This window comes from Mytilus edulis, chromosome 1, assembly GCF_963676685.1.
Source record: "Mytilus edulis chromosome 1, xbMytEdul2.2, whole genome shotgun sequence".
In the NCBI taxonomy this organism is placed as follows: Eukaryota; Metazoa; Mollusca; class Bivalvia; order Mytilida; family Mytilidae; genus Mytilus; species Mytilus edulis.
Window position 1 is genome coordinate 123,801,598 of NC_092344.1, and position 144,179 is coordinate 123,945,776.

The 144,179-nt window shown below is 33.2% G+C and overlaps 5 protein-coding genes across 8 annotated transcripts; 2 read left to right on the forward strand and 3 right to left on the reverse strand.

Moving 5' to 3' along the window:
- Nucleotides 1-6,287: 6,287 nt before the first annotated feature.
- Nucleotides 6,288-10,064, forward strand: LOC139505357 (uncharacterized). The gene is made up of 2 exons (XM_071294999.1): nt 6,288-6,419; nt 8,976-10,064. Exon 2 carries the CDS (start codon nt 8,979-8,981, stop codon nt 9,783-9,785), a length of 807 nt encoding a protein of 268 aa, XP_071151100.1. The 5' UTR covers nt 6,288-6,419; nt 8,976-8,978; the 3' UTR covers nt 9,786-10,064.
- Nucleotides 10,065-14,103: 4,039 nt separating this feature from the next.
- LOC139518601 (ethylmalonyl-CoA decarboxylase-like) lies at nt 14,104-17,162 on the reverse strand. Its single transcript, XM_071310079.1, has 4 exons — nt 17,064-17,162; nt 16,340-16,400; nt 15,567-15,716; nt 14,104-14,877 (listed from the first exon to the last, which is right to left on the reverse strand). Exons 1-4 carry the CDS (start codon nt 17,082-17,084, stop codon nt 14,204-14,206), a joined length of 906 nt encoding a protein of 301 aa, XP_071166180.1. The 5' UTR covers nt 17,085-17,162; the 3' UTR covers nt 14,104-14,203.
- Nucleotides 17,163-24,586: 7,424 nt separating this feature from the next.
- Nucleotides 24,587-94,074, reverse strand: LOC139518611 (E3 ubiquitin-protein ligase HECTD3-like). 4 transcript variants are annotated; one of them, XM_071310096.1, is made up of 19 exons: nt 93,648-94,074; nt 91,699-91,838; nt 91,017-91,248; nt 87,969-88,087; nt 86,758-86,871; nt 71,066-71,154; nt 70,061-70,226; nt 64,810-64,891; nt 61,568-61,644; nt 39,116-39,274; nt 35,906-36,074; nt 33,615-33,737; nt 32,017-32,106; nt 31,422-31,625; nt 30,634-30,763; nt 29,631-29,784; nt 29,184-29,252; nt 27,774-27,876; nt 24,587-26,316 (listed from the first exon to the last, which is right to left on the reverse strand). In XM_071310096.1, the coding sequence occupies exons 1-18, from the start codon at nt 93,972-93,974 to the stop codon at nt 27,774-27,776; spliced, it is 2,547 nt and encodes an 848-aa protein (XP_071166197.1). In that variant the 5' UTR covers nt 93,975-94,074; the 3' UTR covers nt 24,587-26,316. The 4 variants fall into 4 exon arrangements, with proteins under 4 accessions (XP_071166197.1, XP_071166188.1, XP_071166203.1 ...); XM_071310087.1 differs by having other exon boundaries at nt 71,054-71,154; XM_071310102.1 differs by lacking the exon at nt 27,774-27,876.
- On the forward strand, nt 44,690-47,894 carry LOC139505373 (E3 ubiquitin-protein ligase TRIM71-like). Its single transcript, XM_071295000.1, has 2 exons — nt 44,690-44,754; nt 45,507-47,894. Exon 2 carries the CDS (start codon nt 45,510-45,512, stop codon nt 47,190-47,192), a length of 1,683 nt encoding a protein of 560 aa, XP_071151101.1. The 5' UTR covers nt 44,690-44,754; nt 45,507-45,509; the 3' UTR covers nt 47,193-47,894.
- A 9,947-nt stretch (nt 94,075-104,021) lies between the features above and the next one.
- On the reverse strand, nt 104,022-125,823 carry LOC139518663 (dual specificity protein phosphatase 23-like). The gene is made up of 4 exons (XM_071310140.1): nt 125,666-125,823; nt 109,154-109,328; nt 104,875-104,978; nt 104,022-104,353 (listed from the first exon to the last, which is right to left on the reverse strand). Exons 2-4 carry the CDS (start codon nt 109,320-109,322, stop codon nt 104,153-104,155), a joined length of 474 nt encoding a protein of 157 aa, XP_071166241.1. The 5' UTR covers nt 109,323-109,328; nt 125,666-125,823; the 3' UTR covers nt 104,022-104,152.
- Nucleotides 125,824-144,179: the final 18,356 nt, after the last annotated feature.

The following is a 144,179-nucleotide window of genomic DNA, read 5'->3' on the forward strand; positions in this document are numbered from 1 at the left end:
ATGAAATGTTGGAAAGTTTCAAGAGACGTTATGTCTTTCGTTTTTAACCCATTCCAAAGCTCACATCCGTACAGTACCGTAGGTATTACGATTTTATTGTAGAGGCTACACACAGTTAAGGGATTTAGCAAACAAGTTCCAGTACCGGCTATAGCAAAATACGCATTTCGGCCCTTCCTACATGAAAGCTGAATATCTGAGCTTGGCGATAAGTCAACCGTTCTTAATATTCCAAGGTGCCTTGTCTCGGTTAAAATGTTAACATCATTATCTCCAAGATTAAATACGTGTTTTAATTCATTTTTGTAGCATAAAATGACAGATTTTAGCGGATTAAACTCAAATCTCCATCTAAGTGAGTAATCGTAAGCACAATTTAACAAAATTTGTAGTCTTTGTGGTGAGGTACCGATGCACACTACGTCGTCAGCAAATGATGGATTACTTGTATGAATATTTGAAATATTTGCAGTTCCAACTAATTCTAATTCATTTAATAGATCATTAATGTACACCAAGTAAAGGAAGGTCGATAGTACACCACCTTGTCTGACGTCTTGTTGGACTTTGAAGGGAACTGATACGTGTTCATTGACGTAAACGGCACTGGTTATATCGCTATAACAATCGGAAATAACTTGTAGTGCTTTACTATTTATACCAAGACGGAATAGTTTGTATATTAGGCCACTATGCCACACTGTATCAAATGCACGGGAACTGTCCAAAAACGCAACGAACAATTTGCAGCCTAATTCTAAGAGGTAATAAATAGTTTCTTGGAAGTTGAAGGAGGCAGTTATACAGCTTAGTCCATTTAGAAAACCTTGTTGTTGTAAATTTGGGAATAAATTTTTCTCCAAAGAGGTTACTAGTCGCTTCTTTAATACAGTTTCGAACAGCTTGTAAAGTATTGGCAATAGCGATATAGGACGATAGTTTTCGGGCGCTAGTTTGCACTTTCCATTACCTTTATACAATGGGATTAATAAACCATGCTTCCAACACAAGGGAATACGACCCAAACGAATCACTGCATTAAAAATACGGAGGATAACTGTTTGTAGTTTACTTCCACTGTATCTAACATGTTCGTTTTGTAGCTTGTCATAGCCTGGTGCCTTTTGTAGCTTGAGGTTTCTAATCGCTGTTTCGATTTCAACTATGTTTATTTCCCCTCCTGGGAGGAGGCCATTATATTTTGCACATGACTCGAGTGTGCGATCTACAAATTCAGTCACGTAGGCCTTGAAATCACTATCAAATTTAGCGTTTTCGCTTGGAGTATACACGCCTGCATAAAAGTCAGCAAATGCATTGGAAATATCTTCAGGAGATTTACACTGTCGGTTATCATGCAGTATTTCTGAAATTTGGTTGGTTTTACGGCATTTCCGACGGGATATTAAGCGCCAAAAGAGTCTAACATCACACTCGGCTGCTTCGTCGATTTCACGGTAAGTATTATCCATATAGGCGTTATATGCAAAACGTTGACGATTACGAAATTCGTTTTTCGCAGATTTGTATTCAACATAGGAAGGAAAGGACTTCCCTCGGGGTCTACCATGATTAATCCATGTCCTGCGAGCTAAGCGTTCAGCTTTGTGTGCTTGTTTTACTTGATCTGACCAGTACGGTTTAGTGTTGGGATTAAAGCTACCTGACGGTATTGCTATGTTTGCACATTCTTTCAGTTTGTCTGTAAGTTTGCTAGCTAGTGTATCTAAATCTAGAAATGTGCTTAATGGCATATCCAAAAGATCAACTGGGCCGTTAGTTTTCTCGTTTGGATTGATATTACATTGTCATCTCGGGGCTTTTAATAGTGGACTATGCGGTATGAACTTTGCTCACTGTTGAAGGCCGTACGGTGACTTATGGTTGTTAATTTCTGTTTCATATTGGTCTCTTGTTGAGAGCTGTCTCATTGGCAATCATTAGATATAGGAAGGTGTGGTGTGAGTGCCAATGAGACAACTCTCCATCCAAATAACAATTTATAAAAGTAAACCATTATAGGTCAATGTCTTCTTTTTATAATTAATACAAAAACACTTAGGTATAACAAATAGAAAAAAAATCAAATAAACAACGGACATATGAAAAAATTTCAAACATTAATATTCATCATGTTTATGTACTACACGGTGGGTATGGTTGTCCTGCGAGAGAACGTACTGTGCTGGTGATTTGGCCCTGTCAGGTGCTGGTGGGTCCTGATTCTGTGCTGGTGGGTTTGTTTACATTGTATCAGAACGGCAATAAAACGACAGTTTTGTTGCTTAATTTTTCTCTGATGCGTCATAAGTACCATGCAAAGTATATTACAACAATATTATATTGCAAAAGTCGTGCAAGTTCGTTAAACGGAATTGTCCTGGCGCTGTGGTGGTGATAAGAAAAACGGTCCTGGTTCTGTGCTCCTATGTCCTGGTTCTGTGCCTTTATATTTTACTTAAAAGTGACATATTTTCAAGATCATTGATGCTGTACCGTTATTGACTAGTTAACTGTTGTCTGCTTTCTTGAAATTGACATTGTTGTGAATCTGTTTACTGTTATTATGAGAGAAAAAATACCCCTATTTTTTTATTTTTTTTTTAAATTAACTGTAATCTTATTTATTGTCCTGTTAATGGAACCCTTCTTGCCCCCTTTTAAGATAAGAAAATATGTTTACGATTTTCGGGATTACGATCATTTTGCAAGATCACCAAAATACGTTGTAATTTATACAATACTTATATAAAGTAGATGATGTGGTATGTTTGTTGTCAATGGACAAATTTCCATAAGAAACCAAATGAAGTATGTGTTAACAACCATACGTCATCGTACGACCTTCAACAATAACCCATAAAATAAAAATGTAAAAGGTTTTGCATAAAAATGGAGAGCAAATATATAGAACAAAAGACTTTCTGAGCGTTTGAATCATATGTCTTTAGCAGCTTAAAACACATTTGTTTGTGAACAATTTAGTGCTGACTATAAGAATGACAATAGTATTGCGGGTTTGTTTGTATGGGTTTTTTTTTTGGGGGGGGGGGATAAGTTAGAGCGAGGTTACAGTGAAAGTTTTAAGCTTGGAATAGTTTCCCGTAAGATTTAAAAGTTGTATTTTAAAAGAAAAATGTATCTAATAGCTATTAAGAACCACTTGCTGTATCTGTAAGATTTTTTCATCATAATTTTTTTTGTCTGAACGGTTATCAGGTTTTTTTTTCGAAAGTTCGATAGAACACTAAAAAATATCACTATTCAATGAAAGGGCAGACTAGAATATGTCAATTTCAAAAATTAAAATACCTCGTAGCTTCATACTACCAATTGAGTATAAAACAAGTATATAACTTTAAAGTTTAAAAAAGAAATTCTTAGATTAAACACCTACATTTAACTTTAAAAGGTCATAACAGTTTAAAACAATACAAATCTACACACACACAAAACTGGCTTAATTTCAACTGGTTATCAACCCGAATCGCTATAAGATCATATATAAGCTCACCTGTGTCGAGGGGTCGTGTGAGATTCATGTATTGTCTTGGCGTCCGCAATTACAAAAAGATATAATCTGAAATTACTTGACCAAATGTTACCAAATGATTTTTCAAGAGTGAATCTAGGAAAAACAATATTCATTAACAAACATGACCACTGTCTGTTAAAATGTATTCGAGTTTTTAGTTACAGCCGATTCCATTGAGTATGTAGGCAGGGGTTATATCTTTGGTTAGCTTACTTGTTAGCTAAACCGTGAAGTCATTGTTAGGTAAGGTATACTACCCTCCTTTCGAAGTAGCCTGGTCCTACAGACAGAAAGATGTGTCATTTGTCGGACTAGTCTACTCTTAAAGTAGGGTAGTTTACATAACCTAACAATGTCTTTTCTGTTCTGCAAGCAAGATAACCAAGGATATTCCCTTTGTCTACACACTCATTGAAATCGGCTTTAATATTGAAAAAGTTCAACCAACTAGACCAAAACTTACCGAGTAAAAAAAAATCAGAAGGCCAATGTCTATCTACCTTGCACATTTCAGAAAATTCAGATCAGATAACGAAACTGGGTCCAGCAACATTTATAAGAAATTTAAGATTTTGACCCTCACAGTTTCCATTCACCACAAATATTCTCGTTACAACGAATCATTTTAAATACAAAAATACCAGTTGCAGCCTTTTGTTTATCTATTAATATATGTACACGGATAAAGCTATGAAAGGCAGCAGGGTCACCAGAGTGAGGAGTCCATGTCATCTGAAATAAATGCTAGTAAGCATCGATCTAGAAAGCGACAGATAATCATGACATTAAAAAAACTCTCTTCTTTTCGACTTTTTTCAAACAAATTGACACATAAAATGAATTATATAGTATTGTGGAATTTTTAACTTCTGTTAAATTCATTGGTTACACATTTTACTAGGATAACAATCCTGTCAAGTATGAGCTGGGTAAAATATTTCAGAAAAGAAGATGGAAATGTGAAAGTTTCCGTGCGTCAAGTGCAAGAGCATACGAACAGCTAACATGCCTCGTCAGGGTGGAAGCTAAAAAGTCCACGAAAATTTGATTTAAAAACTTTATTCGTTCTAACAAAGTTATTGAGATTTTGTTGAGGATTTAACCATCTACGACAACAAGAATTTTTTTTTTAGAATTTACAGCTCATCTATAAATATATGCAAAGCAAACCATTGATCAAATTGCTTGCTATGATTGTTTGGATGTTTGTAAACGACAGGTAAGTAGTCTGTTTACTATATACTAGAATTTGTTTGGACAATAAACATTAACTTCAATTCCTGTCAGTATGTATTGAAACTCCGCCTACCTATTGTTTGAAAACATCCAGGCAAACATAGCAAGCAAGTCACTCAATCAAAGTTTTTTTTTGCATGCTTTTATAGAAGAGCTGTACTATCTAATACAAAGAAGCGTTTAAGTCTTTCGCCAAAAAATACTATCAATTTCTTTTTGTCATATGTAAACTTCCGTACCATTTCCTTCCATTCATGAACATTAAATTGAACAGTAAATTTTTTCTTGGTACCTTCTTAATTCCTTTATAAGTCTTATGTAAACACAATAATGACAATAACTACTGTGAGCACAAGATTCACTGCACACTTTTAAAGTTCTGCTTCATCAAACATTAAAATGTGAACTTAAGTTTTGAGACTTTTTTAATCGACACGATTGGGATTTTTGTATATGAGAACACGGTTTATCTATTAGTTGAAAATGCTTTCAGTACCTGCGAGCATTCGTTGTTCAATAATGTGTCTTTGTGTTATTATTTTATGTGATAAATTGGTGTGTTGGTACACCACTGTAACAATGAAGGAGGAAATGAGGAGGGTTGATTGGGTGGAAGTGGGGAGGGGTATGCGGAGCGCTAACAAACATGTTTATGCGGCATGAGCTTTGATCATTGTTGAAGCATCAATGTAAGGGGCATTTAATATAGTAGTAAAACTACATGTATTCTTATTTTAGATACTATATCTTGTTATCTGATATTGGACGAAAGATGTTGCCCTTTTATGTAATTATGTAATACAAGTTACGATCATTTGAAAACACATATTAAACAGCCAAATGGATGCACAAGAACTAAAATAGGAGTCATAGATCCTATTGACAACAATTATCTGCCCAATTTTATTGATTTTTTAACATTTGTTTCAAATATGACCAACTTCTTATCCAAAATCACCAGCACCGTATCAGGACCCACCAGCACAATGACAGGACCCACCAGCACAGTATCAGGACATGAGTAAATTGAGAAAATGCTAAATTTTAATAAATTGCAATGTTTTTTCACAAAATAGTTTTGTCGTGTGGATTGCGGTATAGAAAGCGGACTCTATGAGCATTTTTGTTTTATTTTTTCAGTTCTTGATTTTCTGAAAATGAGCATTTTTGTGTTACGCTTACTGAAACAGTTTAGAGGGTCAACTTTTTAATGGTTTACATATGAACCCATAAGAAACAAAATTGAAAAATCTCAACTGTTTTCTTCAATTTTTTATGAGTGAAAACGTCAAAAATCATCATTTTCGTCTTTGTTTACATTTTTTCATTGATCACCAGCACCCGTCAGGACCGAATCACCAGCACAGAACGTTCTCTTGCAGGACAACCATACCCACCGTGTACTATTCAACAAATGATAAAATATATTTCTCCAAACAAAAGATTTAAATCCCTTAAAAAGTCAATATATCTGTTATCTGGGTCATGTATAATCAATGTCATCGAATGCTTACTTGACAACCTAAATCAGGGTTTAACATGTCATAATTAGCTTCATGGTATGCTACATTTCGGAAACTGCAAATGTAAATGATTTTTGTTGAAAACACATAAAGGATATAAAGATTAGATGACGTTTTGTTAACAGGTATGTACATTGTAGTTATACTTTAACTGATGACGTGTTGTTAACAGGTATGTACATTGTAGTTATACTTTAATTGTAAAAGTTTACTGAGTAATTATTTATACTTTTAATACTTTTAATAGAATGGAATAGTAAGGTATTTATTTATTATTTTCTACTATCGTTTTACAAAGTTAAATATTCATGACCCAAGAAAATGAAGTAAAGGTCAATTTAAACAAGCTAGAAATACATTTACACCTTATAATCATTCCAAACGCAGAATATAGTTGACCTACTGCTAACAGCTTAGAGTATACAGACCAAACCATGACAACGTTGTATTTACCAATGGACAATGTAAATGAGGTTAAAGTAAGATAATCCCTACCAGACAGAGATGTACATCTTACAATCTTTCCAGTGATCAAATATAAATGACCTATTGCATAAAGTATATAAAACACAACTTTGACCACGAAAACTAAACAAAGACCTATGAACAGTGAGAATGAGTTCAAGGTCAGATGAAACCTGACAGACAGATATATACACCTTACAATCATTCCATACGAAAGTTGACCTATGGCTTATAGTTTAAGCCTGACGTATTAAATTATAAGACTGGTACCTTTGATTACTATTTACACCACTTGGTCGATGCCACTGCTGGTGGACGTTTCGTCCCCGTGGGTATCACTAGCTCAGTAATCAGCACGTAGGTGTTGGCATGAATATCAATTATATGGTTATTCTTTATAAATTTACTGTTTATGAATGTATGGATTATTCGAAATACTCAGAGTTTTCCTATCCCAGGCACGGATTACATTTACCGTAGCCGTATTTGGCACAACGTTTTTGGAAATTTTGGGTCCTCGATGCTTTTTAAAAGAGGGACGACATATACCAGAGACAGTCAAACTCATAAATCGAAAATAAACTGACAACGCCATGGCTAAAAATGAAAAAGACAAACAGACAAACAATAGTTCACATGACACAACATAGAAAACTAAATAATAAGCAACACGAACCCCAACTTTGTACTTGTTTTGCTTTCTAAATAATTTGATCTCAGCGTCACTGATGAGTTATGTAGACGAAACGTGCGTCTGGCGTATCAAGTTATAAGCCTGGTACCTTTGATAACTATTCATCCTTGTTTACTGAACCACTGGTCGAGGTCAAGTTTAAACTGTCTGACAGATCGGAAATCTTCTCCTCTGAAACTACTGAGCCAAATTAATCCAAACTTGGCCACAATCATCATTGGGGTATCTAGTATAAAAAAAAATGTGTGGCTTGACCCGGCTAACCAACCAAGATGGCCACCATGGCTTAAAATAGAACATAAGGGGGAAAATGCAGTTTTTGGCTTATTACTCAAAAACCAAAGCATTTAGAGCAAATCTGACATGGGGTAAAACTGTTTATCAGGTCAAAATTTATCTGCCCTGAAATTTTCAGATGAATCGAACAACCTGTTGCTGGGTTGCTGCCCCTGAATTGGTAATTTTAGGGACATTTTGCTGTTTTTGGTTATTATCTTGAATATAATTATAGATAGAGATAAACTGTAAACAGCAATAATGTACAGCAAAGTAAAACCTAAAAATAAGTCAACATGACCAAAATGGTCAATTGACCCCCTAAGGAGTTATTGTCCTTTATAGTCATTTTTTAATCATTTTCATAAAATTTGTAAATTTTTACTAACATTTTCCACTGAAACTACTGAGTTCATTATAGATAGAAATAATTATTAGCAGCAAGAATGTTCAGTAAAGTAAGATGTACAAACACATCACCATCACCAAAACACAATTTTGTCATGAATTCATCTGCGTCCTCTGTTTAATATTCACATAGACCAAGGTGAGCGACACAGGCTCTTTCGAGCCTCTAGTTTATCTACATATATCCTTAAAAGTTCAATTGTGACAATCAAATTTTTTTTAGTTCTAATAAATCAAAATTTATCCATATACGCATGTACAAATTTAAACATTTGTATTTCAATATTTAATGTCAATGATACAGGTAGTGTATTATCTATTGAGTTCAATTTTCCCTAGCTAATTTTGGGGATCTCAATCCCAGTTTTCAAGACAAACCAATTTTTTTCATGCATACTTCATATTGGAATCCTTGAAATTCTAATTTGCTGCCTTTTACTGTGCTAAAAACAATCTCATAGAACTCTTATGTCACAATGAAGTTGTGTTAGCTACTGTGCAAAAACAATATGATCTATGGTCTTTAAAAGTGGCAACACTGGGCCCTATCAAGTTAATCTACTGTACCATGTTAAGTTTATCTATACCATATGGGTTTTGTCAACTAAACTTTTTGTATATGTTCAGATTAAATTTACATCCTGTAAATTTTATTTGTCAATGATGTCCATGTTAAATTCAAAAAAGAAAATAACTGACACATCCCATAAACAAGATTGATTTCTTGAATAACTTCAAAAAATCCTTAGATGTTAGGTCAATGTTATAGATTTTCACATAGTCATAGTGATATGAATTATTTGTAAAGCTTAATATCTTGTATATTGTATCTGTTCAGGTCATGGCATTCATTAAATCTAAACAACGAGAACAATACACTATAAACAACATGACAATGAATATTGAGACAAAGATAGAGATCGACATAAAGAAGGATATTAGTGACATGATTTGTCTAATGGATGGAAGAGTTATAGTAGTGGAAATGAGAGGTAAAGTTAACATATTTGCTTCTGATGGCAAACTACAGAAACAATTACCAGTACCTGGTGAGCCCTTCAGTGTTACACAGATAAATCAGAACACTATAGCCATAACTTATTCTGGAGAGAGAGCCATTAAGATCTTCAATATGGAGAATGAAACAGTTACCAAAGTTATCACATTAGACAAAGAATGCTATGGTTTATCATTCTCCAATAATTCTCTGGCTGTAGGTTTGAGTCATAATGAAATCCGTATTATAAACTTAGACGGAAATACACTGAAGTCAATACAAATGCCACTTCAGAATGTATCATGCCTTGCTAACCTTGTTTACTGCAATGATAGAGTTACCTATAGTGACTATTATGGTAAAGCAGTATACTGTGTGGATGAATCAGGTAAACAGATCTGGCAATATAAACAGAATTTATCACAACCAGAAGGACTTTGTACAGATACATATGGTAACATTATTGTAACAGACTACATCTCTCATCGTATAATAGTAATATCAAAAGATGGACAGGATAGTAAATTACTGATTAGTGAAGAGGATGGACTGGAGTATCCTAGGTGTATTTGTTTTAAACCTAATGAGTCTTCAGGATTTATTTGTGATGAAAATGGCACATACTTAGCAAAGTTCAATTTATCTTCATAATAATATACAAAGTGGTAACAAAGGCAGTGCTTTGGCACCATTTAGTTTACTAGTATTGAATTGATACAATATATACTGAGGAATCTTATGATATTTCATTCATGTGAAAGAACAACTTATGTCTATAATCATAGCATGAAAACGCAATGATTAGGCAGTTACCTATAGGTTTTGTGATTTTATTGTTCAGATTACTTATAATCAAATCTATTACTTTTGTCCTGTATGTTCTCCCATTTATTTGTATACTAGTCCTGTCATGTAAGGTTGTGATTTTAATGTTATGTTTAATATTGCCATAAAATCGGGAGGTTTGGCTAGCCACAATATCAGGTTAAACCAACCATTTTTTTTCTTAAAATGTCCTGTACCAAGTTAGGAAAATGGCCATTGTTATATTATAGTTCGTTTCAGTGTAGTTCGTTTCAGTGTGTGTGTGTGTGTGTGTGTGTGTGTGTGTGTGTGTGTGTGTGTGTGTGTGTGTGTGTGTGTGTGTGTGTGTGTGCATTTTAGTGTTGTGTTTTGTTGTGTCGTTGTTTTCCTCTTATATTTGATGTGTTTTCCTCAGTCGATTTATGAATTTTGAATAGCGGTATACTACTGTTGCTTTTATCTATTACTTTTGACGGAAGGCTAATAATATCAGATATTTAGACATTTTTCAATTATAATGATAAAATTGAGAACGGAAACTGGGAATGTTTTAAAGATACAACATACCCGACCAAAGAGTAGAAAACAGTCTAAGGCCACCAATGGATCACCTCGCCCATAAACAATAATGTATACAAGTTGAGTAAAAATGGACAGCACACTTTACTTATAAACATATGTTTTGAATGAACCCAAATTAAACATTGTTCAGTAGTTGCCGTTTGTTGGTGAGGTCCATAGATGTTTCTCGTGTTTTATATAGATTATGTACCAAAGATACCAAAGGGACATTGAAAATCATAAGTAAGCAACCAGGTGACTATATATGACATGGCAAAAAATATCATACAAACAAAAGTACACAAACCATAACATAAAAAACTGAGAACCGAGCAACGGGAACACCACCAGAGACCACAGGTGAATGAAGTTCTCCAGAAGGGTAATCAGATCATGCTACACATGTGGCACTGTTATGTTACTCATGTAAGTACAAACCAGGTGTTAAGTCTAATTCGGTAGGTCATATTCGAGGAAAAGAGGACTCGACTGGGTAACAATTGGAATTAATGCTACATTTATAAGTCGTAGAACAAAGCCAAAAGCAAAACAAAAACCAAAAAAAATCAGATTCTGTCCACAAAACATTACACAGAAACTAAGAATTGAGCACTATAACATATTTCTCAGAAAAAAATAAATTTATGTCATCCAAATGTCAGTTTATAAGTGCAGAAAATAAACAGGTGTCTTCCTTTCTGTCCGCAATTTTTTGGGGGAAAGTAAAATCTAAATTAAGAACCATGGTTGAAACTGAATCTTCACATGTTTGATAAAAATTGAATATGTTATTTTTTCTTTATCAAATTCCAATATTGAAGGAAAAGCGATATTTGTTTTCTTTCGTTGTGCTTTTGTATAGTATTCAGAAGCAGTGAATACTATTTTGGAGTAACACTTTTTTTTTTGCTCAACTCTTTATTAAAGGTTGTAATAGAATTGAGTTTAAGAGTATAAGGTAGTGAAAGAAGGGGAAGGGGGCAATGACAATAATGTATACCAAGTCGGGGTCTTTTATAGCCTACTATACGGTATGGACTTTTCTCATTGTTGAAGACAGTATGGTTGCCTATAATAATTGCTTATAACCACTTCATTCAGATGATCTACGATAGATATTTCTTAAACTTCTGTAAAATACTTCAAATATTTTGGCCACGAGCATTACTGAAATGACATGTATTGTCAAAATACGCATCTGGTGCAGGAAAATTGTTACCGTTAATGTTATTTAATGATATATTTAAAATATTGCAATAAAGCGTTGCGGTTTGGCTAGACACCATTTTTTTTTTTATTAAAATGTCCTGTACCAAAGCAGGAATATGTTAGTTGGTTTCTAATAGTTCGATTCTATGTATGATACATTCTCGTTTGTTTTTTGTTGCACTTCAGTGTTCTGTTGTTCCGTTATTTTCCTGTCATAGTTGATGTATTTCCCTCGGTTTTAGTTTGTAACCCGTATTTGTCCAATCGATTTGACTTTTGAACAGCGTTATACTACTATTGCCTTTATTTTGAACTCAGAAGCTGGCTTCAGTTTGCTCCTTAGAGATAATGTAGACTTTTTCAACAAATATGGACGATACACCAATTAAACAAACACACAGCAACACGCACAGTAAAACTTTTTTAAATGAAGTCCGAGACCGATATTAGATAAGGTAACAAAAGAAAATAAGCAAAATGACAATGATACATAAACTAACAAAGGCCAACTAGCAGTTACTGGCATGCCAGCTCCAGGCCTAAAAATAACTGATAGAAAGATTATGTCTTCATCATATGACAATGTTGATTACTGTTCCTGTGCTAGTCACTAGAGTATAATGTAAAGATAATAATTTTATTTTCGACTTATATAAATTCGAATGTTCATTTGGTATCTTTGGCCTCAGTTCAAAGTCTTAAAAAATTGGTGAAAATGGATATTTTGTGTTCTGTTAAATTGTTCATTTTAAAGTTGTTACACGATGATGACTGCTGTACCCATATTTTGACTATTTTATTTATTGTGTCTGTTTAGTTGACGCATCATTGTAAATATAACGGAATTTGACGAGACTGTCATCTAAGTGAGAGGGCTAGCGCTATAAAACCAGATTTAATCCACTATTTTCTACATTTGAAAATGCCTGTACCAAGTCAGGAATATGACAGTTCTTGTCCATTCGTTTTTTGGTGTATTTTGTTTCTTGATTTTGCCATGTGATTGTGGACTTTCCGAATTGATTTTACCTCTAAGTTCAGTATTTTTGCTAACAAACCTGCAAGTGTACACTAAATGCCTTAAACTGTTTGAATCACCAAGATAGATTATCATAAATGCAATGTTACCTTACAAAACAAGGTTGTGGATACATTTTTAAATCAAGATATCCTGTTCAAAGTTATGGCTAAGTTTGTGTCGTAGTTCTCTTATATTTGATACGTTTCCCTCAATTTTACTTTGTAACCCGGATTTGTTTTTTTCTCTATCGATTTATGAATTTTGAACAGCAGTAAAATACTGTTGCCTTTATTTAGTTCTATTTGACCAAGCAGATTAAGTAGATAAGTTTTTTTTTTGAAAGATTGCAAACAAAAATTTGAGAAAATTAAAAATAAATGACTACGAAAGGTCCTTAAGGAGTCAATTGACAATATTTGAAAATCGTAATTTGCTAAACAGTATATCTGTTAACAGTTTATCTCTTTCTTTAATAATGTTTAAGATAATAACAAAAAACTGCAAATTTCCTTAAAAATTACCAATCCAACAACGGGTTGTTTGATCTGTTGGAAAATTTCAGAGCAGATAAATATTAACCTGATGAAAATGTTAAACCTGTCAGATTTGCTCGAAATGCTTTAGTTTCAGAGATATTAGTCAAAAACTGAATGTTACCTTATGTTAAAGTTCTATTTTTAGCCACTTCGGCCATCTTGATTGGCAGACGAAGTCGTCGGACACACTGGTGCAAATACAAAATTTTTAATCATGGTATCTATGAGGAGTTTATCTCAAACAAGTAACCTAAATGATAATTGTGGTCTAGTTTGATTTAATTTGGTCAGGTAGTTTCAGAGGAGATTTTTTCGTATAAGTTAATGACAATGACGACGAACCACGGACGCCAAGTGATGAGAAAAGCTGATAGTGTTTATTAAAATCAAGTTATAAAAAAAAAAATACGAATTTAAAAGCCCCCATACCAGGAATCCTACAAATCTTTCATCCATTAGCCAATCTCCCCTGATTATTGTATTAAGAACATATCGTTAATGATTGTTAAACGTATTTAGAAACGGCGAGCATCCTATGGGAACCAATAATACATCAATCATAAAGGCCCTTTTCTATGTTATGTTCCTGTTTGGACTTCTCCTCAAGGACAATTAAAAAAGCTAAAATCGTCCGTAAACTTTTATGACGTACGTTCCATTGTATATGTAATGTCCTCTTGCTGAATAATTCAGCTTGGTGACTTTATTTATGACATGGTTTCAATTCTGCTCTATACATTCCTCGGGACACGGATTTAGAGTTTTTCTAAACTTCCAATATTTGACTGCTGTGTAAAATAGTGCATTGATTTTGTATTGTTATGATTTTAATAGTAAATTCTGTTCAAAATAAACCTTTATTAAGTTATCTATAAATATTATCAGTGTTTATTTACTTTCCTTTTAACTTCACACTTTTAAAACTCTTTTTTTTTAAACTAATGTTTTAGTTTACTTTTTTGTGCTTTCAAATGGCTTTCTCCACCCCAAAGTTCACTAAATAATTTCCTTTCTATGGCATGTGAGTCTTCAAGAGATAAATTACTAGCAGCAACAACCATTGCTTTTAAATTTCGAACGACTTTTGGGTCTCCGTCACAGTAATTGTGTAACCAAGATTTTGTCAGGTCAAGGACGTTATCGGAATGCGGTAATATTTTACTTGCTAGTCCTAATTGTTCACACTCCGTGGCATCCATTGTTCTAGCAGAAGCCAATATTTCCAAAGCTTTCAAAGTTCCAAACTTTCTGACTAGCCGTGTACCAGCACCAAAACCAGTTATGACGCCCATTTTCTTTTGTACAAATGCAAATCTAGCATCATCAGACATTACCATAAAGTCACATGACATTGCCATTTCTGCTCCTCCGCCCAATGCATTGCCTTCAACCAGTGCAACGCTAATGAGAGGTAACTGGGAAAGATTTGTCAAACATTGTCCTATAAAACCTGACATAATGTATCCCTGTTCAGGAGACAGAATATTTTGAAAAGTATCAAGATCTCCGCCTGAGCAAAATGTTTGGTTTTCCCCTCTAAGAATGAGACCTTTTCCAGTCTGCCATAACTGCAATTCATTGATAATGTCATTGAGTTCACACATCATAGAACCTACAAACAAAAGAAAGTACATTATGTTTTTGAATTTGCTTCAGTTCTTCCCTGGTCGGGATTCGAATTCATGATACTGAGATATCGTGGCACCAAATCGCCTTGAATTATGCCCGGCTCGCTAGACCACACGACCACCTAGGCTTGACAACAAATATAGCTTTCGGTGGCCAGGTTTTACCTTTCCTCCTCAGTTTTTATCTAGCATCATAACACAGTACATGATATATAAGGCAAGCAGATGGAATATTACAAATGTTCCAGCATGGTCTGAATTTACCTGTGAACTTACCACCATGGTCTATGTATTTACCTCTGAACTTCCCACCATGGTCTATGTATTTACCTCTGAACTTCCCACCATGGTCTGTGTATTTACCTGTCAACTTTCCACCATGGTCTGTCTTTTTTAAATGTCAACTTTCCAGCATGGTCTGTGTATTTACCTGTTAACTTTCCACCATGGTCTTTGTATTTACCTGTGAATCACCATGGTCTGTGTATTAACTGTCAACTTTCCAGCATAGGCTGTGTTTATACCTTTCAACTTTCCTGCATGACCTGTGCATTTACCTTTCGACTTTCCAGCATTGTCAACTTTCAAGTATGGTCTGTGTATTTACCTGTCAACTTTCCTGCATGACCTGTGCATTTACCTTTCAACATTCAAATATGGTCTGTGTATTTACCTGATAGTGCATTCTTTTTCTTATTATTATCAAGAGAAATCACAGCTATTCCACTTTTCTCATCTTTGTCCAGTGTAACACTCCCTCCGGTCATGTGTTTAAGTGTATCTTCAGCTTTGTGTACCTTTGTGCAATTTCGTCTGGTAAAACCTTTAAAAAATGTTTTCAGTTTAAGTTGTAATCGCAAAAGACAAGTCACATGTTAAGAATCTGTCAGCATAGTGTTTCTACAAAGTGAAACTGTATCTTTGAAAAACTTTCATCAGCTCGCCTCGAATTTAAATAATTTAAAAGGCAACAGTCATATTAAAACCTTACAATGTCAACCATGCTATTTAGATATAGGAAGATGTGGTGTGAGTGCCAATGAGACAACTCTCCATCCAAATAACAATTTAAAAAAGTAAACCATTATAGGTCAATGTACGGCCTTTAACACATTTTAACATAGGTCTACACCGTCTCAACATTTTAACATAGGTCTACACCGTCTCAACATTTTAACATAGGTCTACACCGTCTCAACATTTTAACATAGGTCTACACCGTCTCAACATTTTAACATAGGTCTACACCGTCTCAACATTTTAACATAGGTCTACACCGTCTCAACATTTTAATATAGGTCTACACCGTCTCAACATTTTAACATAGGTCTACACCGTCTCAACATTTTAACATAGGTCTACACCGTCTCAACATTTTAATATAGGTCTACACCGTCTCAACATTTTAACAAGAAAAGGTAAAGTGTAACGAAAATGTAAACATACCTGTTAGATTGACCAATCTATGGGAACTTCTGACAAACTGGAAATACGAACATGCCATTGACTGAAATTAAAGCACATTCTTACATCCATCGTATATTGTCAATTATATCTTGTTACTAATGCATAATATACAGATAGATCATGACCAATGCAAACAAATACCATTACTATTTTATTTTTATGCCCCATTTATGGGCATTATGTTTTCTGGTCTATGCGGCTGTCCGTTCGTTTGTCTGTTGGTCAGTTCATCCGTTCGTCAGTTCGTCCGTTCGTCTGTCCCGATTCAGGTTAAAGGTTTTGGTCGAGGTGGGTTTTTTTTTTATGAAGTTGAAGTCCAATCAATTTGACACTTAGTACACATGTTCCCTATGATATGATCTTTCTAATTTTAAAGCCAAATAAGAGATTTTCCCCCTTTTTCGCGGTCCACTGAACATAAAAAATGTAAGTGCAGATGTGCTGGGGATACATTCTTGCTTTTGTTATATTTTAATACCTTAAAACATGCTTAAGTTAAAAATTTAATGTAATTTGAGAGTTAAGCGTTTACACGCCGTGTGATACGGTGTTCCTTTAGCGGAGGAATTTACAAAGAAAAGAAGACAACATAATACTTTCCAAAACACCAAAAACACGGTTTCATGTTTAATATTCATACGATCTTTACATTAGATAAAATTTCCTTAAGAAGACGAATAACTTTCTTTTATCAGATACTCACAAATTTGCAGTTTATTATCATTTATCAACATGAAAATGAAAATGAAAGTAGACTGTTTTTGTTATAAACTATATTCTGTATGTGCCAGGCATAAACGTATTGCTTTAAACAAGGAACTAGTAGTTTAAAAATAGGGCATCGATACCGGTGTAAGCAATGATAATCCGCAATAATGATATTTTATATTTATGTGAATATAGCACACACAGTAAGAGGACAACCATTTTATGTTCTGGGGCGGATTTATTTTTGTAATTTAAGAGGACAGGTTATTCATTTTCTACACTGTTGAAGCCAGGCTTTTCATTTTCATTAAAACAAGGACTGGTTATTTATTTTCACAACTATTTATAATATTTGAAAACATACAATTTTTAAATTCATTTTGAATTACAAATAATAAATGTAAAATCAAGTCATTATGAAAGTATGTACCCTATAATCAGAATTAATAATCATCATCTGTGGAAATCAATCTTCTGAATTCTACTGCATATACATGTATTGCATTTATACAAGGTATTTAAAGTTTTGCTGTAATTAGCCTGTTTTAAAAATATATAAAACATTGATGCCGAGCGTAGCAAGGCTAAAAAAAATTTAAGGTGTTTGGAGCCGCTAAAGACCCCAAGAATCTATAAATCAAATAACGCAAAATCGTGCTCTTTTAATGGTTCCCAGTCTCTTTCTTAATCTGAAAATGCAAGTTATGTTTTATCTTTTTTTTACAATATTTTGGTCTCAAAGCAAAATGTAAAGATTCAATGTAAAACTTAAGCTTTTAGGGACACCATCAAAATACCAATATGTAGGATAAAGGCTTAAGCAAACATTTTAGTCACATAGAAAGTATATGTGGCTGTTGTTTTTTTTTTAAACTCAGTCAAGTTAATAACAAAATTACTAAATAACAAAAGGAATGCAACACTAACAGAGGGGCAATCAACAATGATCAATGAACAAAAGACAAATAAATAAGAAACATTGACCCCTTAAAAAACAGGGGCTACTTCTGAGTGAGAACAGAACTTGTTTCTTGCAAGACACTCGCTGTGTAAACAATTTGAAATGAAGACAAATATTTGATTTTGAAATTTCCTACATGAGGCATTTGGCTCAATGTACATTGTAGTTACTACCCTGTAATAAAAGTGAGGTATGTGTTTCTGACACAATATACCTCAAGTTAAATAAAACCCATTTTCAGGCATTTCAAGTATATTCAAATAATATTTATAATTTTATTATTCAAAGATTTGGGAAGTGTTTCCCGATTTTTTTTGTGAAAAACGATGAATTTTATGAAGAATCTAGTGCCATTTATACTTTTGAATAGACCTGTAGAGTTATTTATTTTCAATCCGCTGTAAGTCAGGTTATTTTTATTTTCAAACTACCACAGAACAAACAATTAATTTTTGTGATTATCAAGGCTGAGTTATTTATTTTCAAAATCCTCTGTTAATTTACTTTTTAACACGTGTTTGTGATTAGCATTCTACGTGTTATAGGCATACGATACAGTTGGAACCGACTTGCGCATACAAACAGAGACAAATTAACGCATAGAATGACAAGTGTACATAAACAGCGACATTCTTTATGTGTCTGTCCCATGTCAGGAGCTTGTTGTTGGTTCATATCTATAAAAGTTGTTTTTCGTATATTATGTTGTTATAATTTATGCCATTGGTTTTCTAGTTCGGACTATTCAAGGACTTGTATCTTTCTATTCTTTCCTGTTTGAATGGTTTTTACGCTAGTAATTTTGGGGCCCTTTATAGCTTGTTGTTCGATAAGAGCCAAGGCTTCGTGTTGAAGGCCGTACATTGACCTATAATGGTTTACTTTTAAAAATTGTTATTTGAATGGAGAGTTGTCTTATTGGCACTCATACCACATCTTCCTTTATCTAAATCCTTGAACTGTTGACCATTTATCGTGTATGGGACATGTCATAGTGTATACTTATTGACTGGGTATGAGTGGAATAGTAAGTTAATTGTCCACAAGGTGCAACTATTGCCCTGAGGTGTAGCCGAGGGCAATATTTGTATCCGAGGGTACAATTAACTTACTTTTTCACAAATATCATGGCCAGTCAGTAACTTAAAGTGGTTTAGTATATCGAAAAAGACAACATACAATTAATGGCGGGGGAAAACACCATCGTTATATAAAAAACAGAAACCCAACCATCTTGGTTAACGTTTACTTCATAAATATTCGGAAATGCTAAGGCTACGTCCTGCACTGACGGCAAACCTAGATAACATAGGTAAACCGTGGTTTTTTTTTAAATTACTAAGTTACGCCGCAGTGCAATAGTTGCACCTCGGAGACAATAAACCTAACATTCCACTCATACCCAGTCAATAAGTATACAATATGGTATGAGTGTTTCTCTTTATCAAAGACCGTAGGGTGACCTGTTATTGCTTATATTGACTTTATTTGAACTTTGGTTGTAAGTTGTCTCATTAGCAGTTATACAACATAATTTTATTATTTTACTAAGAAAGTCTCCAAACTTGACCCTTAAATTGCTACAAACACTGAGAAAAATTTCGCCTTGACACTTGAAACTGTAAATTTACAGTGAAAAGAACGGCATTTCCCCCTGGCTTGACATATGCACATAAAAGTGCACAAACACTAAATTTTCTTACCTTGACACGGATACATAAACAGTGAAAAAATCTTGAAAATATTCCGGACTTGACACTGCCGACAATGTTACAGAGAGATAAAGAGACAAACACTAGAAGATTCCTGAATTTACATTTGTAGATAAACAATTAGAATTGAGCTTTCCTGACTTGACACTGTCACAAACAGAGACAAATATTGAAACCTTTCCCCAACTTGTCATTGGTACCTAAACAGGGACAAACACTCAGAACGGACTTTACGCCGGTACACAAATTGAGGATTCTTGACTGAACACTCAAATAAACACAATCTAATTAAAAACCGGTCTCTCATCGCTCCTGTTTCTGATATGTGGCGTGGGAGCTCCCACGCGACATATCAGAAACAGGAGCGATGAGAGCTCGGTTTTTAATTAGATTGAAATAAACAGGGACAATCACTGATACGTTTCCTTGACTTAACACTGATAAATAGAAAGTGACAACATACAGATGTTTCCTGAAAGAGAAACACTGAGACGTTTTGACTAGACACTGAAACATAGAGACAAACATAATGACATTTCCTAATTTTACAAATAAAAAAACAGGAAATTCCAGACTTAAATCTGGTATCATCAGAAACAGACACTGATGTGTCTACTGACTTTGACACTTAAAACTGGTATATTATCAGAAACACACTGTTGTGTCTCCTGACTTGACACTTAAAACTAGTACCGGTATATGATCAGAAACACACTGATGTGTCTCCCGACTTGACACTTAAATAAAGGCAACAGTAGTATACCGCTGTTCAAACTCATAAATCCATGGACAAAAAACAAAATCGGGATAACAAACTAAAACTGGCGGAAACGCATAAATATAAGAGGAAAACAACGACACAACACTACAATGTAACTAACACACACAGAAACGGACCAAGCATCAGACAAAATCCCACGAGAATAACAAATATAACATCAAAACCAAATACATGAATTTGGGATAGACAAGTACCGTGACACGTCTTATCGCAATGTCAATTTACACTCAAAAATAAGAGAAAACAAACGACGCAACGTTGAATTGTAACACACACAGAAACGAACTATAATATAACAATGGCCATATTCCTGACTTGGTACAGGACATTTTTAAAGGAAAAAATGGTGGGTTGAACCTGGTTTTGTGGCATGCCAAACCTCGCACTTTAATGGCAATGTTAAATATAACATAGAAATGACAACATAATATTACAGGACTACAATACAAATAAATAGGAAAACGTATTAGACACAGAAACACATGATTAATGAATAACAAAAAGCATCAGGTTTAAAAATTAATACGCCAAAAACGCGCCTCGTCCACACAAGACTCACCAGTGACGCCCAGATATAAAAGATCGAAAGCGAAAAAAAGTACAAAGTTGTACAGCACTGAAACTCAAAAGTTGAAAAAGGTTGTGTCAAATACGGCTAAGTTTGTATGCTTGGGATAAGAACATCCTAATTATTTAGAACAATTAATGCTATTGCAAACAGTAAATTTTATCAAATGAATATAACAAATATACATAATGAAACTAAAGTATTAACTCATTGCATAAAACAAACACGAATACATAATGAATGACCAACACAGAATAGACACACCCGACTCAGTCCAGGCCTCAACGCAGTAAATTATGAAAATGACGTCACATGGCATTAAAAATTACGTCACATACGATGGTGAAAAGGCATTAAAAATTTGAACATATGAAATTTCTGAAACAGCAGAAAAATTACGTCACATATGAAAAACTATATCTCAAAAGTAAGATAGAATTAGGATTAATTAAAGATTAAAATAGAACTAAATACTGATATTGCATTTAAACACAATGCATATTGCAATACTTATTAATAGCAATTAACTATAATATGTATATGTGCAGTTTGTTATGAATCTAACTTCAAACTTAAATTATCGTACAGATTATGTTGACCAAAATTAAATCTCATAAATGACGGCGGTGATTAACTTTTGTTTCCATAACACATAAATTAAAACTGGTACCGGTATATGATCAGAAATAGACACGAATGTGTCTCCTGTCTTGACACTTAAAACTGGTATATGACCAGAACCATACACGAATGTGTCTCCTGTCTTGACACTTAAACCTGGTATATTATCAGAAACAGACACTAGTAAATCTCCTATTTTGACACTTAAAACTGTTATTATCAGAAACAGACACTAATGTTTCTCCTGACTTGACACTTAAAACTGGTATTTTATCAGAAACACACTGATGTTTCTACCGACTTGACACTTAAAACTGATATATTATCAGAAACACACTGATGCATCTCCTGACTTGACACTTAAAACTGATATTATCAGAAACACACTGATGCATCTCCTGACTTGACACTTAAAACTGGTATATTATCAGAAACAGACACTAATATTTCTCCTGACTTGACACTTGAAACTGGTATATTATCAGAAACACACTGATGCATCTCCTGACTTGACACTTAAAACTGGTATATTATCAGAAACAGACACTAACGTGTTTCCTGACTTGACACTTAAAACTGGTATATTATCAGAAAGAAACACTAATGTTTCTCTTGACTTGACACTTAAAAATGGAAAACTGGTATAGTATCAAAAAGAGACACTAACGTGTTTCCTGACTTGACACTTAAAACTGGCATATTATCAGAAAGAGACACTAATGATTCTCCTGACTTGACACTTAAAACTGGTATATTATCAGAAACACACTGATGTGTCTCCTGACTGGACACTTAAAACTGGTACCGGTATATGATCAGAAACACACTGATGTGTCTCCCGACTTGACACTTAAAACTGGTACCGGTATATGATCAGAAATAGACACGAATGTGTCTCCTGTCTTGACACTTAAAACTGGTATATGATCAGAATCATACACGAATGTGTCTCCTGACTTGACACTTAAAATTGGTATATTATCAGAAAGAGACACTAATGTTTCTCCTGACTTGACACTTAAAAAACTGGAAAACTGGTATATTATCAGAAACAGACCCTAATGATTCTCCTGACTTGACACTTAAAACTGGTATATTATCAGAAACACACTGATGTTTCTACCGACTTGACACTTAAAACTGATATATTATGAGAAACACACTGATGCATCTCCTGACTTGACACTTAAAACTGATATCAGAAACACACTGATGCATCTCCTGACTTGACACTTAAAACTGGTATATTATCAGAAACAGACACTAATATTTCTCCTGACTTGACACTTAAAACTGATATTATCAAAAACACACTGATGCATCTCCTGACTTGACACTTAAAACTAGTATATTATCAGAAACAGACACTAATATTTCTCCTGACTTGACACCTGAAACTGGTATATTATCAGAAACACACTGATGCATCTCCTGACTTGACACTTAAAAAACTGGAAAACTGGTATATTATCAGAAACAGACACTAATGATTCTCTTGACTTGACACTTAAAACTGGTATATTATCAGAAACACACTGATGTGTCTCCTGACTTGACACTTAAAACTGGTATATTATCAGAAACACACTGATGTTTCTACCGACTTGACACTTAAAACTGATATATTATGAGAAACACACTGATGCATCTCCTGACTTGACACTTAAAACTGATATCAGAAACACACTGATGCATCTCCTGACTTGACACTTAAAACTGGTATATTATCAGAAACAGACACTAATATTTCTCCTGACTTGACACTTAAAACTGATATTATCAAAAACACACTGATGCATCTCCTGACTTGACACTTAAAACTAGTATATTATCAGAAACAGACACTAATATTTCTCCTGACTTGACACCTGAAACTGGTATATTATCAGAAACACACTGATGCATCTCCTGACTTGACACTTAAAAAACTGGAAAACTGGTATATTATCAGAAACAGACACTAATGATTCTCTTGACTTGACACTTAAAACTGGTATATTATCAGAAACACACTGATGCATCTCCTGACTTGACAATTGAAATAGGTATATTATCAGAAACATACACTGATGTGTCTCCTGACTTGACACTTAAAACGGATAAATTATCAGAAACAGACACTGACGTGTCTCCTGACTTGACACTCCATCAAATTATCTGCCATATCTTTATGTTATAGTCAGACTATCTTGTCTAAGAGTAGTTTGCTTTTATTTATATTTCTATGGATGTTTTTTTGGAGTGATTAATAGTGTGTTGTACCTTTTATGTAGGATATTAATGATAACTAAACAGTTGAAAGTGATGGTGATAGGATATTGCTTGAGTATAACTGTCTGTCCCTGCTTGAGCTGACAGTGATGGTTAAGAAGTTATTATATTGTATAAAGAAGGAAACATTCTAAGGGTCTCAAAACTGTATGATTGTTCAAAATAGTTGTTCCCTAATACAGTTCTTGACTTATTTTTCCCATTCTTACCCGATATGCATTTTCCTTGTTGATTATTTTTTGTGGTTTGTTTAATCTCAATTCTCAATTGGTCAAAATTCAATTGATTAAGACTTCTTGCTTCCTCTGAATTACCAATTGTGACAACACATAAAAGGTAATCATGCCTGATGACTTCTGATGACAATCTTTTTGTGACCATTTAAAAGGAAAGATTCAGTGTGTCTACATATCACCTTTAAATCATTAGAAAAACAGGTTCCACCCCTGAATCTCTGGCAAAACAATACTTCTCCACTCACAACAATTAAATTTAATATACTCTGTACTGTATTTTAAAAGCTTGGCTCTGTTTTTTCAAGGATATGTGAGGAATACGTGTGCCTAAGTTAAGCGTGGGATTAATAAATGAACAACCCAAACAATTCTATAATATCTTAACATCAATATTATTAATTGAATATAAAAGCATCAATCACATTGGTTTATCAAAACATAAACAAATCACAGAATATCTAATAATAAATTGTTATACAACATCATACATGATATCAGATTACATTATCAATGAATACAATTAGATTGAGAAACAATAGGCTGGTGTATACTTGAAACATGATTTCTAATCTTTACATTTATTGAAACGTATCCTAACCTTAATAATTTGAAACTTCAATTTTGGCTAAAAAATATTGAAAGAAAAAAAGGCATGGAAGAAATAACAAATAATAAAAAAAATATGTTAACTTTAAAAATCTTTGAAACTTGTACAAATTCACTGCTGATGAATATCTTAGAAAAATAACAGAGTTATAAATATTAATGATTAGTATAAAAGCCAATATCTCTACAAAGCCTCTCTCATCCTGCCATATAATTAACCAGATTCACTGATATTAAACGTGAACAACACTATATCAACATAATGACAAATACATTTACATGTGTTTCAATTTTTTTTATGTATTGAAAACATTCACAACTTTCCATTAATAATTCTTCCATATTTATTAAAAAGAATAATTGACATTGTTATAAAATATTTTCTTACAAAGCTATTACTATAAAAAAAAAAATTATTTTTACAAGCAATATTTCACTTTCAGAAAAATATGAAGCCTCTTCTTATACTGGACAGGTTACAAGAAATTTGGTATGTATATTTTGAACAAATGATTTTGAAATCACACGAACCAAAGAAATACCATAATGATGATAATAAACTAGAATACGGCTAAAATACCAGGATGTGTTTATAAAAGTAACATATAATATATTATTTAGGTGTCAGACCACCAATTACTCCCTCCAATTTAGAACATATGTAAAGTAGCCCTCCTCTGACACAAAACAGTGCTTCTGATGTCATTGTTTAATTATATACTAACCAACACACTTGCAGAAATGAAACTTTTGGCGAAAGAGGAATATATTTAGGCCATTTTGAGCCAAAATTCACCTGTCTATGAGTTTGCATTAAATATTCTGGATTAACGCGCTACATAGTATACTAATTTAAGATTGATAGAAAATTTCCAGGGGTTATTTTTGGGGTAGTTATTTTCCCAAAGACAATTATTTTTTCTTAGAAGATTTTAAACATGGAGAAAGGTGATACATGTACAATACAGGATTATATACCTGGTTTCTATGAAGTTAAACTTAAGGTAAAATATTTAGAAAACTGTGAAAATTGCAAAATTTGGTGGAACAGATAGGGACTTTTAATTGGTGGTCTGACACCTACAGCTAACATCTGGTACCTTTGGCTCTATTCAGGAACCAGTATCTTATGACCTGTTGTACTTTCATCAAATGAACAAAACTAATATTGCTGTCAAACATTAGAAGTTTGACCACTTACAGCACTTTGATACCCTAAATGTTTTAATATCTTAATAAAAAGTCACATTCAGCAATACATTATGGATATATGAAGGACTATTTGACTTTTTGATGTAGCTCTGTCTACTGAGCTATGTGTATCAGATATATGACGGACTATTTGACATATCAGTGGCTCTGTCTACTGGGCTATGTGTATCAAGCCATTGTTTATTCAGTGTCTGATGAATCACCCCAGTCTTGTAAGTCTAAATCTATGTCAGTACAATTGTAAACAGCGTAGCGTAGTTTCTGCTCAGCAATCTTAGCACTGGAAGTAAACGATGTTGTTCAATAGAATTCATTATGTTATATTTTAAATGTAATAACATTGATTGAAAAAAAATTAAATTCATAATATTATATAAATAGTTCAATAAATTATGTACCCTCTTTACATTGACACTTAGTTAATCTATAATAGTGAGAAGTTAAAGTATACCGAAATATTTCTGTTTGTGTGTACTAATTCTCATCCATATCATCCATGCTACCAAATTAATAAATGTAGCAATACATAAACAAACCTGACACTAGAAATACAATGCAACATAGTTAGAAGTCTATCTTAATTAATGTAATCATAACCTACAATTCATGCTTATGCAGTTTTATATACAAATAAAAGGATTGATGGATTGATTGTTTCTGGCTTCATGTCCAAAGGCAAATTTTACATGCATATTCAGGAGAATAAGTAAAAGGAGACATTGGTTAAATATCAACGAGAGATAAAGGGAATGTAGTCATTCTATTCAGCTGTGACAACAAATGCTCAAGATTAACCAAAATATTGAAAAATTAAAAGTATCAGCAAACAGGTGTCTGCTGGAAGAACAGAGAAAGTTACGGGTAAACAAGATGATTGCAATATAACCCCCTTTTTTTATCAGAGTGGGGGTATTATGTAATATATGAATAAAAGTTGCAGTTTTAATGCTATCATATATAGCAGCAGTGTACAAGACTTCATCATATATGATACTGTATAATGTAAAGGGTAACCAAAGTGTTATATCGAGAAACAAACCCTGTCTGTCAGTGCATGACTGAGAACTACGTACTGTTAAAACTAATTGTAAAAAAAATTATAGGATGATGGAAGTGTTATATCGAGAAACAAACCCTGTCTGTCAGTGACTGAGAAATACGTACTGTTAAAACTAATTGTAAAAGAAAATATAGGATGATGGAGACTTATTTATCAGAAAAACAAGAAAAATCATTAGGTCTTCATTACTAGCTCTCGCTGCTTCTTATAATAAATGTGTAAAGCAAGCTAAGCATTTAATTTGTTCCCCCTTTTTTAAAGATAATCTAGCATATTTCTGCTGTCACCAAAATAAAATTAATGCTTTAAATAAAGGTAAATAAATGGAGCAAAGCAGTAACTAATTTTCAAACAAAGCATGCTTATTTCATTAAATAAATAATTATATGTTTATAAGCATGACAATCAGTACACAGAACCTTTTTTTGTGGAATATTTATAATAAGAATTGTGAATTTTTTATATAATATTATTGATTCTCTTTCAACACATTGATCCTCAAACAGTTGTTTTTGCTGTCTCTATGATTATTCTAGCGATTACATTTCGTTATATACATCATCTTTTTGTTAAAAATCAGACATTCATTCAAATATTATGTCTTAACTAAAAAAATGTCAGAACAAAAAAGTCTGGGGGAAAACTAGTACACACATGCAGAAAAGAAATCGGCATACTTAAAATATATCAAGATCTGTATCACTCAAGTATAACGTGTCCGCATCCATATCTGTACAATTATATACAGCATATCGTAACTTCTCTTCAGCGACCTTTGAACTGAATTAATATTAAATATTCATCAAATACTTTTATTACAGCTTATATCAAGATTACAGAATAATAAGAGCTGATATCAAGACTACATGATTATGAGAGCTTGGTTCAACTACACAATTCACAGAGCTTGAATCAAGACTTGATTCAAGAGTACACGATTATGAGAGCTTGCACCAAGACATCGTAATTATCAACACTTGGTTCATGACATCGTAATTATCAATACTTCGTTAAAGAGAACATGAATGTCAGAGCTTGGTGCAAGACTTTCTATAGTTATCAGAGTTTGGCCTCAGGATATGATGTTTCAATAGCTTTTGTATTGTTGTTTCCATATTAATAATGAAATAAAAATGAAAAATGATATATATGTACATGTATCAGAATGATCAAGGATTAGAACTATTTGAGTGCAAAGGTATGTTCTAAGGAGAAGAAAGACAAACAAATGGAAATTTGTAGCAGAGGTGGTGGTCATGTTTAATAGAGGCCAATTATTACAGAGGTGGTGATCATGTTTGATAGAGGCCAATTATTACAGAGGTGGTGGTCATGTTTGATAGAGGCCAATTATTACATGTAATGATTGATTGATGATTGATGCTTAATGCTGCTTTCAGAAAAATTTAACAAGAATGAGTTCATAATACATGGATGCCCAACCACACTATCATTTTCTATGTCCAGTGGATGTGAACTATTTTTTGGAAATTGAAATTGAAAAGATTATATCATAGGGAACATGTCAAGTTTCAAGTTGATTTGAATTCAATTTTATCAAAAAATATCTTGACTAACTTTAACCTGAAGCTGGACAGACGGACGAACAGATGGATGGACGAATGCATGAACCAACGAACAGACAAAAAAATATATAATGCCCGTAAGCATGAAAAAGAGTATTTATAAAGAATTGCCAACCTTGACAAGAAATTTAGAAATTCTAGTCAATTATTATGAGAGTTAACAGCCCCTTGTCTTGAGCAGGGTCATAATACACATCCCTTTGTGTCAGACTAGTGCTCACTGTAGGTGAACTACTTGGACTACTTCCTTCGCAGAACCAGAAATTTTCATAAGGTGGACCAAATGATTGCATAAGGAGGCCCACTCAAGTCATGCTTCAGTAATTCCTTAAATAATTAACCAAACTTTTTCCAAGAAAAGAGAAGACCTGAGGCATCCACCCATCCCCCCACCACCACCATAATCTGATTTTTGCTACTGAAAACCCAAAATATGTATTTAAATTGAGCATAATTATTTATATCAGTAGAGTTTTTAGGTTTAGATAAAGAGTATATTACCTTGTATATGTAGGAATGTAAAGCATATTAGCACAAGTTGAGGACTCTGGTAAACAATCAATAGCATCTCTGTGGAAAGAAAAATATACATCATACAATAAAAATTCACAGACAGAATTTTGGTGTGAGCCAAGGCTCTGTGTTGATGGCCATACCTTGACCTATAATGGTTCACTTTTATAAATTGTGACTAGGATGGAGAGTTGTCTCATTGGCACTCATATCCCGTCTTTTTATATCTATTTAATACAGGTTTTAATACAGGTTAAGTGCAGTTTTGTTATTAAATCCCTTTTTACATGCTTAACAAACAGAGTTGCAACATAATTCTAAAATAATCTCATTCACAAGTAATTGCCAAATGTATCAAATGAGGAAGATATTCTCAGTGACATAAATTAAGGAGCACCGCTAGCATCTGATAAATATGATTCTATGAAAACTTACGTTTTACCAGACGATACATAAATTGGAGCAGGTAAACGTTTACGACCAGTAACAAATCTGAGAAATCTACTCCTGTCTTCTGTAGAGAATTTTTCTAATGCTTGCCACATGTATTTAACAGTAGAACAATCCTCCTCAATGTCATCATAATGTACTGTAAAGATAAATTACTATTACGAAAAGTCAAATCAATATAATACAAATGCTTGATTATTTATCTACATGTATATTAATAAAACAAAATGTTTAAAAAAATATATAACCCATATATTCTATTGTATGGTGACAATCAGATTATGTCAAGTTTCACTAGATTGGCTGTATGTAATAATAACAACAGCAAATATTGAGAAAAAATGCAATCAATCTGACCAAATAACCTGTAAAACTGTAAACATTGTGTATAAATAGAAATAATTTATCAAATTCTATATGAGTTAATACACTGATACACACACTGGGAAAAAAAATGGAAGTGATTGTTTCTCTTGAAGTTTAAATTTTACTACTGGTGTTTTTGCACTGTCATTAATTTTGAAACAAAAAAACTGCAGCAAGGAAGTTACAACATAAAAATACTGCAGTTTCTGAAAAGGATTTTTGTTTTTTACATTCTAGTACGCAAAGGTTCGTTAACAGAGAAATATGGACTAAACAAAGAATCACTGATATATATACAGGGTGTTATGTTAGTTTTGCCTCTATATTATTTTCCTTTTAATCTAACTAGCTTAAACCAATCTATGTGTACACATTTCAAATAGATCTGTTCACTTTAGATCAATTTAACTTAAACTACCTCTTATGTTGTTTTAGTTGAGACAGATTAAAGTCCGATTCAAATTGTACACATTAGACCTTTAATCCATCTTAAGTAAACCAATCTAGTTTAAATCAATTCAAATGTGAATGGGTCTTAAACAAGTCATTTTTAATAGGAACATACAAATTATTTCTTTCTAATGTTTACCATTTATAAATTTGATAAACAACATACACCTACCAGAACGTTTTAAAGCCTCTATTGTAATATCTGGGTTGCCACTAATCCTGTGTTCCAGTTCTTGCCACGTAAGTAAGTCAAATACAGCTTGGGGTACTGTCTTCAGCAAACCTTTTCTGATAGCAGAAATCTACAATATAGTTACACATTTATTATACAAGTACAGTTTTAGCTACTGAGCTTTACTTGATGGTGCAAGTATTTAAGGAAAGTATCAATAACCTGTAATATGCAATATATTTACTTCAAAATCAGCTCAATATGTATGTGAAGGTGTTTAGAATAAAAGACTCTACAACTGCTATTTTTTTAGCCAAAACATTAAGCTAAAAAAAATTATATGAACATTGCAGAAAAAGAATCGACTTTAAACAATTTGTCATAATGACCTCTTGATCCTTGCTGTTTCACGATATTAGTGCTAGAACACACAAAGGATTTTCAAATTGTTTTATTTCATTTCCAGAAAATGATTGACACCAATGAAGGCCATTTGTTGACCAAATAAAGAGTTATCAATCTGCAATCATTTCATCTTATTTGTTACAGAACCATTGTTATTGCTATCATTGTACTGCTTATTAAACTTGTTTATTTCTTCACTAAAAATCATATAATACATATGTAATGTTCTGCAGACCTTTTCACAAAAAATCTTCAGTGTAAAATTGATCGTAAGTCTGAAATATTCCTTAACAATTCAACTAAATATTTTTATCGTAAGATTAATTTTACACTTAATATTTTTTGTGAAAAGGGCTACTGGTCTTGATAAAATATGTAAGTACCTGTTGATCAAACTCTGACATTCTGATTTGTCTGACTTTATTACAATATTCCTGTCTGTCATCATAGTCTAAAGGAAGAGGGTTACCCTCACCGTCTACCTTCAGTTCTACAGGTGTACCATCAGTCATTGTTGTACTCCAGATTCTACCTGCTCCTGAGAACGTCTCTTTATCCATTGTTTCTAGCTGATCTATTAATTTTACCTATAAACAAAATTCTTACAATATAAATAATTAAATACTTTGCTGTTTCTAGCTAATTATTAGTTCTGAATTTCATTAATTTTATATACCTTAAATGTTCTCAATAGGAATGAGTATAATTAAGCTACCAGGCAAACACATCGATTTGCTTCCTCCCAATACCCAACAATTTTTGGTATATATTTTATAATCTAAAATGTTTAATTCAGAAAAAGATAAAAGAACTACAGTAAATGAGTTATACAAGTGCTATAAAGTTCTAGATTTAGATGGTTTAACATCAGCTCTGATAAATAAATTTATTTAAAGATCATCTATATGATCTGTTAAGATTTTTAGGCTCTACACACAAATACTGCCATATATAATCTTACAACAAGATGACCCATACCTCAGCAGCATCAACAGTATGATAGTCTCTAGTCCAGGTCACCCTCTCTCCACATATCATCTTCCAGATCAATGGAGGAAAAGATAGCACCTAAATTATACACAAATACAATTCAGGCCTGTTTTTTCTAATGAAAACAACAAAATCTAACATCATATCAAATGTTTTTTTAGAATATGTGGTGACCAGATCAACAGGATCATATTTGAACATTAAAAATAAAGGCAACAGCAGTATACCGCTGTTCAAAAGTCGTTAATCAGTTGAAGGAAAACAAGCTCAAGGTTACAAACTAAAACTGAGGGTGACACATCAACTGTAGGAGGAAAATAACAGAACAACGGAAACACTGAAGTGCAACAAAAACAAATGCCAACAAACATAGTAAAGGACTATTTGATGATAACAACTGCTAAATTCCTGAATTGGTACAGGACATTATAAGAAAATATGATTGGTTGAACCTGGTTTGATGGTTGGCCAAACCTCCGGTTTATCCGTGTCTGTAAGGACTGAGAGGTTGAGGCTGCTTTCAATGCACACTTAAAATACTGCATTGTGTTTAGAATATAAAACTAGAGGCTCTAAAGAGCCTGTGTCGCTCACCTTGGTCTTGTGCATATTAAAAAATGGACATGGATAAATTCATGACATAATTGTGTTTTGGTGATAGTGATGTGTTTGTAGATCTTACTTTACTGAACATTCTTGTTGCTACAATTATCTCTATCTATAATGAACTTGACCCAGTAATTACAGTGGAAAATATTTTCTAAAAATTTACAAAAATTTATGAAAAATGTTAAAAATTAACTATAAAGGGCAATAACTCCTTAAGGGGTCAATTGACTATTTTGGTCATGTAAACTTATTTGTAGATCTTATTTTGCTGAACGTTATTGCTGTATACAGTTTATCTCTATCTATAATAATATTCAAGATAATAACAAAAACGGCAAAATTTCCTTAAAATTACTAATTCAGGACAGTAACCTAACAACGGGTTGTCCGATCCATGTGAAAACATCAGGGCAGATAGATCTTGACCTGATAAACAATTAAACCCTGTCAGATTTGCTCTAAATGCTTTGGTTTTTGAGTTATAAGCCAAAAACTGCATTTTACCCCTATGTTCTATTTTTAGTCATGGCGGCCATCTTGGTTGGTTGGCCGGGTCACGCCACACATTTTTTAAACTAGATATCCCAATGATGATTGTGGCCAAGTTTGGTTTAATTTAACCCAGTAGTTTCAGAGGAGAAGATTTTTGTAAAAGTTAACGACGACGGACGACGACGACGGACGCCAAGTGATGGGGCTTATTTGGCATGCTTGTTTGGCATAACTTTTAGTCTTTGTAATAGGCTTGGCTAAGCAGGCTTAAAAGTGATGCTGTAAGATTTTTATCAACATGAAGACTACTATCTCCAATAACCTACCAGATTGTCATTGCCACAAAGAAAAGCTCCAATAACCGAACATATTTTCATGAAAAAAGAATAGCTCCCGTAACCCACCATATATCCCTTGCCACAAAGACAAATGCCAATAACTTAGTAGAATTTTCTTGCCAAGAATACAAGCTTTTTTTTACCTACCAGATTTTCCTTGCCACGTAGACAAGCTCCCATAAGTTGTCCTATCCACTCATATTTAGTAAAATCTCGACATTGATGATTTAATATGTAAACATCCCTATGAATATTCGAATCATCTCCAACCTAAAAACATAGAAAATCTATATCATAATACTCATATCATCTTATAAAAGTCCATAAAAAGATTTGTTTTTGTTTATTCTAAATTTCTCAATATTTTATTTGGAATGAAATATCACTTAAACATTCAACTCTTTCAATACCACTAAATAGATGAATTGTTCTTGTAGACATCAAATAAAATACTTTATTTGGCCTTTTTAACTTTTTTGGATTTGAGTGTCACTGATGAGTCTTTTGTAGACAAAACACAGGCCTGGCGTATATACTAAATATAATCCTGGTATCTATGATGAGTTTATTTAGAAAATGTGAATTTATGAAAGAGAGAAAGTATGACCAAATTAATAAAAGTATAATATAAATGTCTAACACTGTTTCCTATTCTAATTTCAATGCAAAGCAAAATAGATATCCACAAATACTTCCATGTTGAGGTATAGGTGAAAAATCAGACAAATTAACATATGAAAATACTTCATTTGTTGTATAGAATAATCTGTGTTTGAGTGTTATGAGGACAGTTGATGTCAGATTGTCTTTAGATTTTCATTTTTTTAGTTGGTATTTCCAACCTAGTATATATGAAATAATTTATTAAAGAAAGCTCAATTATTAAAAATAATAATACCATAGATACAACAAAGAATAACATTAAAATTATATCTATTAAAACCTGGTTAGGAGACCTGGTGAAGAATTCTATCTAGAGGTAACGCTGAATCATTGTTATAGGACAGAGTTCCTCAGAAAGATTCTCCTCCCTTGGTATACCTCACCCTTTTTATATTTATAATACCCAGTTAAGAGACCTGATGAAGAATGATAGAGGTAAAACTTCATCACTGGTAACTGGACAGAGTTCCTCAGAAAGATCTGACAAACTATTCCTGAAACCTCCTCACTTGTTACCCCCTTTTTTATATTTATTAATACCTGGTTAGGAGATCTGATGAAGAATGGTAGAGGTAAAACTTCATCACTGGTAACTGGACAGAGTTCCTCAGAAAGATCTGACAAACTATTCCTGAATCCCCCTCACTTGTTACCCCCCCCCCCCTTTTTATATTGATTAATACCTGGTTAGGAGATCTGATGAAGAATGGTAGAGGTAAAGCTACATCACTGGTTACTGGACAGATTTCCTCAGAAAGATCTGACACACTATCCCTGAATCCACCTCCCTTGTTACCCCCCCCTTTTTATATTGATTAATACCTGGTTAGGAGATCTGATGTGGAATGGTAGAGGTAAAGGTACATCACTGGTTACTGGACAGAGTTCCTCAGAAAGATCTGACACACTATCCCTGAATCCCCCTCCCTTGTTACCCCCCTTTTTATATTTATTAATACCTGGTTAGATCTGATGAAGAATGGTAGAGGTAAAGCTGCACCACTGGTTACTGGACAGAGTTCCTCAGAAAGATCTGACACAATATCCCTGAATCTCCCTCCCTTGTTGCCCCCCTTTTTATATTTATTAATACCTGGTTAGGAGATCTGATGTGGAATGGTAGAGGTAAAGCTACATCACTGGTTACTTGATAGAGTTCCTCAGAAAGATCTAACACACTATCCCTGAATCCCCCTCCCTTGTTACCCTCCCCCTTTATATTTATTAATACATGGTTAGATCTGATGAAGAATGGTAGAGGTATAGCTGCACCACTGGTTACTGGACAGAGTTCCTCAGAAAGATCTGACACACTATCCCTGAATCCCCCTCTCTTGTTGCCCCCCTTTTTATATTTATTAATACCTGGTTAGGAGATCTGATGAAGAATGGTAGAGGTAAAACTTAATCACTGGTAACTGGACAGAGTTCCTCAGAAAGATCTGACACACTATCCCTGAATCCCCCTCCCTTGTTACCCCCTTTTTATATTGATTAATACCTGGTTAGGAGATCTGATGAAGAATGGTAGAGGTAAAGCTACATCACTGGTTACTGGACAGAGTTCCTCAGAAAGATCTGACACACTATCTTTGAATCCCCCTCCCTTGTTACCCCCTTTTTATATTGATTAATATCTGGTTAGGAGATCTGATGAAGAATGGTATAGGGAAAACTGCATCACTGGTTACTGGATAGAGTTCTTCAGAAAGTACTGACAAACTATCTCTGAATCCCCCTCCCTTGTTACCCCCCTTTTTTATATTTATTAATACCTGGTTAGGAGATCTGATGAAGAATGGTAGAGGTAAAGCTGCATCACTGGTTACTGGACAGAGTTCCTCAGAAAGATCAGATAAACTATCCCTAAATCCTCCTCCCTGATCAATAACACCTTCTGACATGAACTTACACTCCCACCATTGGTCAAAGCGTGATGACCATCTGCAATAGAAATTTTTAGAGTAAACATGACTGCAACATATTGATTTTATTAAAAAAATATGTAATACTGGAGTTTTGCCTTAAAACATAAACCAGAATGTGTCCATAGTACACGGATGCCCCATTTGCACTATCATTTTCTATGTTAAGGGGACCTTAACTAGAGGCTCTCAAGAGCCTGTGTCGCTCACCTTGGTCTATGTGCATATTAAACAAGGGACACAGATAAATTCATGACATAATTGTGTTTTGGTGATGGTGATGTGTTTGTAGATCTTACTTTACTGAACATTCTTGTTGGTACAATTATCTCAATCTATAATGAACTTGGCCCAGTAATTACAGTGGAAAATATTTTCTAAAAATTTACAAAAATTTATGAAAAATGCTAAAAATTAACTATAAAGGGCAATAACTCCTTAAGGGGTCAATTGACTATTTTGGTCATGAAAACTTATTTGTAGATCTTGTTTTGCTGAACATTATTGCTATTTACAGTTTATCTCTATCTATAATAATATTCAAGATAATAACAAAAAACGGCAAAATTTCCTTGAAATTACCAACTCAGGGCAGTAACCTAACAACAGGTTATCCGATCCATGTGAAAATATCAGGGCAAATAGATCTTGACCTGATAGACAATTTAACACGTCAGATTTTCTCTAAATGCTTCGGCTTTTGAGTTATAAGCCAAAAACTGCATTTTACCCCTATGTTCTATTTTTAGCCGTGGCAGCCATTTTGGTTGGATGGCCGGGTCACCGGACACATTTTTTTCAATTAAATACCCCAAAGATGATTGTGGCCAAGTTTGGTTTAATTTGGCCCAGTAGTTTCAGAGGAGAAGATTTTTGTAAAAGATTTCTAAGATTTACGAAAAATGGTTAAAAATTGACTATAAAGGTCAATAACTCCTATAGGGGTCAACTGACCACTTTGGTCATGTTGACTTATTTGTAAATCTAACTTTGCTGAACATTATTGCTGTTTACTGTTTATCTCTATCTATAATAATATTCAAGATAATAACCAAAAACAGCAAAAATTCCCTTAAATTACCAATTCAGGGGCAGCAACCCTACAACGGGTTGTCGGATTCATCTGAAAATTTGAGGGCAGAAAGATCTTGACCTGATAAACAATTTTACCCCATGTCAGATTTGCTCTAAATGCTTTGATTTTTGAGTTATAAGCCAAAAACTGCATTTTACCCCTATGTTCTATTTTTAGCCATGGCGGCCACCTTGGTTGGTTGGGCTGGTCACGCCACACATTTTTTAAACTAGATACCCCAATGATGATTGTGGCCAAGTTTGGTTTAATTTGGCCCAATAGTTTCAGAGGAGAAGATTTTTGTAAAAGATTACTAAGATTTACGAAAAAATGGTTAAAATTTGACTATAAAGGGCAATAACTCCTAAAGGGGTCAACTGACCATTTCGTTCGTCTTGACATATTTGTAAATCTTACTTTGCTGAACATTATTGCTGTATACAGTTTATCTCTATCTATAATAATATTCAAGATAATAACCAAAAACAGCAAAATTTCCTTAAAAATACCAATTCAGGGGCAGCAACCCAACAACAGGTTGTCTGATTCATCTGAAAATTTCAGGACAGATAGATCTTGACCTGATTAACACTTTTAACCCATGTCAGATTTGCTCTAAATGCTTTGGTTTTTGAGTTATAAGCCAAAAACTGCATTTTACCCCTATGTTCTATTTTTAGCCATGGCAGCCATCTTGGTTAGTTGGCCGGGTCACGCCACACATTTTTTAAACTAGATACCCCAAAGATGATTGTGGCCAAGCTTGGATTAATTTGGCCCAGTAGTTTCAGAGGAAAAGATTTTTGTAAAAGATTTCTAAGATATACGAAAAACGGTTAAAAATTGACTATAAAGGTCAATAACTCCTAAAGGGGTCAACTGACCATTTTAGTCATGTTGGCTTATTTGTTAATCTAACTTTGCTGAACATTATTGCTGTTTACAGTTTATCTCTATCTATAATAATATTCAAGATAATAACCAAAAACTGCAAAAAATCCCTAAAATTACCAATTCAGGGGCAGCAACCCAACAACGGGTTGTCGGATTCATCTGAAAATTTGAGGGCAGAAAGATCTTGACCTGATAAACAATTTTACCCCTTGTCAGATTTGCTCTAAATGCTTTGGTTTTTGAGTTATAAGCCAAAAACTGCATTTTACCCCTATGTTCTATTTTTAGCCATGGCGGCCATCTTGGTTGGTTGGCCGGGTCACGCCACACATTTTTTAAACTAGATACCTCAATGATGATTGTTGCCAAGTTTGGTTTGATTTGGCCCAGTAGTTTCAGAGGAGAAGATTTTTGTAAAAGTTAACGACGACGGACGACGACGACGACGACGACGACGACGGACGACGGACGACGGACGACGGACGACGGACGCCAAGTGATGGGAAAAGCTCACTTGGCCCTTCGGGCCAGGTGAGCTAAAAATGAGGTAAAAACCCTAATTTGGCATTAGAATTTAAAAGATCATATCATAGGGAACATGTAAACTAAGTTTCAACTTCAACTTCATCAAAAACTTTAACCTGAAAGGTGACATATGAAAGAACGAACGGAGGGACTAACGGACAAACAAACGAACACACAGACCATAAAACATAGTGCCCATAAATGGGACATAAAAACATAAAACTACTTTTTCCATTTACATAAAAATTATTATTAGAGACTATTTGAATTCTGAAATAGAATATTCCGAATGCAAATCATTAAATTTGAGGCCATTCAGCCTACATCTTTTATTCTGTCATATTTAGCTTTAGATAGAAAATCAAAATGAAAATTTAAAGAACAAATGAACAACAGTTGTCATATTTCTGACTTTGATGATGCATTTTGAGAAGAAAATAGTGGGTTAAACATGGTATTAATTTATAGCTAGTTAAACCTCCTACTTTACCATTATTCCTTAATACATTTACATGACATTACAAATTATTTAATAAAGCCATAACCATTGTGAATCATGTCCATACCTATAGTCTAAACATTTACTATTTCTATCTCTTGGTTTTAATCCTTCATAAATCTGGGAGAAAATTGAATTTTTAAAATCTGGATCATTGCCTGGTTCACACCGATGTTCCATGGCAGCTCTTCTATTTATATACAGCTTAGGTGTATCTGATGGTCTTCTAAAAAATATAATTATACATTATTATTATTTGCAATAGAGAACTAGAGGCTCCAAGCCATCTGTTTAGCTCACCTGGTACCTACAACCTACACATTATTTTCTTCAGTAAAAAATAAACTCCAACAAAGAGAGCCCTCACATAACAATCAAATCTTGGGAGATATGAATGTTATGTCAATTATATCTTTACTGACCTTGCAAAGGCTGTATAACCAGTCAAGGTTGTTAAAAAATCCATATATAATCATATCTTTTATCTTATAGTTAAGAAATCATCAGCACTTTTGATCATACATCACATTTATCTCTATCTTTAGAAAAATAGTCATATATAAAGTTGAGAATGGAAATGGGGAATGTGTCAAAGAATTAACAACCCGACCATAGAGCAGACAACAGCAGAAGGTCGCCAACAGGTCTTCAATGCAGCGAGAAATTCCTGCACCCAGAGGCGTCCTTCAGCTGGCCCCTAAACAAATATATATACTAGTTCAGTGATAATGAACACCATATATGTTCATTCACTTATTTTCTTACTGAAAATGGAGAAATCAATAATAAAGAAAGGCTCTTTCATGTCACTTAGTCTGAAATAAACAAAAACATAGATACCCCACTCACACTCTCATTTTCTATGTTTAGTGGATCCTGAAATTCAGGTCAAAAATCTAATGTGGCATTAAAACTAGAAAGATCATATCATAGGGAACATGTGTACTAAGTTTCCAGTTGGTTGGACTTCATCTTCATCAAAAACTACCTTGACCAAAAACTTTAACCTTAAAGTTGGACAGACGGACGAACAGACGGACGAACGAATAAAATTGACACACAAACTGAAAAACATAATGCCCATAAATGGGGCATAATAAACCTGCTTAGTTTGATTGATAATATATTCTTCAATGATCTTCAATGGCCAATGATAAAACTTTTACACGGAGTTGTATGATTAACCTAGAAAGTACATTAAGACATTCTAATGTAGACATGACCTTTTAGTATTATATTGTAGAACTTCAAAAGTAACTGATTTTATGTCCTTGAACATGTAAACTATGCAAAGTAAAGTGGAGGGTTCAGATCTAAAACAAGAGGCTCTCAAGAGCCTGAATCGCTCACCTTAATTCTTTTGGTTAAATCTCTCATCAATGATTATTTTGGCTTTTCAATTTATTTAAATGTTTTTTGGATCGTCCTATTTTCTTCAAAAGCCAAAAAAAATAATCATTTTCTCCTATGTTCTATTTTAGCCATAGGAGCTATGTTTCTTGACATACAAGGAAATAAAATATAAAATTTATACTAGATACTCTGAAACTCATTTAGCCTAAGTTTGGCTGAAATTGATACAGCAGTTTCAAAGGAGAAGATTTTTTAAAGTAAGTCAACATGATGAACAAATTGTGAAAAAAGTCTTTAAAGGGCAATAACTCCTTAAGGGGTCAATTGACAATTTTGGTCAAATTGACTTAATTGAAGATCTTACTTTGCTGAACATTATTGCTGTTTACAGTTTATTTCTATCTATAATTATATTCAAGATAATAAACAAAAACAGCAAAATTTCCTTAAAATTATCAATTCAGGGGCAGCAACCCAACAACAGGTTGTCTGATTCATCTGAAAATTTCAGGGCAGATAGATCTTGACCTGATAAACAATATTTTCCCCATGTCAGATTTGCTCTAAATGCTTTGGTTTTTGAGTTATAAGCCAAAAACTGCATTTGACCCCTATGTTTTATTTTTAGCAATGGCGACCATGTTTGTTGATAGATCACAACTTTGGATACAGTTTACAAACTAGATACCCTAAGGATCATTCAGTTAAAGTTTGGAAGTATTTGGCCCAGTAGTTTCAGAGGAGAAGATTTTTGTAAAAGATTACTAAGATTTACGAAAAATGGTTAAAAATTGACTATAAAGGGCAATAACTCCTAAAGGGGTCAACTGACCATTTCTGTCATGTTGACTTATTTGTAAATCTTACTTTGCTGAACATTATTCCTGTTTACAGTTTATCTCTATCTATAATAATATTCAAGATAATAACCAAAAACAGCAAAATTTCCTTAAAATTACCAATTCAGGGGCAGCAACCCAACAACAGGTTGTCTGATTCATCTGAAAATTTCAGGGCAGATAGATCTTGACCTGATAAACAATATTACCCCATGTCAGATTTGCTCTAAATGCTTTGGTTTTTGAGTTATAAGCCAAAAACTGCATTTGACCCCTATGTTCTATTTTTAGCAATGGCGACCCTGTTTGTTGATAGATCAAAACTTCGGATACAATTTATAAATAAGTTACCCTAAGGAACATTCAGTTAAAGTTTGGAAGTATATGGCCCAGTAGTTTCAGAGGAGAAGATTTTTGTAAAAGATTACTAAGATTTACGAAAAATGGTTAAAAATTGACTATAAAGGGCAATAACTCCTAAAGGGGTCAACTGACCATTTCTGTCATGTTGACTTATTTGTAAATCTTACTTTGCTGAACATTATTCCTGTTTACAGTTTATCTCTATCTATAATAATATTCAAGATAATAACCAAAAACAGCAAAATTTCCTTAAAATTACCAATTCAGGGGCAGCAACCCAACAACAGGTTGTCTGATTCATCTGAAAATTTCAGGGCAGATAGATCTTGACCTGATAAACAATATTACCCCATGTCAGATTTGCTCTAAATGCTTTGGTTTTTGAGTTATAAGCCAAAAACTGCATTTGACCCCTATGTTCTATTTTTAGCAATGGCGACCCTGTTTGTTGATAGATCAAAACTTCGGATACAATTTATAAATAAGTTACCCTAAGGAACATTCAGTTAAAGTTTGAAAGTATTTGGCCCAGTAGTTTCAGAGGAGAAGATTCTTGAAATAGTTTACGACGACAGACGACGGACGACAGATGACAGACGAGGACGGACGCCAAGTGATGGCATAAGCTCACTTGTCCCTTCGGGACAGGTGAGCTAAAAATATGTTTAACCCTGCTGTATTTCTGCTCCTGTTACAAGTCAGGGAACTCCTTCTTAGTCTTATATATTGTAAAAGTTTTGGTTTATTTGTATGTTTCTGAGTTTAATGTGGTGTTGGGCAAGCTGAAGCATGTCTTAGTGTGTGGGATTTCCTTCCTTCATATTTATAAGACAAATTGGTGGCCTTGGGCTGTTATTTGCCCTTTGGTCAGGATGTTTTCTCTTTGATACATTCCCCTTTTCCATTCTCTATTCTATAAATTCCTGTCATTTACTGCTGGGTGGGTAATTTGTTCTCAACCAGATGTGATGATACAAATACAACTACATACCAAGATTCATTAACTTACTGTATATCTGTGGGGTAAGGTATTTAGAGTATTTAAAGATTGACATATTTTTGTTTTAAAACAGATCAAACATGTAGACTGAAACATGTGAAAAGACTGACTTTTAAAATAAATTTGAGGCAAAGGAACTTACACTTTTCTATGGGTTAAGGTGGTACCTAACACTACAGGGAGGTAACTCTATAAAATCAGCTAAACGTTTTAATTACATTATGTTGTTAAGGGAATATTAAGCTTCTCAATGATCAAAATAAGTGTTTGTCAAACTGCTATATAACCAGTGTAATTTTTCTGATAAAACAGTTGGTTCAAATTTTTTGAAATTTTTATATTTTTGTCAAAGGGTCAAAGTAAATACTTTGTTAAAATTTTATGAAAATTAAACCAGCCAAATTATTTTTAGTTAAAAAAAGAGGGACGAAAGATACCAAAGGGACAGTCAAACTCATAAATCTAAAACAAACTGACAACGCCATGGCTAAAAATAAAAAAGACAAACAGAAAAACAATAGTACACACGACACAACATAGAAAACTAAAGAATAAACAACACGAACCCCACCAAAAACTAGGGGTGATCTCAGGTGCTCCGGAAGGGTAAGCAGATCCTGCTCCACATGTGGCACCCGTCGTGTTGCTTATGTGATTACAAATCCGGTAAATAGTCTAATTCGGTAGGTCATATTCATGAAAGGGAAGGGGATTGTAGTTACGACGTAAGGAACATATCCGATATCATTTGTGAAACGGTTATTCCATAACAGTCAACCAACTCGTGATGGCGTCCGTAAAATTTACGAAGGGATGATTTCAACTTCACCATTTGGAATTCTTGGTTTAATAGCTTCCTTGTGAGCAGCAAACCTCTTTTAAGAAAATCATGATAGGAAATGCAAGCACGGGAATATCGTATCAATTGGGAGATATATACCCCGTATGCAGGTGCTGCTGGAATGTTGCTACTTAAAAATGGAAAGTTCACAATTGGAAAGCTGAAATCATCTCTTTTGTCGTAAAGTTTTGTTTTCAACCGACCCTCATTGTCAATTTCTAGATGTAAGTCAAGATAAAGTGTTGGGTACCACCTTAAAGTCATAAGAAACCTCAAATTAAAAAAAATAATGCATATGTTTTTTTATAACTCAATGGATAGTTTTTATTATAAAACTTATGTACATATACTTTTTTCTGATAAAAACATTCTTTAATTTGTTCATAATTAGAAGAAGTTTACTTTATTTTAATTGCTTCCTTCCAGAAAGCAATTCTCCGACATATTTTCCGTTTGGAAAGTGACCTCAGTGTGACCTATCTCGTAAAAATCCGGTGATTGCAATATGCATGGATGTCTGTAAAATAAACTATTATTTGATTGTAAATGTTAAACACGTGCTCAATATCCATGCTTTTTTGTTGATTGTTGATAAACAGGTCACCTGCCATATTTTCACAACAACACTGCCTGATTAAAAAAAAAATTAATGATTTATACGAAATTTATGAGAAAAATATGATAAAATCGTGCACAGAAGACTAAGTTTATAATGTTTGTATGCATTAGTTCAAGAATTGGAATAACATTATTTTTCACTGGTCACTCGTTTCATATGACTTTAAATAACATGAATAATACAGTAAGGTCCATGTTTGTTTGGTTTTTTTAAGAAATAATTGTGTAACAAAATATAACAGCTGAAATTCAAACACTAAAAACACAATCAATTCAAGGAGAAAAATGACAAAATCCAATTTTCTAAACTAAATGTTCCTGTACTTAAGAAAACAACCACCTAATAGCATATCTAAATCCATCATGAAATCATAACAAATAGTTAAAATACATTTCCTACACACAATAAATAAATAAAAGAGAAAAAAAAGTATCCAATTTTTTCCAAACATAATGTTTTTGTACTTATTTAACAAATGATAAATATATTTCTCCAAACAAAAGATTTAAACCCCCTAACAAGGTCAAATACCATCAATATATCATACATTTTATTTATCTGGGTCATGTATGATCATTATCATTTATGTGTTTACTGATATCATATTTTAACAAGTTCTAATTACCTTCCTGGTTGGTTAGATACAGAAAGTAATTTCCACCATGGTACAGAGAGTAGATGTATTTTTCAGGTATATTTTTATAATTTGACCGTAAAAGTTAACTTTCTAATAATTCATATTTTTACCTGATAGAGCAGAGTATTTTCTTCTTTCATTGTTTACTTTAAATTTGGGCAAAGTCAAATATTTATAATTAAAGTCTGCATTGTTCAATAAAAATCTGAATCCTACTTACAATCATGAATGTGACCAATGGACTGATTTACTGGATCATAAGTGTTTGTATTAACTATATTTAAATTTTTTAAGACTTTTTAGATTTTGGAGAGTCATTGAAAATTCATCAATCCGTATAAATAATTGTCTATATCCCCTTGTTATTTTTTCACCTTAATAGTATGACTTAAGATATTCTCATAAAGTATCATGAAACAGTTACGTTAAGGACCGACTACATTGTTTCATAAAAAAACATGAATCTATTATTTTCAACACAGTTTATTTATATGAATAAGAGAAAGTTTCAAGAACACATTATCCTAATGTTCATGAAAGTGCACTCACAATGCACCAGCAGAGGAAATAATCTTTTGTTCAAAAATTCTTTCAAGTGGGACTTGACCTTAAACAAAACAAACTTAAGATAATTAAGGGGTGTTACTATTGAAGACATCATAATTAAACTTGACCTGTAAATTTTTAATTGAAAATAACAATGTGCTATAATCTTGAAAAGATTTTGTGCTATTAAATTTAATTATCAGCCGGAAACAAAAAAGTGTATTCATCATGCAAAGATATTGTATATTGTATATGTTCAGGTAATGGCATCCAGTAAACCTATACCATGTGGACCTTGTCAAGAAGGAAAAGTCAACACTAAAGCTGACATCTGGTGTTACAACTGTGATGAAGGATTATGTTCAACATGTTCTGGTCATCATAAAAGATCAAAAGGAACACGTGATCATAAAACTATTGATATCAAAAGTTATAAACCCTCAACCCAAGCTATCACTACAGAATGTGACAAACATGGCCAACAGCTTAACTTGTACTGTCCCAGTCATTTAATGCCTTGCTGTGATGAATGTATTTCCACTAGTCATTCGAAATGTACTGGAATAAAAAGTTTAGCTGGTGTTGTGGAGAAAACAAAAATTGAAAAATCCAAAGAATCTGTAGAGAAAGAAATCTATTCTATCTTACATGTTTTGGATAAAATGGTTAATAATAAATCAATAAACATTCAAACTGGAGAACAACAATGTGAAAACATAAAGAAATCATTCCACAAAATTCGGGAGAAAATAAATAAACATTTAGATGACCTTGAGAAAAAGTTATGTCAAGAAACAGACAACCTCTGGGATCAAGAAACATCAACAGCAAGAGATTTTATAACTGAAATTGAAAAGAAAAAGATAAATGTACAGAGAATGCAAGAGCATTTACTTAGTGTTACAACACAAAGTTCAAAACTCCAATCATTTCTAGGTGTACATCAGATCGAACAACAAATACATCAATGTCAACAATATGTCGAAGATCTAGAAAACGATGACCGGGCTAAAGAATTTTGTATCAAAATGACCAAAAAAGATGAGATAAAAAACATACTACAGCTGTTAGGATCATTAAAATCCATAGGAGAAGTAACGGTTGTTAAAACAGAAACAGACTTGAATAGAGAAACAAGTGTGAGAAGGAAGGCACAAGTACAGTCAAGAGTACAATCCAACATAAACAACATGACAATGAATATAGAGACAAAGATAGAGATAAACATGGAGAAGTTGATTAGTTACATGATTTGTCTGATGGATTGGAGAGTTATAGTAGTGGAAATGGATGGTAAAGTTAACCTACTGACTTCTGATGGTAAACTACAGAAACAATTACATAAACCTGGTGGAGCCTGGAGTGTTACACAGATCAACCAGAACACTATAGCCCTAACTTATCCTGATGAGAAAGCCATTAAGATCTTCAATATAGAGAATGACACAGTTACCAAAGTCATCACATTAGACAAAGAATGCTGGGGATTATCATTCTCTAATAATTCACTGGCTGTAGGTTTGATTAATGATGAAATCCGTATTATAGACTTGGAAGGAAATACACTGAAGTCAATACAAGCTGAGAGTGAATCAGACCTGGAGTACCTTGTTTATTGTAATGACAGAGTAATCTATAGTGACCCTGATGGTAAAGCAGTATACTGTTATGATGAATCGGGTAAACAGATCTGGAAATATACACAGGATTTAGAAGGACCAAGAGGACTTTGTACAGATACTTATGGTAACATTATCGTAGCAGACTTTGAATCTGATAGAATAGTAGTAATATCAAAAGATGGAAAGGAAAGTAAAGTACTGTTTAGTGAAGAGGATGAACTGGAGTATCCTAAGTATATTTGTTTCAAACATAATGAGTCATCAGGTTTTATTTGTGATAATTATGGCTCATACTTGGCAAAATTCAATTTAGTTGATAGATAAAATATACATTGAGGAATCGTACAATATTTATTTTCTCTGAATCTTAACAACCAACTATATCTTTACATTTAGTAATACAAATTAAGGAATCAGTGACCCAATAAACTGGACAATATATCAGACCGTGTCAACCATCAACACCCTGAAAAAATACTAATATCAAAATAAAGATATAAACAGTAAACATCATACTGTCCAGATAGCCTCAGTTGATAAAGAGTACAAAATGTGTTGGGATTTAATTTAATTAAAGCATCATCTATGTTGTGATCAAGCTAATTGTATAGCTAGTCTGACATTTTTTCTAACTATAATTCTTCCAACATCTTTTTTTGCTCTTATCTTGTCCATAATGTTTCTGTAAAAATGGTATTATATAATGCCCAAAGCTGTAGAATTTGCAATATTGATGCAAATATTTATTTACATGTTTCAATTTTAGACACTGTCAAATTTGTTAACATTTTCTTTAAAACAAATATTTACAATTAAATGATTTTTACAAGAATAATCATGATAATAAGGGAAACCTTCAATCAAGCAGTATAATTATTCTTTATATGCCATTAATAATATTTGGTTTAATAATTTCCATAGAGGCATTTGACATCTACTTTCTCAATAACAAAAGAAATTAAAAAAAGTAACTACTTCTTATCTAAATTGGTGTTAATTCCTCATATAGAAAAAAATACATTTCCTGTATTTAAATATAAATGTACAAATAACAAGCTATTATTTGAACTTGGAATTATTTTTAATTATGGAATTTGAATAAATTTTTGTTCTGGAATTTTTTTGGATAAATTCCATGTTTATTCTGTACTTATATGTTCTGTGCTGCGCACAACACTTTCTATTACAAAGAAAATAGAACGTTTTCAATAGAATGTACTGTGCCGCACACAACACTATAGCTATCTATACAAAACACATTGTATGAAAAGTGTTATGAACTGCTCAAAACATTATAATTCCAAATAAACATGGAATTTATTAAAAATTTCAAGCACAAGAAATTATGCAAATTCCGTAATTAAAAATAATTCCAAGTTCAAATAATAGCCTGTTAAATACCTATTGCTGATTTATTTTTTATAACTGTTGAATATTACTGATAACTTATCATTTACTTAGGACTTGATTATTGACCTGAATCAGATGATATCAACACTGATTCAAATTACAAGGAAATAATATCTGATTGCATATTTTATACATATATATTGAGAATGGAAATGGGGAATGTGTCAAAGAGACAACAACCCGACCATAGAGAGGACAACAGCAGAAGGTCCCCAATAGGTCTTCAATGCAGCGAGAAATTCCCGCACCGAGGCGTCCTTCAGCTGGCCCCTAAACAAATATATATACTAGTTCAGTGATAATGAACGCCATACTAAACTCCAAATTGTACACAAGAAACTAAAATTAAAAATAATACAAGACTAACAAAGGCCAGAGGCTCCTGACTTGGGACAGGCGCAAAAATGCGACAGGGTTAAACATGTTTATGAGATCTCAACCCTCCCCCTATATAACTCTAGCCAATGTAGACAAGTAAACGCATAACAATACACACATTAAAATTCAGTTCAAGAGAAATCCGAGTCTGGATATGTTTTTCATTTTTGTCTCTTTTTTTTTAAAAACCCATTTGATTTATCATTCAGCTTTCACAAAAAATTAACAGAATATTTAATGTAGTGTAGATTAATACATTTGTAGGTTTACTATTAAGGTCAAGAATTTGTGTATTCAGTTAGGTTTGTAATAAATTGTGTCTATTAATCATGTAACAGGGCATGAGATATTAACTGTGGTGAATTAAGACTGAAGTTGATTCCAATTAATACTTATACCTTTAATTTTGGGTTTAATTGTTTGAGAATCATGACTGTTGATAATCATACTGACTCTTGGAGAAAAGTATTGTAGTTATAGCATTTCAAACAAGAATGTGTCCATAAAACAGGGATGAAAATAAAATTGAGAATGGAAATGGGGAATGTGCCAAAGAGACAACAACCCGACCATAGAAAAAAACAACAGCAGAAGGTCACCAACAGGTCTTCAATGTAGCGAGAAATTCCAGCACCCGGAGGCGTCCTTCAACTGGCCCCTAAACAAATATATACTAGTTCAGTGATAATGAACGCCATACTAATTTCCAAATTGTACACAAGAAACTAAAATTAAAATAATACAAGACTAACAAAGGCCAGAGGCTCCTGACTTGGGACAGGCGCAAAAATGCGGCGGGGTTAAACATGTTTGTGAGATCTCAACCCTCCCCCTATACCTCTAGCCAATGTGGAAAAGTAAACGCATAACAATACACACATTAAAATTCAGTTCAAGAGAAGTCAGAGTCTGATGTCAGAAGATGTAACCAAAGAAAATAAACAAAATGACAATAATACATAAATAACAACAGACTACTAGCAGTTAACTGACATGCCCCACTTGCACTATCATTTTCTATGTTTAGTGGACCATGAAATGGAGGTCAAACCCCTTTTTTGGAATTAAAACTAGGAATATCACATCATATGGAACATGTGTAGTTCTTGTTTTATTTTGTAATTGTGTGTACATATTTAATGAGTTTTAAAGCATGTAATGCATGACCATGCCTTTTTATAAAAAACATTTTCCTTCAGTATAACTGTTATAGCTTTTATTTGTATATACAGTGTCTCGCTAGTCTTTATAGCCTGGGTATTGATTCTTTTTTTTTTATGATATTGTTATGTAATTTTATTGTAGATCAATATGTGACACTTTAATAATAAACTATTATTTATCATTATCGTTTTGTACTAAATATTTAAAGGAAATTATATAATCTAGCTGTACAGTGATATTTATTATTATTAATTTTTCAATATATATACATATATGTATATTTTAATCCCGTCTCTCATAATTCTTTTTAGAATGGCATTAATATTTTATATTATTGTATGTGTTCGTGTATTATGTTATGTATTGTAATATTAATAGTGTGACGTACATAAACTATTTGTATTTGTATTCAAGTTGATTTTACTTCACCATTAGCCAAAACTACCTTGACCAAAAACTTTAACATGAAGCGGGACAGACAGATGGACTGACAGACGCATGGATGCACAGACCAAAAAACATTATGCCCATAAAAAAGTTGAGAATCAACTAGGATACATCAATACACATCTTGACCTAAATTTTATTCAATGCATAAGATACTAATAAAATACTTTCAAAATTATTATCTACTAAATACACTGCACAGACAATGTCAACAGTCAGTATATAAGGATGATTTGAGGTGTGTTAGACTAATGCAACACTTGTTACAAGAAAGTTATGACTAGGTTAGTTTGGTATACTATTCCTCACCCTCCCACCTCTTACCCATATAATATGTGACTTAATCATTTCTTATTGACTTGTGTTAATTAATTTATGTATGGCTGATTGAATATATTTATGTTGAACATGTTAAATTTAAGACAGTCTTGTAGCGACTGCACAACTATATACTGTGTTTGTTTTTTTCTACAATATCTATTTTAAGAAAGAAAAACAATTTCGGACGAGTGAAACGAGGGAGTAAATAATTAGACTGATGTATGTTATGTTTTCACAATAATTCATTAAAAGTAACTTATTGCAAATTTTGATTTACAAAGGAACTATCTAAGTGTATATCTAAATTCTAATGTAAAAGAGTTGTTTATCCAATCTTTTCTTGATTTCAGGACAAACAACATATTTAATGTTGGCATTTGATGATTAAAATGGAACAAAAAATTTCTGCAAGTCATGAAAACAAAATTATTTTCATGACATGTCTTCAACCTAGAATTTTGCTCCAAAACGATCATATAGATCCAGCATGGCTGAACCAAAGTGGGTTGATGAATCGATGGCAAACAAAAAGATTTTAATTTTGAAATTATCAATTTCCCCCACCTTTGTAGCAATATACCAACTTCACCTGCATATGGGATATATATTTCTCAACTTGTTCAGAATTGAAGAGCTTGTAGCTGCTATAAAGACTTTTGTAAAAATGCATGATGGTCTTGAAGTATAGATTCTGGATACTGATGTTGTTTATTGTCTTATACATTGTTTCATTGTGTTATGGTAAATTATTGTATTCATGTCTTACATTTTTGATAATGTGCTTTGTTTGTATGACTACTTGTTTTTATTTGTTTCATATTTGTTTGTTTTTAAAGTGATTATTATAACACAATGTTGATTGATGTACCACTATTTTGTATATTTTTACTTATGATGTTCCTTTGTTTTATTCACACATTATTGTCAATAAAATGGAAAACTGTGAAAGTACTTATATTCCTGGGGTACCAATTTTCATGGTTTTCGTGGATGACTTTATCCACGAATTTAAGTGTCCAATGAAATAAAACAACCATTGTCCAAATCAAGACATTGAAAGATCCCCATCAGTAGGTTTGACTACTTATATGATCTAGAGAATATATAGAATAACGTCAAATCTGAGAATACTTTAATAGCAGTCACAGAACTACAACCCCATGCAGGATTATACCCATTTAATCTTTAATAACCTAAACTGTACAACTTTTGATCTTTTAATTCTCATCAAAATATTTTTGATCGATGAAAGTCAGATTTCTGGTATTGATATGCTAGTATGATAAAGTGTTCATTTTATATACTCATAGTTCTCGTACATATATGAAATAATAATTTCATGCTGGGCTTGATTTGATAAAAATTATTTGACAATTCAAGATACGTTTAAAGCATTTGTTTATGTTATTGTTTTCTTTAGGTGACATTTTTATGGCCTTTTTAACACCTTTGATGGTCTCTTATCGGTTGATCACTTTAACATGGGTTAATTACGATTTACAAGGGTCAATGTGTACTTTGCAATTTCCTTTCATCCAGACTATTTGTAACCTTCATTCTAAAGGATTTAATTATTCAATTTTTTTTTTTTAGAAAACAATCCATGAATTTAAAAACCCACGAACATAAATTTGTGAATTTTGTTCAAACCACGAAAATTGATACCCATGAATTAAAGAAAACAGTTATTCCCTAAGTACCCGGTAGACCAGCAGGACTCAATCATGCTAAATTTATGTCAAAACAAAAAAAAAGTTATCATTATTAAATGACAACCACTATACAGAGAGCTCACTAATTTTGTACGGTAGAATCTGATTGATTATTAGCTAGTTGAAAGTTTTATTTTACAGAAGATCTCAACATTGATCCACCATATCAAACTGACACACTTTATTTCTAATCATAGAGAATTTCATATGGTTTTTCAATATCACATCTGTATATACTAACCTGACGGTAGACAGACAAAACGTCACAGGACAAAAAGTCTCAGGACATAAAGTCACAACTTTGGTAGGGCAAAAAGTCACAGGACAAAAAGTCACAAAAAATTATAAGAGAAATATCTTGCACTATGTACTTTTTAATACATATATTCATCTTAAAGTTTAGGAAATGTGTCATTATACTAGAACAAGAGTGCACACGCTGAAATGTGTCGCCTTCTTTACTAATCATTGATATCATGTTGATAGTCCTAAATATAAAGCTTTATTACAACTGTCACATAAACTAAACATTAACCAAGAAAACTAAACATTGACCAATGAACCATGAAAATGAAGCCAAGGTCAGATGAACTATGCCAGGCAGGCATGTACAGCTAACAATTCTTCCATACAACAAATATAGTTAACCTATTGCTTATAGTTTAAGAAAAACAGACCAAAACACAAAAAATTAACACTGAGCAATGAACCGTGAAAATGAGGTCAACGTCAAATAAAACCTGCGAGATTGACATATAGATCATAAAATATTTCCATACACCAAATAAAGTTGACCTATTGCATATAGTACTACAAAAAAAAAGACCACACTCAAAAACTTAACTTTGACCACTAAACCATGAAAATGAGGTCAAGGTCAGATGACATCTGCCAGCTAGACATATACTTTACAATCATTCCATACACCAAATATAGTAGACCTATTGCATACCTATTGCATACCTATTGCATAAAGTATTAGAAAAAAAGACCAAAACTCAAAAACTTAACTTTGACCACTAAACCATGAAAATGAGGTCAAGGTCAGATGACATCTGCCAGCTAGACATGTACACCTTACAATCATTCCATACTACAAATATAGTAGACCTATTGCATACATATAAAAAAACAGACCAAAACATAAAAACTTAACTATAACCACTGAACCATAAAAATGAGGTCAAGGTCAGATGACACCTGCCAGTTGGACATGTACACCTTACAGTCCTTCCATACACTAACTATACAAGACCTATTGCTTATAGTATCTGAGATATGGACTTGACCACCAAAACTTAACCTTGTTCACTGATCCATGAAATGAGGTTGAGGTCAAGTGAAAACTGTCTGACAGCCATGAGGACCTTGCAAGGTACGCACATACCAAAATAAGTTATCCTATTACTTATAGTAAGAGAGAATTTAACATTACAAAAAATCTTAACTTTTTTTCAAGTAGTCACTGAACCATGAAAATGAGGTCAAGGACATTGGACATGTGACTGACAGAAACTTCGTAACATGAGGCATCTATATACAAAGTATGAAGCATCCAGGTCTTCCACCTTCTAAAATATAAAGCTTTTAAGAAGTAAGCTAATGCTGCCGCTGCCGGATCACTATCCCTATGTTGAGCTTTCTGCGACAAAAGTCGCAGGCTCGACAAAAATCAAGATTAATTTAATTTTAATCATGCAAAAGATATATTTCTTGGCACCATGAAGCCATTTAAGTGCCAAGCCACTCAGACATTTTGTTTTTTTAACAATTATTAGATCATCTTTGATATTTTTTTGATAAATTTTGTTTACAAAGTTGGTTTATATACAATAGTTCAAGAAAAATACAAAAATATTTTTATAGAAATAAACAGTTTTTCTTCAAAGAACATAATCAAAATCAAAGCGCTGTAAGCGCTGAAGGCAGTTAACCAAAAACCAAGGCAACCGTAATTATGAAAACTGTGGCAATGTTGCCTCAACATTAAACATTCATATATAGTACATTCATGTTTATCTAATGATTTATTTATTAAGGCAAATAATTTATATGTTATCAAGGTTTCAAAAGCAATGCATATACGGTATCAATGTATATTTTTTATGGTGAGTCTGCAGTGGTACAAGTTCCAAATGATTGCAGTTGTTCTACTTGGTAGTTAACCTTGGTTTTATTTGACTGCTAGAAGTTCAATTTGACTTAGTATGAACATGTAATAGTATGAATGAACTGGTTTCCCTGGAAAGAAAACTGAGTTTGTGTTCTATAGTACAAAAGTTATGAGACACGAATCAGACAAATGTTCACTACAACAGGGATCAAAGGTGAGGTCTGACTGACCTGCCCATAGTAAATGTAAATGATTTGTTATTTTGTCCCATACATATGAATATATATAATTTAGGGGTGGGGATCTCAACGGTTTTCAAGTTCTCAAACAGGTAGGGGTAGGCAGAGGATTAAGGGGGGCAGGGGGCCCGGCCTCCCCTTTTTTGGAAAAAATTTGGTTGCTTATATAGGGAATCACTGAAGCGTGACTGGAGCGGGCCCCTCTTAGGTCAGTTAGTGGGCCCCACTTATAAAAAATTTCTGGATCCGCCACTGGCGGTAGGGTGACCCTAGGGACTTCCCCTACATTTCATTTTATTTTTTATATTGTCCCATACATGAATATATATGGTTTAGGGGTGGGGATCTCATTGGTTTCCAAGTTCTCAAACAGAAGGGGTAGGGTGACCCAAGGGACTCCCCCTATATTTCATTTAATTAGTTATATTGATCCATACATGAATATATATTGTTTTGGTGTGGGGATCTCGACCGTTTCCAAGTTCTCAAACAGGAGGGTTGGGATGACCACAGGGACTTCCCCTATATTTCATTTGATTTGTTATATTGTCCCATACATGAGTATATATGGTTTAGGGGTAAGGATCTTGACCATTTCCAAGTTCTCAAACAGGAGGGTGAACAGTGACCTCAGGGACTCTCCCTATCTTTCATCTGATTTGTTATATTGTCCCATACATGAATATATATGGTTTAGGGATGGGGATCTCGACCATTTTTAAATTCTAAAACAGGAGGGGTGGGGTGACCCCTAGCAACTCTTCCTATATTTCATTTGATTTTTCATATTGTCACAAACATGAATATATATGGTTAAGGGGTGTGGATCTCGACCGTTTCCAAGTTCTCAAACAGGAGGGGTGGGGTAACTCCAGGGACTCCCCCTATATTTCATTTTTTATTTATTATATTGTCCTATACTTGAATATATGCAGGGGCGGATTCAGACGGGGGAGGGTTGCGGGCTTGCACCCCCCTTAAATTTGCAAAGCATGGGTTGTTCTCAGCTTAATAAAGAATATTCCGAGAATTTTACCTCAATTTTTTTTTTAGCCTCGCTCTGCTCAGCGAAAATTTAAGTTTGCGCCCCTCCTAACCTAAAATCCTGGATCTGCCCCCACATATGGTTTAGGGGTGGGGAGCTCGACCGTTTCCAAGTTATCAAACAGGAGGGGGTAGAGTGGCCCAAAGAATGCCGACTATATATCATATGATTTACTTACATTAAGGTTTATATAATATACAGTTAGTTGCATTATTAGTGAAAATAAAGAATGAAACTTTCAGCTACTTTAATTGACCCTTCAAAATTGAGAAAAAAACAAATAACCCCTCGAAATTGCAGTAAACTTTACACTTTAAAAGCATCTCACATGCATTATCAACATTCATTTACCATGCATAGATGTATTTTTTCACCTGCTTGTATTTATTTTGTAAATGATCGCCAAACCCGGAATTACCCTTATCCGCTTCCGGAATCGGAATCCGATTTTGTAAAATTTTGTCTTCACGGCCGCCATTGTTATGTGTTTACAATGTTGTTTTTGTCAATCAGATACGATTTTACTCGAATTTATACAATATTTGTCGGCGATTTTCTGTATAAAGCTAGCGGTTGAACAAAATGAACATTGCCGTCATGAATAATAATGATAAAAATAAGTTTTTAGCTCGTTTAATTGGAGACTGGTGAACATGGTGAAAAGGTTTGCAAAGTAATTTCTTATTTTCTTTCAAATGTAAGGTGACTACGTCGGGCGTAGCTAGAAACCAACTATCCTAGTCGAAATTCCGCTTGCAAAAGTGGAAGGTCGCGGACCTCGGACCACCGCTAATTTGCACACCTGCCTCCAAATTGAAAAGCTACGAAAATTTCTTTTTCTAATTTGAAATTGCCGCCAACAGCATGAACAGTTGAACTTATTATATAATAGACTACTGACGTAGTTGTACTACCTATTGATGACAAACAATATTCCTGCGACTTTTGTCATTTGGGAAATCTAAACTACTTGTCTTAAGAGATTTTCGGCGATTAAATATTTCATACAATTGTTCTTTGACATCTTAGCTAAAAGCACAAGTCATAATGAACTACACAAGGATTCTTAATAAGCACTACTTCCTATGTGTAACTTTAAAACTTTTGGATAAATCGACGATCATTTAAGGTTTTTCTGGTCATTTTTTTTGTAATCCAGAATAAAAAGTATTAAAAAAGTGTTCAATTAGTTATATATAACATAGTAGCAAGCTAGATAATAACAATGGCAAGTATTTCAGGATTTATTGGGTAGAACACAAATCTAGGGTGCTCGCATAATGCAGCTTAACTGCATAAAAATGAATTGTGACTTTTTGTCCTGTGACTTTCTGTCCTACATTCAACCTGACACACCAATATAATAACAAGAGTTCTGCTCCAGGAATTATATAAGTTGAGGGTTGATACAGTGTGTGATATTGAAAAAAACATATCCTATACACTTTGTTATATGCATGTACCTCATGTTGATGAAATTTATGTGACACAACGTCATATAGATAAGGAGAATTGATATGACATCATACAGACTTGACATGACACCATACAGATAAGGAGAATTGAAATGACATCACACAGACTTGACATGACAACATACAGACAAGGAGAATTGAAATGACATCATACAGACTTGACATGACACCACAGATAAGGAGAATTGAAATGACATCATAAAGACTTGACATGACACCATATAGATAAGGAGAATTGAAATGACATCATACAGACATGACATGACACCATACAGATAAGGAGAATTGAAATGACATCATACAGACTTGACATGACACCATATAGATAAGGAGAATTGAAATGACATCATACAGACTTGACATGACACCATATAGATAAGGAGAATTGAAATGACATCACACAGACTTGACATGACAACATACAGACAAGGAGAATAAAATGACATCATACAGACTTGACATGACACCACAGATAAGGAGAATTGAAATGACATCATACAGACTTGACATGACACCATACAGATAAGGAGAATTGAAATGACATCATACAGACTTGACATGACACCATACAGATAAGGAGAATTGAAATGACATCATACAGACTTGACATGACACCATATAGATAAGGAGAATTGAAATGACATCATACAGACTTGACATGACACCACAGATAAGGAGAATTGAAATGACATCATACAGACTTGACATGACACCATACAGATAAGGAGAATTGAAATGACATCATACAGACTTGACATGACACCATACAGATAAGGAGAATTGAAATGACATCATACAGACTTGACATGACACCATACAGATAAGGAGAATTGAAATGACATCATACAGACTTGACATGACACCATATAGATAAGGAGAATTGAAAGGACATCATACAGACTTGACATGACACCATACAGATAAGGAGAATTGAAATGACATCATACAGACTTGACATGACACCATACAGATAAGGAGAATTGAAATGACATCATACAGACTTGACATGACACCATACAGATAAGGAGAATTGAAATGACATCATACAGACTTGACATGACACCATATAGATAAGGAGAATTGAAATGACATCATACAGACTTGACATGACACCACAGATAAGGAGAATTGAAATGACATCATACAGACTTGACATGACACCATACAGATAAGGAGAATTGAAATGACATCATACAGACTTGACATGACACCATACAGATAAGGAGAATTGAAATGACATCATACAGACTTGACATGACACCATACAGATAAGGAGAATTGAAATGACATCATACAGACTTGACATGACACCATATAGATAAGGAGAATTGAAATGACATCATACATACTTGACATGACACCACAGATAAGGAGAATTGAAATGACATCATACAGACTTGACATGACACCATACAGATAAGGAGAATTGAAATGACATCATACAGACTTGACATGACACCATATAGATAAGGAGAATTGAAAGGACATCATACAGACTTGACATGACACCATACAGATAAGGAGAATTGAAATGACATCATACAGACTTGACATGACACCATACAGATAAGGAGAATTGAAATGACATCATACAGACTTGACATGACACCATACAGATAAGGAGAATTGAAATGACATCATACAGACTTGACATGACACCATATAGATAAGGAGAATTGAAATGACATCATACAGACTTGACATGACACCACAGATAAGGAGAATTGAAATGACATCATACAGACTTGACATGACACCATACAGATAAGGAGAATTGAAATGACATCATACAGACTTGACATGACACCATACAGATAAGGAGAATTGAAATGACATCATACAGACTTGACATGACACCATACAGATAAGGAGAATTGAAATGACATCATACAGACTTGACATGACACCATACAGATAAGGAGAATTGAAATGACATCATACAGACTTGACATGACACCATATAGATAAGGAGAATTGAAATGACATCATACAGACTTGACATGACACCACAGATAAGGAGAATTGAAATGACATCATACAGACTTGACATGACACCATACAGATAAGGAGAATTGAAATGACATCATACAGACTTGACATGACACCATACAGATAAGGAGAATTGAAATGACATCATACAGACTTGACATGACACCATACAGATAAGGAGAATTGAAATGACATCATACAGACTTGACATGACACCATACAGATAAGGAGAATTGAAAGGACATCATACAGACTTGACATGACACCATATAGATAAGGAGAATTGAAAGGACATCATACAGACTTGACATGACACCATATAGATAAGGAGAATTGAAATGACATCATACAGACTTGACATGACACCATACAGATAAGGGATATCATAAAGTGTTTGCAACCATGACTGCAATTGATGACATGCCCTCATACAAATAAAAGGTATGATAAAGCCTTTGCAATCATGCTGATATTATTAGATACATAGTGTGCTAGTGACCTTCTATAGTATATATGGGGTCAGTAAATTCCATATGGGGTCACTAGCACACTATGTAACGAATTTATCTTACGACCTATCAAAATAAGCAAGTCTTCAATACAGTTAGCATTAAAATGATTTAGAAACAACTTCCTTTGATCCTACAAAAACAGATGCCAACAATGACAACTTGTTAGATTTAAATGTGTTTTATGAATTTATTTCACTTTATCATCACTTTCTTCGTCTGTTGAAACCTTTAAGATTTTTTCTCAGTACTGTTTTGTTTTTCTAAAGAGACGTAACTCCACTACTAACTATGTATGAAATAAGACCCACCTCCCAACTAACCTAATGTTAAATATACACTGTTTCCACGCGGACGCTTTTAACCAATCATATTCCTAGAAATGTAAAGGAGGTAAGATAATATTAGATACTTAGTGTGCTAGTGACCTCATACGGTATATATGGAATTCACTGACCCCATATATACTGCATTACGTCACTAGCACACTATGTAAGGAATTTAACTTACCGACTATCTTAATATTGTGTAAAATTTAGACTAGTGACCTATCAAAATGAGCAAGTCTTCAATACTGTGAGCATAAAGAAACTACTTCCATTGATCTTACAAAAACAGATGCCAACAATAAATAAACTCATCATAGATACAAGGACTAAGACACGCGTCTCGTCTACAAAAGACTCATTAGAGACGCTCGAATACAACTTGTTAGGTTCAAATGTGATATATGAATTTATTTCCATCTTAATCATCAATTTCTTCGTCTGTTGAAACCTTTAAGATTTTTTCTCAGTACCGTTTTGTTTCTATTAGGGACGAAACAGCACTATTAACCGTGTATGAAATAAGCCCCGCCTCCCTTCTTACCTAATATGGAATATAAAGGGACGTAACACCAATACTAACCGTGTATGAAATAAGCCCTGTCTCTCTACTAACCTAAAATGAAATATAAATGGTCTCCACGTGGACAATTTTAACCAATCATATTCCTAGAAATGTATAGGAGGTAAGATAAAGATAAAATCATCACGGGTGGCTGGTACAAAATATAACAAATATCAAGTCAATATCTTCAAGCATGACATATAGTGTGCAAAACTGATTATTTCCATGAATTTTCTAAGTCCAAGGAACGTAACTGTGCACAAAATTATCAGACCTGAACAAACTTGATCTGTAACTTGTCATGATAAAATAATGTACCAATCATTTAATCAGAATCTTTTAACATGACAAAAAAAATATTCGGAAACTGCGATATTTGACACATTTGAGTGATCTTTTTAAGTCGAAGGGCCATAACTAGTCACAAAATTTTCAGATCTAAACAACATTTGAACTTGGTCTGTATATGATAATACAATACAACAAATATCAAATCAATATCTTCAAGCATGAAAAAAGTGTGGAAGACTGATTTGCCTTACTGATGGATGGAGACAGATATATGGGACTAATAACAGATATTAACAGTCTCAATTAAACTACCTGAGTATTAGTATATACATCTAACAAATCAGTATGAGCGCCATGGTGTAGTTCATCAGACTACAAATACAAAGGTTCCTGGTTTGATCCCCGCTCCAGCATTTGTCCAGGGAGAAAATTTCAGGGACTAAATATTCTGCTCTCCTTTGACACCATTTGGCGGTGTGGTCTTTGGGAAACAATGATAGTCTGTCAGAAGGGGATAATAAATGGCTGACCCGTGTTAAGAGAGAGTCATATCTCTTACACATAAAAAACACCCTTGTAGATTTCGAAAACGAGCAGGCTTATGTTGCTTCAAGGTAGCACTCACACCCGCAAAGTGGAAAGGGATTAATATAAGTTACAATTACTTGTTTCCCAATCCACTAAATAGATATGTTTAAACTCAATTTATACTTACTCTGTAGCCGATTCTTTGACAAATGTTTCTATTAAATGCATTCTTTTCTTTGATAAAGGCAAAAGCTGGCGTATAAACTGAAAAGAAATATATCAATTGAAACCATTTTTCTAGGTAATAAAAACATCATTAAAAATAAGCAAGCTTTCTTTCTAGGTTAGAAAACATAACCCTATCAATTCTCAATTCTATCATAAGAATAATCAAGCATTTTTTTTAAAACATCATAAGTATAAGCAGGCTGTCAGGACCTCATGTTGTGTGACATCTCTCAACATATGAACTTGTATAAATTTACAATTCATATTATTCTAATGTTTAAGTTAAGATTTGATGATTGCAACTAGAATCTGTAACATTTATAGCTGAATTTAATCTGTGCCAAATATTCACAATGGGCACTCTAACCCAATCAACTGCCTATATTTATATATTACTGTGAGTGCTCTTAGACTTGTGTTTCCATTGTTTTTATGTTAGTTGTTTTTGTGCACTGTATAAATCTATTGAGTATATTCATTTGTAATTACTTTTTACAGTTTGTTCTCATGTTGTGCTATATAACACCACCATCCCAGGTAAGTGGAGGGTTGAGCCCTCACACACATATGTTTAACCCTATTATTAATGTGCTAGTGTTAGGTCATGAGCCTGTAATTCAGTGGTTCATGTCTGTCATATTTGTTTGTTTTTTTTATAAATTGTATTGTTTGCTGTAAATTAAGAAATTATTGTTCAAGGTCTTACCGTGACCTAAGATTGTTTATTGTTCAAGGTCTTACCGTGACCTAAGATTGTTTATTGTTCAAGGTCTTACCGTGACCTAAGATTGTTTATTGTTCAAGGTCTTACCGTCACCTAAGATTGTTTATTGTTCAAGGTCTTACCGTGACCTAAGTTTGTTTATTGTTCAAGGTCTTACCGTGACCTAAGTTTGTTTATTGTTCAAGGTCTTACCGTGACCTAAGTTTGTTTATTGTTCAAGGTCTTACTGTAACCTAAGATTGTTTATTGTTCAAGGTCTTACTGTGACCTAAGTTTGTTTATTGTTCAAGGTCTTACTGTAACCTAAGATTGTTTATTGTTCAAGGTCTTACTGTGACCTAAGTTTGTTTATTGTTCAAGGTCTTACTGTGACCTAAGTTTGTTTATTGTTCAAGGTCTTACTGTGACCTAAGATCAAGGTCTTACTGTGACCTAAGATTGTTTATTGTTCAAGGTCTTACTGTGACCTAAGTTTGTTTATTGTTCAAGGTCTTACTGTGACCTAAGTTTGTTTATTGTTCAAGGTCTTACTGTGACCTAAGATCAAGGTCTTACTGTGACCTAAGATTGTTTATTGTTCAAGGTCTTACTGTGACCTAAGATTGTTTATTGTTCAAGGTCTTACTGTGACCTAAGATTGTTTATTGTTCAAGGTCTTACTGTGACCTAAGATTGTTTATTGTTCAAGGTCTTACCGTGACCTAAGATTGTTTATTGTTCAAGGTCTTACTGTGACCTAAGATTGTATATTGTTCAAGGTCTTACTGTGACCTAAGTTTGTTTATTGTTCAAGGTCTTACTGTGACCTAAGATTGTTTATTGTTCAAGGTCTTACCGTGACCTAAGATTGTTCATTGTTCAAGGTCTTACTGTGACCTAAGTTTGTTTATTGTTCAAGGTCTTACTGTGACCTAAGATTGTTTATTGTTCAAGGTCTTACCGTGACCTAAGATTGTTCATTGTTCAAGGTCTTACTGTGACCTAAGTTTGCGTATGTCAATGTCCTTTAGACTCTGTTGGATAGTTGTCTCATTATCTTCTATTTTGTAAATAGTTAAAAAAAGATTGTTTTGCAAAGTGGTATAATGTGATGTGTTCAGTCCTCAGTTGTTTAACTTGTACATGAACGGATTAGGTCAAGATCTAGTAGGCTAATAACTAATCAAAGAGCAGATTGCTTAGAAGGATACGATTACCATTGTTTTCATTGATACACGTATTTATCATTTTCAAAAATAATTCAACTGCACGTGTAAAATGCTCGTAAAATGTAATTTACGTAACCTGAATAACTTTAAAAATAGCCAATTCTTGATACAAGTGTGTGAACAATGTACTTATTGTGTTTTAGTTTTGTACTATCAATTCCAGCAGTCACTGAGAGTGAGAGAATGTATTTCACTTTAAGTTATCACCTATTTTCCTACGTGAATTCTAGGTGGAACCCCATTCCTAACTCTTTAAATATCTACTATCGTAATTTCCTTTGGGTCAGTGGGCATGACCCCTTTCCGTACACGTTCCTCTGTTTAAATTGCGATCCGTTTCAATATAATATGCATCTATCGATAGAACAAGTTATTTTTTCTGGACGTATCGTCGTTTGACGGAAGTTACTTACGGAAGGGAGACAACAGAAGGGAGACAACTCAAAACGATAATATGGAAGACTCCATTTTGGCTGAAGGGGTGTTCTAGTTACACCTTTACTTTGTGAACTACATTTATTCTAATTTCAATGATACATATGGTTTAAAATTATGCAACAACAATAACCCTCAATAGCTGACAGACATAGAAAGGATCTCGTGAGTTTTAAATTAATCAATGGAGTTGGGAATCTAGAGCAACCATTCAATCTGATACCCCTTGAAGTCAAGAAAAATATACGCATTCGCATAATTACCTAAACAAACCCTAGACTTGTGATTTGTAGCAAGGACTTATATTAAATGTTAATTAAACGACCTCCATTTCTTTATGGAAGTAAAATATCAAATATCAGTTTCATGACGGTGACATATAAGAAAACTCCACTTCATTTCTTATATATATGACAGAAAAAGATTTGTTGATTGGAATTCAGAGAACTCTTGCATGTTATCGAAACTGGGGAATTCCCTCTGACGTGTTTCTAAATTTATAAAAACACTAAATATAAATACTGCTTAATTCTGATTTTCTGTGATGTTAAAAACAAGCATACAAGTCCAGGGAAATATCGAAACATGAAAATTATGAGAAGAACATTATAGGACAGTCGTTTAAATTCAATCCTTTTGTTTTTTATACCATTTAAAGCAAGACAATTTCAAGAATCTGAGATTTTTCTTGATGTTTAGAATAAAACGGTTGACTTCAGGGCATGGCCCTGAGTCAATGGTATAAGTCTACAGATTGCTTAAAAGCAATCGTATCCCAAAAACTGCTTATTGTGTTATTTGCTTTTTTATTTCATAATTAGACTTAATTATTACCTCTAGTGAGCTGTACGAACCAACTGAGTATTTCCAGGACGGAACTAGATATTTAAGTACATTATCCAATATAGATATAAATCTGTAAATAGATAAAAAAAAAAGGAATTAAATATTTAACATGTTTAAGTACATTAGGGCTATTCCAGTAAAAATTATCCAGGGGGGGTGGAACGCCACTTATTTTTTGACCCCCCACCTATGGAAAAGATTAAAAAAATACACCCCCACCTAGAACATGTATTTTCTTCCAAGACCCCCTACCTAGAGAAAAAAAATAAAAGTTAGCTAGTTTTTTAAAGTATACAAAAATGTTGCATCCTGTCAAATAAATGTAAAATTTGTTGGTTTATCTATTTCAGTGCATCCAAAAAGGGGGGGGCCCTCTGGCCCCCCCTAAATCCGCCTCTGGTCTCAATGGCAATCATACCACATCTTCTTTTTTATACTAGCTATGTTGCTATTAAAATATAAAATGAAACATGTAACAATGTTATGGAGCAGCAGACGACAGATGCAACATGACGGCAATAGCTCACTGTGACCGAAAAAGGGGGGTGCGATTTTAATTATGGCCCATTTTATTTTTAAAACTGTCAATAACATTTTCAGGTACGACATATTCTTCAGGTGGGGAAACTGGTTGGCACCAACCATTTGATGTTCAGAGTTTAGTTTGAGCCATAAAATATTTTTGGTAGGCACAATGTAATTCTTTTTTTATTTTTTGTATTTCTTATATACATTTTTTTTTTCAATAGGCAAATGTTGAGGAAGATGATATACTCTCCTGTGTAACAAGGCCATATTTTTCCGCAAAAATTAGGCCATTTTTTTCCTTCAATACCACCCACGCAACATGCGCAATAAAAATCTAATTGTCTGTGCCAAATATAAATATTTTTTTATGGACCGCATAGTTTGGATGTCACCCACACATATTTTTTGTGGGGAGACGGTATACAAGGGAGAGGGTACTTGAAGTTGTTATAAACTGTATGCAATAAAATATTATTTGGGACAAAAATTGCAAAGAATTGGCCAGTCCACCTTATTAAGGACATATTCTTTGCAAGGAAAGAGATTTAAGTACAGCAAATTCTGCCATTTCAATTTCAATGAATATACAATAACTTCTTCCAACCGCAACAATATTTAAGTTAACCTTTATTTACAATGTTTAAACTGGTACTGTTGCCTTGTTCATGTTCATGTTGGTTTTTTTTACATTAAATTTGGGTCTTCGTCGATACCATACTTATTCCAGACGTTCCGTATCAGAGGACATTTCAGGCAATTCCTCTGCACTTCTTGTATCATTATATCTTCATCACGGTGACAAGAATAACAGTATAGAGTACCATTAATTCATAGAACAAAACAACAAATCGCTGAAGAAGTCATGTTTACAAAATGTCAAAATGAGCCAAAGACCAAACTAGAGGCTCTAAAGAGCCTGTGTCGCTCACCTTGGTCTATGTGCATATTAAACAAAGGACACAAATGGATTCATGACAAAATTGTATTTTGGTGATGGTGATGTGTTTGAAGTTCTTACTTTACTGAACGATTTTGCTTCTTACAATTATATCTATAATGAACTTTGCCCATTAGTAACAGAGAACTATATTTGGTAAAAATTTACATAAATTTACCAAATTAATGAAAATTGTTAAAAATTGACTATAAAGGGCAATAACTCCTTAAGGGGTCAATTGACCATTTAGGTCATGTTGACTTATTTGTAGATCTTACTTTGCTGAACATTATTGCTGTTTACAGTTTATCGCTATCTATAATAGTATTCAAGATAACCAAAAACAGCAAAATTTCTTTAAAAATTACCAATTGGAGGGCAGCAACCCAACAACCAGTTGTCCAATTCATCTGAAAAATTCAGGGCAGATAGATATTGACTTGATTAACAATTTAACTTCTTGTCAGATTTGCTCTAGATGCTTTGGTTTCATAGTTATAAGCCAGAAACTGCATTTTACCCCTATGTTCTATTTTTAGCCGTGGCGGCCATCTTGGTTGAATGGCCAGGTCATCGGACACATTTTTCAAACTAGATACCCCAAAGACGATTGTGGCCTAGTAGTTTCAGTGGAGATTTTGTAAAAGATTACTTAGATTTATGAAAAATGGTTAAAGATTGACTATAAAGGGCAATTACTCCTAAAGGGGTCAACTGACCATTTTGGTCATGCTGACTTATTTGTAGATCTTACTTTGCTGAACATTATTGCTGTTTACAATTTATCTCTATCTATAATAATATTCAAGATAATAACCAAAAACAGCAAAATTTCCTCAAAATTACCAATTCAGGGCAGCAACCCAACAACCGATTGACCGATTCATCTGAAAATTTCAGGGCAGATAGATCTTGACCTGATAAACATTTATATCCCCATGTCAGATTTCCTCAAAATGCTTTGGTTTTTGAGTTATAAGCCAAAAACTGCATTTTACCCCTATGTTCTATTTTTAGCGGTGGCGGCCATCTTGGTTGGTTGACCAGGTCACGCCACACATTTTTTAAACTAGATACCCCAAAGATGATTGTGGCCAAGTTTGAATTAATTTAACCCAGTAGTTTCAGAGGAGAAGCTTTTTGTAAAAGATTACTTTAATTTACGAAAAATGGTTAAAAATTGACTATAAAGGGCAATAACTCCTAAACCGGTCAACTGACAATTTTGGTCATGTTGACTTATTTGTAGATCTTACTTTGCTGAACATTATTGCTGTTAACAGTTTATCTCTATCTATAATAATATTCAAGATAATAACCAAAAACAGCAAAATTTCCTCAAAATTACCAATTCAGGGGCAGCAACCCAACAACCCATTGACCGATTCATCTGAAAATTTCAGAGAAGATAGATCTTGACCTGATAAACATTTTTTCCCCATGTCAGATTTCCTCAAAATGCTTTGTTTTTTGAGTTATAAGCCAAAAACTGCATTTTACCCCTATGTTCTATTTTTAGCGGTGGCCGCCATCTTGGTTGGTTGACCAGGTCACGCCACACATTTTTTAAACTAGATACCCCAAAGATGATTGTGGCCAAGTTTGAATTAATTTGGCCCAGTAGTTTCAGAGGAGAAGATTTTTGTAAAAGATTACTTTAATTTACGAAAAATGGTTAAAAATTGACTATAAAGGGCAATAACTCCTAAACGGGTCAACTGACCATTTTGGTCATGTTGACTTATTTGTAGATCTTACTTTGCTGAACATTATTGCTGTTTACAGTTTATCTCTATCTATAATAATATTCAAGATAATAACCAAAAACAGCAAAATTTCCTCAAAATTACCAATTCAGGGGCAGCAACCCAACAACCGATTGACCGATTCATCTGAAAATTTATGGGCAGATAGATCTTGACCTGATAAACATTTTTACCCCATGTCAGATTTGCTCTAAATGCTTTGGTTTTTGAGTTATAAGCCAAAAACTGCATTTTACCCCTATGTTCTATTTTTACCCTTGGCGGCCATCTTGGTTGGTTGACCGGGTCACGCCACACATTTTTTAAACTAGATACCCCAATAATGATTGTGGCCAAGTTTGGTTTGATTTGGCTCAGTAGTTTCAGAGGAGAAGATTTTTGTAAAAGTTAACGACGACGGACAACGACGACGGACGACGGACGACGGACGCCGGACGACGGACGACGACGCCGGACGCCGGACGCAAAGTGATGGGAATAGCTCACTTGGCCCTTCGGGCCAGGTGAGCTAAAAATGACAAGGACAGTTAAGCGTCTTTTATGGAGACAAAAACTATATTCCTAAAAAGTCTTTGGGGTTCTTCAATCGAAATAATAGCAAGCTAAACTAAATGAGATTATTATAAGGGCTAAATCTCGTCTGTACTAGCCAAATTTAACAAATTTAAAGTTGTTTATAAAAAAAATATATATCATGAATGATGGTTAATTACGTTTTTCGGGTTATCAGTTAGACCGCATGGTTTTATTATTACAATAGGAAAACACCCGAGACGTGAAATCGCATGGTTCTATTATCATAGGTAAACATCCGAGACGTCCCAAAAATATATAAGTGCTCCTATTATTGGAGGAACATTACACAGTTGTGTACACACACATGGCGGCATGGAACACGATCGGAAATTCATTTGACGATATCTAAGCGTTTCGAAACGAAGTGAAAAGTATCGTGCGCCACGTGGGCGCTTACATTTGTCACTGTATGCGCCATTTCTTGTCAATATGCGCTATAGGGGCAGGGGGCACGTCCTTCCCGATCACTGGTTTGACAAGAACACAAACGGACGCTTAAAATTAGTGGTCTGCCAACTTTATTTGCAGTCGGATGACCTTTTCAGGAGAATCTTCCTTCACAACAGGGGGAACAATATGTTTCAGAAACCCCCCACCAACAGAAATGAATTTAAATCGGGACCACCACCCTCCAGAATACAATTATGTTGATAACCCCCCACCTATGGAAAAAAATATCGTCGGCGTTCCGCCCCTCCTAGGTAAATTTTACTGGAATAGCCCTTATCCAATATAGATATAAATCTGTAAATAGATAAACAAAAATAATTTGAAACATTTAGCTGTATATCAGAGGGAAACCTTGTTTTATATCTGCCAAAATCCTCTTTATTATCTTCTTTATGAAGAAAAACAAGTCAAGCAGATGATTGATACAATTATTGGCAATTGTGATGTATCAGTCAATGTTGAACAGGCTATTATGAAACGACTTTTCAATATCACACATGGCGGAGCCACATCATGAAAGGATTCTGGGAGTATGCTAATTTACGGAAAAGTAAATCTCATTTCGTACCCTGAAAATTTAACCACATATGTGAAAATATCTCAGCTTCAAAACAAGCCATTATACATTTCCAAGTTTACGTTATGGACTAAACTACAGGAAAAAGACATACCATTACCGCCTATGGAAATTAATTAAGGATATTGACCCATATAACATATTTTACATATATAAAACTTATAACAGCAGAGGACAGTGGTTTTCTCTGGGCACTATGGCTTCCTCCACCAATAAAAACTGACCGTCACAAAATAGCCTAAATGTGTTGCTTAAAAGAAAAAAAAATATAACAAAGATACAATATAATAAAAGAAATCAAAATATAACAGTGCAAGACCCTCATGGGTAGTCAAGGTTGTTAAGTAAAAACTTGCCGATATAACGCATATAACTAATACGTAAAATAGCATACAGAATTTGTACCTTTGAATTAAAATAGATCTCCTATATAACTGTTCTGAGGTGTATGATTCTAACTTGGGAAATCTGACTAAGTTATCCTTTTTGAATACGTCCATATCAAATCCCATGTATCTTCCTTCTGATGCTGTAATCTTTATTTCTCTAATACGGGTATCTATACCTCCAGCTAGAAAACAGTATTTATAACATTAAAACACTTCTATATCTATTTTCTTATACATATTCAAAATGATTTTCCTTATTCTTTAAATCTATATTGATATATAGATTGTATCATGCAGCCCTTTTGACTACAATATTAATTCAGTAGGTAAGTCAAACTTTAAAATATGATGTAAACAGATATTGACAGAGCATTTTCAAAATTTGAATACAATTACCCATCTTGAGTGAGTAAAGGATGTAGGGTAAAAAAAAAAAGTATGTGTGTTTACTGTACCCCTACCTACCCTAATTTGTATCCCCTACCCTAGAGTTTTTTGGCCATTTTTGATTAAGCACTGTTAAAGTCACAATGTTGCTCCCATAGACTCAATGTAAAAACAAATCCCTACCTATAGCTACCTACCCTGTTTTTTTCAGCATGTGACAGTAAACACACATACTTTTTTTGTTTGGCCTAGTCAATTTGCTAATGTGGTACAATCTGTTCCTTATTAAAGTAATGGACAATGTTTAGCTCAATGTTGAGTTCACAATAGATATTGAAGGAATTCACACCAGAGCAATGTAATCACCTGAGAGAAGTTTATAATCAAATAATCCAATTGTTTATCACCAGTGTTAATGAAAACAAAGTTATAAAAATGACAAGATGTTTTAATATATTTTGTTTACTGTGCAAATTTTACAGTCACTTATATATAATTATATAAAAATATCATACTACTAAACACAAAGTAAAACTGCTTCCATCATAATCGAGGAATCCAATATATTAATATAAGAAATTTGTGTAGAACTTATAATCCCTTTGTTTGAAGATTTACTTACAAGTATACTCACATTTGCATTCTTTGATTCTGATCATGATATAAGGATAATGTTCGGTGGAGTTTTCTAACAATGGTATGTCCTCCACATCTGAAATTTCCCTACAAAAGTAATTAAACATCTCATTTTAATTATATTGCAAAAAACAATAAAAAATAAGCCAAAAAAGTAACCTACCCATCTTTTCTTGAGAAAATTTAATAATCTATAGTGAGCAAGTGCACATAACAAAGCATCACTTGAAGTTGAGACAAAAGCTAATACTTTATTATATATTCACTGATCCATTAAAATGGTTTCAAGGGCAACACATAAAATCAGAGCATAAGCTAAGGAATCTCACAAAATATTAATATCTAAAACTTCTATTTTAAATTGAACTTTATATGAATATGTATGCCATGTCTGCTATGTAAACTTATTCATTGTTATTTTGAGTTTTTTTCCTTTCACATATTTTTCATGCTACTTGCTTGAATTAGAAATTATCCTTAGGAACAAAGAACACACATGACACATGTGCTGTAGTCAATGTTAATCAGGGATCTCCATGGCCTGTTTAACAATGGCGCCCCGCCATCGTTCAAAGGTCTTGCGCCATCGTCAAATGACTCGCTCCATCGTTAAATTATCTTGCGCCATCGTTAAATTGTCTTCCGCCATCGTTCAACATGTTCAAAACTTCATCATTTTTTGTAGCCCGACGCCATTTTTTTATCAATTATAATCAAATGCATGTAATTGCATAACCCTCAGGCTTTTTATGTTATAATCCAACACAGTTCTAACGCCTGAGGGATATCCGGATTAAGATCGCTAATCACTTGTACCTGAGCTTGTACAGGTAGATAAACAAACCAGACAGGAGAATACTATCTGAGGATAGACGATACATATGTCGAATTAATCAACTAAGATTCAGCAAATGATTATGATAATTTAGATTAAATAAATAAATTAATAATCCAGTTACAAAGAAAACAGTTTAACAAGTCGAACACGTGCTTTATTTTGACTTACGCAATCAGCATCCCCCTTTTTTAAGAAGTACAAAATAAGACGCAAAACAGTAAATATTATTTCATCACAAATAACTCGAGTACTGCTGTATCGATAATTTAAATGACTTTAAAAGTTTAAAAGTAAAAACTTATAAATATTTCCTGTCAAGAAATATCGTATCGTAATTCCGAATTCATTTCGTATATTACAATCAAATTGATACATCCGCGTTTCCGGTTTCTATTCAGACTCGAAAGATGCATGTTGCACAGCATCAATTTGTCAGATAAAGTCATTAAAAACCTTTTCATTTGCTTTACAAATCTCTTTAACCTTTTACATAACCCGTACCAATCGTTTTGTTGTTGCTGCAAATCAGCCATACCGGTAATGGTTTCTGAATTTGACAGTGTCCATGAAAAATAAGCTCCACATCATATGATTTTTAACCCCCATAACAATTACCAAAAATACAAGAGATCTACATGGGGACCTTCATGACAGCTTTAAGTCATTCTCGACTAAGGGGGGACCATGACGACTTGGTATTTGAATGATTAAAAACGGCAATAAATGAACATATTGACACTTCTAATTCTATAATGAAAATTCAAATAAATATAATTTCAAAAAGCAATGAATTAGCATGTTCACCATTCCTTGTATGGAGGGATAAAATACTTCCGATCGTGCTACACTGTACAGCGTATACACGGTTTGAAATGGTGAAAGTTCCTCCATGGTTCAATTTTCATCCATGGAGATCCCTGGTTAATATCAACAATGCCATAGGCAATAATCAAATTATCAATGTTCTGTCATTCAAACAAGAGGATGTTTTTCTGCCACATCTGATCTCAGGCATTTTAAACCTACCTGGCATTTTTTTCTTAAAATGTCCTGTACCAAGTCAGGAATATGGCTGCCGCCCGCAGTTGTTATCTTATAGTTCGTTTCTATGTGCGTGACATTGTCTTTTGGTTTTTTGTTGCACTTCATTAAATATAAGTGTTTCTGTTGTTTCGTTGTTTTCCTCTTATTGTTGATGTGTTTCCCTCAGTTTTAGTTTGTAACCCGGATTTGTTTTCTCTCAATTGATTTATGACTTTAGAACAGCGGTATACTACTATTGCCTTTATTTTGCCTATTGATGAGATTGTAGCAAAGAATCATCTTGTTTAAAAAACCCTTGATAATCTATGAATGAAAATAAAAAGGATGTGGCTTGACTCCCAATCAGACAACGATCCACTGGAGTCCAAATAACATAGAGGTAAGAACTATAGATCACTGTATGGCCTTCAACAATGAAGAACTATAGATCACTGTATAGCCTTCAACAATGAAGAACTATAGATCACTGTATGGCCTTCAACAATGAGCAAAACATATACTGTATAGTCACCTGTAAAAGGCCTCGACATGTCATAATATAAGAAAATCAATGGTCTGATGAATTTATCTTCATCTCACAGTATTCAACAGAGGGAATGTAATAACTAGTACTGAAAACCTGTACATACCAAGTAATATTAACATTCTTCAACAGAGGGAATGTAATAACTAGTACTGAAAACCTGTACATACCAAGTAATATTAACAGTCTTCAACAGAGGGAATGTAATAACTAGTACTGAAAACCTGTACATACCAAGTAATATTAACATTCTTCAACAGAGGGAATGTAATAACTAGTACTGAAAACCTGTACATACCAAGTAATATTAACAGTCTTCAACAGAGGGAATGTAATAACTAGTACTGAAATCCTGTACATACCAAGTAATATTAACAGTCTTCAACAGAGGGAATGTAATAACTAGTACTGAAAACCTGTACATACCAAGTAATATTAACATTCTTCAACAGAGGGAATGTAATAACTAGTACTGAAAACCTGTACATACCAAGTAATATTAACATTCTTCAACAGAGGGAATGTAATAACTAGTACTGAAAACTAGTACTGAAAACCTGTACATACCAAGTAATATTAACAGTCTTCAACAGAGGGAATGTAATAACTAGTACTGAAAACCTGTACATACCAAGTAATATTAACATTCTTCAACAGAGGGAATGTAATAACTAGTACTGAAAACCTGTACATACCAAGTAATATTAACAGTCTTCAACAGAGGGAATGTAATAACTAGTACTGAAAACCTGTACATACCAAGTAATATTAACAGTCTTCAACAGTGGGAATGTAATAACTAGTACTGAAAACCTGTACATACCAAGTAATATTAACAGTCTTCAACAGAGGGAATGTAATAACTAGTACTGAAAACCTGTACATACCAAGTAATATTAACATTCTTCAACAGAGGGAATGTAATAACTAGTACTGAAAACCTGTACATACCAAGTAATATTAACAATCTTCAACAGAGGGAATGTAATAACTAGTACTGAAAACCTGTACATACCAAGTAATATTAACAGTCTTCAACAGAGGGAATGTAATAACTAGTACTGAAAACCTGTACATACCAAGTAATATTAACAGTCTTCAACAGAGGGAATGTAATAACTAGTACTGAAAACCTGTACATACCAAGTAATATTAACAGTCTTCAACAGAGGGAATGTAATAACTAGTACTGAAAACCTGTACATACCAAGTAATATTAACAGTATTCAACAGAGGGAATGTAATAACTAGTACTGAAAACCTGTACATACCAAGTAATATTAACAGTCTTCAACAGAGGGAATGTAATAACTAGTACTGAAAACCTGTACATACCGAGTAATATTAACAGTCTTCAACAGAGGGAATGTAAAAACTAGTACTGAAAACCGGTACATACCGAGTAATATTAACATTCTTCAACAGAGGGAATGTAATAACTAGTACTGAAAACCTGTACATACCAAGTAATATTAACATTCTTCAACAGAGGGAATGTAATAACTAGTACTGAAAACCTGTACATACCAAGTAATATTAACATTCTTCAACAGAGGGAATGTAATAACTAGTACTGAAAACCTGTACATACCGAGTAATATTAACATTCTTCAACAGTGGGAATGTAATAACTAGTACTGAAAACCTGTACATACCAAGTAATATTAACATTCTTCAACAGAGGGAATGTAATAACTAGTACTGAAAACCTGTACATACCGAGTAATATTAACATTCTTCAACAGAGGGAATGTAATAACTAGTACTGAAAACCTGTACATACCAAGTAATATTAACAGTATTCAACAGAGGGAATGTAATAACTAGTACTGAAAACCTGTACATACCAAGTAATATTAACATTCTTCAACAGAGGGAATGTAATAACTAGTACTGAAAACCTGTACATACCGAGTAACATTAACAGTCTTCAACAGAGGGAATGTAATAACTAGTACTGAAAACCTGTACATACCAAGTAATATTAACAGTCTTCAACAGAGGGAATGTAATAACTAGTACTGAAAACCTGTACATACCAAGTAATATTAACAGTATTCAACAGAGGGAATGTAATAACTAGTACTGAAAACCTGTACATACCAAGTAATATTAACAGTATTCAACAGTGGGAATGTAATAACTAGTACTGAAAACCTGTACATACCAAGTAATATTAACATTCTTCAACAGAGGGAATGTAATAACTAGTACTGAAAACCTGTACATACCAAGTAATATTAACAGTCTTCAACAGAGGGAATGTAATAACTAGTACTGAAAACCTGTACATACCAAGTAATATTAACAGTCTTCAACAGAGGGAATGTAATAACTAGTACTGAAAACCTGTACATACCAAGTAATATTAACATTCTTCAACAGAGGAAATGTAATAACTAGTACCTGTACATACCAAGTAATATTAACATTCTTCAACAGAGGAAATGTAATAACTAGTACCTGTACATACCAAGTAATATTAACATTCTTCAACAGAGGGAATGTAATAACTAGTACTGAAAACCTGTACATACCAAGTAATATTAACATTCTTCAACAGATGGAATGTAATAACTAGTACTGAAAACCTGTACATACCAAGTAATATTAACATTCTTCAACAGAGGGAATGTAATAACTAGTACTGAAAACCTGTACATACCAAGTAATATTAACATTCTTCAACAGAGGGAATGTAATAACTAGTACTGAAAACCTGTACATACCAAGTAATATTAACATTCTTCAACAGAGGGAATGTAATAACTAGTACTGAAAACCTGTACATACCAAGTAATATTAACAGTCTTCAACAGAGGGAATGTAATAACTAGTACTGAAAACCTGTACATACCAAGTAATATTAACAGTCTTCAACAGAGGGAATGTAATAACTAGTACTGAAAACCTGTACATACCGAGTAATATTAACAGTATTCAACAGAGGGAATGTAATAACTAGTACTGAAAACCTGTACATACCGAGTAATATTAACATTCCATTCTTCAACAGAGGGAATGTAATAACTAGTACTGAAAACCTGTACATACCAAGTAATATTAACAGTCTTCAACAGAGGGAATGTAATAACTAGTACTGAAAACCTGTACATACCAAGTAATATTAACATTCTTCAACAGAGGGAATGTAATAACTAGTACTGAAAACCTGTACATACCAAGTTATATTAACAGTCTTCAACAGAGGGAATGTAATAACTAGTACTGAAAACCTGTACATACCAAGTAATATTAACAGTCTTCAACAGAGGGAATGTAATAACTAGTACTGAAAACCTGTACATACCAAGTAATATTAACAGTCTTCAACAGAGGGAATGTAATAACTAGTACTGAAAACCTGTACATACCAAGTAATATTAACAGTCTTCAACAGAGGGAATGTAATAACTAGTACTGAAAACCTGTACATACCAAGTAACATTAACATTCTTCAACAGAGGGAATGTAATAACTAGTACTGAAAACCTGTACATACCAAGTAACATTAACATTCTTCAACAGAGGGGATGTAATAACTAGTATTGAAAACCTGTACATACCAAGTAACATTAACATTCTTCAACAGAGGGAATGTAATAACTAGTACTGAAAACCTGTACATACCAAGTAATATTAACAGTCTTCAACAGAGGGAATGTAATAACTAGTACTGAAAACCTGTACATACCAAGTAATATTAACAGTCTTCAACAGAGGGAATGTAATAACTAGTACTGAAAACCTGTACATACCAAGTAATATTAACAGTCTTCAACAGAGGGAATGTAATAACTAGTACCTGTACATACCAAGTAATATTAACATTCTTCAACAGAGGGAATGTAATAACTAGTACTGAAAACCTGTACATACCAAGTAATATTAACATTCTTCAACAGAGGGAATGTAATAACTAGTACTGAAAACCTGTACATACCAAGTAATATTAACAGTCTTCAACAGAGAGAATGTAATAACTAGTACTGAAAACCTGTACATACCAAGTAATATTAACAGTCTTCAACAGAGGGAATGTAATAACTAGTACTAAAAACATGTACATACCAAGTAATATTAACAGTCTTCAACAGAGGGAATGTAATAACTAGTAATGAAAACCTGTACATACCAAGTAATATTAACAGTCTTCAACAGAGGGAATGTAATAACTAGTACTGAAAACATGTACATACCAAGTAATATTAACATTCTTCAACAGAGGGAATGTAATAACTAGTACTGAAAACCTGTACATACCAAGTAATATTAACATTCTTCAACAGAGGGAATGTAATAACTAGTACTGATAACCTGTACATACCAAGTAATATTAACAGTATTCAACAGAGGGAATGTAATAACTAGTACTGAAAACCTGTACATACCAAGTAATATTAACAGTCTTCAACAGAGGGAATGTAATAACTAGTACTGAAAACCTGTACATACCAAGTAATATTAACAGTAATCAACAGAGGGAATGTAATAACTAGTACTGAAAACCTGTACATACCAAGTAATATTAACAGTATTCAACAGAGGGAATGTTATAACTAGTACTGAAAACCTGTACATACCAAGTAATATTAACTGTATTCAACAGAGGGAATGTAATAACTAGTACTGAAAACCTGTACATACCAAGTAATATTAACAGTATTCAACAGAGGGAATGTAATAACTAGTACTGAAAACCTGTACATACCAAGTAATATTAACATTCTTCAACAGAGGGAATGTAATAACTAGTACTGAAAACCTGTGCATACCAAGTAATATTAACATTCTTCAACAGAGGGAATGTAATAACTAGTACTGAAAACCTGTACATACCAAGTAATATTAGCAGTATTCAACAGAGGGAATGTAATAACCAGTACTGAAAACCTGTACATACCAAGTAATATTAACAGTCTTCAACAGAGGGAATGTAATAACTAGTACTGAAAACCTGTACATACCAAGTAATATTAACAGTCTTCAACAGAGGGAATGTAATAACTAGGACTGAAAACCTGTACATACCAAGTAATATTAACAGTCTTCAACAGAGGGAATGTAATAACTAGTACTGAAAACCTGTACATACCAAGTAATATTAACAGTATTCAACAGAGGGAATAACTAGTACTGAAAACCTGTACATACCGAGTAATATTAACATTCTTCAACAGAGGGAATATAATAACTAGTACTGAAAACCTGTACATACCGAGTAATATTAACAGTATTCAACAGAGGGAATGTAATAACTAGTACTGAAAACCTGTACATACCGAGTAATATTAACATTCTTCAACAGAGGGAATATAATAACTAGTACTGAAAACCTGTACATACCCAGTAATATTAACAGTATTCAACAGAGGGAATGTAATAACTAGTACTGAAAACCTGTACATACCAAGTAATATCAACATTCTTCAACAGAGGGAATATAATAACTTGTACTGAAAACCTGTACATACCGAGTAATATTAACAGTATTCAACAGAGGGAATGTAATAACTAGTACTGAAAACCTGTACATACCAAGTAATATTAACATTCTTCAACAGAGGGAGTGTAATAACTAGTACTGAAAACCTGTACATACCAAGTAATATTAACAGTCTTCAACAGAGGGAATAACTAGTACTGAAAACCTGTACATACCAAGTAATATTAACATTCTTCAACAGAGGGAATATAATAACTAGTACTGAAAACCTGTACATACCAAGTAATATTAACATTCTTCAACAGAGGGAATGTAATAACTAGTACTGAAAACCTGTACATACCAAGTAATATTAACATTCTTCAACAGAGGGAATGTAATAACTAGTACTGAAAACCTGTACATACCAAGTAATATTAACAGTATTCAACAGAGGGACTGATCGAACGCACCTAGTGTCAAGAAGTAGCACGTAAACTGACAGATAATAATATGAAAATATCTACAATTGTAAGTGAATATTAATGAAACAATTGACATTATAACATCATAATTCTCACTTAATCAATATAGACAGTTCACTCTGTAATTTTGCGGATAAACAGTTGAGCAGTGAAAACAAATTTGTTTCTGTTGATACGCCCGGTGATAGGTGAACAAGATGCCTGGTAATAAAATCCGGGATAACAACATTGACTTAGATAAAATTGATATAATTGAAGAAGCAATTGTACATAAGGAATCAACACATAAAATGACTAAGAATAAACAAAGTAGAAAAAGAAACTTATCAGCCTCAGATTCAGAATTAAATAGAACCGAACATGAAAACAAAAAGACGAAAAACACTCAAGAACAATTTAATAATGCAAATGTTGCGGACAGTGACAACCTAAATGATTTGGATCTGAAATCTCTAGTAATAAGTCTTTCATTAGAATTGAAGTCCGCTGTTTCTACTTTATCAAAACAAATGACCGATCTAGAATACAGATTAGAACAAAAGATATCACAAAAACTGTTGATTGCTGTTGATACAAAGATAGAAAATGAATTCAGCAATGTAAGGCAAGAAATAAAATCAGAAATAGATACTATGAAGAATAGATTAAACAGCGCTGAAAAGTCATATGCATCGGTTGTGAAGAATCCGAAACAAACAAACACAGAAGATTATGAAAGAGGAAAAAATATTATTGTTAAAATGTTCCCAGTAGATAAAAATGAAACACCAACAAACAATTGTCTGAAAAACAATGTTATATCAATGGTCAAAGATGGAATGAAACTCAAAAACATCATAGTTGAAAAAGTAGAGAGGAAACAGTCGAATGGACCACGACCTGGAGTTGTTATAGCAAGATTGCAATCAAAACAAAACAAAGTAGAAATTATGGAAAAGAAAAAAGAACTTAGAAAAATACAAAAGTATAGAAACGTATATATTGAAAGTGATATCCCATATGAAACCAGAGTGGCAAATTCCAACATGCGCACCATTTTAAAGGAGATGGGAAAACTAAACGAATTTAAAGTCTCACAAGGAAAATTAGTGCGAAATTTTCAGCGAAATAAGTCACAAAATGATGGAAGATAGGAATTATTGCTTGGTGTTTGGAACGTAGGCGGTTGGTCGCATCATGTTGAAAGTGATAATTATAACTTTCGAAAAACAGTTTTAGAACATTTGAGCTGCGACATCATTGGTGTATGTGAAACATTTCTGATTGGTAAAAATAAAATTAATATAGACGGCTATCATTTTTATGGAAACAACTGAAAAATAAATCATAAAAAAGCAAAACGTGGATCAGGAGGAGTTGGAGTATTCGTTAAAGATATTATTGAACAACAGTACAAGATAGAAGTATTAGATGAAAGCATAGAAGACATACTCTGGGTGAAACTTACCAATGAGCATGAAACTTTTTGTATATGTGTGTGTTACTTACCACCTAAAGGCTCAACACGAACAAATGATCCCGAACATTTCTATTCCGATCTTACTAGACAAGTGTACATGTATCAGAATTTAGGCAAATTATATATAGTTGGAGATTTTAATTCTAGATGCTCAGATACATCTGACTTTATAGAAGGGGTAGACGAGATACCAAGTCGAGAGACAATTGACCAAGGATCAAATGCAAATGGAGATTTACTCATTGACTTTCTAGTCGATTGTAATATTTGTATGATAAACGGAAGAAAAGGAAAACAAGACTTTACATGCATCTCAAAACGTGGTAAATCGGTAGTTGACTATATATTCACAACTCACGAAAATTTAAACTCGTGCATAGACTTCAATGTGAAAACCATGTCTGATATAACTGATTCCTTAGATCTTCAAGAGTGCAGCCAAATACCAGATCATTCAGTGCTACAGGCAGTAATAAAAAGGGAAGCATTTGTACCTCATAATACCTTGTTAAAATATCCGACAAATTTAAAACGAATTCCAAATAAACCAAAATCTTACCAAATTCCTAACGATTTCTTAAATGATGACAATGCTCGAGAAAAAATTGAACAAACTATAAACAAAATAGAAAATGCACTTGCAGATAGACGAGACGTTGACGAAGCATACAGTAATTTATTTCAATTGATTGATAGTGAAGTTATCTCAAAAATAGGACACAAGAGTGCACATGATGACCAGCATAAAATAACTAGTAGAAAGTCAAAATATAAACCATACTGGAACGAAAACCTTCAAGAACATTGGGAGAACGCATGTGAACAAGAAAAAGTTTGGCTAAAGTGTAAGATATGTGGACCGAAGAAAAAACATCTTAGAGAACATTTCGTAACAGCCAGAAATGATTTTGATAAACTTTTGCGAAAGGAAAAGCGTAATTATCAATTGCGTCAACAAAAAGAACTTTTTGACCTATCGAAAGAAAGTAATACGAGGGATTTTTGGCGAAAAATAGGAAAACTAGGAATAGCGAAAGATAGACGTGACAAAATACCAATGGAAGTTCGTCTACCTAATGGCAATATCAGCAAGGATATAAATGTTGTTTATGAAACCTGGAAAAATGAATATGAACATTTGTTTAACACTAGCGACGGGGAATACGATGAGGGATTTCTAACATTTATTCAACAACAAGTAGATCTTGACCTAGTGAACAATATTGAGAATAACTCGGACACATTAAACTCTGATATTTCATATGAGGACGTGGAAAAATCTGTTTATCGTGCAAAGTTGAACAAGTCCACCGGGTTAGACCAGATATGCGCAGAATTTCTCCGCAACAATTCATGTGTTGACATGATATTCAGGATCGTAAAATTTGCATTCGATAACGGAGTTGTACCAGAAACTTGGAACCAAATCTTAATCAATCCGATTTTAAAACCAGATAAAGACAACCGTGATCCTCTGGGATATAGAGGAATAGCTCTTATGTCAATTCCTTGTAAAATATATGCTGACATTCTAAATGTACGATTGTCATCTTGGTTAGAAGACAACAACATTCTTGCTGACGAGCAAAACGGTTTCAGGAAGGATCGTGGCTGTATGGAACATCTTTACGCTTTAACAACTCTTATAACTAATAGGAAAATTGAACGTAAGTCGACTTTTGCGTGCTTCATCGACGCAAAAAAGGCCTTTGACACAGTGAACAGAGAAATGTTGTGGTATAAACTGATGGCACTTGGTATAAATGGAAAGTTCTTGAAAGGGTTACAGTCATTGTACGTAGATGTTCGTTACGCAGTAAAAATCAATGGGTACATGACAGATATGTTTAACGTTAATTTGGGTGTGAAACAAGGATGTAAATTATCTCCGACTTTGTTCTCAGTTTATGTAAACGATCTGGCAGATGAAATCAACTCTTTGAATTTGGGTATACCAATTAATGCAGATAGTATGATTTCGATATTATTATACGCAGATGACATTGTTCTATTGGCGCCCAACGAAGAATCACTTCAGCAAATGTTAAATATTGTTCATATATGGTGTTTGAAATGGAGATTATGTATAAATTTTGACAAAACTGGTGTAGTGCATTTCAGAAGTGGATCCTCACCTCGATCTAACTTTGATTTTTCGTGTGGAAATACCGTTGTAAAGTACGACAGCAAATATAGATATCTTGGAATGTGGATAGATGAACACCTAGACTGGAAGTTTACGGTTAGAGAAGTAAGAAAATCGGCCAGTCGAGCTTTGTCGGCACTGTATACCAAATTTATAGCCTGTGGTGGAATGGACTTTGATATATATGAAAAATTATATGAAAACCTTGTTCAACCTGTATTGTTGTATGGATCAAGTATCTGGGGTATATCGGAACATAAGCAACTAGAAACTGTGCAAAATAGGGCATGTAGATACTTTTTAGGGGCCTTTAAAAACTCCACCAATCTAGCCGTTCGTGGAGATATGGGATGGACAACAGTTAAAACAAAACAGAACATTGAAGTTATGAGATTATTTTTCAAACTTTCTAATTTAGAGGATGATAGAATAGTTCGGACTATCCATGAAACTAGTAAGACAAAACAACGATCTTGGCATTCACGTGTATTAGCTTTACTGAGAAAATCTGAATTGAACTTTTTAATCAATCTCAACATAACAATCAAACAAAAGCTACGAATGGCTCAAGACAAATTAACAGCTATAGATCAAGAGAAATGGTTAATTGATGTTTTTGACGATAAAAATTCTGTAAATGGAAACAAGCTTAGAACATTCAGAAGGTTTAAAAACAATTGCAAAACTAGTCTATTTGTTAAAACAATCAACTTTCGTGACCATCGACGCATTTGATCAAACTTTCGATGTGGATCGCTGCCGCTTGCGGTTGAGACCGGACGTTACACCAAGCCGACCACTCCATTATGTGATAGACTTCGTCTTTTCTGCAATAACAATTTTATAGAGACAGAACAACATTTTTTAATAGACTGTAATTTTTATTCAGATATAAGAGAAGAACTTTTTAATTATATTAATGCTTTGAATAACACTTTTAATGCTTTTAACTCTGATGAAAAATTTGATTTTATTATGAACTGTGATCATGCTCAGGTTTTATTAGCCAAGACATTACATCTTATGTTTAAACGTAGGAAAATTAATTTGTAAATTTTTAAACATTATTGATTGTATAAATGAACTTAAAAGAGTTTTCTTAGAATTTTTAGTATCATGAAAAGTTTTATTATTTAAATATTTCTTTTACATTATAGTATATATTTTTTAGTTTGAAAAGGATGAAAGTGTCTCATATGTCTTAAAGGCAGGGATCTAATATGGTTTTAAAGATTTTTATATTGTATATGATGATGTATATTGGATCGTGACACTATAATAAACTATTTACTTACTTACTTACTTACTTACTGTAATAACTAGTACTGAAAACCTGTACATACCAAGTAATATTAACATTCTTCAACAGAGGGAGTGTAATAACTAGTACTGAAAACCTATACATACCAAGTAATATTAACAGTATTCAACAGAGGGAATGTAATAACTAGTACTGAAAACCTGTACATACCAAGTAATATTAACAGTCTTCAACAGAGGGAATGTAATAACTAGGACTGAAAACCTGTACATACCAAGTAATATTAACATTCTTCAACAGAGGGAATATAATAACTAGTACTGAAAACCTGTACATACCAAGTAATATTAACAGTATTCAACAGAGGGAATGTAATAACTAGTACTGAAAACCTGTACATACCAAGTAATATTAACATTCTTCAACAGAGGGAATGTAATAACTAGTACTGAAAACCTGTACATACCAAGTAATATTGACATTCTTCAACAGAGGGAATGTAATAACTAGTACTGAAAACCTGTACATACCCAGTAATATTAACAGTCTTCAACAGAGGGAATGTAATAACTAGCACTGAAAACCTGTACATACCAAGTAATATTAACATTCTTCAACAGAGGGAATGTAATAACTAGTACTGAAAACCTGTACATACCAAGTAATATTAACAGTCTTCAACAGAGGGAATGTAATAACTAGTACTGAAAACCTGTACATACCAAGTAATATTTACAGTCTTCAACAGAGGGAATGTAATAACTAGTACTGAAAACCTGTACATACCAAGTAATATTAACAGTATTCAACAGAGGGAATGTAATAACTAGTACTGAAAACCTGTACATACCAAGTAATATTAACAGTATTCAACAGAGGGAATGTAATAACTAGTACTGTAAACCTGTACATACCAAGTAATATTAACATTCTTCAACAGAGGGAATGTAATAACTAGTACTGAAAACCTGTACATACCGAGTAATATTAACATTCTTCAACAGAGGGAATAACTAGTACTGAAAACCTGTACATACCAAGTAATATTAACAGTATTCAACAGAGGGAATGTAATAACTAGTACTGAAAACCTGTACATACCAAGTAATATTAACAGTATTCAACAGAGGGAATGTAATAACTAGTACTGAAAACCTGTACATACCAAGTAATATTAACATTCTTCAACAGAGGGAATGTAATAACTAGTACTGAAAACCTGTACATACCAAGTAATATTAACAGTATTCAACAGAGGGAATGTAATAACTAGTACTGAAAACCTGTACATACCAAGTAATATTAACATTCTTCAACAGAGGGAATGTAATAACTAGTACTGAAAACCTGTACATACCAAGTAATATTAACATTCTTCAACAGAGGGAATGTAATAACTAGTACTGAAAACCTGTACATACCAAGTAATATTAGCAGTATTCAACAGAGGGAATGTAATAACTAGTACTGAAAACCTGTACATACCAAGTAATATTAACATTCTTCAACAGAGGGAATATAATAACTAGTACTGAAAACCTGTACATACCAAGTAATATTAACAGTATTCAACAGAGGGAATGTAATAACTAGTACTGAAAACCTGTACATACCAAGTAATATTAACATTCTTCAACAGAGGGAATGTAATAACTAGTACTGAAAACCTGTACATACCAAGTAATATTGACATTCTTCAACAGAGGGAATGTAATAACTAGTACTGAAAACCTGTACATACCCAGTAATATTAACAGTCTTCAACAGAGGGAATGTAATAACTAGTACTGAAAACCTGTACATACCAAGTAATATTAACATTCTTCAACAGAGGGAATGTAATAACTAGTACTGAAAACCTGTACATACCAAGTAATATTAACAGTCTTCAACAGAGGGAATGTAATAACTAGTACTGAAAACCTGTACATACCGAGTAATATTAACAGTATTCAACAGAGGGAATGTAATAACTAGTACTGAAAACCTGTACATACCAAGTAATATTAACAGTCTTCAACAGAGGGAATGTAATAACTAGTACTGAAAACCTGTACATACCAAGTAATATTAACAGTCTTCAACAGAGGGAATGTAATAACTAGTACTGAAAACCTGTACATACCAAGTAATATTTACATTCTTCAACAGAGGGAATGTAATAACTAGTACTGAAAACCTGTACATACCAAGTAATATTAACAGTATTCAACAGAGGGAATGTAATAACTAGTACTGAAAACCTGTACATACCAAGTAATATTAACATTCTTCAACAGAGGGAATGTAATAACTAGTACTGAAAACCTGTACATACCAAGTAATATTAACAGTATTCAACAGAGGGAATGTAATAACTAGTACTGAAAACCTGTACATACCAAGTAATATTAACATTCTTCAACAGAGGGAATGTAATAACTAGTACTGAAAACCTGTACATACCAAGTAATATTAACAGTATTCAACAGAGGGAATGTAATAACTAGTACTGAAAACCTGTACATACCAAGTAATATTAACAGTATTCAACACAGTAAAATTATTAGGTTCTCCGCCCTCCACTACAAGTTTCCGTGGGAGATAATTGTCATCAGAACCATCTAAGGTCACCTTCAATTCTCTGTAATACAACAAAATATAATATAACTTTTGTCAGTTAAATATAATGTAGATAATGTTATTAATTTATTCCTTTTATGACATATATCCCATTTCAGTATTTGAGGAAGCCATGGATGGTCGATGGTTATAGTTCTAAATTTTTGTTGGTATTTGGATATCAAATTGAGAATGGAAATGAGAAATATGTCAAAAAGTAAACGTTACTAGTGAGCAGATAACAGCCGAACAGGTCTATTACATATATCACAGTTACATAACATGACAACCTGCATTTACTATTTCAAATGTTATCTGACATCATTCTACAAGTTATATTTGTTCTTTGTCAGGATGCCAGAAGTACTTTTAAAAGACTTTTACCAGTTATTCTTAAAATTTAATATCTGGTGACATAGATTTTATCAACCACAATATCATATCACTTGTAAAATTTCTTCACTAAAGTGTTTAAATTTTATAATCCTATTTGTTTAACAAAAGAATCATCATAATTCCTTGATTCTTATATGTTCTCTAAAAGTTTAATTTCAAATCAAAATCTTATAAATCAATATTTTGGAGGTAGTACACCCTCTGAATTACATTCCTTTGATCCTTGCATTAACAATATGATATCTTTGTTCTCCATTCTACGTCTGTTACTTAAGATACATGTATAACAGTCCTATAAGTCTTAATTCTTAATTTTATGTTTAATTTTTTGTTTAATGTTTAAAATACTTCCGATATCTTAGTGCTGACCTTTCTTTATTTTATGTTAAGTACTTACAATATCACATAACCCTAATAAATCACTCGCTATATTCTGCTGATCTATAATTTCTCCATTAACGCCTCGATGCTTGCCAGTGTAAAATCGTCAATCAATCATTCCGAATTAGCTCCAGATTTACATATTCGGATAAAATTGAGCTGATTCCTGTTGGTCACATCTTCAACAGGGCACCAATCAAAATACAGGATTCTTGAAGAGCTTTTATTGTGTTTTAAAATCGGGCCCTCCCAATTAGGAGAGATGGATTATGGGCAGGGACTGAATTATTCAGGTTAGATATCAAAGTGCTGACCTTCCTTTATTTAATATCTATTACTTACGATATCACAGCACCTTTCTTCATTTTGAGTTCTATCCAGTGTCTGCCTGCACTACCATCACTTTCCCAGTATGTGTCAGGATCCCCATCAGTCAGGGGAGAGGAACCAGTAGATTCATCCTGTAATATTGTGTTAATAAAATATCATTCATGGTAGTATAGATCAATTAAACAATGCATATCTATAAATCTGAAAAGTGATCTTCTTTATTTCCCCAAGCTTTGATAAATATAATTAAGGTGTAATACCACCAAGTCATGGTACGTCACAACATCCGGTTGTATACGAAAATAGGTCGAAAAAAAATATTACCTTGATTTGACAGTTGTAGGTAATTAATCCTACATTTTATTGCAGTAAAATATTTCTGTGTCATAAACGTATGTCTTAGGTATTTCAAAGCACCATTATTTTTTGTTTGGGATTTCTATAGAATATTTTGTAATCTTGAGGTTACATGGTGACTAAACCTTGTACACAGATAAAATAGTGGGAGAAATTTGATTGGTTAACTCACAGTGATGGTTATTTTCTTATATGCAATGAAATGCTATGTGAATTTTTTTCTATAGTACTGGACAGGATAAAGCTTTACTCATGCCAAGTATTTCTTTATTTGGAACAAAGATAAATTCTACACATTTTTTTTGAAAAGTGCAAATTTAACAAAGACTTATAGCGGAAAATCAATGGTGGTATTACACCTAATATGGGAAGTTGTACATTCACCTTTGACCTTGTGAGTAATCTCATGTGTTAAAATTTCTTGTTATTTAAGTGAAATATTACAAATCAAAGAGCTGATAGCTCTGAGGTGGAAGAAGGTAAATAAATGTGATGCATGACGTAACTGCCATACTGCCATGATGTCCATAGGATGAAACGGCCATACCCTGAAAAGATGAAACCTGGTATGAGTAAACATTAAAGATTTTAAATGAAAAACACAAAAGATAATTGTTTTAACAGCTTGGTCCCTTTGATCTGAAACAATGAAACAATAAAATATAGCAATACACTATTATAAGGCCTAAATTAAAATATTGTTTGTTTGCCCTTTTCCGACCCTATGTTTTGAAACGGGGTAGGTAGGTAGGTAAAATACTTTATTTTTATTTCCCAAAAAATAACTTAGCTCGGTACATTTTTTGTCATGGGTAGGCAGGTAGGTATAATATTTTATTTTATAGATACAAAATCTGCATGATGTCATTTTTGTCTGTATTGCTTTTGTTTAAGTATGCTTTTGCTAATAAGTTTCTAGGAATATTAGTATAATAGTCCCAAGTTTTGAAGAAAAAAAATATCATGTAGAATGTGAAGTTAATTCATATGCACTACAATTTTTTTCAAATTTCAAAATATAGGGCTGTGCGGCATATTTTAAACGTTTACATACCTGGAATTTTTAAGAATTTTAACTTGCACTAATAGTACTATGTACCTTGAACGCTTACCTAGACCTAAAGTTTTTCTGTGAGCAGGTAAGAGATAACTTTTTTCTGGTAGAAATACATTGTACATTACTAGTAGAAAAAGTCCCTAGAGTGTTTAAATTTTTGTGTGTGCCTGTGTTTCCAATAAAAATGCTACAAGACTTGTCACGTATTTTACACCGCATTTATAAATGATCTGTATGGGAAAACTTGGCGATTTTACTGCCAACTATTCTCCCCTTTACAGACCTTTGGTTCATGTCAGATATAAATCAGAATATATCAATGCTGGTCGAAGGCATCATTAACATAATCATTGTAATCGACGGACCACCAAAGCTAGGCCATCCCTACATAGGATACAAAATCTGTTTATAAAATATTTTGTACACACGTTGATAATTTAATATTGGACGAACTTTTTTTGAATGAACCCTGCTCTTCATGTATAATTTAAAGACACAGAGTAACGTTCGTTAAATCATGATTTCAAAGCTTTCAACATCGATTTCAAACAAATGCTTTGAAACTCCAAATACAAGTGTTCATTCATGTCAAACGCTCATGTGATACCAAACGGACTAGACCTTATACAGGAAAGATAAAACCTGAGAATTCCGGTAAAAAAGTTTTGAGCGGGAAATACAAATATAAGATTTTTGGTAGGAACAAAAAATAAAATAAAATAAAATCTTGCTGGTAAACACAAATAAAAGATTTTCAGGCGGAACGAATTTATAGGGTCGGTCGGTAAAGGGCAAACAAACAATATTTTAATTTAAGCCTAACCAAAACATGATTCAGAGTTATTCAACACAAAATAAAACGTTGACAGAATCCCACTTTATTTAGAAAGGATTTTTTTTTTTAACAATAAACCATCCAAAACATGATTAAGATTTATTCAACACATCTCACTTTATTTTAAGACAATGACAACAAATATACTTATAAGAATACACTTGCCAAAACTTAATTACAAAGTTATTAAACACAAAACCAATTAAAATTGGGCGCGAACATGTAGGGTGCGAATGTGAAAGGGGGCGAACATGAGTGGGTGCGAACGTGAATTTAAAAATAAAATGTTATATTTATTATCATGTCAATAAATAAGTGAAAAAAATACTATTTATAATGAAAAATTTGATTGGTTAACTTACAGTGATGGTTATTTTCTTATATGCAATGAAATGCTATGTGAATTTTTTTCTATAGTACTGGACAGGATAAAGCTTTACTCATGCCAAGTATTTCTTTATTTGAAACAAAGATAAATTCTACACATGTTTTCGAAAAGTGCAAATTTAACAAAGACTAATAGGGGAAAATCAATGGTGGTATTTCACCTTAAAACTTACATTTCATAGGATATCTAAAGGTACATCTATTTACTGATTTTATCCTTTTTTCAATCAAAGTGATCATTTTGATTGGTTGACAAGGCAATGGGTACCTTTTTAAAAGTACACAAACTCAGGATGATTTTTTTTAAAGTAAAAACATTAGAGGACAAAATCTTCAAAAAAAACCAACTGGTTCTAAATGACAATAGCATGCACTGACCATTAGTGTTTAGTTGGGAGGAAATTTTTGGGAGGATTTTACTCACACAGCAGGAAGAGACATCGACAGCCTCTACATAGTTTTTAATGCTTCCTAGATGATCATTTTCTGGAGGTATATGTTGTGACATTAAACGAACTAAGGCTTCTTCACATTCTATAGACCAGTTAGCAGGTACTTGTCTTAATTTATCTACAGCTTCTTCATCAGCGGCCATGATGTCTAATTTCTTTTTAGGTAGCTGAATGGCAAAGTGTTGTTCTACAACTTCTTCCCAACTGCAATTCATGAAAACATTCTTAAAATAACAAAAAAGAATCTAATTCTTTACTTACATACACAATATAAATTATAAAGTATTTGTCAGTTTCTGTTTTGTTTCCATTCAAAACGGTAAAACAACTAAAAACTCTGCAGTCAGTTAATAGTACAACTTATATAAGTGTATTTTGTCAGAATCAAATTCTCTATTCAACATTAATAGCATGTTAAATATTTGAATAATTTTTCTCATGATTCTACAAAAATGTATGGGGTACTCATAGAAGCATTTTATTTACATGCCTCAGATATTTTATTCCAGTTTCTAACTGGCCCACCCTCTGTTATGCCTACAACTCACTGCCTCTAAAAAGGTAATTTTTAACTAAAATCAGTTTCCATACCATATACCATGTATACATCATGAACCAGTAAGCCAAATTTAAATTATTTAATGATATAGTTACTTGGAGATTGGATTTGTCCTTTTTAATGCTTTGTCTACTGGAACTAAAACAGGTGCTTCATCATTGGAACTTTTGCTGCTGAACTGTTGTATCCAAGCTTCATTATCAAATTTTTCTTCCTCATTTGATGTTACTCTAAACTGTTACGATAAATAAACATGATTCATTGTAAGATACATGCAAACAAGTTTTTTTCCTGACAAAAATTTGAAAAAATCACTTCCAATAAATATACAGCTTACTAATCAATCAATTACAACATAGCTGCCAACTTTTGAAAATCCCCATAGCCATAGGGTTATTAGTGCATGGCAAGATTTTCAAAAGTTACAATTTTTGCAGCTTTTTTGTGTGCACTGTTTAAAAGAAATAGTTTCTTATATCTGTTTTTTAATGTTAAATGTCATGAATGTATACTGATCACAAGTAAATAAATGTCAGCACTATACATGTACTTCTTTATTTTTGTATCATTCTTGTGTTTATATACAATGATATACATGTATTTTTCACAAACAAGGTAGTACATGTACATGAAGCTAGAATACATATTTTTCTACGTGTAATTCCATGGTTGTTTGCATTTGCAATGTACCTGTTTCCTGATGCCCTTATTGGGAATAAAATTGTTATAAAGACAAGTTAAGGATTTACAAAACACTTCATTTAACTGTCTTATCACAAATATATCACACTTTGTTTGGTTTCAGAAGAGTTGCAACTCAATAAAATCAGTCCCTCCCTAAGTAGTATAGATATAAACTTTTGGTTTTAAATCAGATGTAAGCACTATTTCTGAAGTAGTGGTGTATTGTATGCTAGAGTCCCAACCAATAATCGTAGTGGACTTTGAGCTGGCATTTATTCTACTTAACTTATTGATTCATTCAGGAACTCTTTGAACAAAAATGAAGTGTCATGACTCATGAGGTCGATATTAAGCACATGTATAACATTTATGTGCATTTGATTTTAATAGTTCTACCCAATACCCATATCATTTTACATCCTGTGTCTAGTACTTTGAATTCTGTGCACAAAGAAACATGTACATGTATGTGATATATGTTCAACAAACAATACTGAACACAGGCAAACTTCATTCTGGTTTTCTGACTGTCAAAACATGAATAAGATGCAAGCAATCACCTGTAAATTTGTATCTGAATACTAACACTAACATGTATAACAAATATGCAAAATACAATTATTCAAAACATCTTGCATCATATTTTTGTATAGCCACAGAACCCTATGTTTTGAAATAGTAAACATTCCGTAGCTCTTGGTATGCATGTACTTTTAGATTCCTCCGATATCCAAAACCCCTCGAGAGCTGCGAGAGAATTCATGTACACTCCCTATCAGAATTAATGGAGATGTGTCACTAGCGTATTTAAAATGCTTAATATTTACAAGGTCAATCCCCACCCTATCAACAAGGAGTGTTAGGACACCGGGCAGAGTCTGTTATTATGGTGGAGGAAGCCGAAGTACTCAGAGAAAACCACCAGGCTGCTCATCAGGAACAGACAAACAGAAGAGATATTGATCAGCAGATTGATCTCCAGGTCAAAGTCTGGAGCAACTTTGAGTTTAAACTCCGGTCTGGGTACCGGAGATGTGTGTGAGAGGGTGAAAATCACCCCTCTGATGTACTGACATTTTTAGCATCCGGAGTGAGGAACGAACTTAGTACCTTCAGCACTGTAGCCATCGGTCTTAACCACTTGACCACGAACTCACACAATTCATGATTTTTATAGTGTAATGTAAATGAAATTATTTGAACAATGTATATTTTGAGCAATTCAATGCTCTATGCCTAGTATGGTCCGCAAATACTTGAAATAGTAAAAAATTACATAAGGACCTCAGAGTCACGAATTTTTGTCTTGAAAGGCAATGTTAAAAATTCTATGTCTTTTTTTATTTAACACAAAGATTACCCTTTTTATCCTTAGCCATTTCCCTTGAGAATTGCAATATTCTTCTCCACTTGCTACCACTCGGGATTCTGTTGTACAATGCAAGTCTTTTATTTTTCTACTGTTTTTTAGGGGTTCAGGATAGACCCTTAGGGTTGTTTTACTTTGGCATTTATATTCAACTTCAGAAGGAACAAAACAAATGCATGCTGGAAACTTTTTTCGCTCTTTTAAGCATTGGATACATTCCAGAATACAACGGATTCTGGCTAATCTGCGTCTTGAACCTGATAAATTATCAACACTAGAACCTTGGGCTCCATTTTGTTTATGGTCCTTAGAATGCATTAATTGTCTGTTTGTTAATGTATTAAAATATCAAATAAACTTTAACAGCCCAAATTGTTGTTGAATCATTTCTTCGAAAAATTCCCCGGAAGTCCAAGAAGAGAATGTAATTTCAAAGTCGAAGCGGAAAAAAATCCGGAAATTATAATTGTAGGCTTGGACTATTTATATTTAATATTTGCAGTGATATCATCGTATTGAAAATAAATTCACTCAGTTTAATAATAATTGATAATTCTTTACAAAAAAATCATGATTTTTATAGTGCAATGAAATTATTTGAACAATGTATCTTTTGAGCCCTTCGACAGATCTGAGACTACTATACTATTGACTCATTATAGCTAGTCTCAGGACCGTGACTAGATACTGCCTGAGAAAAAAATCAAAAATATCAATTATCACTGAAAGAACAAGAAAGAACACCCAAGTATTCCTTTGAATTTCGAAGATCAATCAAGCCCATTGAAAAGATGCCTTAATAGCTGCATAGTTCTGAAAAGAAAAAAAAATGATCAGTGGCAATTGACGATTTTAAATATATTAAAAGAATTTTTTTCTGAGACAAGTGCCTGTGTAGTAAATAGATTATAGTGACCCGCCTGTTTATAATATGATCTCTTAAATGTAAAAGATTGATAATATTTTTTCATATATAGTCAAGTACACTATAAACGACAATCACTGGATTACATGCTCCTTACTTGTATGTATATTATTTATATTCGGTAAAAAGCCCTCAAGAGCTTATTTTGGTAAAATTATATGTGGCCCGATGATCAATAAAATGTTTTTTGTCGTGTACGTTTTACTAATGAAGGGAATATAAATTACTAAAAAAATCAGGAGATGTCGGCCCCGGGTGTGCTTGCCAATGTCACAAATATCCTTTTAAAACGCAAATATGAAAGAATACAGCCTTCAACAATAAGCAAAATAAATGCTGTATACTAAGCAAAGAAGAAGAGGAACAAATTGTAAACCAGCAATGTCAAAGCCATCAAAATCGAACTTGACACGTTTATATCGTGATTCAAGACTTTGACACACCTAATGAAACGGGCATTTAAAAGTCAGAATGCGAATATATATGTTCAAACTCTTTCAGGTCATTTTTTTTTGTAAAAACAAACAAAAGACATGTGCATGTCTATTAAATCTGCTTTGATACGATAGCTGCCCCTTGATTTAAATGGAAAACATTTTGTTCGCTACGTAGATTCCGTATATCGTCAAGTTATCGGAATTTCAATGGGAACTAGTTGTGCACTACTTAATGCGGACCTTTTTCTGTATTGTTGTGGCTTAAATTAGCAAAGACCCACCAAAAACAACATAATTATTAATAACCCTTTTAGATATTTGGATGATATATTTGCTCTTAATAATGACGACTGCAGTATGTACACTAAATATTAATTCTGCTGAACTGATTTTAAATAAAGCTACACTGCCCTCTGCCCTTTCGTCGATCTTGATAGCTATATCTTTAACGGGAAGTGTAATAACAAAAATTATGATTAAAAAAATAGTATTATTCATTTCCTAATTGTTAAGTTATTTATTTTTAGATGTTGATGTTCCCTTGTCACAATCTTATATGGCTTTTATATATCTCAACTTGTTTGACACCCTCGTGTACATATATCAACGTATTTGACTCAGTAAACGAAAGAAATCTCTGTACTACTGAAAAAAGTTATTACACTAGAGTTTTCGATATCACAAACTAGTCAAAAAATTTACTAGAGTTTATTTTCAGTTTAAGGACATAATTCGTAAATATAAATCAACATGCATACATCTTATACGTTCAGGTATTTCACATCTAATCTTGTATAGTAATACATAATAAACAGCTAGGCCATGAGCGTATGATACGCCCGTCACTTTTTCAAAGAATATGGTTCAATAACTTCTCAATGTCATATAAGAAATTCACGAAAAACTAAAGGGAGATTATCTTAATATATATAAACCAGTCACTTAAGTATCATGATAGATGCTCAAAGCATTGTCCGAAAACAGGAAAATTACCCTTTTTCTCAAAATAAAATCACATACGTTGGAAAAGTAAAATCTTAAATTTATAAAAATTTAAAGAGAGCTTACGTCAATAGATATAAACAATTCACCAAAGTTTCGTTAAAACTGCTGAAAGCATTTTTTAGTATAATTGTTTGAAAACTGGAAAAAAACACCTTTTTAATGAATGAAATACATAACTCGGAAACTTAAAATCTAAACTATATTAAAAACGAAAGAGAGCTCACGTCAATAAATATAAACATTTCACCAAAGTTTCATCCGAATTCGTAAAAGGTTTTTTTTAATTATTGTCCTGAAAATGGAAAGAGGGGATGTGCCAAAGAGACAACAACATAAGCAAAGAGCAGAAAACAGCCCAAGTCCACCAATGGTGTTATATAATTTTTATCTCAATAAAACAAACAAATACGTCAACAAAGAAATACAAAAATGCATACAGACAAAGGACATTTTAGAAAAGAACGAAAGACAAGAGTACCTGTTGATACTGTTTATAATGCTTTTTTGTTATTTTATATTAATATGGATCTTGTCTATATACCAGCTTTGGTTTTTTTTTGAATATCTTCTAATTTTCACTCCTTCGTACTACATTTGTATAAACTTCAAGATTTACCTGTATTATTAAAACCGTTTTTTTTTCAAATGTGATTATTTTCGAAGGATTGAATATTTCGCAGTGGTGTCTTGCCATGGCTTTGTTTGGAATTGTTGGTTTGCTTTTTGTCCTTGAATGTGTGTCCTTAATTTTTTATTAACTGTGCATTTGCATTCAGATATCGCAGATCACATTTATTCGTTCATATAGTGTGTTAATTTACGTTTTTTTGATTGAGTTAAGCCTGCCAATTGATATTTTATCGTGTGTTTTCTATGTTGTGATGTTATATGCTATTGTTTCAGAAAAAGGGAGAAGCTTTGGTACCATTAAAACGTTTAATCCCGCTGCAAATGTTTGCACCTGTCCTAAGTCAGGAATCTGATGTACAGTAGTTGTCGTTTGTTTATGTAATTTATATATACGTGTTTCTCGTTTTTTTTATATAGATTAGACCGTTGGTTTTCCCGTTTGAATGGTTTTACACTAGTAATTTTGGGGCACTTTATAGCTTGTTTTTCGGTGTGAGCCAAAGCTCCGTGTTGAAGGCCGTACATTGACCTATAATGATTTACTTTTATGAATTGTTATTTGGATGGAGAGTTGTGTCATTGGCACTCACACTACATCTTCCTATATCTAAACACTATCATAGCTCCATAGCTCAATGACCGGATATATAAGTACCGAGCGACGTCAAACGAATATAACAAAAAATAGACTAAACAGTAAAGCATAAATTTACAAAGACAAACGAAAGAACACTATAACACGATGGTGAACAACGTCAGTACTTAGAATATAACAAAAAATAGACTAAACAGTAATGTATATAGAGAAGACGTTACTAAGTTGAAAAACTTGTGTCTAATCCATTTGTCTTTTTTTGGAACAATAAAATATGTTTAGTACTTAGAATCATTATCAATACCCCCATCATGTATTATTATTTGTGAAGTTTATATGGAATATTTATCAACAAAGTCTTGGTATCTAGACAAAAGGCATCGGGACGTTCTTTGACATAACCCTGGTTCATTAACTTTTTGCTCTGACCCTGGTGACGTTTTACAAAGTCTGAGGAGTAGCAGCTGCAAGCTCTTGAATACCGAATGAGTTGGAAAATGTATATTTATATGCAGGTGAAGTTGGTATAATGGTGCTAAGGTGGTGGATATTTTCAAAATTAAAATCGTCACGTTTTGACATAGATTCTGATACTTAGACGATCGCGTATGTCAAATTCGAGGTATAACTCTAAATATGAGACAGAGAAAGCTTTGTCTGTGGTTTCTTTAATTTCTAGTTCTGGAGGATATATTTATGGAACTCAATCAGAAAACTTTGAATTGTTAATGGAAAATACAACATCAATATATCTTAACGAAATTATCTGGCTTCTTTAATTTTCTTATTTTGACAAGTGTCTGAAGAAATTCTGACTCATACGAAAATAAGAGGAGGTCGGCACAGTTCGTTCCTATAGAAATGCCGACAATATTTTTGAAAAGGTCTACTTCCAAATTCAACATATCCTAATATTACAATTCACTAAACATATAAATTAATATATAAATTGATAAATGGTAGTCAAAAGTAAAGTCACAAATATACTGAAATCCGAGGAAAATTCAAAACAGAAAATCACTTATTAAATTGCAAATTTAAATCAAAACATCAAACACATCAAACGAATGGATAACAACTGTCATATTTCTGACTTTGTACAGTCATTTTCTGATTAAATCTGGTTGTATAGCTAGCTAAACCTTTCACTTGTATGACAGTCGCATACAATTCGATTAAGGAGGCTCGCGGGTACAAAATTTTCAGCAAAAAATTAAACATTTGTTTTTTCATTACAAATTTTATTTATTACACAATTAGTTATTACTTAATGATATTGAACAAAAATCAACCAATTAAATCGATTCTGTTTGCCCCCAGATGACTTGTAAAATGTTTATAGCATTGAAAAAGCTCCAAATTGTCTCCCTTTAGTCATTTTTTGGCATTAAAATTGAAATATCATTTTTTACAAATCGGTGACATGTATTTTTATTATTGTTTTCAAATAAGCTGTACATAAACTAAATAATTGTGAAATTTAAGCGATTTCTGTAATTAGGTGATTTTTTTTATTTCGATATTACCTCTAGGTATATTGATGGGTCTTCCAAGTGCTCCACGAAACCTCTTTCTAAATTATTAACATCTATTTTATCAGCAATCAAAGACGGGCTTCAAAGTGAAACTGCCTATTCTAGAGGTGGAGTGAATCAGATGTGGATACTTAAAAATTCCAAAGATCTTTTAGAGTACATACAATCTAACTCTCTTTCATCTTGTAACAGTATTAAAACATTTGACTTTTTTACTCTTTACACCTTGAAGTATTACATTCCAAACTAAAAGACAAATTGAAAGAGTTGGTATTGCTTTGCTTCATAAAAAAGAATGGCCAACGTAGATACAAGTATCTTGTCTTAGGGAGAGATAAATCTTACTTTGTAAAGGATCACTCTGATTCAAACAAAAAATTCTCTGAAACTGATATTATCAAGATGCTTGATTTCTTGATTGACAACATATTTGTTACGTTGGGAGGACGCGTTTTTCAACAGACTGTCGGCATTCCAATGGGAACAAATTGTGCCTGCCCCTCTACTTGCCGACTTGTTTCTTAATTATTATGATGCTAACTTCATGCAGGAACTTCTTAGGAAGAAAGATAAGAAGTTAGCAATATCCTTTATCTCTAGTTTCCGCTATATAGATGATGTTCTTTCACTAAATAATTCAAAATTTGGTGACTATGTGAAACGCATCTATCCCATCGAACCAGAGATAAAGGATAAGTACATATAAAGTTAAGTCGGCCTCATATCTTAACTTACATCTAGAAATTGACAATGAGGGTCGGCTGAAAACAAAACTTTACGACAAAGGAGATGATTTCAGCTTTCCAATTGGGAACTTTCCATTTCTAAGTAGTAACATTCCAGCAGCACCTGCATACGGGGTATATATCTCCCAATTGATACGATATTCCCGTGCTTGCATTTCCTATCATGATTTCCTTGATATTGGGTTGCTGCTCACAAGGAAGCTATTAAACCAAGAGTTCCAAATGGTGAAGTTGAAATCATCCCTTCGATCGTAAATTTTATGGACGCCATCACGAGTTGGTTGACCGTTATGGAATAACCGTTTCACAAATGATATCGGATAGTTTCCTTACGTTGTAACTACAATCCCCTTCCCTTTCATGCATGTGACCTACCGAATTAGACTATTTACCGGATTTGTTTTCACATAAGCAACACGATGGGTGCCACGTGTGGAGCAGGATCTGCTTACCCTTCCGGAGCACCTGAGATCACCCTCAGTTTTTGGTGGGGTTCGTGTTGTTTATTCTTTAGTTTTCTATGTTGTGTCATGTTTACTATTGTTTGTCTGATTGTCTTTTTCATTTTTAGCCATGGCGTTGTCAGATAATTTTAGATTTATGAGTTTGACTGTCCCTTTGGTATCTTTCGTCCCTCTTTTTTTTCTCCTATTAGTTTAATAAGGATGTCTGCTGGTCATGTTTTTGAATTCTTGTCATATTTTCGATTTTCTCAGGTTTTATCCATCCAAATGTATTAAATTTTTTTTTACACGTCACCCCACTTTTGTCTTCATAAATCTGTTCAATAGATCATTTCAGATTTAGTGATCCGGTGGCATGACATCCTTGTTATTTTTTCTTGGTTTAAAGGGTAAAAAACAATTCCAGTGTTAACAAATAGTAAAGTCTGAAGAAAACCCTTTTCCCGCCATTTTCTAAATGTCTCGTATTTTGAAAACTACACACGAGACTAATGATTTTATTACTTTATTTTGTTTAAATATCAAAGTTGTTTTCATTTTAAGCAACCACGTGAAATCCTTGTTATTTTAAATTAGAGCAGAAAAAAGTACCTTCACAAAAATGTATGCTTCTTTCGAAGGCAGATTGTGTGCGTAAATAAACGGTGACCACATTTTTTTTATTTTCTTTTTCTTTTAAGCATAAGATAAAGTTCATTGATAGAAAAATATAGTGAAATCCTATATTAGAAAAAAAAAATTGATTTAGACCCGAGAGCCCCCTTAAATCAAATTGACAACGACGTGAAACAAAACAAACAGACACAATAGGTACAAATGTCAAAAATAGGGGTACAGCAGTCAACATTGTGTTAAATTGTTTATCACTACAAATAAAGAAATATGTAATAAAGAACACAAAAAGGCATTCAGACAAAGGACATTAGCAAAAATGAAAGACAAGAATACACAAATTTACAATAACACAATGGCGGGGCGTGTAAATTTTTTCAGAGCCACGTCATATCCAACAAAGACTACAAAAAAGGCATTTAGACATAGCACATTAGCAAAAAATGAAAGACAAGAATAGAGAAATGTACCATAGCACAATAACATGATGACGGGATGTAGATATATAAGTATAAAGCCATGCACATATCACAGCAAATTTATATTTTTCACTATCACTGGGGTAAAGCTGATGACCGTAACTGCATTCACGGTCATCCCAAGATGTCGGATGAAAAATTAGGTCAGTTTCTGTATTGTCTGTTAAAGTGTTTTTATATCATTTTCTTTACACATCATACATTGAAACGATGTAATTTTATAAAAGAGTCACTCGAAAAATCACTAATTACTTCCGAGAAATGTGAATGAAACGGGAAATTCAATTTGAAAAAATCGTTAAGATGACCGTAAATCATAATCAAAATATTTTCAAGATGACCGTAACATAAAACAAGGATGACCGTGATTGGTAAAAAGATTACCGTTACTCAGGGGCGTAGCTACCCGGAGGCACGACAGCACGTGCATCCACGTCGTTTTCACAAAAAAAAAAAAAAAAAAAAAAAAAAAAAGAAGAGAGAGATGAGTTGGTCAATCGGATTCGAAGACTGTTGGTGTCTTTTCCGTCTATCCCGGATATTAGTTTGACAACCTAGTTACAAGTGTTGATGAAGCTGTTCATTCAGAAAAAAATCGTAGCTCCGAAGTTGCGTGCACATTGATTCGGCATGCAAAAAAAGAAATGGCAAAATAAACATTTATAAATTGAATGTTAAAGGAAACATCGATGTTGTCACTTTTTTTAATTGATGAAATATCATTAAATAACGACATTTGGTTTCAAAATAATTTGTTTTTTTGGAGATTATGACAAAATTGGAAGGTTACTTGTATCTTTTACAAGATTTTTACTTTTGAATTTGTAATAATCAGTCTAAGATATGTAGTTTTGGAGCACATTTTACAGTGTACAGTTCATCAGTTTGGAATGAGATGTACCAATCGGCATTAGAATTATCAGATCCCTTCGATATCGTTGAAAATATGCCGAAGCGATGTGGTTGACAGACTACCGGAGCCAATCACCCTGCAACCACGCCAAAACAGTATTGGAAAGTCTCATTATTTTTTGCGTTCATAGACCATATGATAAGGCAACTGGAGAGTGGAGTCGCGTCAAGTTATCAGAAAATTGCTTCTTTGTGCTGTATCTGCTTCATCGTGTTGTAGGAAATATCACAAACGAATAAATCTCAATATTGTCTGAAACATACGAAACTGACCTAGCATGTAATTTTGACGAATTAAATTGGGAGGTCGCTCGATGCCGAACACGTACGCTGGTTTATAACATCTCGCGAGTGTTACCATGCCATGATGGCCCTCAGATCTATCAGTCACGCCGCGGTACTACGTATGTAATTGAAAACAAATGTACGATCAACAATGAACAACGAAAGTTACATAGCATTACTGCATATTCATCGGGATTTCAGTGTGAATGTTGACAAAGTAATAGAGAAGTTTGTTTCTGCCCAGACCCGAAGAGCAGATTTTGGACAATTTTGAGTAAATTCTGTATCACAAATAGGTGTTGTTTATGTATTACTATATTCAGAAGATTTATTAATAGTTTTACATTCATAAATTTTTATCTACATATAGCTCCTCTTTTAACCGTCCTATGACCGAAAACCGAAAAAAAAAATTAATTTCTGCATAATAGGGTCCCAAAATTTTTCCGACTCGCTCCGCTCGGCGGTAGTTGCTTCCACATCGTTTCTTTCTAGCTACGCCCCTGATCGATCGTAATGGTGCTATCTGGATAAATTTATCAGTTTTCAAGAGCAAAATTGGCAGAGCGTCATCCCTACAATGGCTTCCATTTCTACGATTGTGAGCATGAACTGGCGTAATGGGGAGATAATTTTGAAGAAGTAGAATCCTGACTGTATGAATAACATTTCTGTATATATACAAATTGACAACGTTCCGCCTTGTGATACGCTTTTCGTACAATACTATTTTAAGGATCTACTTTGCTGGAGCTCACCTTCACTAGTTTATTCGAATGATATTTTCAAAATATTTCTGTTATTTTATTTGCACGACAAAATGAAAGACGATATAATATCAATGGTGTACATGCAATTTTTTGGTATTTTTAAAAATGTGTATTTATTATATGTCATTAAAAGGAATCCCAGAAACAAAACAAAATTTTTTGTCGAGCAGTTGAAGGCTGTGCACCGCAATTTTTTCATTATGCTTGTAAGGTGTCATTTTATCGCGCTTTTGTAGCATGTTTTCCCTTCCTGTTCATTTGCATGTCTTTTGGAAAATTCATTTAAAAAATTAAACCCTCTACTGTAAAAAAGATACATATGGTAATCTTTGCATTTGAAGCACGTCTTATTTTCTTCTACCTATAGGATAAACTCTCATATTAATATGTGTATACCAACACGATTAATCATTTGATACAAAAAGATAGTTATATAAATACGGATATTTCTTAGAATTGAGGGTCATTCTTTAAAAGTTACGGTCATCATTTACAAATTACGGTCATCTTAAAAGCAGTTACGGTCACCCTTGTTATGAATCGCTGATTCTGTTACGGTCATCTCGATTGTGATTTACGGTCATCTTGGCGATTTTTTCAAATCGAATTTCCCGTTTCATGCACATTTCTCAGAAGTAATTAGTGATTTCCGAGTGATTCTTTTACAAATTTACATCGTTTCAATGTATGATTTGTAAAGAAAATGATATAGAAACACTTTAACAGACAATACAGAAACTGACCTAATTTTTCATCCGACATCTTGGGATGACCGTGAATGCAGTTACGGTCATCAGCTTTACCCCAGTGACTATGTTTTGACAATGAACAACCTAAGAATAAGTGTGGTCAATGCGCTGCACGACGACTGAAGGAAAATATAACATGTGAGATAACAATCGGGAAAATATTGCTCTTTTAAACATGTTAAAAGCATACATGATGATGACATTTGTTTTTTATAAATATATACAAATGTTATAAGTTTTATTTTGCAAACAATATTCCCAATTATATCGTTGTTCTGCAAGTCTTTAAAATGACATTGTTTATGTGTGATATATGGCCTCCTGGGGACCTCATTTGGTAAATAAGAATATTTTATTTATTTTGTTCTATTCTTTTTCTCTTGTCATATTGATACACTGTTTCTTCTTGTTCTATTGTTTCTATAGACCACCGGCGTAGTGATCGGATGTGTATTATGGCTTCTGCTGCTGTCATGTTATGTTTCTCTACAAAATAGCATGCTACAACTGTCCCTGTTCGACCTATACCATGCTGACAATGTATACCCACTGCCTGAAAATTATCGACATATAAAATGCATAAAATTACATATACAATGTAAAACAAATTCAGCAACGTCGAGACTTGAAAATAGTTATTATGTTAACCCCCTTTTGATCCGCCACTGATGGTCGACTGGCGGCGACCTCGTTCTAAAGGTTTTGAAAAAGAATGCTTTATTGTTTGTAATTGTTTGCACCTGTCCTAAGTCAGGAAGCTGATAGTCAGTGGTTGTCGTTTGTTCATTTTCTTCATATGTGTATCTTGTTTCTCGTTTCTTTTTATATAGATTAGACCGTTGGTTTTCATTTTAAATGGTTTTACGCTAGTAATTTTTGGGGCCACTAATAGCTTGCTGTTCGGTGTGAGACTAGGCTCTGTGTTCAAAACCGTACCTTGACCTATAATGGTTTACTTTTATAAATTGTTACTTGGATGGAGAGTTGTCTCATTGGCACTCATACCACATCTTCCTATATCTATTTAAAATGTTATCTTCTTTATCAATTCCTGTAAAAAAACTGTAACTATACCTTTCCATGTTCGTATGCCGTGTTGATAAAATCTATAGATTCTTTGATTTGATCTAAAGATGGTGGTTCAAATTCTTCAACTTTGCAATGAAGATGATTCATATCTGAAATAGAAACATGTGGAAAAAAATTGATTGGAAAATGGTAAGATCTGGTAAGCTTACACAATACAAAACAAGAGGCTCTCAAGAGCCTGAATCGCTCACCTGAATTTTTTTGGTTTAATCTCATATCAATGATTATTTTGGCTTTTCAATTTATTTAAATGTTCTTTGAATTGTCCTATTTTCTTCAAAAGCAAAAAACAATCATTTTCTCCTATGTTCTATTTTAGCCATAGGAGCTATGTTTCTTGACATACAAGGAAATGAAATATAAAATTTATACTAGATACTCTGAAACTCTAAAACTCATTTAGCCTAATTTTGGCTGAAATTGATACTCCAGTTTCAAAGGATAAGATTTTTTAAAGTAAGTCAACATGATGAACAAATTGTGAAAAAAAGTCTTTAAAGGGCAATAACTCCTTAAGAGGTCAATTGACAATTTTCGTCAAATTGACTTATTTGTAGATCTTACTTTGCTTAACATTTTTGCTATTAACAGTTTATCTGTATCTATAATAATATTCAAGATAATGACCAAAAACTGCAAAATTTCCTTAAAATTACCAATTAAGTGGCAGCAACCCAACAATGGTTTGTTTGATTCATCTGAATATTTCAGGGCTGATAGATCTTGACCTAATGAACATTTTTACACCATGTCAGATTTGCTCTAAATGCTTTCGTTTTTGAGATATAAGCCAAAAACTGCATTTGACCCCTATGTTCTATTTTAAGTAACGGCGGCCATGTTTTTTGACGGATCAAAAATCGAAGCACACACTTTGTGCAGGATAATCTAAGGAACAATCATGCTAAGTTTCATCCAAATCCATTCAGCAGTTTCAGAGGAGAAGATTTTTTAAAGTTAGCAAATATGATGAACAAATTGTGAAAAATTGTCATTAAAGGACAATAACCCCTTAAGGGGTCAATTGACAATTTTGGTCATATTAACTTATTTGTAGATCTTACTTTGCTGATCATTTTTGCTGTTTACAGTTTATCTTTATCTATAATAATATTCAAGATAATGACCAAAAACTGCAAAATTTCCTTAAAATTACCAATTAAGTGGCAGCAACCCAACAATGGTTTGTTTGATTCATCTGAAAATTTCAGGGCTGATAGATCTTGACCTAATGAACATTTTTACACCATGTCAGATTTGCTCTAAATGCTTTCGTTTTTGAGATATAAGCCAAAAACTGCATTTGACCCCTATGTTCTATTTTAAGTAACGGCGGCCATGTTTTTTGACGGATCAAAAATCGAAGCACACACTTTGTGCAGGATAATCTAAGAGACAATCATGCTAAGTTTCATCCAAATCCATTCAGCAGTTTCAGAGGAGAAGATTTTTTAAAGTTAGCAAATATGATGAACAAATTGTGAAAAATTGTCATTAAAGGACAATAACCCCTTAAGGGGTCAATTGACAATTTTGGTCATATTAACTTATTTGTAGATCTTACTTTGCTGATCATTTTTGCTGTTTACAGTTTATCTTTATCTATAATAATATTCAAGATAATGACCAAAAACTGCAAAATTTCCTTAAAATTACCAATTAAGTGGCAGCAACCCAACAATGGTTTGTTTGATTCATCTGAAAATTTCAGAGCTGATAGATCTTGACCTAATGAACATTTTTACACCATGTCAGATTTGCTCTAAATGCTTTCGTTTTTGAGATATAAGCCAAAAACTGCATTTGACCCCTATGTTCTATTTTAAGTAACGGCGGCCATGTTTTTTGACGGATCAAAAATCGAAGCACACACTTTGTGCAGGATAATCTAAGGAACAATCATGCTAAGTTTCATCCAAATCCATTCAGCAGTTTCAGAGAAGAAGATTTTTTAAAGTTAGCAAATATGATGAACAAATTGTGAAAAATTGTCATTAAAGGACAATAACCCCTTAAGGGGTCAATTGACAATTTTGGTCATATTAACTTATTTGTAGATCTTACTTTGCTGATCATTTTTGCTGTTTACAGTTTATCTTTATCTATAATAATATTCAAGATAATGACCAAAAACTGCAAAATTTCCTTAAAATTACCAATTAAGTGGCAGCAAACCAACAATGGTTTGTTTGATTCATCTGAAAATTTCAGAGCTGATAGATCTTGACCTAATGAACATTTTTACACCAGTCAGATTTGCTCTAAATGCTTTCGTTTTTGAGATATAAGCCAAAAACTGCATTTGACCCCTATGTTCTATTTTAAGTAACGGCGGCCATGTTTTTTGACGGATCAAAAATCGAAGCACACACTTTGTGCAGGATACTCTACGGAACAATCATGCTAAGTTTCATTCAAATCCATTCTGTAGTTTCAGAGGAGAAGATGTTTGAAAAATAGTTAACGACGACGACGACGACGACGGACGCCAAGTGATGAGAAAAGCTCACATGGCCTTTTAGGCCAGGTGAGCTAAAAAAGTAGATTAATATCAACATTTCAGAAAGAGAACTACTGTCTATATACCTTGAGACTTTAAGTTCGTCAATTGTAAAATCAGTTATATACACAATCAAACAGTTACATGTATTTTTCACGGGACTTTTGTTTCACAAACAATCACATAAACCAGTAAAGTTTATGATTTGATACACTACCCTAATATAATAAATGGTTATATTCACATCAGTAAAACTTAACTATAGTAATTATGTGAACACTATTGTAAGAAGGGTGTTTTCAATATTCATACAGATAAAATATATGCATTACATTCCTTTTTATGGATTTAAAAGTGGACAAAAAAGCTTTCAACACTTTTAGTTACCATTGCAGTTTACCCTTTAAGCTGTGATTTAACGGTGCTTTCTTTTAAGTTTTGATTGCTTTAAGTATTTCTTATAGCTGTGAGTTACTGAAGTTGTCCCTTAAAGTGATTTAACGGTGCTTTCTTTTAAGTTTTGATTTGCTTAAAGTATTTCTTTTAGCTGTGAGTTACTGATGTCTTCCATTCAAGATGTGAGTTTGTTAATACGTTTCGCATTATTCATTCTTTGAAAACTGTAAAATCCTATCGCCGTACAATTCTAAAAACAAAATCTAAAAACTTAAGAGTAACCTTTAAAATCAGTCACGGGAGGTTGTATTTGGTATGTTAGAGTTACCTTTGAAATCAGTTACGGGAGGTTGTATTTGGTATGTCAGAGTAACCTTTGAATTCAGTTACGGGAGGTTGTCTCAAGTATGTAAGAGTTTCTTTTGAAATCAATGGCCCGAGGTTGTCTGTAGTATGTTAGAGATACCTTTGAAATCAGTACCCAGGGGTTGTCTGTAGTATGTAAATAAACTCATCATAGATACCAGGACTAAATATTGTATATACGCCAGACGCGCGTTTCGTCTACAAAAGACTCATCAGTGACGCTCGAATCCAAAAAAGTTTAAAAGGCCAAATAAAGTACGAAGTTGAAGAGCATTAAGAACCAAAATACCTAAAAGTTATGTCAAATACAGCTAAGGTAATCTATGTCTGAGGTAGAAAAGCCTTATTTTTCAAAATTAAAAATTTTGTAAACAGTTAATTTATAAATATAACCATATCAATGATAATTCATGTCAGCACAAAAATAAATCTCCACCAGCAGTGGCATCGACCCAGTGGTTGTAAATAAACTCATCATAGATACCAGGACTAAATTTTGTATATATGCCAGGCGCGTGTTTCGTCTAAAAAAGACTCATCAGTGACGCTCGAATCCAAAAAAGTTAAAAAGGCCAAATAAAGTTACCTTTGGAACCAGTGACCGGAGATTGGCTGTAGTATGTAAGAGTTACCTTTGAAATCAGCGACCGTAGGTGCTCTGTAGTATGTTAGAGTTACCTTTGAAATCAGTTACCAGAGGTTGACTGTAGTATGTTAGAGTTACCTTTGAAATCAGTAACTGGAGGTTGTATGTAGTATTTTAAAGTTACCTTTGAAATCAGAGACCGCGTAGGTTGACTGTTGTATGTTAGAGATACCTTTGAAACCAGTGATCGGAGATTGTCTGTAGTATGTTAGAGTTACCTTTGAAATCAGTAACTGGAGGTTGTATGTAGTATATCAGAGTTACCTTTGAAATCAGTAACTGGAGGTTGTATGTAGTATATCAGAGTTACCTTTGAAATCAGAGACCGTAGGTTGACTGTAGTATGTTAGAGTTACCTTTGAAATCAGTTACCGGAGGTTGACTGTAGTATGTTAGAGATATAAGGTAGGTGACATTGTTGTCCAGTAAGTACTGAATGTGTTCCTTTGATCTTGGAAGACCCATGGCACACAGTTTACCATCAACAACCCATGAAAAATTCGGTGGTTCTTGTAAATAATCCATTTCACCCTGAAAAAAAAACATCAAACGATTTTATATTCTGTTCTCTATTCATTTGCCAGCACACATCTTGTGACATGAACTTAAGCTTAAATAGCTTATTCTAAAAACTTGCTGTTGTCTAAAAGTTATGCGTCTTTCTTGTCACAATTGGTAATATCTATCTTAAAATCTTATAAACCCTTTAAATATAAACAAACGTCACTTTACATATTCGATACTGAGATCGTGCCGTAATATGACACAATAGAGCAATAATTAAAGCTATAATTCTTACTGGAATTTACATGCTTCAAGCAAATAAAGCAAAATTCCACATAGAAAAGGCTCACTCAATTTGTCCCATTTGTAGGATTGAAGAAGAAAACCTTATCCACTTCATTACAAGATGTCCTGTCCTTGGAGGTATCCGCAGAAAACACTATGGAACCATCAAGCAAGAGATAGTGAACAAAATTAGAAGCATTCAGTGGAATAGCAAGTTCCGTGATAGATACATTATATGCCGGTTGAAAACAGACTGCAGGAAACTCACTGGAGAATATCTTCCTTATCATACAGAGCTTATGAATGGCAATATAGAGTCAACATCTCGTAGAATGTGCTATGATATGCATGTGAAGCGTCTGAACGCAATGTACATAGATTAATAAAAGTGAATGTGTGTGTACCCAGTATTAATCATAGTGACTAATCAATAGCTATCGTTTATATATCATCTTTGTGCTTGGACTTTAGCATTGAATGGCTTAATCTGTGTGGCTTGGCTTGCCTGCTAGAATAACAGTAGCAAATATTAGTGGCCTGGTCTTGCTATGTTGTGCTGATTACAAAACCGTTTAATAAAAACTTTTTAGCTTTTAAAGATTTCAGTCTGAAATTTTTAGTCTGTATAATTATATAGTGACGAAAAAGTTTAAGTATGGAGACTTAAACTAAAGTGTGTATTCTTGTGTTTGTGCTTTGTTGTTTGGTGTCTACGTTTCACACGTCCACGGACGACAAATGCCAAGTATACTCTTTAATAGGGTTACCCTAAAAAATCTCTGGTAGCGTGATTAAGGGAATCCTGGTCACATAAATAAATAAAAGAATCCTGGTGTGGTCTGAATATGAACGAAGTCTTGCAAGATAACATAAACACAAAGTCGATTAAAAGTTCAATACTGTATTATTCAAAATCCAAAGTACATGTAACAGTAAATACAAGTTTACAGTGGTATAATCGTTAATCTCCTACGTACGCACCTCTAGTACCAAAATCGTCTCTCGTATATCGTATCACTATCTATTTCTCTCTTTTATACTACTCTAGTAACCTGATTATAATATGGTTAAATGACTCTGAACAAAGAAATATTCCACAGGAGCTATATTGCAGGAGCCTGGAGCCTGGAGCCCGGAGCTAAGGTCAACTGAAGCTGAGGTCAACCGAGGCACCTGTATAAACAAAGCAACGGGGCACCAGCTGATTAACATGATTGATTTGACATTTAACAAGTTCACTCTGATGAAAGGCGATAAAAATAGATTGTAAGGAATTACTTTATAACAGTTAATGCGGCTAAGTAATCTAATTATATCATGATCATAAAACCCAGTGATACATGTAATGAACGAAAAACGTTACACAGCCCCCCTCTTAGCCCTGAACTTCCACTGTTCAGTTTATGCATCTTATAAAAAAAAAAAAAATATATAAAAATTACTCATCTCATAGTTATATCCGAACTATTCCTGGAACACCAAAAAAAACCTGGCCTCTGGTGTACGTAAATCTGTCTCTCGAGAATCTCTACGGTCCCCTTCTCGGTTCCGGAAATTCTGGTGGACGATTTTTAAATATCAGGGATCTGCCTCTTCCACGCCATCTATCACGGTTATAAAGTCGCACTCGGAACTCTATGTACCGTTATTCCGTGGGTAATTATCAGGAACATTATTTCTGTCGACATTTTCTCTTCGTGTTCCTTCTGCTTCTGTAGTTACATCTTCATCACTATCCCAGTCTTCAATTTCAAATATCGGCCGCTGAACTGGTTTGAAATGCTGGCTAACGAAATCCTTCACTCCAATTCTTAATCATTCTTCCTGCATTGAATTATTTACCGCCTCCTGCAGGGTATTATGTCTGGTTCGCTTGACAGCAGGGCGAAAAACCTCTGATTGTCCGCACTTGTCAAGGAACGCGTTAATAGACTTCTGCTCTACAATTTCAGGATTGCCCGGATACGCTCAACGGTACAAATCCTCTATGGCTTGTCCGATGTCTCTCAAAGATTCTTCCGGTTTTCTTTTTCTCAGTGTTGCCTCTGTCACATACCTTTCTTTCATCGCCGTATGTCCAAATCTTTCTTCCATCTTCCGTTTCAGATGTTCAAAATCTCTTTGAATAATTAATAGCATCCCGTATGCAAAGGTCTCAGCTTGTCCTCTTAAAGTACTTAGTAGTACCCTACGTGCCTTTTCGTTATTCCAAACATTTAGCTCGGATACATTCTCAAAGTATTGTACAAATTCATTCCAAACGTCATCGCTAACTCCGGAAAACGTTCTACGGACAGGGTATTCGTTTGCTGGTCGAACATTTCTCACACGAAAACATTTGGTTTTCGGCATATCTGTAGTAAATTCATTTGCCCGATTATGAAAATCTGGCGATTGAATTTATTTTGTCGATGTGCCCATGTTTTCCGATTCGTGCCCGGATAACTCCATTTCCGTGTTCCTTTGCCTGTTAAAAACAGGACTATTAGGACTAGGACAGCAGTAAGAGGGCATTCCATCTGAATCATAGGGCGTATCGCTTTCATCCATTATGGTGCGAGCCTCCTCAGTTCTTCGTCTCTTCTCGGACCATGTTTGTGGAGCTTTGTCTATTTTCTGACCATTTAGAACGGAATTCCAAATTAATTTTAAAACAATTGTACAAATTAATAGTCCTATTATCATTAAAAGCCCAATCATAACGTATTCCTGAGATTTCTGTACAACCCGGTTGTTAGGAAAATAAATCCATGCTGATGCGACGAGGCCGCTATTGAGTGTAAGCAAAATAACCCATATTTGCCAAAATTTCTTCCAACCTCCGTCTTTTTCATTATTGCTCATCTCCTGGATAACTCTATAATGATTTTTTCTTGGGTAACAGTGCCCGATGTTCCGGCGATACCGGACCTCTGGCATAGTCTCCGTATGAATATCACTAAGAGTACGTCCCGAGTGGCAGCACCTCTAGTACCAAAATCGTCTCTCGTATATCGTATATCGTATCACCATCTATGTCTCTCTTTTTTACTACTCTAGTAACCTGATTATAATATGGTTAAATGACTCTGAACAAGAAATATTCTACAGGAGCTAAATTACAGGAGCCCGGAAACCGGGAGCCCGTGTAACATAAGCCTCACATTTTATATTGATATTTGTGCCCGTGTATTAGTAATATAAGCCAACTATTTCTTACAATCCGTTTGGATGTGCTCCTCATTAGCAGGAGGAAGATACAGTAAAGAAAAAGATGCAATCCGAGATTACGACTTAGCTTTACCGTCATTGGTATAGTTTTTAGTTTGCTTCACATCAAACGCGGAGAAGATTGTGAATTTTGTTTTGTTTACAAATGGAAGGAAAATGTGAAATCAGTTCAAAAAGGATTTTTAATGCTAATTTCTAGAGAACTATGATATCTTTTTGGAACTTGGAATAATCAACAACAAGGTTTTTTACTATTGCATATTTTTTCAAAGATTTGTGACGTGTTGCTGTCATTTTGCTTTCGTTGATTTGAATCTCGTGCTTTGCTCAGACATGTTTTTGTTTACCTTTAACTGTTTAAAACTAGTAGTAGTATAACATTTCCAAGAAAGTTAACATTCTAACAGTACTGACCCTCATCTAATATTAGGCTTAGAGTTAAATTTAAATACAGAGTAATCATTAAAATGAAACAAATGATACCTGTTGAGCTCCAGAAGCATATAAGGCACAAAATGTGCACCATAATTCAGTTACCTTGTTTTGTAAACCCCCATTGACATAATGGTTAAAAAACTTTCCCATGTATGTAACCATTGTAACCTGATTCTCCATGCGTGTAACCATTGTAACCTGATTCTCCATGCGTGTAACCATTGTAACCTGACTTTCCCATGTACAAAATGTATGTAACCATTGTTACATGACTTCCCAATGCATGTAACCATTGTAACCGATTTCTCCATGCATGTTACATTGTTACCCTATTCTTAATGTATGTAACCATTGTAACCTGATTTCCCATGCATACTATGTGCTACTATATATGTGCTGATATTAGACATTTGTTTTAATATATCTTGCTTAGCTTTTATTCTGCATGTGCTATCTATGTATTGATATATATGTGTGATGTCTGTATGTTTGTGTTGTATGTGTATCTAATGTTATTACATGTATGTTTTGTTTATTAATATCAGTCGGTTAAAGAGCTCTTAAGAGCTCATGTTCTTTGTTATTATGTATATATGAAACCCCGACTTTAAATAAAGATTACTTTACTTTACTTTACTTTATATAACCATTGTAACCCGACTTTCCCAGGCTTGTTACAAATTTTTACTGGATTCCCCATGGACAGCCATGCATGTACAGTTTGCAACAGATAAAGTCACTATTGCATATCATCTACTTAAGGTCCATGTGTGTAACCAATGTAACCAATGTAACCATTGCTTCAATGGGGGTAACAAAACAAGATACCTATATTCGGGTGCACATTTTGTGCCATATCTATCCAGAAAGTTTCAACAGGTCAGGAATAACCACCAATTGGTGGATTATACCTCCATGACCTCAATTGACGTATAATCCACCAATTGACGTATAATGGTATAGACCAATTGGTGAATAATTCTTTGTTTTTCAAAAGAAATTATTCTATCAAAATGGAGCATTGTTTTCTTAAAAGCATATTATGGTATGAAAACTTGTCAAACATTCCTAGTTTAGTATAGTAACATAACATATTGCATTTGCAGTTACTTCTATTGCTATCTTGTCAATTCTTGATTGGCAAATTTACCTGTAATCATCTGTCAATGGACATCATTACTGTTTGCAGTCATGCAATCATGAGTACAACTCCACAGGTGAATGGAGCTCTTTGTTAATACTTGACTTTCATTATTAAAAGTCAATCATGGTCAATAGTACAAATGTTTCAACAAAAGAATTGCTGCACACATGCATTCTCAAGAGATGCAGCAGGCTTTGACAAAACTGAAACTTTCAGAGGACTCAATAAGGGTCATAAAATAGGTTGCAAGTTGCAAAATCATGCTCCTATCGCACACTAGCATTTTATTACAAAAAAATTGTATTATACGTCAATTGGTCTATACCAATATACCTCAATTGGTGGATTATATGTCAATTGAGGTATAATCCACCAATTGGTGGTTATTCCTGACCTGTTCAAGTGATCAGGGATCATCCTGATCATGTGATCAATCATTATTCAAGGTTCAAAGTTTTATTTAGAGTCGATAGTCAATAAACTCCATAAACACAAGCTCTAGTGAGCTTTTCAAATCGACTTAATAACAAAATACAATACACACACACAATACAATACACACATACAAAAGTCATGAAAACAACACAATTTTAAACATATAATGCATAGTGTGAGTTTGTGGTCTAGTGGTTAAGACCGATGGCTACAGTGCTGAAGGTCCCGAGTTCGATTCTCACTCGGGGTGCTAAAATTATCAACACATCAGAAGGGTAATTTTCACCCTCTCACACACATCTCTGGTACCCAGACCGGAGTTTAACCTATAATGGGTACTTTGGGGGCCTCGGTTGGTCAAAGTTGCCCCTTACTTTGACCTGGAGATCAATCTTCTGATATCTCTCTGGTTTGTCTGTTTCCACCGAGTGGCCCGGTAGTTTTCCCTGAGTACTTCGGCTTCCTCCACCACAATAACAGACTGCCTGGTGTCCTAGCACTCCCTTTGTGTTGGGTGGGGATTGATTGTAAAAATAATTGTCGTATAAATATACATTAGTGACACATCTCCATTAATCCCGTTAGGGAGTGTAGATGGATGCCACTGTACCCTTGCAGCTTTCGAGAGGTTCTTCGGATATCGGAGGCATTTACCAGTACATACATACATACATACATAGTAAGATACCATAAATGACATATATAAGTTTAAAGCATAAATTATAGTACACTTAAAACATAGCACAAGTTAATAATCCAATTGCACAAATCATATAGTCACACAAAAAATAAAAGTAATATAAAACAGGCATAAACACTACATGCATGCACTGCACTGGCATGAGCTGTTACTTGCATCCCATGTTTGTACCAATTTTTATACGCCCGTCAAAATTTTGACAGGACGTATTATGGTATACAAATATCCAGTGTCCGTCTGTCTGTCTTTCCGTCTGTCCGTCGTTAACATGTCACTCTGTAACTTGAGAACGACTTATCCAAATTTCATGAAACTTAATTTAGTTGTTTCTTATGATGGTCAAATGATCTGTATACTTTTTGGTGAAAATAAAATTAAAACTTTTTGAGTTACGGCACTTATTAACTAAAACAGGGGTTGTTTTTTTTTCACATGTCACACTGTATCTCAAAAACGATTTTTGATTATTGTTTAAAGCTTTACACACTTCTTAGTTATATTAATCTTAAGATCTGTATACTTTTTGGTGATGATTCAAAATTTCATTTTTGAGTTATTGAGTATTTTGTAAAAAAGGGGGAGGTTTTTTTTACATGTGTTGCACCGTATCTCCAAAATGACTTATGGTTATTGCTTTAAACTTTACACACTTCTTTGTTATATCAATCTCAAGATCTGTATACTTTTTGGTGATGATCCAAAATTTTATTTTAGAATTATTGAGTATTTTGTAAAAAAGGGGTAGGTTTTTTTTTACATGTCGCGTAGTACCTCAAAAACAATTTATGTTTATTGCTTTAAACTTTACACACTTCTTTGTTATATTAATCTAATTAAGATCTATATACTTTTGGTTTTAATTCAAAATTTTATTTTAGTGATATTTAGTTTTTTGTAAAAAAAAAAGAGGGGGGGGGGGGGGTTTCACATGTCCCGCCATATCTGAAAAATAATATATGGTTATTGCTAAAAACTTTCTTGGAAACTATTTATGATTATTGCATTAAAGGCATACGATACAGTTACAGGGGAAGTAATGACGTTGCTAACGTAAAATATTATTTTCGCTGCGTCAAACTATGACATACATGTATCAGGAAAAGATGCATTTTTCAACTGATTTTTATCATTCAAACTGATTTAATTTGAAAACGAGTACATGGACCCCTATTTTTTAAAAACAATATTTTGTTTCATTTTGCAGGGAGATTATGTGGACCAAATTTTATAAAACTGTAAATAGTGCAATTTTTTAAAATTTTTATAAATACATGTATACAGCAAAAAATAGGATACTTAAAAAATACAGGAATTACAAATTATTTAACAAAAAACAATTTGTGTTTATCTTTTAAAACAAAAAAGTTATGGCTTTCTTTCGAAAGGGAAAATACGGCCACAAATCCGAATTTTGAGGAAATATACAAAATTTCAATCTCATTTAACTCAAAAAGTAGCACATGAAGGTATATTTTTTATTACATATATTTGATTTAATCAGGCAAAAAATAGCCTATATGGAAATTTTCATTAAACTGTAAATAAGGGATCAAAACTGTATCGTATGCCCTTAAACTTCCACACCAGACATCGGGCATATCATGCGCTCATGGCGCAGCTGTTTGTTTGAATTGGTCAAAAGATGTTTCCATTCGACAATGGTTCGGTAGCTCATTCCAGATTTGTCCATAAGCCATACTTAGTAGTTCAAACTCTTGGGAGTACTGCTGTTTCCTGTGATCTTAAATCATACTTGTTAATTTTTATATCAATCAAATCATGAAGGTAGCTTGGACTTTTTTTGTGAATTATTTTAAATGTTTCTATTGCGATTGTTTTTATTCTTCTTATTTTTAAAGATGGTAATTTAGATTTTTCTAGCAGTTTTTTGTAAGGATTAATATATATCATAATTTTCATTGATTTTCATAAATGAATCTGAGAGCTCTTTCTTGAATTTTTTCCATTTTAAAAGATTTTTTTTCACTTCAGTAGTGCCAAATTACTGGACAATAGTTAAAATTTGAAAGAATGAATGAGAAGTATGCTGTTAACCTGCCTAGCCTGTTTAAATATTTACCCATACGTTTTAGAATATTTAATTGTCTTGATGCCTTTATACATATTTCAGATATATGATTGTTAAAATTTAATTCCAAATCTATAGTTATTCTAAGAAGTTTAACATTTCTGATATGTTTGTTTAACTTATTATCACACTTTAAGGAAATCTAATATAAAGGTAATGCCTGTCTCATATTATATATAATTAAAGGATCTTCTTTTAAAGTACAAATGTAATGAGAGTTGATTTCAAGGGATAACCAATTTTCACAAGTTGACTTCATATGTGATTAAAATGGCTGGATCGGCCCCTACTATGTTGTACTACATATACATGTACATTATGATAGATGACGCCCAGGTGGTCATGTGGTCTAGCGGGACGGCTACAGTGCAGGCGATTTGGTGTCACGATATCTCAGTAGCATGGGTTCGAATCCCGGCGAGGGAAGAACAAAAAATTTGCGAAAGCCAATTTACAGATCTAACATTGTTTGGTTGATGTTTAGACGAGTTGTATATACAATTTATGATACATAGATATAGGAAGATGTGGTGTGAGTGCCAATGAGACAACTCTCCATACAAATAACAATTTAAAAAGTAAACCATTATAGGTTAAAGTACGGCCTTCAACACGGAGCCTTAGCTCACACCGAACAACAAGCTATAAAGGGCCCCAAAATTACTAGTGTAAAACCATTCAAACGGGAAAACCAACGGTCTAATCTATATTAACAAAACGAGAAACGAGAAACACGTATATATTACATAAACAAACGACAACTACTGTACATCAGATTCCTGACTTAGGACAGGTGCAAACATTTGCAGCGGGATTAAACGTTTTAATGGATCCAAACCTTCTCCCTTTTTCTGAAACAATAGCATAACATCACAACAAAGAAAAACATACGATAAAATATCAATTGGCAGACTTAACTCAATCAAAAAACGTATGATTAAACAATGAACGAATAAATTTGATCTGCGATATCTGAATACAAATGTACAGTTAATTAAATATTAGAGACAAACATTCATGACCAAAAAGCTAACAAACAAATTAAAAAACAGGACATGACTGAGAAATATTTAACCAATCAATGTTCACTTTAGAAAAAAAAACCGGTTTTTTTATAATCTTGAAGTTTATACAAATGTTGTAAGAATAAGTGAAGATATTACAAATAATCAAAGCTGGTGTACAGACAAGATCCGTATAAATAAAAAATGACAAAAAAGCATTATAAACAGTATCAACAGGTCGAATTAACAAGAAAATACGATTTGAGAGTACTCGCAGTTACTGACAGCTAGTTAAAAGCCAAAACCAATTAATAATAAAAAATCATGCATCAGAGACTAAAATCGACTAAAACACATCACAGGGATTTAGTATTTTAATGTCATTAATAGTCAAAGAAGACATGACTTGTGCAATGCCAAAAATAAATGTATCGACAGGTAGTAGTATAGTGAAGAGCGACTTCTATAGAAATAAAAGTTAACGTGTCTGTGTCTCTATACATCTCGCCTCAAAAGATAATGAAATTTAGTTATGTTTTAATTTGCTAATGACAATATCAATATTAGTGCCAATGTGAACTATATTCAGAGATCTTATTACAATATTCGTACGATAACCCTTACTTATAAGTTTGTTTAAAGGTTCGATGAGTTTACAAGGATCACATAGTGATTTCCTCGCTTTAAGTACAATATTACCATAAAATTTAGGATGTGAAATACCATTTTTAATAAGCTTTCTACAGGTATAGCCAAATTTACTAATCAAATCTTTGTATCTATGAAAGAATTTAGTAAAAGTTTTAAGTAATTTATGGTATCGAAATCCCTGACACAACAATTTACCAGTGATGCATTGATTACGTTCGTTAAAATCTATGACATCAGAACACACACGGGCAAACCGAACGAGTTGCGATATATAAACACCGTATGATGGAGCCAAAGGCACATCGCCGTCTAAAAAAGGAAAATTAACAATAGGAAATGAAAAATCGTCTCTTTTGTCGTAAATTTTAGTGTGAAGTTTCCCGTTTGAAATTGAAATGTCTAAATCTAGAAAAGGACAACTGCTGCTGTTTATGTTAGATTTAGTTAAAGTAAGTTCGTTTGGGTAAATTTCTGAAGTATATTTAGAGAACTCTGGATTATTCAACGAAAAAATATCATCCAGATAACGGTAGGTATTTTTGAATGTATCAACCAAATGTAACAATGATGGGTCTTTACTGAGTTTGGTCATAAACTGAGATTCATAGCAATATAGAAATAAATCTGCTATTAAAGGGGCACAGTTGGTGCCCATAGGAATACCTACTACCTGACGATACACTTTATCGCCGAAACGTACATAAATGTTATCAAGCAGAAATTTTAAAGCTTCAATCATATCCTCACATTTCCAGTAAGTGTATCTAGCATACTTTCCCTTTTCGTTACAGAAAAAGGCCTTAAACGAGTTACAGCAAATAAAATTACAATGAGATTTTTCGAAAGACCATTTTATCAAATACAAAAACTTTTTCTTTATAAGATTGTGTGGAAGTGTAGTGTACAGAGTAGAAAAATCATAACTGTCAACAGAATTGTAAGGACCATTGAAAGCATGTATTTTATCTAAAACCTCTAAAGAATTTTTAACACTCCAAAAATAATTAATACCATTATTTTCATAAGCTTTATTACAAAAGTTAATAACCAGTTCTTTGATAGTAGTAAGGGAGGTGGTTAGAAGCACTGATAGATTAGTAGTAGAACACTTACTGGAAGCGGAGATGAAACGGAATTTAAATGGTTTTTTGTGTAATTTCGGTAACCAGTACATGGTAGGGACTTTCAAATGTTCGGAAGATGCTTTAAGCTGGGCAGTGGCAGTGGTATGCTTGTTAACGATTTGACTCTCTGTGGTGCGCACTGACCTGAATGTAGAGGAATTGATAATTTCGTTTTGAAGAACTTTCGTGTAGTATATGCGTCACACCACCACTACATTATTTGCTGCCTTGTCTGCCGGTACGAACACAAACCGCTCTGCGAGTACCTTGAGTTTGTTTTTTATTCTAGAAATGGGTATATCATGGTTCCTATTATTAATTTCAGAATTGTTTTCTAAATGAGATATTCGAATATCAACCGTATTCATAATTTTATTCAAATAACTGTCTAAAGATTTTTTATCGGATTTTTCACGTTTGCACCAATTTTTACAATAGGCAGACAGAGCGTCTTTAATGACCTGACGACACTGTTTCCAATCTATTGTAGATGGAGGACGGTATTTCGGTCCTTTCTTTAGAAAAGTTATGACTTCACGGTCATCGACGATGTTGAGGTCTCCTGTGATAACATGACCATAGGGAACATATTTAAAACTAGATGTTTCGCAATCTCAAGTGGAAGGAACATTATTTTCTATATTGACGTCTGTTGTAATTGACGTATAATTGAAAATCAAATTTCTGCTTGGTTTTTTATAAGAATACGAAATAATGGGTTGTTCTATATTATCAAAATATGGAGGTATTAAGCTATAGACAGAAGAGTCATTGAATATGCTAGACAAATTAATAAAATCAATACCTCTATTTATATATTTTAATTTGAGAAAATGTCGTTTATGATTTTCAGGTTTATCAATAATAGGAAAAAGCCTGTGATGACAAAAGGCTGTAATAATACGGGTGTATTCATAAAATGGGCTAAAAAAAGAAATTTTATCACACTCCAGAAAAATAGCATATAATTTACTTATAGGTATCTGACCCAGTTTGCATAATACTTGATGTCTGCCATTATTCTTTATTATAGATAACAGATCAGCAAGTGTATAATTTATACGATGTTTAATACGTTGATTACGGTTCTTGCGTTTACCATGAGACCTATGATTTCTAAGTCGTTTATCAACAATATTAATGACATCGATATGAGTTTTAGATATGTTTCCCTGCCCTAATATTTTATCATTTGGACCGAGAGGATAAGCTGTTTGAAGTCTTTTTATCCAAAACAATTCGCGAACTTCGCGTGATTTTTCAAATTGCTTGTGCGATTCTCCTGGTTGTTTTTGAACGGTTTCGAGCGGTTGGAATTTTATATATTTCAGATTATGATTATGCTTATCTAAATGCTGATATACTAAACTTTTGAATTTTTTGGGTCTACGAAAGCGGTAGAGATGTTCTTGATTTCTTCTGAAATACTCTCGTCCCGTCTGTCCCACATATTGAATACCACACTTAGGTTGGGTTCAAGTTACCACATATATTAGGTTTTGAGTTTTTCAGGTAATATCACAGGAAAAGGAGAGCGAAAAGGTTCTCCCGTTCACTGTTGACCTTATAGTATTTTGAGAAGTTAATCTAAAACAGGTTAGTCATTTTTTGGCATTGCACGGGAAAATTTGTGGATATCCACGTGCATTTTTGTTAAATAATCTGGCTGTAGTGGCATTACCAATCCGTTTATTTATGCACGTAGATAACCTAGAAGTTGTGTTGTTGATAATATTTTTTCCATTCCGTAAAATCATGATTATTTAATAGGGGTATAGGATCAATACAAAAGACCGGAGGTTGTAACATTGAATGAGGATCACAGTTACGGAATAGGGAGTAATTAGGAGTGCAGTAAAGAACTCTTACAAAAACTGTAATAAAAGGCCCGACGTATGGACTTAAATATAACAAAACTGACATGTATAACAAACACAGGGCAGAAACAGTGGTTGTAAGAAATCGATTAAAAACCATAGCAGGGGGCAATAATAAAAAATAGCAGGCGTGGATGAGTATCAATACATCCCAACATCGTAAACAATAAAGATATAAACATGTGAAAGCTCTCTCACAGGCAAACAACCAATAACTGAAATATATAAGGGCATACACTACAAGCACGGGGACACATTCTACTGCATCCACACAGCACGAGTAACAAACCCTGCAGTAAATAGATATAGGAAGATGTGGTGTGAGTGCCAATGAGACAACTCTCCATACAAATAACAATTTAAAAAGTAAACCATTATAGGTTAAAGTACGGCCTTCAACACGGAGCCTTAGCTCACACCGAACAACAAGCTATAAAGGGCCCCAAAATTACTAGTGTAAAACCATTCAAACGGGAAAACCAACGGTCTAATCTATATTAACAAAACGAGAAACGAGAAACACGTATATATTACATAAACAAACGACAACTACTGTACATCAGATTCCTGACTTAGGACAGGTGCAAACATTTGCAGCGGGATTAAACGTTTTAATGGATCCAAACCTTCTCCCTTTTTCTGAAACAATAGCATAACATCACAACAAAGAAAAACATACGATAAAATATCAATTGGCAGACTTAACTCAATCAAAAAACGTATGATTAAACAATGAACGAATAAATTTGATCTGCGATATCTGAATACAAATGTACAGTTAATTAAATATTAGAGACAAACATTCATGACCAAAAAGCTAACAAACAAATTCAAAAACAGGACATGACTGAGAAATATTTAACCAATCAATGTTCACTTTAGAAAAAAAACCGGTTTTTTTATAATCTTGAAGTTTATACAAATGTTGTAAGAATAAGTGAAGATATTACAAATAATCAAAGCTGGTGTACAGACAAGATCCGTATAAATAAAAAATGACAAAAAAGCATTATAAACAGTATCAACAGGTCGAATTAACAAGAAAATACGATTTGAGAGTACTCGCAGTTACTGACAGCTAGTTAAAAGCCAAAACCAATTAATAATAAAAAATCATGCATCAGAGACTAAAATCGACTAAAACACATCACAGGGATTTAGTATTTTAATGTCATTAATAGTCAAAGAAGACATGACTTGTGCAATGCCAAAAATAAATGTATCGACAGGTAGTAGTATAGTGAAGAGCGACTTCTATAGAAATAAAAGTTAACGTGTCTGTGTCTCTATACATCTCGCCTCAAAAGATAATGAAATTTAGTTATGTTTTAATTTGCTAATGACAATATCAATATTAGTGCCAATGTGAACTATATTCAGAGATCTTATTACAATATTCGTACGATAACCCTTACTTATAAGTTTGTTTAAAGGTTCGATGAGTTTACAAGGATCACATAGTGATTTCCTCGCTTTAAGTACAATATTACCATAAAATTTAGGATGTGAAATACCATTTTTAATAAGCTTTCTACAGGTATAGCCAAATTTACTAATCAAATCTTTGTATCTATGAAAGAATTTAGTAAAAGTTTTAAGTAATTTATGGTATCGAAATCCCTGACACAACAATTTACCAGTGATGCATTGATTACGTTCGTTAAAATCTATGACATCAGAACACACACGGGCAAACCGAACGAGTTGCGATATATAAACACCGTATGATGGAGCCAAAGGCACATCGCCGTCTAAAAAAGGAAAATTAACAATAGGAAATGAAAAATCGTCTCTTTTGTCGTAAATTTTAGTGTGAAGTTTCCCGTTTGAAATTGAAATGTCTAAATCTAGAAAAGGACAACTGCTGCTGTTTATGTTAGATTTAGTTAAAGTAAGTTCGTTTGGGTAAATTTCTGAAGTATATTTAGAGAACTCTGGATTATTCAACGAAAAAATATCATCCAGATAACGGTAGGTATTTTTGAATGTATCAACCAAATGTAACAATGATGGGTCTTTACTGAGTTTGGTCATAAACTGAGATTCATAGCAATATAGAAATAAATCTGCTATTAAAGGGGCACAGTTGGTGCCCATAGGAATACCTACTACCTGACGATACACTTTATCGCCGAAACGTACATAAATGTTATCAAGCAGAAAGTTTAAAGCTTCAATCATATCCTCACATTTCCAGTAAGTGTATCTAGCATACTTTCCCTTTTCGTTACAGAAAAAGGCCTTAAACGAGTTACAGCAAATAAAATTACAATGAGATTTTTCGAAAGACCATTTTATCAAATACAAAAACTTTTTCTTTATAAGATTGTGTGGAAGTGTAGTGTACAGAGTAGAAAAATCATAACTGTCAACAGAATTGTAAGGACCATTGAAAGCATGTATTTTATCTAAAACCTCTAAAGAATTTTTAACACTCCAAAAATAATTAATACCATTATTTTCATAAGCTTTATTACAAAAGTTAATAACCAGTTCTTTGATAGTAGTAAGGGAGGTGGTTAGAAGCACTGATAGATTAGTAGTAGAACACTTACTGGAAGCGGAGATGAAACGGAATTTAAATGGTTTTTTGTGTAATTTCGGTAACCAGTACATGGTAGGGACTTTCAAATGTTCGGAAGATGCTTTAAGCTGGGCAGTGGCAGTGGTATGCTTGTTAACGATTTGACTCTCTGTGGTGCGCACTGACCTGAATGTAGAGGAATTGATAATTTCGTTTTGAAGAACTTTCGTGTAGTATATGCGTCACACCACCACTACATTATTTGCTGCCTTGTCTGCCGGTACGAACACAAACCGCTCTGCGAGTACCTTGAGTTTGTTTTTTATTCTAGAAATGGGTATATCATGGTTCCTATTATTAATTTCAGAATTGTTTTCTAAATGAGATATTCGAATATCAACCGTATTCATAATTTTATTCAAATAACTGTCTAAAGATTTTTTATCGGATTTTTCACGTTTGCACCAATTTTTACAATAGGCAGACAGAGCGTCTTTAATGACCTGACGACACTGTTTCCAATCTATTGTAGATGGAGGACGGTATTTCGGTCCTTTCTTGTACATAAAAAACTTAAAGAAGATTTAAGTTTTAGAAATTTTTCAAAGGCTAAATTATAATTATTTTTTTTTAACTATAACACATATTTTATCTTTACTTAAGAATAACCTTATAAAGTCCTTTTACTTAAACATGCTTAGTATATGTATTTACTTCATACTTTCATGACTTTGATTTTGTGTAATAAACTCATTGAAAATAATGTCTGATTTTTTTACTTTAAAAAAAAAACACACAAATTCTGACAGATGTTTTGTTTTGGTATTAAAAGTAGACTAAGAAAATACTAAAACATAATTAACTATAAACTTGATGTTGTATTTACCTGACTGTTACTTAAAGTTGTGCTGCCAAAATATTTTTTTCCCACTTTATATAAAAATGATGAGACGTGGTATTATTGCCAATTAGCTAGACAACTATCCACCAGAGACAAAATTTAAATGACGTGGATATATAAGCATGATAAATATAACATGATGACAATTCTTAAAAAGTCCAATTTATTTACAATATACATTTAAAAGGTTTCTTTAGAAGTGCGCCTATGCATATAATTTTTAATAATAAAAGATTGCCAAGATTTAGAAAAGTTCTATTTATTAAGTTATAAACAATAAAGAATTGTTTGATTAACATACATTCCTATTTTCTGAAAATTCTAAATATTCTATTAATAAACCCAGACTTAAAGTATGTACATTTGTACTAAAGGACAATCTCTTCTAAAGTAATAAGATCTATGATCAAATTCCATGTTGAACAAAGGTTTAAATGGCTAGCTGTAAACTTTGTTAGGATATATGCCCTTAGTAATGTAATTAAGATTGACACCAAAATAGACATTTTTGGAAAGTCATGCATAAATCTACAGAGACAATTATCCCAACATTTTGAATTTGATATATGTAAAATATTGGAAATTCATTTTGGAGTTCCCAGATTTATTGTGTATACAATGCGATAATTTTTTAACAACGCTTGAATAATCATTCCCAATTAACAAAGGTAGATGTAAATCCATGCCACATACCTCACATACTGTTTAACTTGTGGATTTTTTTAAATTCAAAACGAAACTTGTCATGCTTGTGGAATTTTATATCCAAAAAGAAACTTGTGGAAAGTTTTATTTAAAACAAAACATGTGGAATTATTTTCATCTAAGTTAAAACTTGTTTTAACATTTATTGTTTCAAGCACTTTTATTCCATTCCCACCATTTGTACACAATATATGTATATATAATCCATCTTGTGATGCTGTTGAATTGATGCTGAATTTAAAGTTGATAGTTCAATTTAATTATTTCCTTTTGTATAATGAATTGTATTTTTTAGTGGTGTTGAAGTATAAAATTGTAAAATTTTGACATCTTTCAAGAAATTTTCCCAGACATCATTTTGTATAGGTTATACATCATTTATTTATCATGTTTATCATTTTGTAGTTTGAAGATGAAAAGATCTGGGAGCTCTACCAATGCATTGTTGGACAAAGTTTCCTCACAGCTGAAAGGGGAACGTGTAAAGAAAGTCGATGATGAGGATGAAGCTCTCAATGTAAGATTTTATCACAGTAATATAAAAACAGGAAATTATATTAGATTTAATAAAGAAGAACAGTCCTATCATAATTAGCTATAAACTTGATGTTGTTTTTACCTGACTGCTAAATAAAGTTGTGCTGCTAAAATATTTTTTCCCCACTTTATATGAAAATGATGAGATGTGGTATTATATAATTGCCAATTAGCTACACAACTATATCCACCAAAGACCAAATTTAAATGACGTGGATATATAAGCATGATAAATATAACATGACAATTCTTAAAAAGTTCAATTTATTTACAATATACATTTAAAAGGTTTCTTTAGAAGTGCACCTATGCATATAATTTTTAAGAATAAAAGATTGCCAAGATTTAAAAAAGTTATATTAATTAAGTTAAAACAATACAATAATTTTGCCGTTTTTAGCTCACCTGGCCCGAAGGGCCAAGTGAGCTTTTCTCATCACTTTGCGTCCTGCGTCTGTCGTCCGTCATCTTCGTCGTCCGTTGTTAGCTTTTACAAAAATCTTCTTCTCTGAAACTACTGGGCCAAATTAAACCAAACTTGGCCACAATCATCATTTTGGTATCTAGTTTAAAAAATGTGTGGCGTGATCGGCCAACCAACCAAGATGGCCGCCATGGCTAAAAATAGAACATAGGGGTAAAATGTAGATTTTGGCTTATTACTCTGAAACCAAAGCATTTAGAGCAAATCTGACATGAGGTGAAATTGTTTATCAGGTAAAGATCTATCTGCCCTGAAATTTTCAGATGATTCGGACAACTGTTTGTTGGGTTGCTGCCCCTGAATTGGCAATTTTAAGGAAATTATACTGTTTTTAGCTCACCTGGCCCGAAGGGTCAAGTGAGCTTTTCCTATCACTTTGCGTCCGGCGTCTGTCGTCTTCGTCGTCCGTCGTCGTTAACTTTTATAAAAATCTTCTCCTCTGAAACTACTGGGCCAAATTAAATCAAACTTGGCCACACTCATCATTGGGGTATCTAGTTTAAAAATTGTGTCTGGTGACCCAGTCAACCAACCAAGATGGCCGCCTTGGCTAAAAATAGAACATAGGGGTAAAATGCAGTTTTTGGCTTATAACTCAAAAACCAAAGCATTTAGAGCAAATCTGACTGGGGTTAAATTGTTTATCAGGTCAAGATCTATCTGCCCTGAAAATATTTCAGATGAATCCAACAACCTGTTGTTGGGTTGCTGCCCCTGAATTGGTAATTTTAAGGAAATTTTGCTCTTTTTGGTTATTATCTTGAATAATATTATAGATAGAGATAAACTGTAAAAAGCAATAATGTTCAGCAAAATAAGATTTACAAATAAGTCAACACGACCAAATGGTCAGATGACCCCTTTAGGAGTTATTGCCCTTTATAGTCAATTTTTAACAATTTTTCGTAAATCTTAGTAATCTTTTACAAAAATCTTCTCTGAAACTACTAGGCCATATTTAACCAAACTTGGCCACAATCATCATTGGGGTATCTTGTTAAAAAATGTGTCCGGTGACCTGGTCAACCAACCAAGATGGCCACCATGTCTAAAAATAGAACATTGGGGTAAAATGCAGTTTTTGGCTTATAACTCAAAAACCAAAGCATTTAGAGCAAATCTGGCATGAAGTAAAATGGTTAATCAGGTCAAGATCTATCTGCCCTGCAAATTTCAGATGAATCGAACAATCTGTTGTTGGGTTGCTGCCCCTGAATTGGTAATTTTAAGGAAATTTTGCTGTTTATGGTTATTATCTTGAATAATATTATAGATAGAGATAAACAGTAAACAGAAATAATGTTCAGCAAAGTAAGATTTACAAATAAGTCAACACGACCGAAATGGTCAGTTGACCCCTTTAGGAGTAATTGCCCTTTATAGTCAATTTTTAACCATTTTTTGTAAATCTTAGTTATCTTTTACAAAAATCTTCTCCTCTGAAACTACTGGCCCAAATAAAACCACACTAGGCCACAACCATCATTGGGGTATCTAGTTTAAGAATTGTGTCCGTTGACCCGGTCATTCAACCAAGATGGCCGCCATGGCTAAAAATAGAACATAGGGGTAAAATGCAGTTTTGGGCTTATAACTCAAAAACCAAAGCATTAAGAGCAAATCTGATATGAGTTAAATTGTTTATCAGGTCAAGATCTATCTGCCTTGAAAATTTTAGATGAATCGAACAACCCGTCGTTGGGTTGCTGCCTCTGAATTGGTAATTTTAAGTAAATTTTGCTTGTTTTTGGTTATTATCTTGAATACTTTTATAGATAGAGATAAACTTAAAACAGCAATAATGTTCAGCAAAGTAGTCAAATAAGTCATCATGAGCAAAATGGTCAATTGACCCCTTAAGGAGTTATTGCCCTTTATAGTCAATTTTAACAATTTACATAAATTTTGTAAATTTTGCAAAATTTTTACAAAATGTTTTTCTCTCTAACTACTGACCACAGTGCATAATGGTTAGATATATTGTTAACTTCAAGAGTGTTCAGTAAAGTATAAATATCTGCAAACACATCACCATCACAAAAACACAGTTTTGTCATGAATCCATCTGTGTCCTTTGTTTAATTTGCACATATAGACCAAGGTGAGCGACACAGGCTCTTTAGAGACTCTAGTTTGACAACCCTACATTAATGTACCATTGGTATCAACTTTTAAAAAGATGTACTACCACCAAACTAGGATGGGTTTCAGCTACATGTAGTCTTTAAAAACAAAAACAAAATTCACTGTGGCTTTATACCTTTCTCTTAGATTTGCCATTGATAATTAATGCAATTTACAAAATTGCTGCATTGAAGTGAAAAAAATCATATATATGCAATTGCAATTTGTGTGAAATGTGATACTTATTTTGATATATTTAAAAAATATTATCCAGGAAATTCTTAGAATGTTCTAGAGTATACATCTGATATCATTTATATATTACCTTTGTATTTGTTTTGAAAATAATATTCAAAAGGTATGTTGATATAAAATCTTTTTGTTTCCTGCATTGCTTGCATGTTCATTATTTCAAATATGTGTTTTGCATTGTTATTGTTGAGCTTTGAATTTAACCTTTCAACTTTGAACACAAAATAGTCTTCTTGCAATAATATGCATTAAACTATGAGCATACCTATCAGAATTAAACCTAAATATATAACAAACTGTCTTTTCCTTGTAGGCATACATCAAATCACTATCACAGAAAACTGCTCAGCTGAGGGGTAAATCTGTTGATTTTGAGGAGATGGGTGATATTTCTATATCAAGTGAACTAGACACTCATGATACGTCTTCTTCAATGAAGCGGAGAGCATTAACTACATCTGGGAGCAAATTCTTAAAGAAGAAAATAACCGGAGATACAGCCTCTCAACCAATGTCTAAATTCTTGAGGAAGCCACAGGTTTCATCAGCTAGTCCGGTACCAACTGTTTCAGAACAAATTAGAGGTCATATTGATCAAAAGTCTGTCCAAAAACCAGGTCAAAGGTCTGTCCAGAAATCAGGTCAAATGTCTGTCCAGGGTCAGAGATCAGCAGCTTTAGAAAAAGCATCAGTTTTAGCCAAAAAAATTACGCAGAGATCAAATGAGAATAGAAAAGTGTTTACTTTAGAAACAGACAGTGACTCAATGGAGACTCCTCGTCAAATTACAGAATCAGATAGTTTTAAGATTGGAAAGAATTCAGGGAAATTTCTGAAGAAGAAACCACAGTCAGCAGAGCCTGTTGTAATTAGTAACAGACCCTCTAGTCCTAAACCCCAACAGCAGGCACAGAAAACTAAAGGTACTAAAAAACTCACACATGGTAAAAATCCCCAACAGCAGGCACAGAAAACTAAAGGTACTAAAAAACTCACACATGGTAAAAATCCCCAACAGCAGGCACAGAAAACTAAAGGTACTAAAAACTCACACACATGGTAAAAAAACCCAACAGCAGGCACAGATAGCTAAAGGTACTAAAAAACTCACACACATGATAGAAAAACCCAACAGCAGGCACAGAAAACTTAAGGTACTAAAAACTCGCACACATGGTAAAAAAACACCAGCAGGCACAGAAAGTTAAAGGCACCAAACATTCACATACAAAATGTATAACCTTGTCGAAAACCTCATTAGTGCACATATCATATAAAAACAGAAGAAATGTGAGATTGTAGTTGCCCTGAATACAAATTCAGCTTTATATTAATAAAAGGAGATGTGGGGTTGATGTATAAAGACAGCAAGACAGCCATATGCAAACAACATCTAGAGTAGAGGTAAAATCTTTATGAAGTTAATAGATGAAAAATGTTTTAATAATATAAAGCTATTAATCTTTTAGAGTCATACATGATGTGAATGAATTAGACAGAAACTATCAAAGAGCTGAATCAGCAATAATTCTCAAAATTACAACAACAACAAAAAACAACAGATGAACCACTGACACAATTCGTTATTTGGGACAGACACATGAGTATGAGCATGTACATTATTCTCATTTTCAGCTTAACTATAATGGTTTTGCATTTAAACAAGATACTGTTTTAATATTAATTTTGTCTTGTAGTCATTTAATTGTTGAACAATGTTATTTCAGATTCTCCTTTTAAATTAAAAAGTTCCACGAAATATTCAACAGATGTAGTGCTGTCATCAGGAGAGGAAAGTTTACAAGAATTTATATTTGCTGATGGTAGTGACGACAGTGGCAGGATGGTTGTCAAGGGAGGAACCATTGTAAGATATTTCCGTTTAAATTTTCTAAAAAAGTGTTGAGCAATAAGACTTAAAATACAGTCTTTAAATGGTGTAAACTTCCAAATAAAACATGTATCTCTTAAAGGGCCATACTGATCTGAATTTTGTTTGTGTATATTTGATGCCTAGAGAAACAGTTAAAATCACGTAAACAGTGCTTGCTTTAATATTTATGAATTAAATTTTATGCAACCTTAGTTACCTTAGTACATAAATTTCCCAGATGAATTTACCTTTAAAAACATTTGACATTTGTTTATCATTTTACTAATACAGATTAACTTTCTGTTAATACTGCTTTGTTAATTTAGTACATCTTTATCATAATCATAATCATTGATGACTTTTTTGTATCATGTTGACAGAGGAACATATTAAGTAGTAAGGTGAGAACATTACATGTACACATATCTTCTATCACGTTCACTTTCAATAATACATCTTTAATTTAAACGTTTAGTTTCATTTCCTATCACACACTTGTCTCTTTACCGTACTCTGTACTATTCAAGAATATACCATATATCATAAATCTTTCTCAAAGGTGTCAAGTCTCTGTTTTCATTGCAATAAATATAAATATATATTATGAAGAACACATTATAATTTTTTATTTATGATTTAAACACTCATCAAAAATCATAATTTTAGGTATAATACAGTACCTAAAATTATGATTTTTGATGAGTGTATATGAAGTACACATTATACCATATTTGATTATTACATGTAGTAGCATTTAATGTAATTTAAAATCTTTTCACTTTTCTAACTCAAATGCAGTTTAAAAAATTCCTCTGAAAACTTGCAATAACTTGACACCTTGTTTTTCGTTGTTTCTGTTCTATCCTTTTTATAACAGCACATTTCAATCTGTTAACATTTCAGTTCATTTTACCAATTTTAGATTAAATTGAAAGAACTAACTTTGTTTTGACATCAACCTATTGTTATGATCACATTTTGAAAGCTCCCTAAAGAAATGAATCCACTGATGTTTTTTCCTGATTTGTCTCAGTTATCTGTAAACCCACTTGCATTCTTTTTAACATATTCAATTAGGGAATTCATTATTATTTCATGTTAATCACAAGTGTAAGCAAATTTAAGAAACTTTTAAAGATGAAGTGTATTTCTACAAATTGAGACATATAATTTAATTTTGTAATTCACCATTTAGTTTTCTGCATTTTTCTTTTTTTCTGCTATTACATATTACATGTATTAAGGTATACATCACTATGACAACTGGTAAGTTTCAGCAAAGAACAGATAACCATTTATATGAATAATAACAAGTTTATGAATATTTGTTTTAATTTGCAGAATAACATTTTTAGCTCACCTGGCCCAAAGGGCCAAGTGAACTTTTCTCATCACTTGGTGTCCGTCGTCTGTCGTCGTGCGTCGTTGTTAACATTTTTACAAAAATCTTCTCCTCTAAAACAACTCAACCAAATTTAACCAAACTTGGCCACAATCATTATTAGGGTATCTAGTTTAAAAAATGTGTCCAGTGACCCGGTCAACCAACCAAGATGGCCACCATGGCTATAAAATAGAACATAGGGTAAAATGCAGTTTTTGGCTTATATCTCAAAAACCAAATCATTTAGAGCAAATCTGACATGGGGTAAATTGGTTTATCAGGTCAAGATCTATCTGCCATGAAATTTTCAGGTGAATCGGACAACCTGTTGTTAGGTTGCTGCCCCTGAATTGGTAATTTTAAAGAAATTTTGCTGTTTTTGGTTATTATCTTAAATATTATTATAGATAGAGATAAACTGTAAACAGCAATAATGTTCGGCAAAGTAAGATTTACAAATAAGTCAACATGACCAAAATGGTCAGTTGACCCCTTACGGAGTTATTACCCTTTATAGTCAATTTTTAACCATATTTCGTAAATCTTAGTAATCTTGTACAAAAAATCTTCTCCTTTGAAACTACTTGGCCAAATTAAACCAAACTTTGCCACAATCATCATTGGGGTATCTAGTTAAAAAAATGTGTCCGGTGAACCCCTAAACCAACCAAGATGGCCGCCATGGCTAAAAATCAAACATCGGGGTAAAATGCAGTTTTTGGCTGATATCTCAAAAATCGAAGCATTTAGAGCAAATCTGGGATGGGGTAAAAATGTTCATTAGGACAATATCTATCAGCCCTGAAATTTTCAGATGAATCAAACAACCCATTGTTGGGTTGCTGCCACTTAATTGGTAATTTTAAGGAAATTTTGCAGTTTTTGGTCATTATCTTGAATATTATTATAGATAAAGATAAACTGTAAACAGCAAAAATGATCAGCAAAGTAAGATCTACAAATAAGTTAATAAGACCAAAATTGTCAATTGACCCCTTAATGGGTTATTGTCCTTTAATGACAATTTTTCACAATTTGTTCATCATATTTGCTAACTTTAAAAAATCTTCTCCTCTGAAACTACTGAATGAATTTGGATGAAACTTAGCATGATTGTTCCTTAGATTATCCTGCACAAAGTGTGTGCTTCGATTTTTGATCCATCAAAAAACATGGCCGCCGTTACTTAAAATAGAACATAGGGGTCAAATGCAGTTTTTGGCTTATATCTCAAAAATGAAAGCATTTAGAGCAAATCTGGGATGTGGTAAAAATGTTCATTAGGTCAATATCTATCAGCCCTGAAATTTTCAGATGAATCAAACAACCCATTGTTGGGTTGCTGCCACTTAATTGGTAATTTTAAGGAAATTTTGCAGTTTTTGGTCATTATTTTGAATATTATTATAGATAAAGATAAACTGTAAACAGCAAAAATGATCAGCAAAGTAAGATCTACAAATAAGTTAATATGACCAAAATTGTCAATTGACCCCTTAAGGGGTTATTGTCCTTTAATGACAATTTTTCACAATTTGTTCATCATATTTGCTAACTTTAAAATATCTTCTCCTCTGAAATTATTGAATGGATTTGGATGAAACTTAGCATGATTGTTCCTTAGAATATCCTGCACAACGTTTGTGCTTCGATTTTTGATCTGTCAAAAAACATGGCCGCAGTTACTTAAAATAGAACATAGGGGTCAAATGCAGTTTTTGGCTTATATCTCAAAAATCAAAGCATTTAGAGCAAATCTTGGATGGGATAAAAATGTTCATTAGGGTAATATTTATTAGCCCTGAAATTTTCAGATGAATCAAACAATCCATTGTTGGGTTGCTGCCACTTAATTGGTAATTTTAAGGAAATTTTGTAGTTTTTGGTCATTATCTTGAATATTATTATAGATAAAGATAAACTGTAAACAGCAAAAATGATCAGCAAAGTAAGATCTACAAAAAAGTTAATATGACCAAAATTGTCAATTGACCCCTTAAGGGGTTATTGTCCTTTAATGACAATTTTTCACAATTTGTTCATCATATTTGCTAACTTTAAAAAATCTTCTCCTCTGAAACTATTCAATGGATTTGGATGAAACTTAGCATGATTGTTCCTTAGAATATCCTGCACAAAGTTTGTGCTTCGATTTTTGATCCGTCAAAAAACATGGCCGCAGTTACTTAAAATAGAACATAGGGGTCAAATGCAGTTTTTGGCTTATATCTCAAAAATCAAAGCATTTAGAGCAAATCTGGGATGGGGTAAAAATGTTCATTAGGGTAATATTTATTAGCCCTGAAATTTTCAGATGAATCAAACAATCCATTGTTGGGTTGCTGCCACTTAATTGGTAATTTTAAGGAAATTTTGCAGTTTTTGGTCATTATCTTGAATATTATTATAGATAAAGATAAACTGTAAACAGCAAAAATGATCAGCAAAGTAAGATCTACAAATAAGTTAATATGACCAAAATTGTCAATTGACCCCTTAAGGGGTAAATGTCCTTTAATGACAATTTTTCACAATTTGTTCATCATATTTGCTAACTTTAAAAAATCTTCTCCTCTAAAACTACTCAACCAAATTCAACCAAACTTCAACTGAATGATCAGTAGGGTGTATTAAATAAAGTTTGTGCTTTATTTTTTATTTCGTCAAAAAACATGGCCGTCATGGCTAAAAATAGAACACAGGGTAAAATGCAGTTTTTGGCTTATATCTCAAAAACTCCTTCATTTAGAGCAAATAAGACAAGAAGTTAAAGTATTTATTAGGTCAAGGTCTACCTGTCCTGAAATTTTCAGCCGAATTGGGTAACTGGTTTTTCAGGTATAATGCCCCTGAATTGATGATTTTAAAGAAATTTTGCAGTTTTTGGTTATTATCTTGAATATAATTATAGATACAGATAAACTGTTAATAGCAAAAATGTTAAGCAAAGTAAGATCTACAAATAAGTCAATTTGACGAAAATTGTCAATTGACCCCTTAAGGAGTTATTGCCCTTTAAAGACTTTTTTCACAATTTGTTCATCATTTTGACTTACTTTAAAAAATCTTCTCCTTTGAAACTGCTGTATCAATTTCAGCCAAACTTAGGCTAAATGAGTTTCAGAGTATCTAGTATAAATTTTATATTTCATTTCCTTGTATGACAATGTCAGAAACAGAGCTCCTATGGCTAAAATAGAACATAGGAGAAAATGATTTTTTTTTTGCTTTTGAAGAAAACATATTTTATTAACAATCGCCTGTTACATCAACCCTCAGATGCCCAGGGGAGCAACTAAGGGGGCCCCAATTGTTACAGTCTCATTTGTCGGGGAAAAAGCAAATGAGAAAAAAAAACTTCCACTATAAATTATTAACATCAACCTTTAAAAATATTATCTGTCATTGTACAAATGTACATGTACCTACAATCATTATCGATCTATATATCTTTACCTCTCACCATATATAATTTGACCCCTTAAGGAGGTATTGCTCGTTATAGTAAATTTTTAACAATTTTCATAAATTTTGGTAAATTTTTACAAAATGTTTTTCTCTGTAAATACTGGGCAAAGTGAATTATGGATAGATATATTGTTAACAGCAAGAGTGTTCAGTAGAGTAATTTGGCATCACAGGGGTTGGCCAATATCTACAAACACTTCACCATCACCAAAACACAATTTTTTCATGAATCCATCTGTGTTTAATATGCACATACACCAAGGTGAGCGACATACGCTCTTTAGAGCCTCTAGTTTCTAAAATGTTATTGTATGCATTTTGTAGGTAAACAAAATGAGAATTACCAGTACTACTTGAAAACAAACTGTAAATTTTTCATTTTGATAAATAGTTTCACACCCAGTTGTACATTGATTACAGATCTATTGTTAATCTTCATGTGATTTAGGTGACCTCAAGAATACAGTTATGTACCAATATTGATTCATTTTCATATGGATTTAGAATTGTGATAATGGTGACCTCAAGAATAAGTTCTTCAATATGGATTCATGTTCATATTCATGGGTAAGGTTATTTAAAAAAAATTAAAACTACATGTAATTTATGGAATATTTTGCAGACCAGACAAGAGTTTAGAAAAAGATCCCAGTCACCACACAGATCTATGTCACCCGACTCTAAACCACCAACGCCATCATCAAGGACACCAAGGAGATCACCTTCACCTAAAGTAGGGAGAAGGTCACCATCTCCTGGCCTTAGAAGGTCAAGGTCACTGTCAAAAGATACTGTGGCCAGTGATATAATAGAAGAGGTTAATGAGAGTGACCCACATAGTGCCAGTTCAGAAGATGTATTCAGAGGTAAACATATAAATATAAGAAGATGTGGTATGAGTGCCAATGAGACAACATACAAGTTGCAATGTGTATAAAGTAATCAATTATAGGGTAAAGTATGACCTTCAACACAAGGCCTTGGCACAAATGGAACAGCAAGCTATATTATAATAATATAGAACCCTAAAATGGCTATTGGTACTTTACGGAACGGAACGGAACGGAATTTCATTTAAGGTATCCAAAGGGGGCATTTATCAAAATTTCGAAAAATCTTTAAAACAAAACAAACTTTAAAATTTCTGTGTTTTACGGTTTTCCATATACAAATAACACAAATGTATACTTAATCTCATCTTCACAGGTGAAATGTGTAATAATGTATAACATCAGGAAATATTCTGTAGATGAATATGTCGGATTTTCCTGATAAATTATCATGAAATTAAGCATTTGCAAATCATGCATTATGATATCTAGACTGACCTCACGTCGTCCTTTCCGACGATGATTAAAAACATTGGTTCTGATTTTAACTTTTTAAATTTATTATTCCGTTCCGTTCCGTTCCGCAAAGTACCAATTGCTCTGAGGAATTGGTATTTAACGGAATCGAACGGAAACAGACATTTATAATGTAATAAAAGCAGTATGATAAAAAAAATGTGTCTGACACCCCTTTTTGCAGAAGAAATAAGTGTTTTAGATAGCATTCCCGACCAGATAAATAATTAAGAATTTAACACAAAGGCCGGATAGACAAAAAGTCTTACTTCTTCCATTGGTAATTATATTTTTTAAAAGAGGCCTTCCACCTCTCGTTCCGACGATGATTAGAAACAGTAATCAAGTTGAATCTGATTTAAACTTTTTAATTTATTATTCCGTTCCGTTCCGTTCCGCAAAGTACCAATTGCTCTGAGGAATTGGTATTTAACGGAATCGAACGGAAACAGACATTTATAATGTAATAAAAGCAGTATGATAAAAAAAATGTGTCTGACACCCCTTTTTGCAGAAGAAATAAGTGTTTTAGATAGCATTCCCGACCAGATAAATAATTAAGAATTTAACACAAAGGCCGGATAGACAAAAAGTCTTACTTCTTCCATTGGTAATTATATTTTTTAAAAGAGGCCTTCCACCTCTCGTTCCGACGATGATTAGAAACAGTAATCAAGTTGAATCTGATTTAAACTTTTTAATTTATTATTCCGTTCCGTTCCGTTCCGCAAAGTACCAATTGCTATGAGGAATTGGTATTTAACGGAATCGAACGGAAACAGACATTTATAATGTAATAAAAGCAGTATGATAAAAAAAATGTGTCTGACACCCCTTTTTGCAGAAGAAATAAGTGTTTTAGATAGCATTCCCGACCAGATAAATAATTAAGAATTTAACACAAAGGCCGGATAGACAAAAAGTCTTACTTCTTCCATTGGTAATTATATTTTTTAAAAGAGGCCTTCCACCTCTCGTTCCGACGAGGATTAGAAACAGTAATCAAGTTGAATCTGATTTAAACTTTTTAATTTATTATTCCGTTACGTTCTGTTCCGCAAAGTACCAATTGCTCTGAGGAATTGGTATTTAACGGAATCGAACGGAAACAGACATCTTTAATGTAATAAAAGCAGTATGATAAAAACAAGTCTGACCCTTCTTTTTTGAATGAATGGTAAGTGTTTTAGATAGCATTTCGACTTGATCAATATTTAAAAAAATAACACAAAGACAGGTTAGACAAAAGGTCTTTCTACTTCCATTGGTTATTATTAATTAATAAAGAGGCCTTCCGAAGATGATTAGAAACAGTGATCAAGTTGAATCTGATTTAAACTTTTTAATTTATTATTCCGTTCCGTTCCGCAAAGTACCAATTGCTCTGAGGAATTGGTATTTAACGGAATCGAACGGAAACAGACATCTATAATGTAATAAAAGCAGTATGATAAAAAAAAAAATGTCTGACACCTCTTTTTGCATGAGTGGTATATGTGTTTTAGATAGCATTTTCGACTTGATCAATAATAAAAAAATTAACACAAATGCAGGTTACACAAAAAGTCTTTCTCCTTTCATCGGTAATTATATTTTTTAAAAGAGGCCTTCCACCTCTCGTTCCGACGAGGATTAGAAACAGTAATCAAGTTGAATCTGATTTAAACTTTTTAATTTATTATTCCGTTCCTTTCCGGTCCGCAAAGCACCAATTGCTCTGAGGAATTGGTATTTAACGGAATCGAACGGAAACAGACATTTATAATGTAATAAAAGCAGTATGATAAAAAAAATGTGTCTGACACCCCTTTTTGCAGAAGAAATAAGTGTTTTAGATAGCATTCCCGACCAGATAAATAATTAAGAATTTAACACAAAGGCCCGATAGACAAAAAGTCTTACTTCTTCCATTGGTAATTATATTTTTTTAAAAGAGGCCTTCCACCTCTCGTTCCGACGAGGATTAGAAACAGTAATCAAGTTGAATCTGATTTAAACTTTTTAATTTATTATTCCGTTCCGTTCCGTTCCGCAAAGTACCAATTGCTCTGAGGAATTGGTATTTAAGGGAATCGAACGGAAACAGACATTTATAATGTAATAAAAGCAGTATGATAAAAAAAATGTGTCTGACACCCCTTTTTGCAGAAGAAATAAGTGTTTTAGATAGCATTCCCGACCAGATAAATAATTCAGAATTTAACACAAAGGCCGGATAGACAAAAAGTCTTACTTCTTCCATTGGTAATTATATTTTTTAAAAGAGGCCTTCCACCTCTCGTTCCGACGAGGATTAGAAACAGTAATCAAGTTGAATCTGATTTAAACTTTTTAATTTATTATTCCGTTACGTTCTGTTCTAAAAATCGAACATCGGGGTAAAATGCAGTTTTTGGCTTATATCTCAAAAATCAAAGCATTTAGAGCAAATCTGGGATGGGGTAAAAATGTTCATTAGGTCAATATCTATCAGCCCTGAAATTTTCAGATGAATCAAACAACCCATTGTTGGGTTGCTGCCACTTAATTGGTAATTTTAAGGCAATTTTGCAGTTTTTGGTCATTATCTTGAATATTATTATAGATAAAGATGAACTGTAAACAGCAAAAATGATCAGCAAAGTAAGATCTACAAATAAGTTAATATGACCAAAATTGTCAATTGACCCCTTAAGGGGTTATTGTCCTTTAATGACAATTTTTCACAATTTGTTCATCATATTTGCTAACTTTAAAATATCTTCTCCTCTGAAACTATTGAATGGATTTGGATGAAACTTAGCATGATTGTTCCTTAGAATATCCTGCACAAAGTTTGTGCTTCGATTTTTGATCCGTCAAAAAACATGGCCGCAGTTACTTAAAATAGAACATAGGGGTCAAATGCAGTTTTTGGCTTATATCTCAAAAATCAAAGCATTTAGAGCAAATCTGGGATGGGGTAAAAATGTTCATTAGGGTAATATTTATTAGCCCTGAAATTTTCAGATGAATCAAACAATCCATTATTGGGTTGCTGCCACTTAATTGGTAATTTTAAGGAAATTTTGTAGTTTTTGGTCATTATCTTGAATATTATTATAGATAAAGATAAACTGTAAACAGCAAAAATGATCAGCAAAGTAAGATCTACAAATAAGTTAATAAGACCAAAATTGTCAATTGACCCCTTAAGGGGTTATTGTCCTTTAATGACAATTTTTCACAATTTGTTCATCATATTTGCTAACTTTAAAAAATCTTCTCCTCTGAAACTATTGAATGGATTTGGATGAAACTTAGCATGATTGTTCCTTAGAATATCCTGCACAAAGTTTGTGCTTCGATTTTTGATCCGTCAAAAAACATGGCCGCAGTTACTTAAAATAGAACATAGGGGTCAAATGCAGTTTTTGGCTTATATCTCAAAAATCAAAGCATTTAGAGCAAATCTGGGATGGGGTAAAAATGTTCATTAGGGTAATATTTATTAGCCCTGAAATTTTCAGATGAATCAAACAATCCATTGTTGGGTTGCTGCCACTTAATTGGTAATTTTAAGGAAATTTTGCAGTTTTTGGTCATTATCTTGAATATTGTTATAGATAAAGATAAACTGTAAACAGCAAAAATGATCAGCAAAGTAAGATCTACAAATAAGTTAATATGACCAAAATTGTCAATTGACCCCTTAAGGGGTAAATGTCCTTTAATGACAATTTTTCACAATTTGTTCATCATATTTGCTAACTTTAAAAAATCTTCTCCTCTAAAACTACTCAATCAAATTCAACCAAACTTCAACTGAATGATCAGTAGGGTGTATTAAATAAAGTTTGTGCTTTATTTTTTATTTCGTCAAAAAACATGGCCGTCATGGCTAAAAATAGAACACAGGGTAAAATGCAGTTTTTGGCTTATATCTCAAAAACTCCATCATTTAGAGCAAATAAGACAAGAAGTTAAAGTATTTATTAGGCAAGGTCTACCTGTCCTGAAATTTTCAGCCGAATTGGGTAACTGGTTTTTCAGGTATAATGCCCCTGAATTGATGATTTAAAAGAAATTTTGCAGTTTTTGGTTATTATCTTGAATATAATTATAGATACAGATAACCTGTTAATAGCAAAAATGTTAAGCAAAGTAAGATCTACAAATAAGTCAATTTGACGAAAATTGTCAATTGACCCCTTAAGGAGTTATTGCCCTTTAAAGACTTTTTTCACAATTTGTTCATCATTTTGACTTACTTTAAAAAATCTTCTCCTTTGAAACTGCTGTATCAATTTCAGCCAAACTTAGGCTAAATGAGTTTCAGAGTATCTAGTATAAATTTTATATTTCATTTCCTTGTATGACAATGTCAGAAACAGAGCTCCTATGGCTAAAATAGAACATAGGAGAAAATGATTTTTTTTTTGCTTTTGAAGAAAACATATTTTATTAACAATCGCCTGTTACATCAACCCTCAGATGCCCAGGGGAGCAACTAAGGGGGCCCCAATTGTTACAGTCTCATTTGTCGGGGAAAAAGCAAATGAGAAAAAAAAAACTTCCACTATAAATTATTAACATCAACCTTTAAAAATATTATCTGTCATTGTACAAATGTACATGTACCTACAATCATTATCGATCTATATATCTTTACCTCTCACCACATATAATTTTTTTAAATAAAGTATGTTTTGTATCTTTATTTATTTCTCAAAAAAGAACATTTAAATAAATTGAAAAGCCAAAATAATCATGGATGAGAGATTTAACCAAAAAAATTAAGGTGAGCGATTCAGGCTCTTGAGAGCCTCTTGGTATAGATAGAGATAAACTGTAAACAGCATTAATGTAAAGCAAAGTAACACCTACAAATAAGTCATTATGAGCAAAATTGTCAATTGACCCCTTAAGGAGGTATTGCCCTTTATAGTAAATTTTTAACAATTTTCATAAATTTTGGTAAATTTTTACAAAATGTTTTTCTCTGTAAATACTGGGCAAAGTGAATTATGGATAGATATATTGTGAACAGCAAGAGTGTTCAGTAAAGTAATTTGGCATCACAGGGGTTGGCCAATATCTACAAACACTTCACCATCACCAAAACACAATTTTTTCATGAATCCATCTGTGTTTAATATGCACATACACCAAGGTGAGCGACATATGCTCTTTAGAGCCTCTAGTTTCTAAAATGTTATTGTATGCATTTTGTAGGTAAACAAAATGAGAATTACCAGTACTACTTGAAAACAAACTGTAAATTTTTCATTTTGATAAATAGTTTCACACCCAGTTGTACATTGATTACAGATCTATTGTTAATCTTCATGTGATTTTTAGGTGACCTCAAGAATACAGTTATGTACCAATATTGATTCATTTTCATATGGATTTAGAATTGTGATAATGGTGACCTCAAGAATAAGTTCTTCAATATGGATTCATGTTCATATTCATGGGTAAGGTTATTTAAAAAAAATTAAAACTACATGTAATTTATGGAATATTTTGCAGACCAGACAAGAGTTTAGAAAAAGATCCCAGTCACCACACAGATCTATGTCACCCGACTCTAAACCACCAACGCCATCATCAAGGACACCAAGGAGATCACCTTCACCTAAAGTAGGGAGAAGGTCACCATCTCCTGGCCTTAGAAGGTCAAGGTCACTGTCAAAAGATACTGTGGCCAGTGATATAATAGAAGAGGTTAATGAGAGTGACCCACATAGTGCCAGTTCAGAAGATGTATTCAGAGGTAAACATATAAATATAAGAAGATGTGGTATGAGTGCCAATGAGACAACATACAAGTTGCAATGTGTATAAAGTAATCAATTATAGGGTAAAGTATGACCTTCAACACAAGGCCTTGGCACAAATGGAACAGCAAGCTATATTATAATAATATAGAACCCTAAAATGGCTATTGGTACTTTACGGAACGGAACGGAACGGAACGGAATTTCATTTAAGGTATCCAAAGGGGGCATTTATCAAAATTTCGAAAAATCTTTAAAACAAAACAAACTTTAAAATTTCTGTGTTTTACGGTTTTCCATATACAAATAACACAAATGTATACTTAATCTCATCTTCACAGGTGAAATGTGTAATAATGTATAACATCAGGAAATATTCTGTAGATGAATATGTCGGATTTTCCTGATAAATTATCATGAAATTAAGCATTTGCAAATCATGCATTATGATATCTAGACTGACCTCACGTCGTCCTTTCCGACGATGATTAAAAACATTGGTTCTGATTTTAACTTTTTAAATTTATTATTCCGTTCCGTTCCGTTCCGCAAAGTACCAATTGCTCTGAGGAATTGGTATTTAAC

Excerpts from the sequence above, each read along its gene's own strand:
- LOC139505373 (XM_071295000.1), top strand. The coding sequence starts at position 45,510 with ATGGCATCCAGTAAACCTATACCATGTGGACCTTGTCAAGAAGGAAAA.
- LOC139518611 (XM_071310087.1), bottom strand. The coding sequence starts at position 93,974 with ATGCATTCTAAGGACCATAAACAAAATGGAGCCCAAGGTTCTAGTGTT. Across the intron at positions 61,645-64,809 it reads GTTCGTACAGCTCACTAGAG|TTTATACGCCAGCTTTTGCC; the intron begins GTAATAATTAAG and ends ATTTCTTTTCAG. Across the intron at positions 32,107-33,614 it reads TACGTGGCAAGGAAAATCTG|GTGCTATCTTTTCCTCCATT; the intron begins GTAGGTAAAAAA and ends TGTATAATTTAG.
- LOC139518663 (XM_071310140.1), bottom strand. The coding sequence starts at position 109,322 with ATGGATTATTTACAAGAACCACCGAATTTTTCATGGGTTGTTGATGGT. Across the intron at positions 104,979-109,153 it reads TCCGGTAACTGATTTCAAAG|ATATGAATCATCTTCATTGC; the intron begins GTAACTCTAACA and ends TTTCTATTTCAG. Across the intron at positions 104,354-104,874 it reads CGGCATACGAACATGGAAAG|GCAGTGGGTATACATTGTCA; the intron begins GTATAGTTACAG and ends GATAATTTTCAG.
- LOC139505357 (XM_071294999.1), top strand. The coding sequence starts at position 8,979 with ATGGCATTCATTAAATCTAAACAACGAGAACAATACACTATAAACAAC.
- LOC139518601 (XM_071310079.1), bottom strand. The coding sequence starts at position 17,084 with ATGATAATAAACTGCAAATTT. Across the intron at positions 15,717-16,339 it reads TAGATTGGTCAATCTAACAG|GTTTTACCAGACGAAATTGC; the intron begins GTATGTTTACAT and ends CATTTTTTAAAG. Across the intron at positions 14,878-15,566 it reads GAAAAAGAATGCACTATCAG|GTTCTATGATGTGTGAACTC; the intron begins GTAAATACACAG and ends TTTTGTTTGTAG.